Consider the following 144,179-nt stretch of genomic DNA (forward strand, 5'->3'; position numbering starts at 1 on the left):
AGATCTAGTGTATCATCTTGCAACACGAATGAAGTTTGCGGAGAGATAGTCGGGTTTGTAAATATCTGAGGGTTCAGTGAATATATTCCGGTGCACGCAAATCTATTGAGAGCAATATCCATGCGACACACGTTTCAATATGCCTCTGGAACAAGTTTAAAGCCGTAAATTAGTTTGAAATAAATAATTGCTAGCTTATTTCCAGATAGGTGGTTGCAACGACAGTACCAACTAGAGATGCAAAAAAGCCGGCTTTTTTGAATCGATGTTTTTTTCACATAAACAGCCGGCTTTTTTTGGGGAAAAACGAGAATTTTGGAAATTTTGGCTTTTTTCATTTTCATGATTTTTCTATCTAAATAGCTTTCTTATAGTATATTCTATAGTTAGATAAGAATTCCATGACCTAAATGCCATAGTTCGCTCTGAAATTCACCATCAAGATGGATGGAGCACAAGTTTTACGAATTAAAGCTAACATGAATAATGTAGTATTTGAGGGCAATTTTGTAGGCTGTTTAACTTTATTTTAACTTTTGAATTATCAACATTTTTTTCTTCTCTAAATCATTTTAGTTTGTCATCCGTGTTTCATTTCTAAGAGCTTAGAACTCTAGCTTCTTGCGCAAAAGTTAAACTTATGTTTTTCTATATATCCGTCAAAGCGTACGTTTTTCAATATATCCTTCAAACCGTACTTCCACATTTCTGTTATTCTGTAGCTGTGCAACGATTTAGCAATAATTTTCCGGATACAATCTTGAATACTAATTTATACAAATAATCAGTAGCGGATTGAAAAAAGTACTTTGGGAGGGGTTTCTCTGATTGTTTCGTTTTCTAAAATGTCCTAATTTTATTTGGGATGAGTTTAAAGTTTATGAGTACAGGCATAATATTTCGTTTCGTTGATATATTTAGCGATAATCTTCCGAATACAGACTTGATGATCATTTTATACTGAGAATCAGTGGCGGATTTGGAAGAGTATTTTGGGAGGGGATTTTCTTACTAATGTTTTGTTTTTCTAAACATTCGTAATTTTTATTTGACGGGAGCTTAAAGTTTATGAGTAAAGGCATAACTAATATATATTTCCTTTGTTTTAGACATTCCACACTTTTGGGGAACAGGCTTCAGTCCGAAAGAACACCCCTCTAACCTTCGCAAAACAGTCACTGCTGGTAATTAGTAATAATAACGTAAGGAAGTCGGCCAACTCACAGTGCACGCACTATTTCTACTTCACAGATAGAATGAAGAAAAGCTTTGTCAGAATGCTCGGATGCTGGGTGGAATCCCGAACTTCCCGATAGAAGCGCAAAAGCTCCACTCAGTCATGTTTGTTGTGCAGTTGTATTTATCTTAACTTAAATATATTCCGTAGTCCTTTTTTTGTGGTGGTGGGGTGGGGAGAGTTCCGTCATGATATGAAGGGTGTGAGCCAAGAACATGGTAACCAACAAATTTTCAATTGCTGAGTTATGCAGGAGATAGACAGCAACGCATACCGCTTTGTTCAGTCCTTCATGTATAGTATTATGTGAAAAATCAGCTTTCCGACTTTCAAAATGCATTATGCAGCAGAAAATCTCTGGTTTCTTAAATAGTAAAATTGTGGGTTACCATGTTCTTGCCTCACACCCTTCATATGTTGAATCGCTGTTGTTAAAAATTCAAAAAACTTGAGGACTGAGTAAACCGTAATGGTGGTTATATAAAACTATAGCATTTCAAGAATAAAAGGCTGCACAGCTAAAGCTTTTGGTTCTGTAAAGTGTATCATATAAATCTAAGTATTTCTCTTATGATTTATTTTAATTTCATTTTGTTCCAAAAAGAGGGTATGGAATATTTTGAAGTAATTTTTCTAGCTGTTTGTGTATTTTTTTAAAAAGAAGTATTTACTTTTAGGGTTGGCTGGTTTACAGCAGCTGTTTTTTTCTTTTTCTTAAATAAACAACTGGTTTAAACAAAAAAAAAATTTAAAAGAACGAAAAATGCGAATCGTGTGAAATTCATGGTGATGTTTTCACACATCAAACAATCTACATTAGTTTTATTTCCTTTTCCCCTTTTAATCAAGGTGTCCTATGTTCAATTCTCGGTTGAACCACAACCCTTCTTTCATGCGTAAACAAAGTAGCGGTTCGGATGTAACTTTAAGCGAGTCTTCTCCTTGATAACCTCGGTATTACGTAAGGATGTTAAGCCTGGACATACGAAACGAAACCAAATTGTATATTTCTGCATGCCTGAATGCCTGTTATTTTACAAAGAAGCCAAGGTTGCTTAAATATATTGATAGAAATTGGCATAATTTATCGATTACCTACGTAGCTTCCAACATTAGCTTGGATTGGACTTTCAATGATATGTACGTATTAAATTTGTTATTTAATACCACAGTTTTAGCGTATTGATTATGATACGTTGACCTTTAAATTTTACATGCAAAGCAATAACAGGATTTTTCCATTATTGTTTTACATTTAGAGTAATGACGGGATTTTCACGATGACTAGGGAGGGAGTTTCCCAATTTAAGAAATTTAGTGACCGGACTTCTTTAAGCTTATGCGACCTCTTCCAGCATAACCCTGTTGTTGCATAATAACACGAAGGCGAAACAAATTTATTTCCGTCAATATGTAATGTAAATACATAAAGCAAAATATCTAAACCCAAAAAAACTTTTTTAAACCAAAAAAGCCCAGTTTAAACTTCCCCCCAAAAACGAGTTTTTGGCATTTTCAAAAACAACCATGGTTCTTCCCAACCCTGCTTACTTTTATATATAGGAGGTTAAAAAATTCTTATTATATACATTGGTTAATACTTTGGAATTCATAATGTAAATATGTTGAAAATTAAAATTGTTTGAAATATCTTTTCGAAATTCATGGTTTATTTTCGAGGTTTTATATTATTATCGGCATCAGCCACTAACGAAATGGCTTTTTGTGTTATAAAGAAGCGAAACAAAATCTGCTTTATCAATTTAAAGCAGAATTTTGAAAAAAAGCCCAAAATTTCCCAAGCAAAAAAGCGAAGCAGAAAAAACCGAATTCTTTTTCCAAAAAAGCCGGTTTTTCCGAGGCCTTGCATCTCTATATTATAATAATAATTATTATTAATGAATAGGATGTTGCAATTAGGTTTTGTTCCCTGAAGTTGGGAAGTCAACTACGAAATCTCATAGGTAGTTATATAATGCTTATATGAATCAATTAGGAGCATTTGAGTTTCGCAATAGTTCGTAAGGGCACTGGGTCTTTGAAGCAAGCTGGTAGGACAGAAAACCGAGAGAACAATGGTGCATATGTAGAAGCCAGGGATCAAGTTTTGTTGGTTACTAATTTTCGAAACCAATGGTCTCGACATTCTCTCATTAAATTAACAGTTGAATCCCTTGGGGGCAAATATATGGATTTCATGGAGAGACAGAAGTAAAAAAAAAATATGTAAGAGTACTTAAATATGTGATGACAGACGGATAAAAAAAATGTCAAAAAAGTGAATGCACAGATTATTGCTAACCATACGCATTAAAATTGAAAACATTGCGTATTAAAATAAGCTATGGTTTGTTTCATAGTTACTACGGATAAAATAGTAAAATAGATAAATTGATTCGATTATACAAATAAATTATAATATTCCAGAGCAACAAAAATTTTAAGTGATGCAAGATTACGACGTTCAATAGTATATTAGTCATATTATATGAACTAATAGTATATTAGTTCATTGGTATAATAGTATATTTGTGTGTTGTTGCTAAGTGTTAATGCAAGTAACATGATAATGTCTTAACGTTTTAAAATCCCTCCCTTGTCAATTTTAAACATACTGCCTGTTTCGTTTTATTGTTATATATTATATCTTGTTTTGCAGTATTCTTGCGGTTAGTATTTCATTTTCGACGTTAAAACAAAAATATTAAATTCGATGGTACGAATAGTTGAGTTAAGTTGATTTTGTGTTAAACGTCCCTTTCAGCAGTGAGGCTATATGAGACGGGACCTACTGATTAAAATGGAATCCGAATCACATGAGCTCCCGCCGGGAACCCGGGTCTCCCACCTGGTATGAATAATGTATCTTGTTTCGGTGTTTCTTGTATGCATATAATATTGTTCTCCCGCTGGCTTTGTAGCTGGCACGTGCCTCTTTGGCCACATTGTCTCATGGAAGCAATTATAAAATCTGAACTATTATAGTGGTTCGGATTCCACCTTGAACTATAGGTCTCCCTCTCATACAGCCTCGGTGCAGAAAGAAACAATAACCTTCATCAAACACACAAACAGATATGAACCCTACTTTAGTCTCGCCATTCCATTTCAAAATGAAATGAAATCTTAAAGTTTAACGTCCCACGATTATGCCCGTTAATTTAGGGGAGGCGATGACTAAAGCAAGTGAATGGTGATGGAATAATTAGTGGAATGAGAATGTGGAAGGAAATGGGAGTACTCCGAGAAAACCCATGGAAACGATGTTGTCCACCACAAACTAACTTCTCCGGGTAATTGAATAAATGCGCTATTCCATTCGAAATGTAATGAAATGAAATATCTAGTATTACATCCCTTGGTTACACTCTATAGCTTATAATCGACGGGTGATTAATGAGAGTGAATGATTATGAAGTAATTGGTGCAAAGGAAATGTGGAAGGAAATTGGAGGACCCAAGAAAGTCAACAGCATTAATCCATGTGTTTCATTTGTTACAAAGTTAACTAGTGTTTAAAGCAATTGCTCTAATTGCATTGCTCAAATTTACTCACTGAACTCGCATTTTACACATTTTACACACAATATCTTTGTTTGTTTGTTAGTGTCTTCGTTTGTTACATTTACTCGTTTTGCAAATGCCCAGTTGGTTTGGGTGCTCACTTGTACGTACCCAGTCAAGGTCAAGATACTGCATTCTGGTGCCTCTGGAAATGTAGTTTTATCGATGACGCAACTTTTGGGAGCGTATCAGGAAAATAGCTCCATTAATAAAGCAGGTATGAATGCATACTCGGTTTTCCTATGGCCCAGCTCTCATACGCCTTTTGTAGGGTAGACAAACAGGGGTGTGTTTATGTATGTATGCAACATGTAAAATAATTTTGAGCCAACGTTTATAATCCAAATAATAGAGCCCCACGCCTCCTACTCGTCAAGGACTCCACAAGAACAAATTCCGCTTGTGTCACCTTCTACACATTAGTGGCTATGCCCATAGTATGTTCTATAATAACAATTGACTGAATGTGCTTTTCAAGTTTGTAGCTCATTTTCTTGGAAAGAGAAATGCATAAGACTCTCTTAGTGTTGCAACGGGAAGAGACAGGACTCTTTGAGGCGAGACACGATACGATAAGAAACGTCTCATGAAATGTCCAGTCTCATGTCTCGAAAAATACAAACAGTTTCTGAATTTGCTTCAAATATTTGCCTTCGAAATGTATACCATTTTTATTATTTAAAATGACTCAAATGATTCAATATTTCAAATCCTACAAAGAACAGGGAATACCTAAAGCATTTTTAAAAATAATTCTTAGAAACAGGTTTCTTTCCATTTTTCAATTGATTCAATTTTAATTATTTTGTGATATTGCTCCAGCTTCAAATAGAATCTAAAACATTCATTGAGTTCAGTGTTGCAGAAGATGTTATTTTGGGGGCTGCTGGAGATATCTACGTATAAAAGTCCTGTTATAGAAGTAGAAGTAGAAGTGGCAGTTTAATCAGTAACTAACTATTTTTTAATGGCCTTTCGTGTTCCTAGAAACGTATCAGCCTTTCTCGATACTGAGTTTTGAAAAGATGCTGATTGACAATAAAATTTAGTTTTTTATTGTTTTATGATGTTATTCGAAGCTAACCCATTTTTGAAATGGGATAGTTACATAGGCCTCCTTATTTGGTGGAGTGGCGCCAGGGGTTCTGAAAAACTATATCAGAATAAATGGGGAAATCTTGCCTCTCGACTGTATTTTAGGTATTGACAAATGCTCCTATCGTAGTAATTACTTGTTCAGTAGAAACTAAGCAGTATTTGCTGGAATTTTGAATTCGTGTTGTGTGTTGTGCTCTTTTAACCAAACAAAACTTGGTTAAAAGTTGTAATTTTAACCACTTCGAATAACAGCTCTTTTTTATGGACCTCAGCCTTTCCGGAGTTGCCACAAGATGAGACAGAACCATTAGATACGAGACGAGATGGTACATCTATTCTAGACGAGACACGAGACGAGACGATACAGCCAAAAAGTCTTGTCTTGTCTCGTGGCAATACTCGACTCATAAGATATGCAATTAAAAGGAATGCCAACGTTTCTCATTAAGCACGTGCTAGCTCTCAGGCTCTTTCTTTCACTGATGTTTGTTTACATAGTAGGCGAATATATAGACAGTAAGGAAAGGATGAGATATACATTTTCTCCTGAAACCAAATTAAAATTGTAGCAGTATTTGGAGCTTGTTATAAATGGATTTTCCGGGCAACTAAAATAATTCTGGGAACTGATCATACAGTATTGATATAAAAAAATATAGAAACAAGTAAAGACAAAGAACTGAAATCGTGAATCTTGAAGGAATATCTTTTTAGCCGACTTTAATTGTAAACGAATATTAAATAAATTTGCATTCCTTGAATTCTTATACGTAAAAAATAGAAATCCTTCTTTTAGTGTACGAATGAGAGCCTTTAGGAAATTACACCAAGATAATTAAAATGATACTGATGATACTGTATTTTAGATAATTTAAGGGGAAGACCATAATCGAAAAAATATAAGTGAAAATATAAAGGTGAATGGTAGATTTTGTCATTTCTTACGATTATTGTATACGTCTTAGTGCGAAAAATTTATTCGTACTAGAAAACCGATGTCGTCCAATAAATGTCAAATTTATCAGATCTTGAGAAATGAAATGACAAAAATTGTCATTGCCTCTGTCGCATAACATATGTCTAGTTTTGGGACCCATATTATTGTATGAGTTTCATGATAAACGACAAGTAAAATATAAATCCCAAGGTCAAAACATCCAAAGGAAAGAAACCGGCTGTTCGCGCTTCAGATTATGAAAAATGTACCAAAATAGTTGAAATTATAATTTTGTTTTTCTTTACGAGAAACAAGAATATAAAATAAAAATTGGAGCAATTTTAATCATGCGTGTATAGGTCCACCATCGTCTTCAAGTTGCTAAATTAGTTTCAAGTGTTTCAACCATTTTTGACACATGGTATCTAGAAAACTTTTAGAGATATTAGAGATAAGAATACGTGGTTGATAATGAGCTTTTTAAATACGCCACAATACTTTTATACTTTACGACAAATGTTATATTTCATAAATAATTCAGTAACACTCAAACGTGAGTTTTACAAAATGATTATCGAGAATGATACAGTGTGCGTCGTTCAGGGTTTAATGCCCGGTGTGGCACTCAAACATTGCTGTATTTACCAAAGAAAAGTTACCCGTTAAGAGAAAAGTTGGGAAACTCAAAGATAGTGGACTTCAATCTAGACAGCAGTCGAGGTTGGGTGTAGTTGTGCTGTCACTCACATAAACCAGCTGCAGACTAAGATCAAAAGGGACTCTTGCGACAGGTGTGTGTGTGTGTTATTATTTTACTTTACATTCTCTCAGTAGCGTAAGTATGGACGAATGGTCCTCCGCCCAAAAGTGTTAAACGGACCGTCTCTTTCCACGTTCATGAGTCACGTAAAATTTACACAGAACAGTGTTTTGACTTTCTATGTTCTATCTAGTGAGTCCTTACTTGCTCATATGCAAAAAAATTATTATTATTATTATTATTATTATTATTATTATTATTATTATTATTATTATTATTATTATTATTATTTTGTCCTATAGTCTTCGCCTATTCTGGTGTACCAACCTCGAAAGTCTATGACAACCGACATTTTTAATGAGGTGTGGTCGCCCAACTTTATGTTGTTTGGTTCGATGATGGTTTCTTTGTCGTTTTCCCACCTTTCAAATACATTACGCACGGCAAATCGCTAAAACCCGACAAGTCACGCTGTTTCCGAAATGAAGCTCCCAGCCATTTAGTCACCCTGATATATCTTAGTCCGTCCCCATTTAAGGCTCAAGCACCACAGTGACTAATCGAGTGAGATTCTTGGCGCGCACGGTTGTGTTATACCTTGTAGCTCCGCCCAATAATTTCGTTCAAAAACTAGGAGTGCTTATAATGTTTTCGCTGGTCAGTATAAGTTTTGTTAGCTTTTAGTTTCATAAATAATCGCTCAGGTGTTACCGTCTTCACAGGTAAAAATGAGACATATTTGGAACATTACATAATTTTTAATATTCTAATATTATAAAGTTTAACTTCGAAACTGAAATGGGCCTCTTTTTCTTCTGGGCCTCTCAGCGTTGTGGGCCCCGCAGGCCCTTTAGTTGCTCTACAGCATTCTCTCTACTCAGAAAGATAGCGACAAAGAGAGAAGTAAAAATTCATTCTGTCCATTTACATGCATCATAAAGTTCAGAAAAAAAATCATAAAATACTGATAATTGTAAGCAAATATTAGTATTGTTTGTTGTTTTTGTATACAAAGGACTATTTAGGTTATTTATATGATATTCCGGTAATAATCGAAAAGAAAAGCTTCGTGGGCTAAACGGACGAAAGAAAATTTGTCAACGCGATGCGAATGACCGTTCTCTGCAACCTAATTCCCGTTTTTCGTACAAAAATTCTAATCCTACTTGCAAAAAGAAAAGATTGATGTTGGTTGAAGTTTTGCCCTACAGCTCACAACACGGTTTGTAAAAATAGACTCCGAGTGACTTCAGGTTCACGAAAAGAAAACTGTTGGATTCTCTCCGTGCCCATTTCAAGTGTGGATATACTAGACATATTCAAACTGAGCGTTCCGATCTTCCAGTTCCTTCCAGTAGAGGTGCCAGCAGTCATTGCTAAATGGGTGAGCATCTGGTGGCAAGAAGCCGAAATACTCGGAGAAGGTGGAGAGAAAAGTAACCTTAATCTACAAATACGATAAATACTTAACGCTACAAGCTTTTCTGATTGAGTATTGACCCCGTTCTCCGTCTTATAATAAATTCGATTATACTCATTCCCCGAAACTTTGAGGTTTACTTACATTAAAAGTTAAAATTATGTTTATTTCATTCTTACAAGAACAGAGAAAGGCTCAGTAGTAGAGCGCTTACCTTTGTTGTCTGGAGTCCATCTTTCGGTCTAACCTCGCAAAGTTTTTTGTGTATGTGTGGATAAACAGAGTGTGCATGCGTTTTCTATTCGCTTTTTCTTTTAATCAACTACTTCATTTCTTACCATTACTGTCATCTTGAGCCTCTCGGGTATAATTAAGAGACGGAAAACCATTTCATTTCATTTTACTTCTTTGATTTTGTTAACACTACAGTGGTAACGTTCAGGAAACTTTCATAAATGGTAACGTTGGGTCTACGGGACCCATTTAAGTTTTTACGCACTGAAATCAATTAAAGAACAATATTTTATTACTTCGAGCTTACATTGACGAAATTATCTTTAGTTACATTAAATGAAAGAGTACAGTAATTTATTTTGAATGCCAAATTCAAAATTAATATATGTCTTTTATTGTTATGAAAGTATTTAACGAACATTTTTCATTCAGCAATTATTTAGTTAGGTTTGGTTTAAACACAGTATTCAATACGTAAAACAATATTCCAGACATGATACAAAAAATGAAAAATGTTAGGTAATGACGATATTACTTGAAACTGAAGGAAAATATGTCTTTTAATTTTATTTCAATTTCTCTTTCCATCGAATTTATGAAAAACTGCAACCACTCTTATTGGCATCTTTACATGTAATGATCTGAGCATTCACCACACAACATTCTTGCGTGACCCAGGCAAATCCACTTACTACAATTTTGGCAAAAGTACCTGGTTTTGCTGTCTTTACACATGTTGCAACGTCCTCGTTTTAATTTTCGCTTCATAGGAGCATGCTCTTCAGGGGTTAATCCACATAATCTTGCAGCTGATTTTCGAAGATCAGTAGGATTGCGTTTATTTTGTGCTCTCTGCATCAACTGGCTCTGTATCAAGTCTTTAGACAATTCTTTAGACATCGGCATACGAGCAGTCACGATGTTACTAGAACGAGAACGAATATTCACATTTCCTTTTTACTTCCTCCATTTGGTGTCCTTGTCTCTACCTACAAAATATTTGTGCACATTTTCTTCAAAATCAGAACTTCCATCACTGTTTCCTCCTTCATCACTAGTATAATGATCACTAGGCAAACAAAAGTCAGGCTCACAATCTTCATCATCTTCTTTGCAAGCTACATCACTTAGTTCTTGCTCTTACATGTCCCTTATTCTTTGAACATATGCCTCATAGCTTTCGGCCATGCTTCACTTGAATATATATATATATATAAAAAACTATACGACAAGTGCTTAAAAAACATGCAAATCAACACACGGAAACATGAAGTTTTCTCTTCTAAAATCGCTACTTAATATTATTTAATCGTGCTAGTAAAAATAACATCATTGGTAACGTTGGGTCTGTCTGGCCCACTCTATGAAAAAGCACGCGGCACACAACAATGACCAAGCGAAAACTAAAACAGGCTACGTATGATTAAACTACAACTTAGGAGCGGAAGGTAGGGGGAGGATGTAGCAGTTCGAGTGTTTCCAACTAAAGTTATATTACTTTTTGTAAAGGCTTGGGTCTCACAGGCCCAACGTTACCAGCGTAGTGTTAATATCAACTCTTCCACTTGTATTTAAAAATCTTATTGGGTCTTTATATCCTCCTATATATTCAACTTTAATTGTTTGTAAACGCTTCTTTAATGCTGTTTCTTCTAATTCTATCTTAATTGGTATACGTGTTTTTTTTTTGGTTTTTCAAATATCTCTTGTTTAAATGGGAATATATTTCTAATCTGTCTTTTGCTTTGTTCATTGTCATGTTGTTTAGGAAGGTTTATTAGTTCATGTTTTCGTAATCGGGAATATCTTTTGATTCCCTTCTCTTTACATTGCCGTCTTAACTCTACTACAGTAAATCTATTATAATTACTCATCTTATTTATTATATTGAAAATCAACGATCACTCTTCAATTTTTTGTCTTCACCAAAATATTTTTAATCATTTTCATTCATTTTTAACACATCATTTTTAACATACCCACATTTTAAAACTGAATCATTTTTGTGAACTTATAATATTCGTATCTATCACTTCCCAAATTATGTCTTTTTGTTGTGTTACTAATAATTCTTTTTAATTTAATATTATTTGCTTCTCTATTAACAGAGCTTGCATCTCTATTAACAGTGCTTGCTTCTCTAGTAATGCTTCTATTATTTTAAGATCCTCGTGAATAAGTTTATGCTGAGCATATATTACATCACAATTATTCTCCATATTTATTATGTAGAAAAAATTAAATAAGTTTTAAAAAATCTAAGAATAAAAGCGAACAGGTGAATATGACTAGTGCTAAGGAAATATTATCTTACAAACCTATATTTGATTGTGTATGTAAACATTTAGATATTGGTGACTATACTGATGAACACCAAATAAATTTTAGCATATCTGTAGGTATGTTAGATCATTTGTTAAAGAAAGCTACTAAAGAAAACAACTCTATCTTATAGAAACATTCTCTATGCAAACGTTATGAACTTGTCTGATGAGATGTTAGATTCACTGACTGACAAGCAATGGTTATCTATAGGTTATGATGATTATGAGGAGGAATATAACTATGATCACATTACAGAAGACTTCATTCGCAAATATCAGCAGAAAGTTATTTTGAAAAAAAAATATGTTTATGTGAAAATTTATCAGAAGAGTTTATAAAAGAATTGGCTGATAAAGTTGATCGCTAGGTTATTTCGGTAAGCCAAGACTTATCAGAAGATTTTATAAGAGAATTTGCAGATAGAGTTCATGGGAGAGAAGTATAGTTAAATCAAAACTTATCTGAAGAATTTATTAATGAGTTTATAGACAAAGTTGATTTTGATGGTATATCTTATGGAAGCAAATTTTCTGAAGGTTTTATACGAGAACATGCAGATAAACTTTCTTGGCGGCGCATATGTGGGAGCCAACAATTATCAGAAAACTTTATGAGATTATGCTGACAAAGTAGATTGGACAATGCTTTCAATGTTTCAAAATTTAACAGAAGAATTTATTGAAGAGTTCAAAGACAGTGTTCATTGGTATAACGTTTCGAGGTATCAAAATCTCTCTGTAGAGTTTATATATTTATTTAGACATTTTGTGGATTGGAGAGTTATAATAAGAAGATGATAATTCCGATTTAGGTAGTATATTGAATTTGGCATTCGATGTTACAACAGTTGGTTTGTTTAATGCTTAACTATTATACCATCAAAGTCGTAACCTTAATTATCAGAAATAGCCTATCATACAATCTATTTCTTTAACCAAATCTTCTTCTGATAGGGATGTTCAAAACTCATTATCCTTACCTTTACGAATATCTAAATACAAAAACTTATTGCTAATTGTACTTAAAAACTTATACCTAAAAACAAATCAATAGCAAACTCTTCATCTTCTCCACCCGCATTCTTTAAGTCTACATGACAACCATGCGCAATAACGCAATCATATTTTTCTTTTACTTTATTTAGAAGCTTAATCGAGTTTGGCTCTTTGGTTTTAGACAATATAGTCATGTCTGGATATTTTTCTTGGAGGCATTGGAATCTTGTCTTTATATTACACGGTTTTATTCTTCCAACCCAATACCTTTAACTCTCATAGCTCTGTATTTGTTCTCTTTTGTTTGTTTCGTACTTTTCTAATATCTTTTCTAGTTGAATAGGAGAGAGATTATTTTTAATAATAACTAGTTTGTGTAATTTCCCTGGATATTCTGTATGTTCTGCAGCTATTGATTTTAATAGAGTTATTTCTTGTTCTTGTTCTTCGTTTCGAATTCTTAATTTCTCCATTGTTTGATCTATTTCCTCTACTCTTCTTTGCAACTCTTTTTGATTTTCTTGAATCTGTTTAAAACTAGAAATGAAATAGTCTCGATGATATCATAACACTTGTCGTAGAAGTTTTGTGATATCCAAATAGCAATAGAGAAATATCCTTTTATACATATATGTTCCTGAGATTAGATTGTTTATTTCGTTACCAGCTAGTTTTACTGTGTAAGATGAGTTTCTGAAGTGGCCGGAATCCTTGGAACTTCTAAGTTTGTTGTAGCAATGTAATAACTATTTTGAGTGTTATTTTCTAACCAGTGACCAATCCTTCTACCACCTCTTTGACACAATTTAGTAGCATTGAAGTATCCTGTACTCTTATTCACAATCAGTTTAAAATCTCCTAAAATACCATACCTATAATTGTCTTTAATCTGTTAGTAACAAATAGCATTTCAACTAAGAGAACTATCCATAGTACTCATATCTATTGAATAGAAAATCATTATTTTTAACTGTATTTCTCGATATCTGCTGGTTTTATTTCGTAAGTTGCTTTTTTAATAATATGTAGAAGAGCAGGTGAGTATTTCTTCTCCAGTGCTTTATTTCTTTGATTCATCATTTCTCAACCGATCTTTAAATTTCTTACCTCCATCATTACATAGTTTTGTATCTTAAAGTATCCGGTGCTCTTATCTATAATCAATTTGAAATCACCAAAAATACCATACCAGTAATTATCTTTAATCTGCTCATAGCAAATATCATTTAAACTAAGAGAACAATCCATAGTACTTATATTTATTGTATAAAAACATATCTCATTCAAACTAACCTTTTATGGCTATTATTCTATAAAAGACAACATTTATATTTACATTACAACATTACTTTTAGCTATCCAGCTATTATGTGAATCATCAAATCCTAACCATTTAACTTACACTTTGTCACCTTTCTTTCTCAACACCTTTTCCACCAAGTATTCATCTTTAAGTTTCGTCTTTAATAGTTCTGGTTCGTAAAATCTACCTTGCACATTTTTTTCTTCTAAATCTTTAATTCTATACGTAGGTGGATTACATGGAATAACTTCGCTAATAACAAATACTTCTCTTGACCAATTAGGTGTAAATCTTTTCTCAAATAATCCTTCCGATTTACTTATACGAACATGATCACCTAATTTGTATTTGGGCTTAACACTCTTGTATTCTTTCTTATACATTTTCTCCAATTTTGATCGCTCATTTTTCTGGTTAACTTCTATAGGCTTTAAACCAACTGTTCTATGCACTCTATTATTATACTCACTAACTAATGTTGGTAATATCTCTATCCATTTATAATTCCCTTGTGTTCTGAACCTTTTCCACATGTTTTGTTTAAGTGTTCTATTAAATCTCTCAACAACAGAAGCTTTCTTACCACTATAGATTGAGTAATGATTAATCTTCTTTTCCTCCATTAGCTTTTTAAATTCTTTATTGTAAAACCCTTTGTCTTGATCAGTTTGTAACTTACTAGGTTTTCTCGCTCTTAATATGGATTCATACGCTTGTGTAACATTCTTACCACTCTTATCTTTAACAGGAACAGCAAACACATATTTCGAAAATATACCTATAATCATTAGCAGATACTTATAGCCTTTATTTAATTTGGAAACACCTTTTAATACTCCGCCATCCATTTCCACAAGATCAGCTTGCCAAAGGTCATTGATAAATTTTATAACCGCACTTAGTCTGTCAAAGATTTTCCTAGATGTTTTGTGAATTTCTTCTATAATGTCTTCTCTAACACCTTTACCATCATATAGTCAATCTTTCCTTTTAACGAATTCAGTTTTATTAATTCCACATATACTACATATACCTTTCTTTAGATATCTTCCATTCTTTGTTTGTTCAATTCTACTGGTATGTTTCTTCGTATCTGTTGATTTCTTACATTTAACACAATGCATTACTTTTTTATTTATTGTATAGAAAATCAAAAAAATATTATTCATCATCATTACCTAATACTAAACTCTTAACATTATCATCATCGCTTGATTTGTTTTCACTTTCATCCTCTCTTTCTATATACATAATAAGGATTAATAATTTGAATTCCTTCAAATCAGAATCTTTGGATGGTCTAATTTTTAACCGATCATTTATATTAAAGTATAATGGAAAACTTTCAACTAGAGCATCATTTAAAAATATGCCTATAAGATATAAATTGAGACTTGATTTTATATGCATTAATCTACCTAGCGGCAGCTAAATTATACACAAAAAGACTGGTTTTCCCACCTCACCTTCTGCCAATCGGCATGGTAATTCAACAATTTCTTTTCTTTTAAACTCTTATTTTGCTGATTCAAGCTGTTCTAATGTTACAACATCTTGTTTATCGATAGCATTAGATACATTAACCAATCTTTAATTCTTAAAATCAACAAAGGATTTGTTATTTGATGTAAAAACTTTATCTATTTTAATTTTAAGCTCTTCTTTTGTAGCAAATGTTTGTAATAACATGTCCCTACTTTTAATGCTACCAAAAATATTCATATTAAATGTATAGCAAATGTTTTTACGAAAGCTCTCTTTCTATGTACATTACAACAAACAATAATTGTCCTTCTTCAATAGCAGAATTTTTAATTGTTTTAATCATAATTATATCGTTCTTCTTAAAGCTGAAAGGTAACTGTTCAATCAAAGTATCACCTAAATATATGTCTAAAAAGTATTTATCTAAACTTAATTCCATGTGCATTATTTAACCTTTATAGAGAAATTTATAGCTATTAGAGCGATGAAATATTCTAAAGATTGGCTCCTTAACGTTTTTAGCTCTCAATCGACATAAAAAGTGTATGGTTTCTTTCTGCATAATCAATTTAGTAGTATCCATTTTAATCCTTTGAAAATCATCTTTCTTTATGTATACGTCTTGTAACGTTTCTAATACATCTTCAAATCGTTTTCTATCGTTCTCTAATTGAGCTTGTATTGACTTAAGTTGACTTACGCTAACATCATTTAAATTCTCCAACAATTTTAATTTTTCTTCACGAATATCAACATCACCTTTTCTATCTGCAATATCACCAAATATATCCATGCTCATTTCATTATAAAGAAAATGTCCATCCTAATTTTTCAAAACATTTCTTTAACATTTCTAATTGTTTAGGTGAGTGTTTAAAATCAATATCACAATGAACACCATGCTTTTTCAAGAGATAGTACGATACATATTTTAAGTTAATACTCTTTTCGGATAAAGTTCTCTAAAGGCCTCGTGCTAATTTTCGAACTCGTTTATAAGTGTTTCTTTCATATGTTGTAATTTTAATGGTTTTTGATCGGTAACCTGATAGTGTGTTAAATAGACATCATCATAATATTTTGTGTATTTGTTTTTCTTTAGTACTTCTAGAAAATCTTTTGTTAATATTAAATCTTTTGGTATATCTCTAAATTCATCATTTAACTCTTTGAACATATCTTTGGAACTAATTCTATCCTGTAAAGCTTGTAAACGAGGCAACTGCAACTTAAATCGTTTTGTAGTATCATACCGTGGTTCTCTTGCACAACCAGCTTTCATTTCTTCATTAGTAATGTAAACCCAACCACTCCCTACAGAAAAATCATTACAAATGTTGCTATTCATACCTTTTGTTAATGACTTACTAGCACAATTACTGCATTCTAATGGCCTAAGGCTATAAATCTATAACAATACCCTTAAGGTAATTATTGGACGTAACTTTTTCAACTTGTTTCTATCTTTCAAGTCTATCTTACTAACATCCTGAAAATGCTGATAAAAATAATATCTATCTAGTGTATCTAGTTCATCCTGATGCTTCTCAAAATAATCTAATAATCTATTGTGTATAGCTTCCATATTTATCTTAAACAAAACTTTTATGGATACAAACCATAATAACACTTAAACTTAAATAATATTTAATCATTTTTAATCATATACATAACGTCACTAAACGAATATCCTTGATTTAGAAGATTTAAAACCTTAACACAAAGATGACTACATATAACTGAATTAAAGTCTTGTATTCGTTCGTTATTGTAAAATAAGTAAATATACCACACTCATTTACATAGGGTTTTGTGGAAATTCGTCACTCATAAATACACCTCTAAATCGTTTTATCTTTAATTCTTTAACCAACCTCTCTATATCGAAGTAGCTCAATGGTTTTAGTTTTTTGACTTCTTTGGTTTACTTGCTCCTTGTTTTTCTTCTATAGCCATATTGTGCCTTTTTTGTTCTTCAAGTTCTTGTTTATTTTTCTTAGCATCAATTACAGTTTTAGTAATCGCTGCTGCACCACCTGCTAATAAGCCAACTGCTCCTAAAGCTGCTAAAATGTCTGGAATTGTAAAGATAAAATACCCATATGCTCTTTCTTAATCTTTTTCATTTGTGCAGTAGTTAGAGTTAAATCCATTCTTTTACCTTCTTTAATTTTCTTGAATTAATCGTTAAGTTGTTTCTTTGTTAATACATGATCAATATTTAAATCCTTTAGTTTACTCTAAGGAACACTAAACATACAACCTTATTGAACACATCTTCCTACTTATTTAAGAGAAAATCTTGGTTTGTAAAAGTACAGTTTCTGTAGCTCCACCTAAATCAATTAAGGAATCATTCTCATCTGTTATCCTTATCTCACAATTGTCAAACTTTTCTTTAGATATAAGGAAAAATAATGGATAAGTAGGCTCGTAAATAACACTATGTTTATACTCGGCATCTGTTTTAAATGATGCTATAATTCCTGTTTCTCTATGTGTGTACTCAGTATCTTTAACAAACATACCATCTGCTATATTACAGTGAACATTAATTGTATCGAACGGATGAAACTTTGGTTACTTATCTCCAACATGTTCTATGTTTTTGGTCAAGTTTTTCTCACTAAAACCTAATACAGTATTAATGGTATCTAAGGTTATAACACAATGCGCGCTAAATATTTTAACTCTATTTTTCTGTCTTTCCTCAGTAAATTTAATATCTTTTAAAGAATCGCAGAAATATGGAAAATTTGAGTTAATATATTCTTCTAATTCTTTTAAATAATATTGACCAGGTTGAACTATGAGTTGCTCTGAAAGTACATTAACATCGCTACAAAATTTTAATTTATTATTTCTTTCTCTAATGTTTGTTGTTAGATATGTACTGTAAAACACAACTAGTTCTATATTTAAATAATTGTTACTGTCGTCTAATTTGTAATGGAGTTTCTTCTTTAAAACAGAAGTATCACTCGTTAGCTTAAATACCTTAGCCATTTACTATATAATAAATGAACGAGTTTGATTTACCCAGAGATATTCCAAGAGAGAAGGTAATCAAGTTAACAGAAGATATCATTCAAAACTTAGAATACAACTTAAAGAAGAAAAGAGAAAACTACGAATTGTTAAATATGCATACTACACTTTGATTACGTTATCAGTTATACTTTCTGCAACACCTTGGTTTATTAATATTTTATACCCGTAACAATTTACTCGATATTAATAACTTCTCTTGCAGCTGGAAGTGCTATTATAACAGGTTTGTCTTCTAAGTTAAACATGAGCCAAAGGAAATATGAATATAAAACCATTGTCACTTGTATTAACTCATTTAAAGAACAGTTAGAGATGATAATAACTTTAAAAGGCGAAATGGATGAAGAATATATAAAAAATACGTTACATAAGATCAGAGAGTAAATTAAAGATATAAAATCATAAAAAGTGCTGGAACCCAGGGATTAACTTATAATATAAGGACCCGGCGATTTATCGGGTCTGAATCAAAATTTTCTCTATAATAAATGAGTAAGAAAACTATTAATTGGGATGTAAAAAAAATGATAAAAGAAACAACAGATAAGAAAATAAATGGAGAACTTATACCTGATGATATTCGGTGTCTTATTGTGGGTCCATCTGCTTGTGTTAAAACCTTCTGTTATTTAACTTCTTATTACAGCCAGGTTGGTTAAACAATAATTACTTCTACATATATTCTAATAGCATGAATCATCCAAAGTATGAACAATTAAAAGAACGATTTGAAAAAGCAGAACTAAAGTTCAAGAAGCAAATAGCAACGTTCTTAAGCAGTAATGACTGTATTGTACCTATTGATAAATGTAAAAGATACTCTGTCGTTGTGTTTGATGATTACATTTTGGAGAACCAAGATACTGTTAGAAATTACTTTACGAGAGGTAGACATGGACATTTATACTCTTTCTATCTTGCACAGACATATTCAAAAGTATCTAAAAAGCTATAACGGATAACGTTAACTTCCTATGCGTATTTAGACAAGATAATTTAATCTTAAACATATGTATAGTTTGTTGGAGGAGATATGCCTTATGATAAATTTAAGGAGATATGTTCAAAATGTTGGCAAGAGGATTATGGTTTTATAGTAGTTGATATGACAAGGAAGGTAAACAATGGTAAGTATAGGAACAAGATAAAACACTTTATAAACGTTTGAAGTTTTTGACGTTTTATGTTTTACCGGTTTACGTTTTAACGTTTTTTCACATTTTGCACGTTTATCACAGTTTTTCACGTTTTTCGACGCTTTTTCTCGTTTGTGAGTTTTCTATATAATAAATGGATGAGAAAGAAATTAATAAGAATGTTAGGTTAAAGGAGTTCTTGATAAAAGGCTTCAAATGTTAGAAGAAAGAAAGAGCAGGTATATACGATAAATTTAAGGCACAAGAACAACCTGTAATTGATGCTATCCAAAATTTAGGAAGTGAGATCAAAGAAGTAGCAGAACAAAATAAAAATCTAATAACTGAACTTGTTCCACTTGCACATAAGACGGCTTCAATAGATCATAGTCTACTAGAAACACCTAAAAATATCTTATGATATTCCTCCAAGTAGTAGTGATACACCCATAACAGGAGAAATAAAACAAATTAGGAAACAAATTAAAGACAAAGTCGAAGGGGTAGAGCCTTTAACAACAGCACAATCATTTGGTAAGATTTCAACAAAATATTATACTAGAACAAATGACTGGAATAAGAGCTGTATTTGGAATAAGAGCTGTTGAAGAAGATGGAAGAATAGTAAATAAGATAGGAAATTCTGAAGTTAAAGTGAGTGGTAATGATTTGATAATTTATGGTAAAACTTATAAAGGAACAGAAGGTCTATGAGAATTGTTAACGATGAATACTAATAAAGATTATGATGACGGTTTTGAACAGTTCAAGGAAATAATAATAGAAACAGATGCTGCCTTCCAAAAATATAATAGAGATAGAAAGTAGCATCTAATAGAGGTTCTAAGTACACAAATATTATTAAGCCTATTTGGGATGAATATATTAAACCATATTTACCTCCAACTCCTAAAACGAACACGACACCTAAAAAAACTGGTGAAGGAATAAAAATATACAACAAATTACCTAAGGAATATATATGGATGGATGATGTGAGAAAGTTAATTGATCAGTTAATAGTTATAGATGGAGAAGAAAAGGCTGGTAATAATAACTTTTATAATGAGAAAGTAGGTATAGTGAGTATGATTAATAATAACCTTTCGATATCTATTCCTAATGATCCAAAAGGTATAGGTTATTTGATTAAGATCTTAAATACATTACCACCACGATTCTGGAATGATGAGAAGCTTGGAAAAGGATTAGTAAATGATTTGATTAATAAACTTCCATTTGAATTACATATTTCAGGATTTTCGTACTGTGGTCCACCAACTAAGCTACAAGAAAGATTAGAAAGAGGTGATAAAGGAATTAACCCATTAGATGATTCTTGTAAAGAACACGATATATACTACAGAGACAATAAAGATACAGAATCAAAACATATTGCAGATAAGGAACTAGAATCTAAAGCATGGAATAGAGCATTTAGTAGTGATGCATCAATTGGCGAACAATTAGTTGCTTTTGGAGTTGGTACTGCTACGTATGCTAAGGTAAAGTTAGGATGGGGATTATATGTTTTTAAATGTTATTATGTATTATTCTTTTATGGATACATTTCATAAAAGCGTTGTTTCAAGATTTTCTTTATAATAAATGGATAGTATTGAGAGTTACGAGTTACAGAGTTTTTAACCTAACACAAGAACATTTAATAATTTTAATGAAGCTAACAAAAATTGAGCTGATTTCGATGTGGGGCGTGGGTTTATACATCCACACAAAGCAGATTTTCATATGACTTTTGAAGTTGTTTGTGCATCAGCTGGAGAAACATTTGGTGCAAATGATACTATAAAATTTGTAGATAACTTCTTACCATTCTTTTTTCTCAAATTGAGGTTAGAAAAAATGGAGTTGTTATTGATAGGACTGAACTACCTGGAATAACATCTACAGCTATTGGAACATTAAAGATTTCCAAACCAGAAGTTGAATATCTAAAACAAGCAGGAATTGAAACAGATGATTAACTTGGTCTACGCAAAGACTTTAGCGTATTTTACCCATTAAGATTAATTGCAGGCCTTTTAAGTGAATATAAGGAGGTTATGTGGAAAGGTGGATTAAGAATAACATTTACAAAAGCTAATAACAATAACGATGTCTTGTAAAAATGGACTGGAACAGGAGTAGGTGCAACAGCTCCTCATGATGGAAATATAACAATACAGAATATGGGGATAAGAATGCCTATTATTGAAAACGAAACTAATTACGAAAACAAGTTAAAGTTGAATATTCTTAAAGAACCTAAAATCATGTTTTCATTCTATATTTATCAGTGTTTTCAAAAGACTGTCGTAGGTTCTTTTTTGGAGTCCGATGTTACTACTCAATTTAATTCTAGACAATTTGATGTGCTTGATTTCGCAGTTGTAATGTTCCAAACTGATAGAAGTGGTAAACAAACAGCAGATGCAAGTAAGTTCTATCATTTTAAGGTAAAGAATATCTATCTTAACGATGGAAGGAATGAGATATTTACAAAGGAAACAAGAAACTTAGATATTGCTAACAAGGATTATTGTAATATGTATGAAGATTATACTGCATTTAAGAGAATAACATGTGGTAATACCGAAATGTACTATGATTTTAAAGAGTTTATAGATAATAGACCAATGTATGTAATTAATTGTAGTAAGAGAAAGAATGCATCGGTAAATGAGAGAACAACCATAAAGTTTGTAGTAGACTTTGCAGAAGCTGTGGTTGCTCATACTATATGTTATGCGATTTTAATTGAACAAAAGAACTTTACATATAACCCTAAGAATGAGAAAGTAGCAGAAGAGTTTTAGATAGTTAAATGTATTTTTTGTAATATTTATGGAGGTTTTCCATAAGCGTTATTTTAAAATTAGCGAAAATGATTAAAATTTTTTTGTTAAAGATAAAAATTGAAGAGTGATCATTGATTTTCTATATAATAAATACGATGGCGAGTCATATTGAGCTTTTAAATAAACTTGCAAGTCTTGAGCAAAAACAAGTTATTGGATTAAGAAAATTAGAATTAGATACAGAATATAAGATTAGGAAAATGGGAAAGATTAAAACTAAGTTTGGAAAGAGCATTTTAGTTGAATGCGAAGAGTTTAAGTTCTTTCTTCCACATAGATTTACAAAACACTTAACAGATAGAATGATTGATCAGATCAATAAAGATGGATTAAAAATCAAATACAACGGTCTAAAAGATAATTATCCAACTGTTGAGTTCTGTATGTAAATTTCAAATGGGAAACGGTTTGTGATTTTTTTCATAAAACGAACATTTTCTTTATAACAAATAAGCTATGGCTAATTATTTGAATATGAAAAATGACGTTAAAGCATTGAGATTCCTTTGCATAGATGAGTTAGAAAAAGGTAAGCCGTACGAGATAACATTATGGAAATTGATTCAAACAAAATGTTATGGTCAAAGAGTTTAATACATTTAGATGAGAAATATAAGACGTTATTATCACAAAGATATAATGATACTGAGCAAGTTTTGAAAGACACGAAAAATATAAGCTGTTTGTTAGGTATGAAGGTTTGAAATATATAGATAATGGTTATAAAGTACATCAGTTTTACTTTAGAAATGAATCCAAGAAATAACAAAAATGATTTAAAAAATTTTCTGCAGTAAAAAATGGAGTGGTTAGTATGGAGCCCCAAAAGAAATTTATTCTTACTAATAATTTTAATGTAATCATTAAGAATGTTTAAGAAGGCACAGAAGTCGTTTTCGAAATAAATGGTTGTTTATTCAGCTTGGATTATGATCAGTGGACAGAGTTTAAGAAATCATTGTTTCTCATAGAGAACGAGGTTAGCAGAAGATTCCATTATCAGTATCCATCTTGTAATTTTAAGTTCTCTTTAAATTATAGTTAATTGATTTTAAGAGTTTTGTGGTTACAAAGCTATAAAACTAAGACCTTTAGATATACAAAACGCAATGCCATTTGAATTTTAAAGATACATGTATAAATAAGGGAGTTATTTGAGATTTTGTAATAACATATTTAGAGTTATGCAACCTACAAGACATTTGAAAGATAGTAAATGTATTTCTCTATTGATTGCCGTTTGAATTTTAAAAATCGGTTAATAAATAACGGAAGTATAGCGGTTTTGAAATACTAACCTTAAAGGTAGGCAACAACTTAGACACTCGAAAAATTGTTAATTTATTTCTCTAGCTTATGTCGTTTGAATTTTAGAAATCGGTTAAAAACAACGGTTCTACAGCGATTTGAAAATAGTACCCCATTAAATACGCTACTGATTGCAGGGTTGGTTATCGTGTTCAAAAGTTATCATATTTACCTTATTTAGTAGTATTTCATTAGTAATAGTTTCAAGGCTTAATTCGTAATTTTAACAATTCTGAAAAACATTTTAAAAATAATTAGTTTCCAACCCTGTTTCTAGAATTTGTCTTACAACTTATTATTTAACTCTAATATTCTACTATCATTGAATGTTGATGTGAAGGAAAGAAAGAGACCCATGAAATATTTTGTCATGGATTCAATTACGTCACGTATTACCTTGTCTCGTTCAGTGAGACTACGTCATTGATACAGCGCCCTCTGGTGAAGACAAAAAGAGTGCTTGAATATGTATGTGTGACGTTGTCGAACAGGCATTATACCACGTCATTGATACAGCGCCATCTCACGATTGCTAGCTAGAAGTTCTGTTGAAGGAAAGAGAAAAAATATGTTAATGAGAGGAAAAAGAAAAAGATAATCGGATTGCAAGTCACGTTCTAAGAAAGAAAGAGAGAGACTATAAATCTCATGTATATGTTTGCTATTGCTTTTCCCTCAACTGAAACTGGCTTGTAAACTTGAATGCATGTTTGTGCGTGTGTGCAATGAGAGCTAGAGTACATGTAACAACTTTAGGCAACATACTAAACTTTATGTTCTTATAATTCAGCTATTTCTGAACTGATTAGCATCAAACAAAAACTATTTTTTTCAATCAAAGACAGCACTATAAGTTATAAGTTTTTAGATTTAAGTTTTGATGATTCTAAATGTCATAAAAGCCTAATCGCAGAGACAATACTTAATCTCACTTTGTGCTATCCTTCTGTGTTAAAGTTCAATGGTCAGTGGCGGATTCATAATTTTAGACAGTTTGGTAGGAGGGGAAAAGTATGCTCGTAGTTAGGTATGCATACTACAGAAGTTTCAACTAGAATTGAATGATACGTCATTTTTTCTGATCCCGGAGCTCTTTTGAAAGTGTGGAGGCAATACGTTCATATATCAAAATAGAAATCACCAGGAACACACCAGCTGAGATCCGTAGTTGGGTAAGAGACGAGAGAGATAGTTGCTCAGGGCGCAAATAGGTAGAGTGCACCTAGCGCGCAATAAAAAGACAGGAGTTGCAAATGAGTAAACGACACTACCAGCCAAAATATTATTAGCACAGTATTACCTCAATAATCTTTTGGTTTGGAAAGTAAAAGATTTGGTAAAAAAATTTTCCTCCTACCTTCGATCGCAACTCAAATATTCAATAAGTCAAAATAAGTTTTTCCTTATTATTTAAAGATAGTTATTATAGACATTATATCATTTGATTTGATTTCAGTACAGCGTCTCCTTTCTTGGCGGGACTTAATGAGACGCGGACCAATAGCTGAAGGTAGGATAAGAACCAAACGAGCTCCTACGATGGGAATCTAAGTCGGGTCTTAAACCTAAAAGGCGTGTACGCTAACCACTTAACTTCGATGGAGATTAAAGATTTGTTAATAACCATCATAGATATTTTTATAAAATGGCCTTGTGTCCATCTTAAACACAAATTAAACATAACTTTCTTACAAGGCTGTTTATATTCTTTATTATAAATTAACGAGAATTGTTACAGTTTCGGAAGTATATAACTTTCTTCTTCAGACTACTACTCCTACTGAAATCATATAAGCCCAGTAATAGCAGATCTGGTAATGAATGAATGGGAGAAAACAGTGATAGAAAAAGGTGGTGATAAATTAATATTGTTTTGTAGGTATGTAGATGATTGTTTTGGAGTATGGAAAGGAACCAGAAGGCAATTGGAGAAATTTATTGGAGAATTGAATGATGAAAGAAAAGGTATCATGTTAGAGAAGGAAATAGAAAAATAAGGTGTAATAAATTTCTTAGATATCAAAGTAAAGAGGACAAAGGAAGGAAATTTTATAACATCGTGGTTTCAAAAAGAATGTGCATCAGAAGTTTACTGCAATAAAAGAAGTGATGTCGATGAAGGAACAAAAATGAATTTCATTAAAAAGGTATCATCAAGAAAAAGAAGATGAGAACGTCAGCTTAATTATGTAAGAAAGGAGTGATATATGAAGCACCGTGTGGGATGTGTGATAACGTGTATATAGGAGAAACCAAGAAGAGAATGCAAGAACGTTTAAAACAGTATAAATATGATGTAAGATTGAAGAGAGGCATGAATGCCATTTACAAGCACGTAGATAAAACAGGCCACGAAGTAAACTGGGAAGGAGCGAAAAGATTAGAATATGAAGGGAGACATCTGGTTAGGAAGTGGAAAGAAGCGAAGAGGATAAAAGAAGTGTATGCTAAAGCTATGAACTTGAATAGTGGTCTGAGTATTAATAAAGAATGGGAAGACATTTTAAAAAGAGAGGAAAGAAGAAAGAAGAAAAGTGGAATATAAGGACAATATAGGGTAAAATTTTATTTATATGTTTTTCAATATTCACGTAGTTAATTAGTAATCAATATGCAGGTAGAAAAGTTAGTATTCAATATTAGGTAGAAAATTTCTATATTTAGATAGTTAGTTGGTATTTAATTTAGTTAATATATATTAAAAGAAATATAAAGATTAGTTAACAATATATTATTTCTGTTAAGAGTTTAAAATTGTCACAACAATGGGCATTTATTTTGAATTTTAATGAAAAATGAAAAAAACTGATTCTGGATTGGTAGAGATAACAAATTATGTTATCTATGATTTCAGTTGGAGTAGTAGTCTGAAGAAGGAATGATATACTTCCGAAACTGCTACAATTCTCCTTAATTTATAATAAAGAATATAAACAGCCTTGTAATAAAGTTATGTTTAATTTGTGTTTAATAACCTTGTGATATATAAGGTGCTAGGTAATGATTTATAATGTGCAGAGTAGCTTTTTGAAAATAAGAAACTGTCCAAGTCTGAAATATGTTTTCAGCGCTTAGAAGGTGAGGAATGCGCGAAGCTTTTCTACCCAATTTTATTGACTTGTTGATGAGAATGAAGTATGGAAATGAGAGAAGTAAAACGGCACATGTAACAACGTTTTTGTGAAGGAATATTAAAAATTAGCGTATACAAGGGAGAATAATAAAGTATTAGAGCTTGAAGCTGATGTAGAATAAGTTATTAAGAAGTCAGAACTTAAATAATTGATTTCAAATTAGACCACTACCAGGATTTTTTCTGGATATGTATCTAGTTGTGTGATATTTTTATCTATTTACATACACGCAAACCATACACACACACGCATATACAGTATATATATATCCTGACGGTATTGTAGAGGCTAAACATTTGCATTTTACCGGGTGCTTGTGGCTACCGTATACGGTCGCCCAATCATCACCCTTGTTCTTCGCGATCACAGTCATTCGAAAACCTAAAAGCTTACTACGTGCACGAACAGTTCATGGTTGTGATATCGCAAAGCCTAGTACTACTGCTCGCCAAGGTCAAAAAGTGGGAGAAAAGAGCGTGCAATAATGATTGATACTGGTAAGAAACATATTCCTTTCTAGTTCGTGCACATTTATCCTATACTGCTACTGTGTTAAAATATATATTGTAACTGTATAACTCTTGTAGGTCTAGCAGTGTAAGTGACGACCGAAACTATGTTGTCAACACAGACTGCGATAAGACAATGCTGTGCTGCTTTTGCATTTCTTTTTTCTCCTTTGTCATTTCTGAGGCCTAAACCTGTAGTTTTTGCTTGCTACACGCGCTGAACTAATTCGTGAGGGGAGAGTTGTTTAAGAAGTTGAATATATATTCTTTTTTACGAAAGATATGTGATAAGCAGGGTGCGAATTACCGGGGGGATGAGGGGGATTTCCCCCCTCAGTCTCATTTTGTTCCCCCCAAAAGAAGTCAGCTGAAGTATCCCCACCGGGGATGCTCGCTTTCCCCCTCAAACTATGCTTAGTATAATTCCAAATTTCACTGATTTTTGTTATTTCTTGTAAGTTTAATCTTCTAGCTGTATTTCGAAATGATCGATGTAAACTGTTCAGTTTTGGTCATTTCTACTTACCACCTAATTACCCACTATTTTCAAGGTTGTTTAGTAGAACTATATTATTATGACTACGGTTGTTACTTGCAACTGTACCTTCGTACCCTTCAGTTCGTCATCGTTTGTGAATTTGAATGTACTAATTGCGTATAACAAAGACACATATAGATTTATAAATGTTCTTAGCGGATGGCCAAGAAGAAGTAAACAAATAGCTTCTTCTACCATACTTGGCGAAGTTCGGATATGTCATATTCATCCTCTATATTTGTATCGATTATCATCTTATTTTAATTTTTGTTATAACATGTTATTTCATTTTCCAGTGTACTCTTTGTTAGCACATGGTCTTCATTCCCTAGTAGGTTGTGTGTATGCAACTCAAAAGTTGCATTTAATTTGTGATAATTAGCATAGTAATCACTGCTTTTACAGTTTACGGAAATGAACTTTTCAAACTGTACTTAAAATCTGAGATATAGGTATTCTCTCGTAAGTATATGTTAACGTACACGCTGGGGGATACGCTCCTAGTGAGCAGACATGTTAATGAAGGTGATTTTTAGGTGAATAAGCGAATAATTCAAGATTTGTTTCAGCATTTGTTAATATGACTGGTTCTCCGTGTCATTGCCCGTGTCTGTATAAGCATTTTAACTGGAGCGCGTTTTTTTAAAGTTAACCCTTCATTTTTCCATCTTTTCGCTGTACAGTTTGCTGTACATGCAATTAATGTTGTCTGAAAAACTTCAGTGTAATGTTTTACTTTATTTGAATAACGTAGCCCAAAGTGAATCAACTCATCTTCAACCTAACAGTAAAGTAATTTTTAAGTGTTTGACTTTCCGTGCCCATCACGGAATCGATATTTGGAGAAAAAAAAGTCGTAATGAGCACAGCTTTAGCGGGAAGTAGAAGCACAAGCTCGAAATTTGATTTGAGAGATTTTAAATATTTGGCCTTCGATCTGACCTTGATGTGAGAAATCGGGACCAGCAACAATCCATTTCTTATTTGATAGGCTAATAACTAGATTTTCTTTAAAAAAAAATGTCCGGTTTAACTGATAATTTTAGTGGTTTTCACAAGACTGAAGTAGGTTTCTTTTCGCAACCTGTATGTATTAATGCAAAGTGGAAGCTTTCAATATGAGTGGAAAAATTAACATATGCTTGTGATCATGGCTATCGCTCGAGCCGAATTATTAACTAAATAAACCTTAGAGAGCTACGGGGACAAGAGTGAGTACAACATTAAAACACGTTCAGAAAGGTTTAGTGGGGTGTGTGTATGTCACACAATATATATGTGCATAGTTATTGTCATAATATATATATGGAATTGTAAAATGTTCGGAAAAAATTGGGGAAGTCTTTAATTTACCCATTTTATGCAGGAACAGAACCCACCGAACTTCTGCGGAACTTCCTAACCTGTGGCTACTCCTACTGCTTCCCCTACCCCTACTGCTACTCCTATTATTACTTATACTATGGATCTAAATAGTAATGTATAGAGTGGACCAGTATCAGATATTCTTTCCCATTTTGGCATTTATGCAGAATTGAGAAACCACTTTTCTTTCGATAAAAATAGCAGTAGTAGTTGTAGTACTATTAGCAGCTGACCATACTTAATTCACACAGTATTGCCGAGCGAGCGATAGCGAACGAAGGCGCGTTAGAAGCCCCACAGGGCTCGTTGTGGTCTGTTATCGACATTAATTGCAGTTGTAGTAGTAGTAATTGGTTATTCTACAGCTCACTTAGCTTCAACACACAGATACCTGCCATTACAACTGTGAACACTAACTAAGGTGGGCATTATGTCAATGTGAGGGGCCAGTAGGCATGTACGCAGACTTGAGCCACTTTTCTCGTCTAAAACAGACTGAATTACATTAGAAACAGCAGCAGCAGTAGTAGTAACCCCCCACAATACTTAATCCAGAAAATATTGCGGAGCGAAGGCGGGTTAGAATCCCCACAGGGCTCGTTGTGTTCTGTTCTCGACATTAATTACAGTTGTAGTAGTAGGAGTAGACGTTGTTTCTGTACTAGTAGCAGTAGAAGTTGTAGCAACAGCAATAGTAGTAGTAGTACTTTTAGTAGTATTAGTATTAGTAGTTAGGTTATACTTACACTCAATTCTCGACCGATATGATAGACCTATTTGCTTCCTTTCTTTCAAATCCTTTATCCTGTAAATCTTGTACTTTTTACTAAATACTGGCCCTCTACAAGGGCATAAACTCCTAACGAGTGTGTCTTTCCGCTTTCCGCCTAATGGTATACTCCGTCCAAATTACACTTAAAAAATATATATATATTCTTTGCATGAGAACCATTCGTCTTAACTCTCTTGCACTTCTTCTTCTCACAAACAACAATAAATCCTACCTGTAAATTTTTAGTATGTGGCTTCTTGATTCTGCACTTAAGCTCCCATTTTGTTTGTTCGGTAGATTTTCAAGGTCTGAAGTATTTTATTTCTTTAGGCACCTAGATTACAAGAAGTGGGGGGGTGCTAAATGTAAGCGTCCATTAATAGAGATGACATGAGTATTCCAATTGATTTTGGACTCTTGACTGTTTCATTTCTGATTTTGGTACCTATTGAGTTGGAAACAGTCAACGCCACTTTTCTACGTAGTATCGTTGTTAATGTTTGAATTTGTAACTCTCTATTAGAAGGAAAATCACTGTTCTTTTCCGGAAGATTTTTGGACAGCGTTTAAATACGCTTCCTTAACAAGTTTAAGCTGAGTATACGAAAGCTAACTAAACAAAGTTAAATATAATGCAAAAAATGCCGGCTTGATTTATTTGTTTTTGTTTATTATTATTATTATTATTATTATTATTATTATTATTTGTGAGTACAGAAAGGAAAGGTTGGAAGCTGCCTTTCCGGCTGCTCTGCCATGTCAATTTAATCTGCAAACGTTTACTTTTCTCTAATAAGTTACACTTTATACAATAAAACTTTTGTTTTAAGTTACAACAGAGAGTACCGACACTCCACACACCATGAATTCGCAGAGACAGGATATATGCCGAGAACTTCTGGAATTTCCTCATCGAAACTCAATTCCCTTGTAGACTCTGTATTCATTGTAGCATTTCAGTACATAGTCAAACATTCCATGTAATGATTATTAAGCTTGTCTGTCGGCATTACGTGTACTGTGTTACTTTAAATCAGATGGTAAGTTTGCTTCAGGTGGTTCCATTATAGCACTGACAACTAGTACTGCTAGTACTACTGCTTCTACTATTTAAGGTGTATATCCAGAATTTGGTATTGACACGGCATTTCTTTACGATATGAAGGTTTGCTTGGCAATCGGGAGGTTCTGTGATTGAACCACGAGACCGGTCACACACACTAGTGAATTGCAAGATTTTAATTATATAGGGTCTGGACTGTATAGGCCTTCGTTATTTCGGCCTTAGTCTTAGATGTCGGAAGACCATAAAAGTAAAAGTTCAAAATTAGGAAACTGATACTTAGAATTCCTGGTTAAGATTCCGCTAATACTGTAGTTGAAACAAAAGTCTAGTTAAAAAATAGAAATGTATTTTTGTTTTAAAAAAGTTGGTCACATTGAATTAAAGCTTGATGTCATCACAGTTTCCCTCCTCCCATGTTTACATTTAAGTGTATGTGTATTATAATTCTCACCGCGCAATCACTTTAGAAGTTAGGTTATCTTTTGTTTTGTTGATTGTTAGGGTGTTTAGTGTCCCTCTTCAGCAGGGAGGCTAAATAGAGACGAGACCAGCAGTTTCAAGTGGAATCCAAATCACACTTAAATTTGCGTCCGAGGCTTTGGACACTTAGCAGGGTTTAAACCTGTGACTATGCGCGCCTTAGGGGAGCACTATCCATGAAGCTACAAGGAAACCCAAGTTTGTTCTGTTGAAGTTCATGTATTCAGCTAAGCAGAACAGAGAATTTTTAGGATTATTGTCAAATTAGGAATATGTCGTCTTCTGAACTGCAATACCCGCTATGTGTCAGGCTATGAATTTTCCGGTAGGACAAAAAAAATGGAGTTGCTATATCTCAAATGCACAAGTTATTTCCACATGATTTTTTGTACAATATGTACCACACAAAGTGTTAACTGGTACCGAAAAATGAAAAGTTAACGAAAAAACAAGAACACATAGGGGTATTACAGTCATGACGACGATGTGCTTTAACGAGAGTATTTCGCGGTACAAAAATTACAGTTGATGTCACGTATGTGACTGATCTTGTTTCTCGCACTGCTAATTGCGTCAACAAGGAAACGTATTCGTTCCTCTTCCTGTTACAGTATTGAAAAAGAATAGCAGTAACTATCAGACACTATTTTCACAAAAAAACAGTCCTTAAATTGCATATATGTCATCATGGCACAATCTATTTATTGTTCCTTATCTAATTTTCTAGGTACTAAACACAGTTGAGGAATGGGAAAATGTTGCCAGCGGATTCAACGAGAAGTGGAACTTCCCGAACTGCGTGGGTGCTCTTGATGGTAAACACGTTGAATTCAGACCAGAAAAAAGTGAGGGTTCTACGTTCTCCAGCTATAAAGGCACACATACTCTTGTTCTGTTAGCTCTCGTAGATGCTAATTACAAATTTTTATACATTAATGTAGGAGTTAATGGACGAGTGAGTGACGGTGGTGTTTTCCGTGAGAGCGATATAAGTGCTGCGTTAGCCACTAATACAATTAACCTGCCTCCAGCAAAGCGTCTGCCAAACCGTAATATGCTTGTATCCTATGTGGTGGTTGCGGATGACGCTTTTCCATTACAGACGTATATTATGAAACCGTATCCGGAACGCGGTATGACCAAAGAAAAGCGGATCTTTAATTATCGCTTAGCCGCGCAAGGCGTGTGGCAGAAAACGCGTTTGGCATCATTGCCAATAGATTTCGAATTTTCCTGACTACCATAAATTTACCGCCTGAGAAAGTTGAAATCATCGTATTAGCTGCTTGTTCGTTACATAATTTCCGCCGGGCTGATAGTACATACGTACCGTCCCAGTTAGTTGATACCGAAAATGAACGTTAAGACGTGATTCCTGAATATTGGAGAAATGAATCCCATCTTGATCACATTGCAAAACAAGGAGGAAACCGGGCTGGGACCGTTGCAATGGAAGTGCGTGAAGAATTCATAAAGTATTTCATGAATGAAGGCCAAGTGCTTTGGCAAGATGATAAGGTGTAACACCGTAGTGTATGTGGAAGAAAGTTGGAAAGTATATGATTTCTAGTGTAAATAAATTCTAATGTACGTGTATCTTTAACTTCGATGTTAGTTATGAACATGTCTCTGGTGTGTGAACGTATGATCAATATATGGATTGTTCTGGAAATGTGAGGAAAATGTCCACTTTCAAAACTAAATGAAAAATATAATATCCATCTGTTGATTTCATTACCTCATACATGAATAGCCCAACATAATCTATTCTATATATGTGTATAATATTGCACATTGTACATTTGGAGACCTCCTAAGCAGGATTCCCACCTACCTAGAAAACCATGAAAAGTCAGGTAATTCATCCTACTCATGAAAGTCCTGGAAAAATCAGGGAATTTCATGATAATAAAATAATAATATAAAGCTAGAAACGTCAGGGAATTCCGACTGGTTGCCTACTAGTTTGTTTTTTGGAATATAGGTTTCTATAAATCTGCTGAGTTTCTCCTTTTGCCGTATCCACTATTTGGTAGTTATAAAATAGTTTGTTTTGCAAAACTTCTCTGTGTGTGCACATACATAGTAATTGAGGAAACACCAGATTGGGAAAATTGTAGTTGCAATTTTACATATCTACACACCTAGAAATTATTAAATTGTGGCCTGGAAAACCAAGAAAAGTCAGTGAATTCGTTCTCTTCAAAATAATGGGAATCCTGCAAGCAAGAAGAACCTTCCAATCCTGAGAGCTGCTACACTGAGAAGGTGATGATAGTCGTTCGATTCGCTTTTGCTTTATTGACTTAGGTGTCTCGTAAGTTTAGTTTTTACAGAAATTGACACTATAGGGAAAAACATTACTGTAAATTTAATATCTTCAATACAGTTAAAGTGATCCAAGCGGAACTTAGACAACATGTTACTCACTAAAGGCAGTATCGAAAACCATAACAAATGTTGCAGTCTTTCAATCAGTATTGCCTACTCAACATATAAGTTAAAAACTTGAAATGACACTATACGCCTATTAGTGTATATTTAAAAACTACTCTCGAAACATAGTAAGACACTAAAATTTGTGGTAATAGTGCCATTAAAATGTCTAAGTGGTGATGTGCGTTGGAATATTGATAGATGGCAACACTGCTTACGGTTTGCAATACAGCTTTTAGTTTACACTGTGTACGTTTTGTTTTGATCACTTTGTTTTCAAAATTTTAAATCTAAAGACAATGTTTTCAATTTCTGTGCAAATTGAAATTCCGAGACCCCTAAGTTAACAAAGCAAAAGCGAATTTAACGACTATCATCGCAATTCTGAGTAATATCGTGAGCCAAATCTAGCTTTCAGAATTGGGAGTCTCTCTTTGTGAGTGGCATGTAAATATTGAAACACCTGTACAAATTTGTAACCCGTTTAGGACCGTAAGAATTGTAGAGTAGAAATGTGTTTTATCGAGTTTATTATGTGACCCCCGTCTTTATTATTAAGTTTCATAAGAAATGAAATTGTTATCTTCCATATAAGTGATATACAAAGAAACAACTGAACATGTTTAAATCTTAATGTGTAAAAGTGGATTTCAATGAGTAGTAGATGGGTGAGTAGTAAAGTTCAATGGTGCCTATCCAAATGTGTGACCTTTGATGAAATACTTGTAAGTTTCTAACCCTTTCAGAACCGTAAGGATTGTAAAGTAAATATGTTCTTTTTCTTCTTTTTTTCAAAAGATATTGTGATGAACCACTTTATTATTATTATTATTTTCATTAAATCAAATTGTTGTTTCTTTACTGTCCGAATCAAAGAACATACATAGCAAAAGATATGTTTAATTGTTGGTGATGAAATAAACTTACCTTAATTAAATCGTACGTTTTCCTCTTTGTTGTGTGTTTTGGTATAAAGTTTTGTTTCTATCAAATATCTAATCCTGTACTTCACGTGTGACGTAACAAGCAAACTAAATACAGACATTTGCAGCCTAGGCAAGTTCCTCGTTGATTCCGATTATTACAAGGATATCTCAGCGTTTACTTTGTCACATTCTTTTTACATGTATTCAGAGCGAGGCAAGTAGCATTGGGAGGTATAACTAGTTATTCATAAATGTTTTCACAGTGAGACAACTGTCAATTGGAGAGAGGTGAAGCGTGATCGTCTATCATTCCAAACAAAACGAAAGGAATTTTTGATTTTCTGTGAAAGATTGTACTGTTCCGGAAAAAAAAGTTAAAGAATATGCTAATAGGACTAACATATTTTTTTTCAGGATTTCTGTAAGACATTATATTACAATAGAAAGTTTCTTTTAATATTATTATAATTTACTATAAGTTGATGAATGTTTTTTTTTTGCGATTTTTTTTTATAGTTTGTTATGTTATTGCAACCAAAAGAAAATTCTAAATATTGTTGCGTTTTAATAATGTTTACTATTGATAAAATACATCGATATGCTATACTTTTTGGGGGTGTCATACAGAGAGGCGTCATTTCAGACTTCGCTTAAGGAGACAAGAACACCACCGAAATAAGATTTTCACGTTTTCTACTAGTATATTAATAGACAATCGATTAAAGTATATGCATTCATCAAACTCTTGGGGGGTCAATTTTCCCCCCTGCCCCCGTAAATTACGCCCCTGGTCACACAAACTCCACGAGAGGCATTTATTGAATTAGAAGTATCTTTGGTATCTATTTATGTACTATAAATGGATCAGAGCCAAAGTGGACTCAAATAATTCGTATCTTTATTCACTTTTCTTACTGATATGCAAATTAAGTCATTGTATTTCTTTAACTTAGACTAATAAAAGTCATAGTGAACTAACTTGGACTAAATTAGTTCTTTCATACTTTGCAGTACTTTGAAATTGTCCATATGTAATTCTGTATAACGGTTTAACTTGTGTAACTGTTTATCTTTTTGTCCTTCTGAAATGACTCTTGACAATTATATTTACAAGTAAGTAGGGCGTATTTTTATTAAGAGTCCTTCGTGAGTAAGTCGGCAGTCGTATCACATTTGTGGCCAATTAGTCCTGGTTTCGAGTTCAAATACAGGACAGTTTATCTCGGATGTAAGCCGATAAGCGGTTTGGATTCCGCTTTAAGCTTATGTGACCCCTTCCAGGATAACCCAGTTGTTGCATAATAACACCCAAGGCGAAACAAACTTATTTCTGTCCTATATGATATAAGTACATAGAGCAAGTCATTTAAACCAAAAAAAAAAAAACTGGTTTAAACAAAAAAGTTTTTTTTTTTAGTTTTTTCAATAAAAACCATGGTTTTTGCCAACCCTGCTCTTTTCGTATTCATAAAGTTTGAGGCAGGCCCTTAAAGTGCACAATCTCTGCAACTAATTTCATAATCAAATTAAAGAAAAGACTTCGGATTTTTTGGAGGTTTTTCATGTACAATTTGACGGGAGAAGTAGGAATTTTCAAAGAAATTGTCACGGAGCCTCATCGTAGATTTCGTGGAGCACACTTCGAAATCGCTGACTTAAGGCGATTTAGAAGCAAATATGTGAACCAATAGATGAAAGTTTTTTTTTAAGCTATGAAAAATCGAAATACCCTTACAAAATTTAACCTTCCAAATTTTAAGAGAATAAGCTTCCAAGCACTTTGAAGGGCTTGATAGTGCCAATTTGTTGACTTCGTATTTTTTTCATTGATGAAAATTTACATGTTCAGTGAACCAATCATGGCACTTCAAAAATGAAAAAACTACTAAATCAAAACATAGACACTGTTAATACCTTAAAGAGCTTTTGAGTTTGAGCTCTCTACGTAAAGTTTATATGAAGTGTCAGCGCGAGAATACCTGAATTGTGATTTTACTACTAGACTTCTAGATAATCAAGAGATCAGGTCTGTTTTATCTGACTCCTTATCGCTCGAAAAACTCAATGAAAATGAGCAAAATATTTTTATAAGTTTTACAACACATTGACTTTAACATGTTAAATTCTTATCGATAGTACTACCAGGTGTTTGCACTAATGGAGTAGCGGAGTCATAAATTTATTACTATAGGAAAGGTTTGATTTTTTTCTTAACAGGCATTTAACTCACTGAAACAAGTCAAATTCAGAACGAAATTGTATATTTGTATTTCATGGAAAACTCTGCTACAATTCATCATCGAGTACATTGCTGATCATCTGTTGGATCTCGATCATTACAGCTCTTCGTTTGCGACTGTCCTTAATTTCTGCTTGTTGCTGACCAATAAAAGATCCAAAAAGATCCGTAGAACACATGCTACGTGAAGCGTATCTTTCAAGAACCGTTGTCGCCTTTTCGAGGAACTGTAGTTCCTCGCTGTCTTGTCTCCTTCTGCGTGATTTAAAGGAGCCTCTTGGAGTTGCCTTTTCTTGACTGTTTAATCCTGAAGGACCTGCTACAACTTGAGATGACGGTGACACTGGTAACTCACATTTTTGAGTCATTGTAATTTCAAAGAAATCTCCTGAGTCACTCTCTTCCACGCTGTGGACCACTTCCACATCATTGGTAGAAGCCATGGTACTGTCCTAAAAAAATAAATAAAAAAGATAAGTAAAACAATTTACATTTATATCTGTGGTCTAAATTTTCATATAATTTTCTATAAAAAGTATATAGTCAACGACTAGCATCAGTCGTACAGAACACAATTTTCTGATTCATTGGCAGTTTTATCAGTCTAATTATTATTAATCCCTGACAACTAATCCTAAAAAACATTAGCGTAATAGGCACTGGAGGGACAAAGCCTGCCATTTTTAAAGAAATGTAATTTTCCTATTTTACATATGGATTATATACTAAAAATTAACTAAAACTGACATTTTCTCTCTGTACAAAATACAATACAACGGGGCATGGTAAAATGTATGCTCGGTATAACCCACAAAGAAAAGAAACTGACAAGAATGTCAGATATAAGTGGAAAATAAAGGATCTGAAATGTTACTGGAGAGCACATTTATAGTGAGAATAAATTACGGTAGATGGGCAACAGCAATCCTTTATTCAATATCAAACGACAAGAATTGACCTATAAAACGTACTTATACAATAATGTTATGCCCTTTTGAATTTTTACGTAGTTTTAAGTTCAAAAGAGTACACATACTACAATAAAATTTATTACTTTCCAAATTTCATGCAAATCTGCGATCGCGACGTTTATACCTGTGTTGACTTCACCTGGTACGTCCCTATAAGTTGATTTGCACATGCTTTTTTAAACATAAGAAATTAATATCAACAGTGCGTCTATTAATTGTTAAGTTTTTAAATTCTAGGTCTATATATTTTTTAAAGTAAAGAAATTCAAAATTGAAATGCAAACATCTTCCGATATTTTACACTCCAAGTCTCTGTACGTTAAGATACTATTAATACTGAAGAGGGAAATGTATGTGACTAGACCGGGAATTGAACCCGAGACCTTTGGGTAACCGTCCCAATGCGCTAACCACTGCTCCACCCAGTAGACTCGTTTTGCAACCACACATCTTCCACTCTTGATGTCGATGTTCTGGGTCAGTAACCCGAAGGTCCCAGGTTCGCTCCTCGGTCCAGTCCCATACTTTCCACTCTTCAGTATTACAAAGAAAAATATAATACTGCAGGGGTTTTCAAACTTCATGCAGTTCCCTCAAACACTAAAATCTGAACGCGCCTCCCCTGTCAAAAACGAAATGTGTCACCAACATGTGTCCCTAAAAGAAAGACTATTGTTATGATAAACAATGTTTCATGAATTAATCACTAATGTATATATATCTCATTAATACAGATGACCTACATCGTACACACTGACTACACCTTCTAATGTTATTAGGCGGTGTTAATAATTATAAATTGTGGTAAGTCAGATATTTATGTTAAAATTGAAAAATACGAGCGGGGAGGGAATTTAATAAAAAACGGAACATTTAAATTTGAGCAAAGTCACTGGGATGTATTGGCTTGTTTCGAATGACAAATATTATTAAATCTCGGCACATATTTTGAAATGGCAAGACGGCTTCGATCAATGAAAATAAAGCAAATGAGACTATTTGTAAATGGCGGTAGCACTGTAGAAAAGATTAAAATTCAAGAATAGTCCCAAAAATAATAACAGAAAATTAAGAGAAAGAAAAATTTAGCTAAGATGGCATCGCGAAATTCCAAAGACATTTAAGACGACATACTATTCTACAGAGATAAAGTAGAAGATCGTTAGTGGTCATCTAACAAGCATTATACACGTTTAAGCCAAAGGTGTAACGGTCATCCCTGATTGAATGTGGAGCAGAGATTTTTTTTTACAGAAATTTTCTTACACACTGGATTATTTTTAATTCACTGAAAGTAGGAAAATGCTATTTTTTTGTGTATATTATCTCAACAGCGAGGCTATATGGAGACGGGACCTACAGTTTACGATGGAATTCGAACCACAAATCGAGTTTGTATCTGAGGCATTGGGCTCCCAACAGGGTTTCAAGCAGCGACCACATGCCAAAGGCGAGCGCTCCAGTCAGTGAGAAAACATGTACCTTTTGCTATAAAGGTGAAATGACTACCAAAACACAAATAGTGAAGTTGCGAATTACAATGTTTAAGGTTATGTTTAAGACCAAGTTTGTTCTGACTCATAGGAACTTAACGAACAAATTCCCTTTAGCCACGGCATGTCCCCAAAATTTAAGTAGAAAATGGACAGCCACATCTCAGATATCTCCGTGATTGCCATTTACGCCTCTTGAAGTATTTTGAACTGAAGAATTATTTTGTTAAGTTAGGTTTCTCAGTTAGCAACCCCTACACCCAACGTGGAGATAACTGATCATAGTTATGAGTTATATTCATTCACTAAATGTAAAGAGGTTTTTCTGAATGTAGTTTAATTTTTGTATCAAAGAAACCTTCGTAATTTGTACAATGCACCCAATCACCAACCCCCCCTCTCTCTCTCTCTCCCAGTTTTCTCCAGCAAGAAGTAATTTTTAAAGAAGATACCTAGAACCAGAGGCTGAAAACGTGACGAGAAGAAAATAGAAATCGCATTATGAGTTCACTATTTAAAATGGTTTTCTTTAAACGTAAAGGTTATCTGGTTTACTTTCATATTGAAGCAATTGAACCAGTAGTTGGATGAAAAAAGTTAAACGCCAAATATGAAAAAGTTCTATCTTTGCATGAAACGTTGCTTATTGAAAAGATACCTGACAAGTTCAAAGTGAGAAATTATTTATACAATACTCAATTACTTTGTTGCCTCTGACACTGGGAATCTATTCATTGAGAGACTTATGGGCCTAAAAAACAACTACGGTATTGACATTCATTTTCTTCTTCCAACTACCTAGTCACACTTACTGTTCCATTACAGCATTCTTTCATTAAAGCTTGTAATCATGCAAAAGTCAATATTTTGTAATTGACAGAAATGGTCATGAATTGCCTCTTTCTGTTAATTTCATAGTAAGTAGAACATAATAGCTAAATGTCTTTTCGAAGAATGTGGCGAATGTCCTGGAGTGGAAGGATAAGTGCCGCCTTTTTAAATATTGATCCTGATAAAAACGAAAATGTTTCGTAGGCTAAATGGAGAAAATAATGATGTATTGAAAACATATTCTGTTTCGTATCTTACGTTGCTGGCTTAACTGTTACAACAGTAACTTGTTACGACCATAAAAAGAAAAAGTTCACTGCTACAGAAAAGCGTCCTACGAAATCTCAAAATAAATTCTACCGTACTACACGACACGTAGACTTGGATGAAAATTCGACTCTTATTCACAAAAGTGAAATTCAGAAATTTCACCACTTGTCAAATCTTTTTATCTTCACGGCAAGAATATGGTAATATTGTCGAAACTACTGTTAATATTACTTTCATTATCGAAACAATAGACTAGACATGACACACTCTCATTCTCACTTCTAATTATTTCAAATCGGAAATTAATTTAAATCGATCTCCCTTGCATCTCGTACCTGGATGATTAAATCACCAGTCAGGGACTAAATTAACATTCGTGTAGAATCTAATGCTACCCTTTTGACATAACGAAGTTTTCTGTAGGAAAATTAACACCGTAAGGACGAAAAAATATGATACTCACGGAATCGATTTCCTCGGAACATGACCTGATTTTCAATACAAATATCTAGTATAGACTAGCAGGGTGACGCAAAAGGTCATAACTAGAAAATGCTGCCATGTAAAATGACAAACAAACGCAGTTTTAAACTTTTATGTGGACTCAACGCTCTGTAATAATTATGAATTTAGCACTCTAAATTTTAGCTTTATTTTATTATTTTTTTAACTAAATGGCTAATAACATCTCTTGATCAGAAGAAGAAGGTCTACGAATGCACGGACACAAATGCAAACTTTAACTATCCTTATTGTTATTTAGCAGTCTCTTTTGCTCTAAATAGACAAATTATGTTTAGCTAAATGATGTAATCTTAGTCTGTACTATATTCTACAGCCAACGTGAATAAACGATGCATCATAAATATATTATTTTCCTGCAGCACCCACTCTCCCCCTCAAAAAAAAACTTACATGAACAGATGTTTGATCCGACGTTGACGCCTGAAGATTCGATATGCTTCTTCTCTGCGCCGTATGTTTATCCAAAAATTGTAGTTGTCTGAAGCACCAAAGAGTGGGATGATATATTTGGTCATAACCAATACCACTAGATATGGACTTTTTCTGTTTACTTTTCTCGGCCATATACTGAGATCGAAGACCATTAATCTTTGCTTTAACAACTTCTTTGGTTGTTCCAAGTGTGATCTGAAAGAAAATATTTTCTATACATTAGTAAGTGTATATAGTCTTGAAAAAAAAAACTTTATAGAAAAGGAGTACACTTTCTTTGTTTGCATAATCAATTTCTATTAGTGTTTTCGTTTAGCTAAATGTGACTTCCTCGTGAAAATAAATCATAATACATGGCATTTAAAACTACAATCTCGTGTGTTTAAACTGTCGGCCTTTAACTTGGAGCCTTTTGGCAACATGAAGGGTTGTCCTTCTAAATATGTGACATGTCTTAGCCGGAATTTGAATTTAACGGAAAGTCGGATATATTACTTTCCTTTTTGCACTGAATTTGAATTTATGACTTTTGGGCACCTTAAGCTCAAGCCAGGAGAGGGGAGGAGCAAGGATGTGATAAGGCGACGGTCCTGGCTTTTTAGGTGCCATCCCGGCATTAGCCTCATATAATTGGGGAAGACTACGAAAAACAGCCACAATGACCGATCGGCGCAGAGTTCGTGCTTATGCTCGACCTAGCCAATGCCGCTTGGCAGGCAGACACGCTACGCTTTCAACACCGGCTATAATATTTATGATTTGTGTAAGCACGAATACTAAGTAGCATTTGAATACTAAGTAAAAGATTTTTTTATCCAAAAAACACAAGAAAATTCGTATGAAACCCAAAAAAGCCCAATGGAAACCGAAAAAGTCCGATTAAATACGAAAAAATCACATGGGTCCAGGTGGGTTGGACTTAAAAAAATACCCGAGCAGTATGTCTCCAGTCTGAAGTAGCGTTCAACTTAAAACAACAAAAAATGTAAGGGTTTCAGTATTTTCAATAACAAAATTACAAACAGGCTTCTGTAATATATTGTCCTGTTGGCATCTACAATTTAAATTTTACTGGAACAAGTTAAAAAGAATCACATATTACTAACTACGGACGAAGTGCATGAGATGCCCGCCACCACAGGCCAAAACTATGAAAATTTGCCAGGGATAAAGAAAGAAGTGAGTGTTGAATAGTATAGTACAAGAGCAAATGGTAGTCATTCTTGCAGAAGTGAATTTTTTCAACGATAGGATACCGACTGAGACTACACGACTTTCTGAGAAGATAAAGAAACATGGCGTACATTAACTTCTCTTGATATAACCAATACCTAAAATAATTTAAAGTAGCATAAAGAAAACAAAATAACAGCAAACGTAATGATTGTCTATGTTTTGCCTGGCAAAATAAGTGGTGGGCATCTCTTGCAAACTTTTTACTTTGGGCAAGGCAGTGTTATTCTGTCACTGTTAGTATTGTACACATAACATTGCAGAGCGAGCGTTAGCGAGTGAAGTAGGGTTAGAGCTCCGAAGGGCACATTGCTTTGTGTCTTTCGTTCTTGGGATCTCTAAATGTAACTGCGGAAACCGGTTCAGACTAATCGATTATTGTCACTGCCTTGCGTAAAGTAAATACTTGCCTTTTTATGTACCTTCTATTAAATAGCATTATGAAAACTGCTGTAAAAGGTCTATGTTTAGCAGAAGAGGTCCAGCTACTTTTTCTTAAAAAATGTTATAATTTTGGTAATTTCTGATCACATTAGATAAGGTTAGGTTATATCATGTTAGTGTAGAGGTCTAGCATAATCTTCCACAAAATGATAGAATTTCTCTTAGTTCGGGTTAGCTTAGGTTACGTTAAGTCTAAGTACTTGCATCATCCACTTTTCCTGTAAATTTGGTGTTTTTTACATGCTTCTGGACCCCTTCTGCTAAACATACTCCAAACAAAATCGGTAACTCTTTACTTTGGGTGGCACATTGCAAGTACTAGTAGACGTACAGCGGGTTAGAAGCCCCGCAGGACTCGTGTTCTCGAAATCAATTGCACTAATAGTAGAAGTAGAAGAAATATTAATGGTAGTACTAGCAGGGCGGGTTAATATCAGTGCGACCCGAAGTAAATTTGTGCCGTAAAATCTTCACCCGATGCTAACACTTTTACCTCCGGAACTACACGAATCCTAAATTATAATATGTATGATACATCTACATCCCGTCATAAATATCATTGTACTTTCCTTTACGCACCCTGTTGTCTCCACTACGGACTTTTCAAGATAGTTTTCAAGTACACACCAGAATCTACGATAAAAATAAAGGTTTAGTTACCCCTTCGTTTTTTATAAGAATAAGGAAACTTTACAGGAGAAATGAGGTAAGAAATGATGATTTGGAGACCTTATGTGATGTTTAGGCGTATAAGTTTGGCAATAAAGTTATGTTTAATACGAGAAAAGATAGGCGGAAGTGGGTACTATTTCAAGACGCGGAAGGTTCGATGATTCAGCAGCATGCCCATTTCATGTCGAGAACAGACGAACTCCTTCGGGGCTTCTACTTGTTCCTACTACTACTATGGATCCGTATAGTAAAACTGCACGTTTTAATTTTTTTGGTAGATATGAAACTGGAAAGGCCAAGCCAAGCTATTTTTCAACCTTCTAATTTGTATTTTGAACTTATAGATACATACGCACGGAGTTTTGATGCAATGTTCTCCAGTGCTATATTTCTTTTCATCTTATTATGATAGTCCGGCGACTTCACGTTATACAAAACAATCTTCACTTTCGTATAATGTTATTAATTGTAGCACAGCAGCTCTTTCCCATACAGCCATATTACCCGCCTTCTTTTTCTTCCTTGATCTTGAATCTGATTGGCCCTAGACGGATTGAACACAGACTACCTACAAAAATATTGTCTTGAACAAGAATATTTAGAACGTGATCAAAAGAAGAATTCTCGAATGGAACTCTTCCATTCAAGAGCATTCGAGAGAAAAGTGACGTCATTTCCATTCGAGACTCTCGTTCTAGACAGTTGTTCAAGATCTCTCGAATCGTGTACGGCCGTCTTAAGGCTTTGACTTTCAAACCTGCAATCATCAGCGTTTGCCTGACCTAAAGCCTCCCATCTCACATACCTGGAAGAATACTGAATTTCAGTTCAAATATCTATTGACTTAGCTCCCAGGTCAATGCGTTTGCTCGGGCCATGGCCTCGCAGATTATGCACCTGCAAGCATACCAATTTCAGTTCAAAATACTAGGTTTCGTGTTTCTAACCTTACGGGATCCCGGGATAGGTACATCTTAGTACAACGATAACGTGTAATTCTTATGTACTTTTTAAGTATTATTTGTATTAACGGGCAAAATGAGCTATTTGAAAAGACACAAGCTATCAAGAAGAAGAAAAAGAAGAAATTATATAAAAATAATTTAAATACTTTGTATTATATTGAGATCTTGTTGTTATCGGTGCTATGGCAATTTTATTTGTCGTTGCTACAGTAACTAGAAAAATATAGATGTAACGAGGAACCATCTTGTGTAATCTGAATGTACGTTTGCTATTCGGCACGGTAACTCATGAACGAAACTCAATTTCTGAGTTCTGCTGTTTGCAATTGATAGCTAGAGTAAATATCTCGAAGAGTTCGCTAATAGACGTGTATCATAAACCAGGATTGGTAGAAATCAAACACTTTTGCTTTTAACGTTGATCACTGTAGACCAAAAAGAGTAATAGATAGCGAGAAACTGTTTCTGGCAATCGATTAAGCATCCCAAGAATACCGTTCATCTTCATCCTTAATACTATATTAAAACAGAAAGTGGTAGAAATAAACCATTTCTCACTTCAAAACTGAACACTGTAGAGCAGAAAGGGTAATAGATATCGTGAAGGAGTTTCGGGAAATCGACTAAACATCTAAGAACATAATTCATTTCTATTCCCAACGCTTTGATAAAACTGAAAGTCGTAAAGATCAAGAATGTTCGGTTTTATTTTTCATCACTGTAGAGCATAAACGATACTAGATAGCGAGAAGCTGTCTTCAACAAGCGACTGAGCATCTCAGGAATACATTTCATCTATACTTAACACTTTAATAAAAGCAGAAAATATAGTAATACACTACAACTTCCGGTTTCAATTTAATCTACATTGAGCAAAAGCTATAATAGATAGCGAGAAGAGTTTATTTTCTAAGAATAGGACCATGTTTTATTTTAACCCTCTAATCAAACCGTAAGTATTTGAAATCAACTACCTCCGGTTTTAACGTTCCTCGTTATACGATGTTGTTCAAGAAATCTTGCCCATCTACCCTGCTTTGAAAGACCTTATTCTTGGAACTGCAATAGGAAATTATAATGCTTTGACTTTAAATAAACGTCTTAATCGACCAAAGAAAAGCCACACTTCTTTAATTTGATTCCAACTCTAAGTAAGACTGGGTACAGTAAGGCGTGGGTGGCCAAATTTTCCTGAACAATACTGTACATCTCATACGGTAATAGATATTGCGACACGGCTTTTTTATTCGATTTATCGTCCCTAGAAAATATTTTATCTCTACTATAACACTAAGGGATAAATATCTATTAAAACTTCTGGTTTCAATTTTAACTGAGAAGATTTTGGGCGGTTTCCTTTACTCTCTTTACGAGAGTATTTTAAATGAGAAGTCGGAAAACCAAATTTCATGTTTCTAATCCGAGATTCATGTTTCTAATCATGTTTCAGAGATTCCAAGATATCCCCATGTTGTTTGCAATAATAATCGCAATTTCCACCCATGTTTTTTTTCGCCTATTTTCTTCACCTTTATTTGTAAAATATAAGAAGAATGCAGAAGCACGTGGCAAATTATTTTAAATGAGAAATCGAATTATAAATATCAAGTCCCCAACGGCAATGATGAAAATTATCCGGAAAATTTTACAGAAAAATTTCGGAAAATTTTCCGATTCATAAAAACATACTCCACTTATTCCTACATCCTTGTTTAGCCATGATGTGAGATGGAAAGTTTTCTTCTATATACGAGTATTTCCGGAAAATGTTCCGTTCTAAACAAATATCAGTGATCAAGTAATAATTCCTCAATGATCATAAATTTGATTGAATTCATGTGTAGAAATGTTAAAAAGTGAAAGATCCTTTAAAGATTCTGAAATTTTTCATGACTCAGATAATTTTCAGTACTATGTAGGAACAAGTGAAGCAAATTTTCATGAATCGAAAAATTGTCTGTCCTGTATGGAAAACTCGAAAAACTTTTTGAGTCGGAAAATTTTCATAATTTTTAAGGAAAAAGTAAAACAACATTTTGCAAATCGGAAAGTTTTATTGCTCTGTAGAAACAAGTAGAAAACTTTCACAAGCCGGAAAATTTTGGATATTATGTATAGTACAGTAATATTAGGTGGAAAATTTTCCACTATATTTATTCCTATAAAACTCAATTCCTCTAGAGGAAAGATAGACAGCAAGAAATTATGATTTTCCAATTAGCGGGAACCGAAATTTTTTTTATATTTCAAGTTAGGAAGTAAGTTGGGGATCTCTCTCTCTCTCTCTCTCTCTTTATATATATATATATATATATATATATATATATATATATATATATATATGTGTGTGTGTGTGTGTGTGTGTGTGTAAAGTGCAGGAAACATACATGGAGTTCGTAGAAAAAAATCCCATTTCAATATTTAAAATGTTACAAGAAATCGAAAACCAACCTTTCTGAAGTTATCAAATATTTCAAAACCAGAGAATTCCACTTTTTCTTCACATATAGGCCTGCCTTTCTAATGAAATAACTGCATAAAAGTTCGCTATGAAGATTATTTTCGTAACTGAAAATAAGAAATGCTTTGATTTAATTGTATTTAACGTCGTAATTCATAATTTCCATATTGGAATTTTTTAATAATCAACATCATAGAGCAGATATTTGTATTGTAAAACTACCATTATGTATGCTAGAAGAAGAACACATCCATAAAAAAGATATATATATATATATATATATATATATATATATATATATATATATATATATATATATATATTATATACATTGGAACGCACATTAGACAATAAAAAAATCTAAACCAAAGTGCAGTTGCACAGAATAGAATATTAGCTTCAGGTCCTTTAATTCAGGATAATTGTTCAGAATAGGAATCTAGCTCTATTAAATCGGGGGGAATTATTTTTAGTGTTATTATTTCAAAAATGACGTGAATTTATATCATATCGAAAAAGTAAATAATTTATCATCTAAAGTTAAAATACCAAATACAAATGCGCTAATTAAGGTTTATATAGTAATTAATTATGTAATAAGAAAAGAAGGTGATTCCTACTATATAATTTATATATGGTCAATTAGAGTTGAATACAAAATCTAAGCAAATACATTTTGGATACAACTGATAGAAATTGAATTACATCAAACTTCAAAACAAGTACAAAAATATTAACCTTAAATAAGATATATATATATATATATATATATATATATATATATAACAACTTACCAATTTACTGTATAAATTGAATAATAGATCTTCCAAAATTCAACAACGAAATACACCACCTTAAATGACCGATTACCACATGTTGATCGCAATCAAAATGGTCAGAAATAATGAAACTTACGTCGATATCCCTTTTCTTACTCAAACACAATTCAGGATGAGAATATATATATATATATATATATATATATATATATATATATATATATATATATATATATTAACTTTCATATAAGGATTTGTTCTATATAACAATTCTGGTAATAACTTCACGATTAATTATACTTGGAAATCTCAAACATCAAATATTGGGTGATATCAATAAAAATAAGTAACTACTCCTGAGAAGTCCTGCTCGAGAATCGGAGTAACTACACCTGGAGTAATCTCCTCCCTCAATTTCGTATCAATAAAACAAGCCACTACTCACGTCTAGTCTGCTCCAGATTTATGAACGTTTACTCGCGCTTCCTCTGCACGTAGCACTGAGTCGTATCAATAAAAGAAGTAGTTACTCATTTCTCCCAACTGTTGGGCGGTTATTTCGTTGTGGGTAACTTATGGCGCAGTATCCTAAACGCCATAGAAGGGACAAGTAGCAACGACAGTTTCAATTAAAGTGCATTTGTGGATATTATAAATGTTCCAGTGGTACTTTCAAAGTCACAGTTACCAGAAAGTAAACTAAGGAAAGCTGAAGTTTTGAAGGCAATTACAGTGAAATGCAACAAAATATCAAATACATCTACAAATGAGACACAAATCCAAAAGACAATCTTTAATATCCGAGCGAGCATTTAAAAAAGGAAAAAGAATAAAAACTAATTTGAGAAAGAAAACGGGAAACAAGAAAGTAATACTGAAACCAATGGAACGAACCTCTTGGAACTGATGGATGTTGATTGGAATCCAGCAGTATCAAGATTAGCACGACAAGTGCATATCAGGTGTTGTCCAAGGTCTTGTCCAAGATTGTTTGGCTGTAAGAACGAAATCAGACACTTGGTCCCTTTGTTTCCTTTTTAAAATAGTCCAGCCAGTCACGTCATAAAGCACATCCATCTGATTGCGTTTTCCACATCATACGTGTCCCCTTTCACCTTGGCATAAAAAATATACATTCTCATGTATACACCCTTCCTATCAGCGTTGAGTTGAGTTGATTTTGAGTTTAATGTCCTTTTCAGTAGCGAGGCTATATGAGACGGGACTCACTGATTAACTTGGAATCCGAACCACATGAGCTGCCGCCGGGAATCGAACGCGGGTCATTCATCCCAAAGGCATGTACGCTATCCGCTTGGCACTTCCTATTAGCATATTCGTTTCCAAAATACTAGGTTTCTTTATTGCCACGTGTTTATGGTCAAGTGCTCCGATAGCACCCGGAAATGTATATTGTTCTCGCCACTCTGCCTTTGCTTTTTGAATATTACACACACCTCCGGAAACAATTAATTTTCAGATTTCGCAATAATCGCATCCATTACACTTGTAGTAGTCATAGACACAGTACTTTGAGCCACAACAGAATCCCCTGACATTCGGACCTGGAATCCCGGATCACTCACGTAAAGCAAGAAAACCCGCATCTTTTCGTCATTACATAGTGCACCACGCCAAATTTCCGTTGATTCTCCTAAAAAATGTTGTGCTAACTACTCTACATTTTCTTTCATGAACCTATGTTTTTTGAAATCTCCATTTGCAACACTTCTATGCAATTTATAAGTTTTTCTGCATAGCAAAACAATCATATACTCTGCCATATTTCGCACGAAGTCAACTATTTAGCTTGCTCCACAAATTTCGAGAAGTTACTAGCATCACAGAAGAGTCTTGATTTTTATTGATATCAAACGCGGAGTAGTTACTCGGCTCGAGAATAGAGGTGTGGTTACTTCAAAAGGGCCGGGCTTCTCCGAGGTCAGCCGAGACGACTAGTGCTCAGTTCTCTTTTTATTGATACCAATGCGAGTAACTACTTCAAAATTGGGCGTAATGAGTAACTTCTCCGTTTTATTGATATCACCCAATTATTGTAAAGACAATTCTCCGCCGATTTTGACTTCACTTTTTAGGCGATGTTGCACCTATCCCATTCCGAACTATTTTATTCAGCCCAACCCCGAGCTTTCAAACGTAGAACGAGTAATTCCAAAAATTACCGTTGGCGCTGACTGCCAAGCGTACAGAGAACGTCACTAAGGTTCCTCTCGACAGTAGCAAAAAACACTACAGGGTAGGAAACTAAACCAAATTATTCAGACTCTCGAGAGCCTTTTTTTTTAATATACGGAATAGAGGTTAGATCTCTGACCGTTACAATATATATATATATATATATATATATATATATATATATATATATATATATATATATATATATGTGTGTGTGTGTGTGTGTGTGTTATTTTGTAAATTAAAATGAAATTTCTTGTTCCTTTTAGAACACAAGCTATCAGTGCAGCTTTTCCGTTTCTTTTATTTTATTGAAATAACAACTACAAAAATCAGCTTCCTTATTAGTTATATTTCACTTTCTCTTACGAATGAATATATGAATAAATAAATGTTTCTTTTTTTGGCAGAAAATGTCACTATTTGTTTTCATCACTTACTTAAATCCAAGTTTTGGTTAGTCAAAAATTTACAGTAGGCACTTTACATTATTTCTATTTATTTATAAATGTTGCAATATGTAAATCTACAAAAGTAGTAAAGTTATGAAAACACATTGTCTTACGCGTATTAAACTGACAGCATATAATTTTGTGAGAGCAAAGGTGGATTCTGCTGCAAGAACGCATTGAAGTTTTTGAAACCTTTTTGAAGAAATGAAGAATCGTTAGATTTTCACTTCATGAACATTTTTTAGACAATATTGATTATCAATAAATTTTACTTCTAAACAACGATGTAGGAATAAGTAGAGAATGTTTTTATGAATCGGAAAATATTTATCTCTTTTAATACATTTAAATATTAAATAATAGAATGGGCTATTTGTACTCTACGAACTCGATGTATGTTCCCTACACTTTACGCACACACACAGAGAGATAGAGAGAGTTGAATTGAGTTGATTTTGAGTTTAACGTCCTTTTCAAAAGCTGATTAACGTGGAATCCGAATCACATGAGATACTACCGGGAATCGAAGCCAGGTCTCCCATGCCAAAGGTGCGTATACTAACGGCTCAGCAACGAAGGAACTCGCAGAGAGAAAAAAACACTATGTATATTTTTACTTTTCAACTTGAAATATTGGAAAATGTTCCGATTCCCGAAGCTAATTGAAAAAGTTTACTAACTTTCCTCTACAGAAATTCAATTTTGTAGCTTTATGTGCAGTTAAATATAGTGGAAACTTTTCCACGCTTACGAAAAGTTTTTTTCTACTTGTTTCTACATCGGAATGAAACTTTTCCCGATCTACGAAAATTCCTTTCACTTGTTTCTACAGAGCCATAAAACTTTCTGATTTACTTTTTACTTTAAAATGATTAAAATTTTCCAACACATAAAGTTTTTCAATTTTTTCATATAGGACAGACAATTTTTCGATTTATGAAAAATTGTTTCACTTGTTCTACATAGTACTCAAAATTGTCTAAGCCATAAAAAATTTCAGATTCTTTATGCGGTATTTCACTTTTTAACATTTCTAAAAACTAAATTAAATTAATCAATTTTATGATCACTCAGGAATTGTTACTTGATTGCTGATATTTTTTAGAAATGAAAATATTCCGGAAAAATATATAACTAAACATTTTCCACTTCATATCACTACCCAACGGTATGGGTTTCAGATATGAGGGTATCTTACTAAAATTACCTCCGTCTCATTTAATCCTCTCTTTGTGAATTAAAAAAGAATTCTTTGTGGTACCCACGTCTCAAAACCTGTGTAGCGCCTAAACTTCAAGTTTCTTCCGTTTCGTTAAAGCAGTGCTTCAAAAACCAGGGGGAGACACCTTCTGACAGAACTAATTTCAAAATGTATAAATATCATGAGTGTTGTAACAAATATAAAGTTAAATATCACATAAACGTTACACAAAATAACTATTAGGTAAAAGCTATGGTTTCATTAAGGGCAAAACCGATAAAATGTAATACTGAACTCCACTACAATGGTATCTGTTTGAACATTGCGAATAAATAAATATTTTATCTGGAAATAAGTATAAATTGGTGAGAATACTGATATTGTTATTCATTATTATTATTTTCTGCAAGGCTGTTCTTCGTACGGGTAGAATAAGTTTATGAGAATATTTGAAAGTTATATTTGACCACTCTAACCCGACACGCTCTTTGTGTGAAGAAAAGTGAAACAAAACACCTAACTCACCCCAAGCTCAAAAATATGTTTCATACGATGCAGTATCTATTATTTGCGTGAAATGTAAATTTCGTACCCCTTTTATGATACTTTTTTCAAAGTCAGTTGATAAAATAAAAGATGTCTCACGTGCTAAGTATGTTTAGAAAAATACTTGAGACCTTGTAAGTCGAGAAATAAATTCCCCCTTCTTCAGCTTAAAAGGAGAATTTTAAAAAAACTTTGATATACGTATTCCATTCTTTTAAGTTCATAGTTTATATACCGAATTACACATTTCAAATTTAATCGTATTTTACATTCCATATTTTCTGAATAAATGGTGCTAAATTGTTATATTATAGAATTGTCTCCTTTCTACCTCTTTAAGAGGAGAATTTACGAGAACATACATTCAATTATTTTAGTTAAGAAGTCAAATGCCAAATTTCACACCTAATGTTTAAGCAAAGCCTTACATTTGTCATTTTCTAAGTAAATAATTGGAACTTTTAATAGGTATAAAATATCCCCCACTTCCCTCTTGCGATCAAAACTTTCGGAAACACTGAACATGTATTCGTTTATTCTTAATTGGGTTTAAATTTCAAATTTCATGTCTCTAATTTAAAGAATTCTTACATTTGGTATTTTTTAATAAATAACTAAAATACAATTAAAATAAATTTGAAATTTTTAATGTGATACGAACTACTCCTTCCTTGTTTAGGTGTGGAATTTTTAGAAACGATGTGAAGTATGTTCATTCATTTTTTATGGTAAGTATTAATATATATGTTGAGTTTCATTTTTCTTACTTCAGGGATTCGCAAAATACACTTTAGGCATTCGCGAGATCTTTTTTTTTTAAAAAAAGCGCTATTCACGCCTCTATTACCAAAAAATCTTCCTTATCCCTTGTTTTTGTCAAAATAAGTATTTTTGCTAACTATAGTATTATGATCTGGTCAATAATGGCTAATTCACTTCTACTGCCTTATATATTATTATTATTAATATTATTATTATTATATTTATTATTATTATTATTATTATTATTATTATTATTATTATTATTATTATTATTATTATTATTACCATTTTTGATGATTTGAAAGTATAATGATGCACATGAAATTGCAGAAAGGGTAAGAAAAGACCATAAACGACTAACATGCGCGAATGATGCGGGTGAGCTTGAAGAATGGCATTTACGAAGGAGGGCGCCAGGTAAAATAGGTTGGAACCTTGCCTCAGAAGGTCCCAAAACTTTTATTTAGAAAACACACAGTCTTGTGTCATTTCCTACTTCATTCCCTATTATCACTATCGATCTCCGTCTCAGTATCCGACTGTTAGTGCTAGTAATTAATTATTAATAGTTGTCATTTTAGTCATTAATGCAGCGCTCTGAATTTCGGCTACAAACTATTCCAGCAATGCACAGCAGAGAAGGTCAAGTATGTTTATTCTACAGAGCTCGACTAGAGAGCACAAGGTCAACTTAAGTTTTGTAATCCGAATTTCAGAACACAAGATGAAACGGAAAATTAAACAAAATGCCACAATACATCAAGAAATTCGAATTCAGTTTGCTTTATTGTCAGTGATATCACGTATTTAAATGAATCCTTAATGTTTCTTATTGGTTTGTGTATTTGATGGTCATTTTAGGCGTTAGACTAGCGTCTCTAATTTTACCGGTAGTAAACAAAATAATGACAAAGAAACATTCCAAAACTTCCTGCTGTGGCAAGTATAAAAGGGAGCCATTAGTTGTTATATTCGTGTTACAGAACACAGCCAAATCTACCCAAATTTCACGCAACCAATTAGCTAGCAAAGGGATTCTAACTGTTTAGAAATAATTAATATTGGCCTTCGGTGAGAGCCACAGTACAGTGATTCTCAGTGGGAACCCTCAGTCAGGGAAGGAAGTATAAAAGTCTTGATAAGGATCGTCGATGAAACCGGCGATGTGTTAATTGCTTCCTCAAATACTGGACGCGAGTAAAATGATAACATATTTTTTGGAGCCCAAACTCGCTAACATCCGAAAAATTGATGTTGAATGTGGAGAGTGGAAGGGGGAATATAATCCATACGGAGGTCTCTGATGTTTTGACTGATTCTTGTACTACTCAAGGAGACAAACACTATTTTCTTTGAATATAAGCTCGGGAAAATAGGGAAAATCGGTTTTTGAACTTGAAGGGAGTGGAGATTTATACGAGGCCCGAGATGTTTTGATTGATTGTGTTTTGCCTCGTCCTGTACTAGAATAACGACATAGAAAGTTTTGAAATATGATCTCAGGAGAGCGCTGTACCGATATAAGACCATTACACACAAACACGCACGCATTCATTTTTATTGTATGTATTTTTTATCTTATCTTTCTGTGACCTCTTAATCATTATTCGTAATCACTTTCATACTAATATGAAATGTTTTATTTATTTATTTGTCCATTTTATTGGCATTTCCGACATCTATTTCCTTAAGACCCTCATGTTGACGGGATGATGTCACTCGGGCAGCTTATTATCCGGGGCAGGGGGAAGAAAGAAAGGAATCGGGAAGGAACAAAGGAATTGGGAGGCCTGAGGCCTGTATGTAGGATACCATCCCGACATTTCTCTGGTTTGGTGAGAAATACCGGTACCAAAGAAAAAATTCAGTGAGGATGGTTGGCTTAAAAAAACTATTATTGTTCGAACGACTGACACCACGTGGAATCGAAACCGGGACCTCTTGCCCCAAAGGTTAGAGCTTAGTGACTACTCCACGGGGAAAAATTGAAATTAACCATTACACTAAAAAGAAGCTGTAGATATCTGACATAGTGCTTACTTCTTCTAATGCAGTATTTGATGCTGATTTACATACGTAAATGAAAACTGTTTTTCTCTGTCAGTTAAAGATCCTCAGATACTCGTATACAGCTGGTTCAATTTACATGCAATCCAGAATTGGAAATGATATAATTTTCGAACCGGAAATGGTATACGCATAACTCTTATACGAAAATAAATTCTAATTAAGCAGGTATTTTCAAATGTGGAAACACTTTCATTTGGATTGTTGACAGATGTTAAGTGAACTTTGTGGTGGACAAACACCGTGTGTGTGGGTTTTCTCTGGGTTCTCCTGTTTCCTCCCACTTTCTTCATTCCACCATTTCATTCATTTCTCATAATCACCGTCTCCTTCAGCCTAACCGGCATAACCGTGGGACGTAAAACTCACAGATTTCATTTCATTTTGTTGACAGATGTAACTTCTTTTTCTTTTTACGAACAGTAAAATTGCACTTAACACATATAGATGGACACTTATCTCGTTAATTTATGGTTTCGTTGGATGGAGTAGATCATATCAATTGTCGATATTTTTTTTTATTTTTGCGAAAACCAATTGGATGAGGTTTCTGCAATGGTGAACTACAGAAATAGTTGCGTTTATAAATTAAGAATATATTTGTTATTTAAAAAGTGAGAGAAATAATTTTGAAAATGAATTGAGCAAACAACAGTCTGGTATTAATTGTAAGAAACCGTTATAAAATGTCTTAGAATGTTAGGCGTTCCTCAACTAACTGAGGAAAAAAAAGTTGAAGGTAAGATAGGAGTATGAAGAAGAAGAATGTAGCTGGTAGATGGTTAGAATAATGGAAGAAAGTATTGGGCATTAAAAGAGGAAGTTGAAAATTGAGAAAGGTGAAAGAAGCATTTTGAGACCGAAACCTAAGAAAACATACACTCTCACACTTCTTATTAGTCCCAAGATGCCAGCATTCATAATAAAAGTATTATTATTATTATTATTATTATTATTATTATTATTATTATTATTATTATTATTATTATTATTTATAATAATAATAATAATAATAATAATAATAATAATAATAATAATAATAATAATAATAATAATAATAAGTCTGACCATCTCTTGAAAGAAAGAGAACTTTAAGATTGATTTTCTTTTTGGAAATTGTGGGTAGAGTAATTATTTCGGAGAAGTTAGTTAATTGATGTGATCTATAAACCGGAAATGGTAGAAATCAACCATTTCTAAGTTATACGCTGACCACTATAAAACAAAAGCATAAATAGAGATGGAGAAATGTTTCCGGTTAAGAATTCCAATTATAACTTTCATCTCCATCCTTAATACTAACTGAAAGTGGTAGAAATAAACCATTTCCAGTTTTACGTTGATCACTACAAAATAAAATCGATTATAGCGACGAGCGTAATTCTGTAATTTGTAATTCCTTATGTAGCATCTTTTAAGATTAATATTATTTTGGAAAAAAAATAATACTAGCGCCACTTCGAATGTGTGGTAAGAGGAGGAACTAGTATAGTCTGAAGTTTGTTAACGGAGGGCCTTATGGACATTGGAAAATTGAATCAGACGGAGAGCACATGCTCTTGTTAAGAGTCGAAATGGTGCAATCGTAAGAGCGAGCAAGGAAATTGTCTTCAGAATTTTATAAGCTGGTAAATTGTTCAATTCAAGACATATTTAGATAAGTATATATTTATAGTTTTTCATGAAAAATGAATAGTGACATTAATTGAAGTTGAATGTTCGTGTTAATTGAAAAGTTATCGAGGCACTATTTGGTGTTAAGTGTTACAGCAATTCTGTGTATTCACGCAAATTTTGAACAATAATTATTAAAACGTCCAGTGTACTAGTGGAGTTTTCTTGTAATTATATTAAAATAGTGATAATCTGAATTCTCAGCACAGTTTTCATAATAGTCTAGTGCTTACTCAAGTTCCTTTGAAAAGATTTCTTTTTAATAATTTTGTATAAGTGCTATAACCCTGCAACACAGCGTCTTTGTTTCCAAATGATAAACTTAAAAACTAGGCGTCAGAACAAAGTTCAATTTTCCAATCCTATTATAAATGGAATTTAAGTGTGAGTGCGAAAACTGTGCTTAGTGGAAGAACTGCGACTAGTTTTTTTGTTAGAAAAAAAAGAAGAAATTACTAGGCATGAAACTTTCAGTCTGAGTTTGCTACACCTTGGAAGAGAAGTGAATGTTGGCGATTAGTTTGTCCTACCTTGGCTGTTGAAGTGGGGTGAAGAGGAGAGTAGTTTCGGCAGTGTTCGGTGTTGGTATGGCAGCGATTTCCTGTTTTATTCGAGTGGAAGAAAAAAATAGTGATAATTATACTGTTTGTGGTCAGCAATATTAGTTTAGTGATTATGGCATCGAATGAAAAATATGTGGAACTTGTTCCACAGTTAGTGTTAAATCATTTTTCGAACGGAGACGCAAGAATCGTTATGAGAAAACAAGGGATAGGTCAGTCGACAGCTGTTCTGAAAGACAAGGACGTGAGCCAGATTATGAGATAGGTGATTCATTTGTTATGCCTAGGAGCGCTGTCTGCTTCAACGAACATAGCTTGTTATCAGGGAGACAACTCGAAACACAAACGAACAATTGCGAAAGGTCAGTTACTCCTGACGTTGATATAAACAGACTTGATTTAAATGAATGTGAAAATCAAATGTTTAATACTTTACATTTCGATAGAGAATCAGCTGAATACTTTGACGAATACAAAGAATTACCGCACAGTAAAGAACTACACGGTATCGAGAATTTAAAGATTTTAAGAATAAATTAACAATATTTTTGTAATAATCAAAATGTGGGTAATACATTTAGACCTTTTAACACTAATTTGGAGAAAGTTACTATAGGTGTTGCTAATAATTCCTTTTGCAATTTAAGCAAAGAAATCTATTCTTGTGACGGCAATGATGATTTGTTGTTGTTTAAATTTTTATTGGAAGTAGATTGTTTGAATAAGGGTAATGTTTCTCCGTATGAATCAATAGTAATGGTTGCTTTCAACAAAAGTAAGGGCATTTTACGTACCAAGATTCTAGAATATATGACACAATGTAATAATTGATTGATGCTTGCTTACAAAGTGTTTAAAGATTTAATTTCTTCCTTAGGAAGAAGAGTTGTATCACGCAATTACGTTGAAACGATACAATCCGTAGGTCAAGATCCAATTCACTTTGTAGAAAATGTAAACGATAGTTATATAATATTGTATAGTTACTTGAATGAGGTTCATGTGAATACAATTAAATTGAGCGGTGCTGATCCACGACTTATAAGAGATATTTACGGGGTTCGAGTTCCAGATACTTTGCAGGAACTTGAAAGGGAATTATTTTCTTATGTTACTCATTTAAAGAATGTAAATATATATAAAGCAATTAACAATTCTCTGAAAGTGAGGAAAATATTAAAAGGAAACGATTGAAAAGGACTGTCTCATGTTTTGAATGTGGAGGGTCACATTATGCTAGCAAGTATAATTTAAAAAGGGCCTTAAATTTGTCTAGAAAGTTACATAATTTACAGTTAGTAGAGAAGAGGATTGGGAATGTTGGAGGAGGAAGCAAAGCTAATACCAGATATAGACAGGAAAAGGGAAAAAAGAGTAGAGATAATTATAAAAAATGTAAAACTGTGGAAGACTCCGTGAGTGTTGGAGTTAATAGCAATAATCAATTTCCTAAAAAAGGCAATGTTGCAACTTTCGTAGAGGCATTTGTGTTGGGTAAAAGAATAAGAGGGTGGGTAGACACTTGGTCAACTATCAGCCTGATAAATGCTAGGGCTTTTAGAGAATGGAATAACAAAAGAAATAATAAGTTCCAAGTGGCTGAAGATTTATTTATTGGTAAGGGTGTTGATAATAAAACTGTCACATTGAAGGAATCAGTCATTCTGCCCCTAAACCTGCTGAATAGGGTATATAGAATAAAATTTTATTTAGCGAAAAATCTATATCCAATGTCCTTATTAGAGGTTAATGAGTTAAAGGATATGAAGGTTACTATTAATTTCGGAAGTAATAGGTTAGTTTTAGGTTTGGAAGAAAACATGACCATTCGTTTATATGATCGATAATGAAATGCGCACAGAGTTATTGGAAAAAAAGAAACGTTAATGAGTTTTGAGTCTGTTGATTGTTTTCATAATAAATTGTTTATACCATCCGAAGAAAAGGGGAATGAACATGTAGAAGAAAAGTACCATTTGAAAATTATAAATAAAGGAATAAAAGGAAGGCATCAAGAGAGGCGAAGGTTACCAATATTTAAGGGAGGAGATTGACTTGGAATTTTATTTCATGTAAACAAAACTGACCATTTGCCCTCTAATTCTATTTTAAGCACAAGTACGGAAGCTATTCTTAATGGTAGCGACTCGTCATAAAATAGGCAAAAGTTAGTTGACCCCGAGGTATTAGAGTTAGATAGTGGGTTAGATGGGTTAGTGAGTCAATTGAAAAAAATATATATCTGAAGAACATGTAGGAGAGGTGCCAAATTATTGTCACCAGATCATTTTAAATGATAACCAGCCGGTAAGAGAAAAAGCTTATCCAATAAGCAGAATCGCACAAAAAGAAATTGATAAAATATTGGATAACTTATGGGAACAAAATATTATTCGAGGAAGTGACAGTGCATATGCCTCTTCCTGTTCCTTAGTGGGGAATAAAGTTGGTAGTAAGAGATTAATCGTAAACTATCAAAAAATTAATAAAAAAATGTTACTAAATTCTCAGTATACCCCAAGAATGGAAGGTATAATGAGTGAGAAATCCAACAGTATTTTTTTCTAAATTAGATATACATCATGTGTATCACGTGATTAGGTTACACGAGCACTCAGTTACCGCATTTCTTACTCATCGGAGAATATACGAATATAGATACGTTCCTTTCAGGACTAAATTGTTGTATCATCTTAAGGATAAAGGTATTACCTGGTATGCAGATGATTGACACTGCAGACATTGAAAGTCATAAAAAGCTCCTCAGTGAAGTTTTTTCGATTTTTGAAGAAAATAACGTTACATTATCCTTCAATAAATGTCCCTTTTTCAACGTAAGATTTCTTATTTGGGGCATATAATAGAAAATGGCCATATCAATACGGATCCATCGAGAATAGAAGTTATCAAAAAATTACCCTCTCCGAAGAATAGGAAAGCTTCAATAAGCTTATGTTTGTTTCTTCAGTATTTTGCCAAGTTTATTCCCAATTTTGAAGATCTTATGGACCCTTTGAATAAGCTGAGAAGTCCTAAGGTAGAATTTAAATGGGGAGATGAGCAGAAAGCTGCGTTGAGTTATATTAAAATGGTGTTTGAGAGTCGCGTAATGCTTTAATTACCAGATCTCAATAAGAAATTTTACCTTTCAAGTGATGGTGCGCTAACTTCATTAGGCGGGATGATTTCACAGTTGAATGAAATGGGGGAAGAAGTTCTTGTAGGGTTTTATTGTCGACGTTTGAGGAAACTTGACGTAAATAAACCCATTTTCCTACTTGAATTAATGGCTGTAGTGGAAACTATGGAACCTTTCTCTCTCATGCTCCTTTTGAATTAAAAGTCGATAACATGGGGTTAAGTTATGCGTTGCGAAATTTGAAAAGAATAAAGCCATATGGTAGTTTATTATATCGATTGTTTTTATTTAATTTTACAGTTAAACATACACTTAGGGGTTTGATATTCTGTGTGATTTCATTTCTAGATTACATAATAAAAATGATTTTGAAGAATTCATAGACAATCCTTCATTAAATGAAGAAATAATAAATAAGCTATTTGTCAATATTTGGAGCATGTCTTTTGCAAGACAATCCATAGAAGAATTTCAAAATGCATATCAGAATATGACAATTATTATTGATAAGATTAAGAAAAAGGATGATGTACCGGAATATAAAATAGTTAATGGAATACTGTGTAAGAAAACCCGGTCTATTCACAATCCCTATAAAATTTACTTACCAAAGGCGTTGACAAAATCTATAATAGAGTACTATCATAAGCCGGCCTTGTCAGGGGCACATTGTGGCATTAATAAATGTATATGAAAATGTGTTCTAGATTTACCTGGTAGGGGGTCATATCTGAGATTAAAGAGTACGGGAGATGTAAGGAATGTCAACTAGCCAAAGGTAATAATAGAAAGAAGATGGGTCAATTGGTATCAGAATTAATTCGAGGAGTTAATTCCAGGATATATGTATAGATGTAATACGGCCTGTTACTCTTTCAAGATCTAGTAGATATTGTTTGATAATAGTAGACGCTTTTTCTAAGTATGTGTTTTTGGAATCTTTGATTAATTTAAATAGTCAAATTATTGTTAATAAACTGTTCAAGTTATGTGTGGAAGAGGGTTCGTGACGATAATAGCGCACAATAATGCTAAAGACTTCTTGTATCGTTTAGGAATAAAGGGTATATGTATTTCACCTTACCATAGTGCAAGCAACGCGGCTGAACGAAACATTTTGAGTTTTAAGCAGACTTTGAGAATATATATAAATAATAAACAACATCTGTAGGACAAATTTATAAACGAAATTGAGTTTTCTCTAAATTCTTCTGTTCACTCCGAACATGGGTTTACACCTATGAGTTAGTCTTTAATAATAATGTTAATGATCTTCTAGATATTTGTTGGAGAATAGATGAAACTGATATTAAGAGTAAAAGAACAGATATGTGGGTAACAGCTTTGAAAAATATGGAAGGTGCATGGTTGAAAATAAAAAGAAATATAATAGAAACAAGACCGAAACTAATTATAAAGTATGTGATAAAGTTTTGCTTAAGTCACAGATTCAATAATCTTTATCAGGCAAGATAAATAAGAGCTTATCAAACTTATCGCTTGGTCCTTGCCGAATAATCCGTATTTTAACAGTTAATACTATTTTGGTAGAAAATCTTGATGATCCTAAAGATATTAGAAAAACACATGTGAGGTTAACAAAACCATATAGAGAAAAGAGAAATATTACTTAAAATATTTTTCATGTAAATTACAGGCCTGTAATTATAATGAATGAAGAATGCCAACAAAAATAAAATAAAATAAAATAAAATTTGATGAGTAATTTGGATATATATATATAATTCGGATTAATTGCATGGTGTGTCATGTGTTGATTATTACGAGATTTATTTAATGCTAATTGTGTTTAGAATGCTTGACTGTTAGAATGATGGCGTGAACGATTGAATGCATGTTATTATGGGAGATTTTTTCTTTTCGTTCAATTAATACATTTTTCGTTTTGTGAGTTTGTATGGAGTGGATACTTAGTATTGCTAGCATTAATATATTTCTGAATAAGATGAAAAATGGTTATTCAATTTATTCCCACAGGGTGAGGTGTTGTAGCATATTTTAACATAAATTTTCCTTTGGAAAAAATAATTTAATACTAGTGCCACTTCGAATGTGTGGTAAGAGGAGGGACTAGTATTATCTGAAGTTTGTTAACGGTGGGCCTTATGGCCATTGGAAAATTGAATCAGACGGAGAGCACATGCTCTTGTTAAGAGTCGAAATGGTGCAATCGTAAGAGCAAGCGAGGAAATTGTCTTCAGAATTTTATAAGTTGGTAAATTGTTCAATTCAATACATATTTAGATAAGTATTTATAGTTTTTCATGAAAAATGAATAGTGACATTAATTGAAATTGAATGGACGTGTTAATTGGAAAGTTATCGAGGCACTATTTGGTGTTAATTAATAGGTGTATTTTGTAATTTCTTTTCCTGTTTTGACTGACAATGTGATATGCCTAGTAACTGTGAAGATTTTACTAAATATCTCAGGTATAATCTTTATGAACAATTAATACTGAGGAATTAAGTGGATAAAGGAAATGGTAAAGTGAGATCTAAAGGAACATTTAAAACTAGTAACCATTATTCATCGAATGATTATGTTCTCAATTATTGTGTAAGTGTTACAGCAATTCTGTGTATTCACGCTAATTTTGAACAATAATTATTAAAACATCCAGTGTACTAGTGGAATTAGTGAAGTTTTTTGCAATTATATTAAAATATTGATAATCTGGATTCTCAGCACAGTTTTCACAATAGTCTAGTGCTCACTCAAGTTCCTTTTTAAAGATTTATCTTTAATAATTATGTGTGGATCCTATCACCCTGCACCACAGCGTCTTTGTTAACAAAAAAAAAACTTAAAAAAACAGGCGTCCGCACAAATTTTATCTCGCGAACGATTGCCGACAAATAAAACTATCCACAAATCGAGCCCATAACTTGGCCAAGCTCGGCCAGCAAATATAGCGATCTTAATTAGATTGAGGGCTGCCGACAACCACATTTTCCGACTCAAGCAGTAGTTATAAAAAAGAAAAACCAATACCAGCCGATCTCTGGACAATGATAACTATCGTTATTCCTTAAATGATGTGCTACTTGATTTTAAAAATGGTTGGGTTGAGGCCGGTGTTTACCTCTAAATAGAGCACCATACAAGCTGAGCTGAACCTGGCTGTGCCCGTAATTCTCCGTGGTCACCCTCCAAGTGCAGCGATTATTTCGTTATGCTACGGCTAATTAAATAGTTGTCGACAAATAAAAAATCAAATGCAACAACAGTCGAGCTTGTTCTTGGCCGAGATCCGGCCACTATTTATTCAAAAACATCTCTAGTAAAAACAGTAAGGATCACATAGTATGTTCTCAATAAATTCGGAAACCAGAAGTTGTAGTGTATTTCTTTCTCTTCTGTTTTGAATAGAAGTGTTACTGTCGAGATGGAATATACCCTTCGGAAACATAAATTATAGAAGATGCATTCTAACTATCAATTCTGTAACACTTAATGTTAGAACCGGAAGTAATTTATTTCTGCCACATTCGATTTTAGTATAAAACTTAGAGTCGAGATACAACATATTCTTGAGACACTTTATTATTCTCGTTATTTGTTACGGTTTCTAACTTATTGCGATCAACACTAAAACCAGAAGTACTTGGGTTTTGGTACTTGAGGTTTGATTAGGAGTTTTTTAAAATTATACCTGCTTCCACAACGCTAAAGGGATTCCCAAGAACTCGTTCCACTAATATCTTATAGTTTTTATTCTATGTAGATTCAATTGAAACCGGGGTGTTAAGGATGAAGATAAAACTTATTCCTTAAACGCTTTATCGATTGTCAAAAACTGCTTCTTACTGTCTCACAGCTTTTTATTTATCACTTTAAAACTATAAATGGTTCATTCTAATACTTCCGGTTATACTACAGTGTTAAGGATGAAAGTGAAGATTGTTCTTTAAACGCTTTCTCGTTGCCTAAAACTGCTTTGTTTTATTTGCCACCGTTTTCGCTCATGGCTCAATTCTATCATTTCCGGTTTTAATTGTGCATTCTATCTGAAGATGAAGGTTGTCCTTGAAAAGTTTAATCGATTGAATAAAACACCTTTTCGAAATGTATTATCGGTTTCGCTCTACAGTAACAAAGGTCAAAACCGAAAATTTCTCATTTCTATCTCCTCTAGTTTTATTAGAGTGATAAGGATGAACACGCAAGTTGCCCTTCAAACGAATTGTCAATTGCCAAAAAACTGCTATTTGGTATCTATTCCCATTTTTCTATAAAGTAATTTACATTGTATCCAAAACTGACTCACTTCTACCTCTTCCGATTTCACTAGACTGTTGAGGATTAAAAGGAGAGTTGCCTTTGAAACGTAGAATCGATTGCCGAGAACCGCTTTTCCCTATCTATTAGAATTTTTCTTCTGTAATAATCAACGTTAAAACCGGAAATGACTCATTTCTACCACTTTCGGTTGGCAATTCACTTCTATTAACGAATTCCATCGAGATAATCACTCTCTCTATCTATTGGGAGAAACAATTTAACATTTTGTATACATATAAATGTTATCGTATTGAGTAACGGCTACATAAAACCCCTTTTTCTCTGTCCATTCTATAACAATACTCCGAAGTGATTCATTTCTACTACATCCGGTTTTACTAGAATATTAATGATGAAGTTGAAAGTTATCCTTGACATGCTCTATCGATTATCGAAAATTGCTTCTTACTATGTATTACCGTTTTAGGTCTATAGTGATTAACATTAAAATTGGAAATTACTTATTTATACCACTTTCGGTTTTATTAGAGTGTTAAGAATTAAAATGATTGTTGATCTTGAAACATTTAATTGATTACCGAAAAAAGTTTTCCGCTAACCATTACAACTTTTGCTGTAAAGTGATCAATGATAAAACCGGAAATGACTAATTTTTACCACTTCCAGTTAACGAAATCACCTCCATTAACAAATTCCCTCGAGATAATCACTCTATTTATCTATTGCAAAAAACATAATTTAAAAAATTTTAGTTCGTTCAAAGGTTATCCTGCGGAATATTGCGATATTAACAGCTCCAGCAAGTGAAGTTAATAAATACTTCGTACACCCCTGCACACATCACACATTTATATACACCAATATATGTAAACGCGGAAGTATACATGGTAGTTCGCGCATGCTTACCCCGGAAGCTAGAAACAAAGACAGAGAGAGAGAGAGAGAGAGAAAGGAACAATCTTATTGTATTTTTATTCTGAACGCACCATTACCAAGAAGATTAAAAAATGAAAATGAAACTTTCAAAGACTGGTACCACTGCAGCATCTAACACTTGAAGTTGTTCCATACTGACTGATTCGTAATATGATGTATATGGTTATAATAATGGTAGTGCAACAAAATGCCTTCACATTGACCACAAAATAAAAAAGTTAAATTTATCTCTCAAATTTTGCAAAATTGAAATCGATAAGCAGTATAGGAACAGTCTACAATGACTGTTGAATGTACAGTCTACAATATGCATTTAAAAATTAATATACTGTACGCTTTACACTGGTTGCCACAAAGTTTCGGATGATGTTTTTTTTTTCATAATCATAAACGTATATATTATTTGAGAAAAAAATTCACTTTTCATTTTGTGGTCAATTTGAAGCCATTTTGTTATACTACCATTAAGAAACCCATATGCATCATATAACGAATCAATCATTATGGAACAATTTCATGTGTTATACGCAGCTTTGGTACAAATCTTTGAAAGTTTCATTTACAACGTTTCCTTTTTCTTTTTTTAATTGATTTTGTGAGTAATGGCGCATTCAGTATAAAGTTACAACAAGATTCTCTCTCTCTCTCTCTCTCTCTCTCTCTGTCTGTCTCTCTGTGTGTGTGTGTGTGTGTTTCTAGTTTCCGGCGTAAGCGCGTGGATACAACCAGGCAGGGGCTGCTAAATATGCGATTCGAACTTGCATTGGTCGCTGGAAGTGTGACGTCACGCGGAAGAGAGGAAATCGCGTCTTCTGCTTTTAGCATATACTTTTTGTATACTCCGATCATATTCTAACTTCATTAATTGTTGAAACTACATAAAGACAAAAATATTACTCATTCTAACACTACACAATACGCAGGATAAATTGCTATATTATAATAAATTTATATTTATTTTATCATCTACTCATTGTTATTGTTTTATGAATATTGATAGGAAATGTTAGTGATAATTCTAATTGCATCCCTCAGAAATCCCAGAACCCGGAACGCATTGATTGTTTTACCTTACACTGAGCTTCATTGTATGGTCTTTATTTTATTTATTTTTTTAGGTTGAGTTTGCTCAAATAAATATTCTTGTTTTTACATGTGGTTCTACTATATTTTGGGTCTAGTTCGCGGAAAATGTGCCCGCACAAAATTCGTAAGCGCGAGTGCCAGGAGGCTAATAACTGTAAGTCTCGTTAAAGGATCTGAGCCAAACCTTGACTAAGCACGAGCCTGAATGAAGGATGCGACCCGAAGCAAAAATGAGTACAAGCCCTACTAACGCCAGTGAGCTCGAGTCCCACTGAGTGTTGAAGTCTGAGCCCAAGTAAGAGCTTGCCCGAAAGAGATCATGGAGCACGAGCTCCAAGGAACCTATTTAGTGCAAGCCTCATTGAAAGATATGAGCCCGGGGCCAAATAAGCACGAGCTTCATGGAGAATAATGAGCACGAGCCCACTAAAGGTAATGAACCCGAACCCATATTAGTGAAAACCGCACTGGTATCAGTGAGCTTGAATTATATTGATGGTAGTGTGATCGAGCCCAGCTGACGGAAATGAGCCAACACAAGTGAGCACGACGAATTCAATCCAGATTAGTGTGCCTGAATCCAAGCAAGTGCGTGACAGAAGGAGACTAGAAAGCACGAGTACCAAGGAGCCTAGTGAGTTCGAGTCTCATTAAAGAATGTGACTCCTAGACCAAGAAAGCGCAAGCCTCAAGGAGAATAAATAGCGCGAACCCCACTGAAAATATGGAACCGAGCCCACATTAATACACACTGGTGTCAGTGAGTTTGAGCTCCATTGATGAGTGAGCTCGAGCCCAGTTGACGGGAGATAGCACCCGCGAGTGAGCAATAGTCTAATTAGGATTAGTGACCCCGAACCTATCTAATCGCGTGCTAGCTCAAAATAGATTAAGGTGCGCGATCTCCAAGGAGCCTAGTGAGAGTGAGTCTCACTGAAGGATGTGAGACCGAGTGCGAGTAAACGCGAGCCTCATTGAAGGATATGAGCACGAGCTTGAGTAAGAGCGAGCCTTAACGAGAATAGTGAACGCTTTCCTCACTGAAAGTAATAAACTCATTGCAAGCCCCACTGATGTCATTGAGCACGAGGTCATTAATGGTAGTGACCCTTACTCTAGTTCAGATTAGTAAGCCCGAGCTTTATTGAGTGTAGTAAGCCCAAACACAATAAACGTGTACCCCAATGAAATTAAAATTAAATTGAAATGAAATTTTTAAGTTTTATGTCCCACGTTTATGCCGGTTAGGCTAAAGGAGACGGTGATTATGAGAAATGAATGCAATGGTGGAATGAAGAAAGTGGAAGGAACCGGGAGAACCGCGAGAAACCCACGACCACGGTATTTGTTCACCACAAAGTCCACACGGCGCGAGCTAGAATCGAACCAGGGACCACAAGCATCGGAGGTGAACGCTCTGCCACTGAGCCACGCGCCTCCGTCCCCAATGAAACTAGTGAGCGCGAGCTCCCAGCAGTCTAGTGAGTGATCAGGGCCGAATTTATGGGGTGCACGTGAACCCCTTCGTTGTAAATATACAGTATCTAAAATGAGACGCTAGCAGTGAAAATAGCAACACTTTCCGAAATTTTTGCCATTATTTTTCCGTTTAGGGCTTAAGAGAAAGCAGGGCTTTGCAAAAGCAATACATTAAGTCGATTTTCTGAAGGTGAAGGAAAAGAATTCAGCAAGCAAAACAATATAACATTTGTGAAGTAGGACAGAAAACATGCGACCTTCTTTAAAATACCTCCCGTTCTATGTACAGTCCGCGGCTTAAAATTTGTTACAAAAATTCTAAGTCTAAATGAATAACAAACTCTTGCCCAGTTTTCTTATGCATTCCCGCAATACATGTATCAATCGATTAGTTGCTTCTAGTATTTATTCCAACTCCTCCAGGTCCTCCATCTCTCCTTGTGTAAAGCAGTTTGTGTGACGTAGTACACTCTTTCCATTCAGCTGAAAAAGAAACAGGAATCAAGTTTACAACTTTATAGCTTTAAAACAGTCTTTTCCATTCGTTTGTTCTGAAATATTTTTAAGAGCCTAAATTATAAGAAAGTCACACAATCTTCCCAGAGCTTCATAAATATCTTTAGATTCATTCGTTTCTTTCTTTAAAGAGTGCAAGCTAGTAAGATGTTCCCTAAGAAATCTATGGAAATTGCCAAGAGCTCTAAAATATCTACGGACAGAAACGAGTTTTATTCAATGATTCATTGAATTTCTTTTCAGTAAGTGCAAGCAAATGTTTCAGGGGCTTCATTTGGGCAGGCCCCCTCTCTTGAGCTTCATAAATACGTATTTTTGGATCAAATGTATAGTAATACACTAAAAAAAGTGAAAATCTTATGTCGCCGGAGAATCTCTTACACCCCCCCCCAAGGAATAAAGTCTAAAAGACACTGGTTTTAACAACAAACCATGACTTTATCCATTCTGCTACGGAGAATTCTATTACTGGTTCACATACGTTTTTCTTAGCTGCGTTGAAAGCTACCTTAAGGGGATATTCCAAAAGTTGACTCGGTGGATGCGTCGTTCAGATAGGGCGTAAACCTCTTGTAACTTAGTTACAATGTGCAAAATGAACTTCCTCTTCTTCAGGACACTTTTTAAAGCTGTAAAATTTGTAACTATTGTTTTAGTTAAGTTACATTTGATAGAACCATCTGATAAAGTAGTGCCAAGCCCTGTGCGTCGTTGTCTGTTATTTGAATGGTTAATGTAAGTTACTCCTACGTGGATGGTCCGAGGTTCCAATCAAGACCATTCTTATTGTTTATTTTATTTGAGCTACGCTCATAGTGTATATTCCACAAGTTCAATTTTGAAGTAATGTAGTCACAGCTAGTTTAATTCGAAATAATTTTCCAATATTATATTTGTTACTAAATTTACATGGCACTCCTCACTGTTTGTAGCCCTGCATAAATGCAAAATTGTTCTAAAAGTATATTTTACTTTCAGGTTTTAATGTTCTTTATTTGTCCTTCAACTTTATTTTATAATTATTTTCTATTTCTTAATTGTAACATATTTTCTATTTATATTGTATTCTATGTTACACGTTTATTATTTATATTTTATGTCTTACCTTTGAAGAGGAGCTTTTGACAATTCAGAGCTGCAGGGACATACACAGGATGCAGGCCTTTGCAATCAAGAGCTTATGCCCCCATGAAATCACCACTTTTTTTGTATGTTATATCTAAATTTAGAGATGATGATAGCAGGGGCGGATTCAGGGGAGTGCGTTCGGACGATCACATCCACCAGAATAGGGAACTTTTTATACTTTTTATTTTAAAAATTAAACATATCCTAAGTATTTGTCATCTTTGTATTATAAACTTAAATTAAAACCTAAAGCAGATAGGCCTTACTTTCTTAAGAAAGTTAATTCTGCAGAAGAGCTACTTCTCCTTTTGTAAATTTGTTTTTTTCTTTGCTTTTCTTTCTTTCTTTCTTTTTGCAATTCGCTCTTACCTTGATTTGACTTCGAACTACCGCTCCTCCCAAACAATCATGCGGGATCCGCCCCTGGATGATAGACATTTTAGTAAAATATGCCCTCAATCGCTGAAATAAATGCCTGTCAAGTTTTCGATCGCTGAAATAAATTTCTGTCTACGGCCCTGCAAAACAGTGACGATTTTAGGGAGTGATCAGTTAGTAATGCCTCTCTGGAGCAACGACACTTCCCCAGAAGACATATCTCCGATAATTCACAAGGTGATTTCTGCATTATCACTTTTCACTCTCAGTGTCTTGAAACGCACCAAAAAGGATTCATTCTGAAGTATTTACTGCTTCTCCCTATGACCCCATTTCAATATGGGCAACCTTGGACATATACACATCTGAAATATCACCTTTTATGTCAGTGATCCCGAAAACTATCCATTCGACACAAATATAGGATATTTTCGATTCTTTATTCCTGTCACCCTCCCATTGTCAACTCGAAGCCAACCAAGACTTATTTTGGACTTATGCAACATCCACAGTGTCACTTTTCATCTTTGCATATGAATTCGACACTAATTTCGTTCGTATTTGACTATTTTTACATGTCACCATCACCTCTTGGTAGGGATTTTTTCAGTATCTCGCCCCCACAACTATGGAGAAATTTCAACCAACTAAGTACAATTATAAATTATCATCTGAAACACAACAGTACGGGTGATCTTTTTCGCAGAGGAATTCGTTAACTACTGTTTCAATATCAATGTATTGGCTTTTTTTGCTCTGCATGCTGGAGATTGCCAAATAGCTGAACTTCATTCTGTACTATTGTCCTATGAATATAGTGGTTTAATTCACTGAATACTCGCTTAGATGATGCTCTCGTCACAGGAAAAGTGAGATACAGTTATAAAAGAAAAACGAAACGAAATATTTAAGTTTTACGTCCCACGTTATGCCGACTACGCTAATGGAGACAGTGATGGTGAGAAACGAATGAAATCGTTTAATGAAGAAAGTGGGAGGAAACGGTTAAGTTGAATTTCAGTTTAGCGTCCCTTTCAGCAGCGAGACTATGTGAGACGTGGACCTACTGATTAACGTGGAATCCGAGCCACATGAGCTCGCGCCGGGAATCGAACCCGGATCTCCCGCGCCAAGAGCGCGTACGCCAACCGCTTAACCACGGAGGAGGTCTGGGAGGAAACGGGACAAACCCGAGGATACTCATGCACACGGTGTTTGTCCATAATAAAGTTTATTCAGCGCGAGCTGGGATCTAACCAACAACTCCATGCACCATAGGTAAAGTTATAAAAGAATAGGCGTCTATACAAACACGGAACACTACTATCAATGAGAGTTATAAAAGATTAGATTTTTAGTTATTTCATTCTAAGTTAAAATTTCAATCAATCTTGTTCTTCATTACTGTTCGAAAACTAAAAGTTGTTCCTGCAAGTACGTGATAAATCTTTTCAGTAGACTTCGCAGTCCCCTCCACAGCTTCTTTTTCATGTAAGGCTAAAGTAGTCTCATTTTAGACATCGAGGAAAAATAGTGGAATTACGAATTTTAAATGGGCCCCGTTTTACTCTGGGCTCCCTCAACGCACTGCCGTTAGTTACGTCACTGTTCATGATGCATGATGCAGATTCTGCTTTTAGGAATACTTTCTAAGGCAGTACGAGTTTTTTTTTAACTGCTGTGTGAATTAAGTTGTATTTGCTAGAAGTGTCGGTTAAAGGAAACTAAAGACCCTACACTCAAACACAGATAATCTCTTTCGAAACTCTAATGGAAAACGAAGCGAATCGTCCTAAACAGGTTACGCTTTTGAAGAGAAAAAGAGCAAAGCAGTAGTTGCACATACGCTTAATGGTGTTTCTTGGATACAAATTTATAACTTACAAAAGTCATGTTCACGTCATGGTTTGATAGATGAAGGGTTAGTAAAAGGAATTCTTACGCTGGTGGTCGTGGGTTCGAATCTCTGCTTTTCTTGTTACTTTTTTCTCTTAGCTACACTTAGTTTGTGCATTCCAAGCCTCGAAGTTTGGTTTGTATTATTTATGAAAGCAGGTAGAGAATTAATTTAGTCGAAATTAGTTTTAAATATGAGATTATAATTACATATTTTGTCTTTAACTTATTACGTATCAATTTTTATATCAAATTTTCCAATCTTTATTTAATTCATCTTCCGGTGTAATACAATGAGCATTTGCAGAGCGACGTCAGTCGGACGAAAGTATTATATTCCATTGTTACTCTAATATACCTAGGTATTTGTTCATATATTTATAAATTGTTTACTAAGTAAAAACTTATGGCGGTCCACATTGTGTGTCATATAATAGACCGTACGAAGGCGGGCATAGCAGAAGGCGTATTGCAAATATCCCTGGTGATAAAAAGTAGGGGTCTTCTTCACTAGATTCGAACCACTGTTACAGGCAGTCGGCCACCAAGTCTCGCATGTTAGCCTCTTTATTAACGCAGAACATACTGAGACACTTACATTCACTGGTGTCGCGTAATGTATTTCATAAAATTTTGTTAATAAGTGGGTCGAATTAGGTAGCCCTGGAGAGGGCTGATAGTGTTGTGGGCGAGCATTTATTAATAGTGTGTATAGTCCCCTTGGGACTCGATTACAGCTGCCATACGCCGTGGCATTGAATCCACCAGGCGAAAGATATAGCGTTGGGTGCAACAGATCGACCACGCATCTTCAACACGCTCCCAAAGATCATTAGATGTCCGTGGAGGATTGTTCGACCAGGTTTCCCGCAATGTTCTTGCAACAAAGGCCCACATATTTTCAATAGGGTTCAGATCTGCTCCATGAGGAACCCAGTCAACTATTTCGACATCAGGTTGCCTCTGCAACCATGTCTGAACCACATTTGAATTATGTATCAAGCTATTGTCCTGTTGCAAATATAATATGCCGTCACCTACATGAGCTTTTATTTCCGGAAGCGTTTCATCCAAATGCTCCACATACTTGTGGGCGTTTAGGCTACCGGGAATCCTGTAGATTCCTCCGAAATTTGCAGCCTTGCATATCCATGCCCAACATGGTTACATGTCCCATTCGACCAGAACGGGAAAGATATTCAGAGGCATACCTTTTTCCAGGGGAACAGTAAACACGCTTCGGCCCGAAGTTTGCACTAGAAAATATTTTTTCGTCTGTGAAAACGACCTCGTCCCACACACGTGCAATATTTAACTGTGCAAACGCCAGACGGTCAACCATGTGGTCTTATGTTAGTCGCTCCTTAACAGCTGCCCTGTATAATCTCAAACCAAATGATTTGAGTCTACGACGGACAGTCGTAACATCGCCTGGGAAATTGGTTTCCTCTCTTAACTGTCGGGCAGACACGAAAGGGTGTACACGGCATTGGGCAATTACACTCTGGTCTTCTTCGGCAGAGGAAACTCTTTGTCGCCCACTTCCTCTTTTACGTCTTACATCTCCTGTTTCCTCATATCTTCTCCACCACCTCCGTGCTGTAGCACGGTTAACGCCATATCTCACGCCTGCCTCGCTATAGTTCATGCCCTCATGCTCAATTAAAGCAATCACGCTGCTTGTAACAGAATCTTCGTAGTGAGCCATTTTCACACCAGAAGCAAAATGATAGGTTTGCTTAGGTGTTTGAACGGAACGTGCTTCATGTGACGTCATGTAACAAGGAGGAGTTTCCTCTCATTGCTGTAGACGATATCGTACGCCCTCTGCTGGGTGTTTCGTGACGGAAAAAGTGCTTTTAAGCAGTTCATGGCGACCGCTTTGAAATCAAATGTAAAGTATGAGAATTATATTTGTCATATCTGTAGTTTGGTGTAGAGACAAAACAAAATTGGAAACCTAAGGTTTATTAACAACTCAGATTATTAATACAAAACAAGTCAAAGATTATTTACTTGTATTATCATACAAGAAATGCGAGAATTTTGAAACAAAGAAAAATAACTTAGAAATTTGCAACTGAAGTAAAAAGAAACTAACTTAAACACACTAAAGGGTATGAGTAGGGGAATTAATGGGGACGTCAGCAATGAGGCTATATGTCCCCGTCTCGATTAACGCCAGGGATGGATTTCACTTTGACGGAATAACGTAGAGGATGGAGAGGAGGGGGGAAGATACATAACAGCTATAAATATAAAAATAAAAGTGAAAATGTTCGGTGGTGAATAACTCTTGAACTACACCGTCGTTCTCAATCACATTTTGAACATAGATGAAATTCGAATCTGGGAAGCTTTTTGTTATTTCATTCTGATATTAGAACTTGCGGAAGAGGAGGGGAGGGTTAATATATGAAAATGAATAAAACTTAATAACTCTTGAACAATCCGACTGATCCCAATCAATCAAACATTCAATATAGATAAGGTTCGGACCTGGGATGTTTTCATTTTTTGCTTTGACAGCACAATGTAGGGGAGGGGAAGGGGGGAACTATGTAAAAAATAAAAATAAAAATGCTGTCTTGGTGACTTCATCACGCCTAAACCACCGAACTGATCTTAATCAAATTATCAACATAGATGAAGTTCGGACCTGGGTTGGTTTCTATCATATCCCTTTGATGGTAGAACGTAGGGTAGGAGGAGGGGAGGGGAGATATCTATAAAAATGAATAAATTAACAACTCTTGAACCACCTGACCGATCTCGATCTAATTTTCAACATAGACGACGTTCGGGCCTAGAAACTTTTGTTTTAATATTTTCACTTTGACGGTAGAACATAGGAAAGGAGAAGAGAAGGGGAGATGAATATATGAAAATCAATAGAACAACTCTTGAACCATCCAACAGATTTCAATGAAATTTTCAACGTACATGACATTCGGGCCTTGGATAATTTTTGTCATACCGTGCCCCCAACATGGAGAGGGGAGAGGGATACATAAAATCATCGAAAATGTCCAATATCAAAGAGTGCTTTAGTAATAGTAAAACCATAACATATTACTATTTTTCTTTAATTTAGCCCAGTGAAATCTTCTTCTTCTTCTTCTTCTTATTATTATTATTATTATTATTAGTAGTAGTAGTAGTATTGAAGATTTGATCAATCAAATATTGAAAGATCAAAATATTCAAATACCTTAAGACAATTAAACGTGTGTCATCGCCGACTAATGATCACCAAATATTCTAAATTTAAACAAAATATTCACACATAGTTCCGACTTAAGAACCTCCAGATTATTAGCTAGCGACTTGAGCACAGGTCCACGCTCTATATGCGCTAAATGCTATGTTTTAGTATGTTTAAATTAGATTTCCTTGCCTCCAGTTACAAAATTCTAAGTTATTATTATTCTTTCTTTCAAAATTTCTTTCGATTTTTTTTAAATCATATAAGTCAATAATCTTTGGAATAGTTTATATTAATAACATGGTTGTTCTTAAACCTTTCGTTTGCTATTTGGTTTCTTCTCCACACCAAACTACAGATATGTTACGTTTAATTCTCATACTTGTCATTTGGTTTCAAAGCAGTCACCGTTATCTGGTAAAGCAATTTTGTTCTCCACGATTCATGAGTTTTGTAACAAAACACGTCAAGAAATGAGTTAAATGAAGGCTGCAAGAGTTTATATCCAAGTTGAGTATTGTGAGCTAGTGACAATCATGTAATAACGTCTAGTATTTGAAAATAATGTCAGCTACTTTTAATTCACTAACTGGTATTAGATTTAATTCAAGCTTAAAGAATTGGAATGAACAAACTCAGAGTAGCTTAAAGAAACAAAACGTAAGAAGAACGGACGAGATTCGAACCCTGGACCACCAATACAAAAATCCTGTTTTACTAACCCCTCACCTAACAAGCCATCAACTTCTATAAGTTTTAAATTTGCAAGCAAATGATACCATTATACGTTTGTGCAATCAATGTTTTGCAGTTTTCCTCTTCAAGAACGTAACATGTTTACGACGATTCGTTTCGTTTTTAATTAGAGCTTCTAGAGAGATGATTTGTGTTTGAGTATAGGATCTTTTGTTTCCTTTAACCGACAGTTGTAGCAAATACAACTCAATTGAAACAGCTGTAATTAGAAACTAGTACTGTCTTAGAAAGTATTGCTAAAAGGGAGAAACTCCATCGTGCACCCTGAACAGTGACGGGTGTGCGTTGAGTGAGGCCAACAGCAAAATGGGGTCCATTGAAGATTCGTAACTCCACTTTGAAGGGTTTTAATTAATTTCACACTTTTTCCTCAATATCTAAAATGTAACTACTTAGCCTTAGATGAAAAGGAAGTTGTGAAGGAGCTATAGACTGTGAAGTCTACCGAAAAGATTTATCACGTCCTTGCAGCAACTATTTGCAGCAACTATTTCCAGCAAAAGGGAATAAGTACATCAGACCTAAGTTTTCAGAAACGCTAAAAAACCTTCCCGAGGCGTATTTGTATTTGTTTCAACACGTGTATAACTGATTAATTGTAGGAGAAGAACTGACAAACCCTAAGACAAGAACAAGAATCTTGTATTGTAGCACTGCAATTGGTGAGAAAAGCTTAAAAGTGTAAAAAAATATTTTTATGTACTTATTCCATTTTTCCAATCAGTGGTTCAATTATGAGCCTATATTTTTGAGGTGTTAAAAATAATAATAAGAAGAAGAAAACTTATTAACTGGAAGGTTACGCTGGACTCTTAATAGTGTATATGGAATAATGGAACGTGGGGTTAAACAGAGGATTTTTGATTTTTGTTGGCGATCAATTAATCTTTGCCCTAGTAGGGAATACTGGTTGGTCCGGATTTCGAACAGTAATGAAGATCAAGATTGATTGAAATTTCAACTTAGAATGAAATAACTAAAAATCTAATATTATACAACTCTCATTGATAGTAGTGTTCCGTATTTGTTTAGACGCCTATTCTTTTATAACTTTACCTATGGTGCATGGAGTTGTTGGTTATATACCAGCTCTCGCTGAATGAACTTTATTATGGACAAACACAGTGTGCATGAGTGTCCTCGGGTTTGTCCCGTTTCCTCCCACTTTCTTCATTAAACGATTTCATTCGTTTCTCACCATCATTGTCTCCATTAGCGTAGTCGGCATAACGTGGGACGTAAAACTTAAATATTTCGTTTCGTTTTCCTTTATAACTGTATCTCACTTTTCCTATGACGAGAGCATCATCTAAGCGAGTATTCAGTGAAGAAAGAAAGAAAGAAAAGCAAAGAAGAAAACAAATTTACAAAAGAGAAGTAGCTCTTTTGCAGAATTAACTTTCTTAAGAAAGTAAGGCCTATCTGCTTTAGGTTTTAATTTAAGTTTATAATACAAAGATGACAAATACTTAGGATAAGTTTTATTTTTAAAATAAAAAGTATAAAAAGTTCCCTATTCTGGGGATGTGATCGTCCGAACGCACTCCCCTGAATCAGCCCCTGCTATCATCATCTCTAAAATTAGATATAATTTACAAAAAAAGTAGTTATTTCATGGGGGCAAAAGCTCTTGATTGCAAAGGCCTGCATCCTGTGTATGCTCCTGCTGCTCTGAATTGCCAAAAGCTCCTATTCAAAGGTAAGACATAAAATATAAATAATAAACGTGTTACATAGAAGAAAATATAAATAGAAAATATGTTATAATTAAGAAATAGAAAATAATTATAAAATAAAGTTGAAGGACAATTAAAAAAACATTAAAACTTGAAAGTAAAATATACTTTTAAAACAATTTTGCATTTATGCATTGCTACAAACAGTGAGGAGTGCCATGTAAATTACGACCCGCTCGGGAGAGTAATACTCCCGGAAGTACGTTTTTCTGCGTGCTACTTTAGACAGCTGTTTTACGCGCTATCCTAGCCAGTTGTTTAAAGTTGGTGACAAAATTTATATCATGAAGTACAAGGGGAACAAAACGACCCTATATCATGGAGTGAGAGGGCATAAGTACTATAACTACTTATCTGCATAAAAATAAATAAATCACTTTTATAAGTATTATTTTCATATTATTTTAATTTAATAAGTGTTATAAAAATGTAAAGAAAAAAACTTTTCTCGGGCGGGGTTTGAACTCGCGCCAAAAGAGGATTTTATTACTAGCAGATAGCGCTAGCCCACTCGGCCACTGAGGCCGACAGCTGCATGGGTTTGTTGTCTGCTATTTGAATGCAACGTGGCAAGAAGTGGATAACGCCAACCAATCAGAAATGTGTTTCTCGTTTCTACTTCCGGGAGCATTGCTCTCCCGAGCTAGTCCTTGTAAATTTAGTAACAAATATAATATTGGAAAATTATTTCGAATTAAACTAGCTGTGACTACATTACTTCAAAATTGAACTTGTGGAATATACAGTATGAGCGTAGCTCAAATAAAATAATCAATATAAATGGTCTTGATTGGAAGCTCGGACCATCCACGTAGGAGTAACTTACATTAACCATTCACCTAACAGACAATGACGCACAGGGCTTGGCACTACTTTATCAGATGGTTCTATCAAATGTAACTTAATTAAAACAATAGTAACAAATTTTACAGCTTTAAAAAGTGTTCTGAAGAAGAGGAAGTTCATTTTGCACATTGTAACTAAGTTACAAGAGGTTTACGTCATATCTGAACGACGCATCCACCGAGTCAACTTTTGGAATATCCCCTTAATTTAGCTTTCAACGCAGCTAAGGGAAACGTATGTGAACCAGTAATAGAATTCTCCGTAGCAGAATGGATAAAGTCATGGTTTGATAACCACAAGGTTCGTGGTTCGAAACCCCTCGTAGAAATCAGATTTTTTTAAAATCTTAATTCCGCAGTTCTGAAAATCTTTCTCTCCTTTCGTAATCATCTGATGCTCTAAAAAGAGTTATCCACATTAATTCGACAACTGCCTAATGTGATCCTCGCAGTTCGAAAACTTCCCTTCTTACCTTTCACAAAATCAGAATTTTCGTCATAATACGAATGCTGTCCGATCATTTTAACCCAATTCTAAATCTGTGTATACAAATCATCCTCTCTGTCTCCATACTTGAATCCCCCCCCTCTCTCTCTCTCTTTCTCTCTCAATGTCACCCAGGAAGTCATATGGCTTGAGGGTGTGACGATAATTTGGTTTTCCTGAGTTGTTAACCTATTTATGAGGTTTCTCTTCAACTCTGCTACGTAGTGGCTCCGTACTGACACTCCGCATGCAAATAAGTGTGTAAGGCTACCAAAAGTCCCGGTTCCTAAAAATTGGTCCCGGTGTGCAGAAAGTTTCCTTCTTTTCCAGTTTTTTTTATTAATTACATATCAAAATTCTGAAAAGGTAATAAAATCGACTTATTCCTGTAGCTTTCGATTCCGACAATACTATGCGAACAATTTCTTTCTAATCTTTATTATTATTCCAATCGCTGCTTCCCCGGATATAACATGCAATTTTTAAATTCTCCTAAGTGGCACTCTTATCACCAAAAGTAAGAATGTATATCCCGAGGTGGCAACACATTCTTGTGACGTTGCAGACTAGCCCCGAAAACTCATTTTTTCTGCTTCAGAAAAACAATTATGCAAAATCCTTTGTTTTAGTTCGCATTTTAGGATAACAAAAATAAATCAGTCCCTTGAAATTTGGAAAGAACTTCGTAAATCTGGATTTTTTTCTTTATAGACATGTATACGTCTGAGGTGGTATGTGTAATAATATTGAAAATATAATTTTTGCCTAAATATTATATGTCCACTTGTTGCGTTTATATTGTATAACAGCTTCTAGCTTCTGTAATAATTTTTAGGACTGTTGATTAAGTATGTACTAAATTAATACATTATTTTAAGTTGTGTAATTAGTGCGATGCTGTAGTAAAATTCGAAAGATAAAATTAATACAAAATACAATATTTACTACTAATTTGTAAGATGTCCTGTTTTTTCTGTTTTCAAAAAATATGGTAGCCTTAAAGTATGCTAAACCATACAAAATAAATTGTACTATAAATTGTACCCCTCTGATCTCAAACGGGTCGGGTTAGGGGTCGGGTCGGGACCGGTTGTCTAGTGTGGTAAGTCGGGTCAGCTCGTGTCGGGTCATTCGGGTCAGCTCGGGTCGGGTCGTCACATTCTTATTCTGAAATACTATAAGGAGCTTTGTTGTAGAATTCAATCCGAAGTTGGTAAATGAATTATAATTGTGACTAACTGTAGCAGAAATAGCAATACATTTTTAATTTAACCCTATATTAACTAATTGGCATGGTAATTGTAATTAATATTACGACTGACTTTTTCCTTTCTGCGTTTTTATGTCAAGTTAAATGTCACATTAAGTGAAATTGAAAGGAAATATCTAGTTAACGTCCCACGTTATGCACCAACGCTAAGGAAGACAGTGATGATAAGAAAAAATTGAAGTGGTTGAATGAAGAAAGTGGGATGAAATGGGAGAACACCGAAAAAAACCAAGCACGCGGTATTTGTCAATCAGAAAACTTACTTGGTAAGAGCTGGAATCAATCCCCATGGACCTTCGGGGATTGATTATTATTATTATTATTACTTTAAGAGTGACCAAGAAAGTTCCACCGGCTTTTCACCAACACCTTCGAACATTGATATGTAACCTAAGACCTGGAATATGAAAAATAGTCTCCATCAGCATCCATGACCTTCTGCCAATATTCTGGAAGGCTATTTATTCCATCGCAGTCGAAGTTGGTGGGACGTGAAGCGAAGAAGGTATCATGAGCATATTGAACCTCTACTAGCGATTTGAATAGGCGTTCTCTAAGGTGATTGTCCAAGGAATGGAACAGGTGATAATCGGACGGTACAATGTCCGTGGAGTATGGCGGATCCAACAGTGTTTTCCATCCAAGGCGTACAATGGTGTCCTGGGTCATCTTAGCTACGTGAGCCTTGTAACAGGATGACTCATTTTCGATTCAGAAGTGATGGATCCAGAGAGTGACAGTACACATTTGCATTGATGCTTTGACCAGCTTATAGCAGTTCCCGATGGACGATGCCGCGAGCAGTCCACAAATGCATAGAAGAACCTTATTCTGGTGTAGTGCTTGCTTGGGCTGTTTTTCAACCGGTTCATGGGATGCTAACCAACGATGACGGCGCCGTGGAGCTTCGTACAAGACCCACTTTCCATCACATGTCAACACAGTGTCCAGAAATTGCTCCTTCCTCTGACGAGACACCAAAGAAACACAGTTGTCTGTTCGTATTACTTTTTGGCCCCAAGTCTAATCATTAGCACCCATCAACCCAAATTGCCGTGCTTCCCAAGTTGATGGTGGTGGTACTGAATGGTTTCTCCACTCACACAGAATTGTAGTACTAAGTCCTCACATGTCTGTCTTCGCCTCAATTGCCGACTGAAGGTCTTTTTTTTAAAACGTCTGTTTGTCTTCCGGAATGTGGTGCGCCTTCGAGTGTTTCGTCACCGTCCTTAAACCGTCCTACCGCTTCACTCTCCGCGTAGTCACGACACCCTCACCAAAGGCCTGTCACATCGTCCGCCCCGCGGAGCAGCAATTTGAACTCGCACAGCAAACAAGCCCTTATCACGCTCTGTGAAGGTCCCATGTTCACTCTGTCCTTACGCACATTCACGTTGTATCTGAACAGCAACAAACAGGTAGTATGTTGGATATACTTACTAGTTTTGCTCACGAGACAGTTTTTGGGCATTCTCGTCTCGAAAATGTGTCGTGAAGGTAGTCTCGTCTCGAAAAGTACATATGTTTCTATTGAAAGAGCTCTGTCTCATCTCGTACCCCTTCATGGAAATTCTGTCTCGTCTCGTCTCGTCCAACAACTGACCTTCGCCTTATCTCAATTCGCATTCAATTCACGGTGTGAGAGTCAATTGAACACAGACCTCCGCAAAAAGATACAGAACTTTCTTGGTCACCTTCAGATTATTATTATTATTATTATCATTATTATTATTATTATTATTATTATTATTATTATTATTATTATTATTATTATTATTATTATTATTATTATTATTATTATTATTATTATTATTGCTGCGGTATTGATTTGACTTTGTCGGCACTAAATTACTCGCTGATATTATATAACGTTGCAAATATCTTCTAGATAAATTAAAGAAAAAATTAAAAAGTAATTCCCTACAGAAAGATATTTCAGTGCAATTAGCTCCTTACGATTCTATCAGAGAGCTACGCTGTTTTTAAATGGGAAAATCGGAATGATAACGTGATGAAATTTTTATTAATTACACAACAAAAAATACTAAAAGAAGTTCTATATATATTCCTTACTAGAAAATTAAGTTGTCTTCAAAACTTTAAATTTTACTTTGACTTTCGATGTTGATTGCTTAAATTTAATCTTGTAAATTTGGATGTTGAAGAAAATAGAGAAGGTTAGATGGGTAGAAAGGAAAACGAATTAGGAAATGCTGAAAAAATGCAAGAGACGAGAGCAATATTGGACGATATAACTAAGCGGAAAAAATGGAAGGATCACAAGTTTCGATTTTGCTAAGGGATTGAATTCTGAGATATGTAGTAAAGGGGGTGATATCAGGAGAGCGAGGGTGTGTAAGAAGGTTGCAATTCATAGATTGTAATAAGGAGAGTGGTACATTATGTTGGGTTGGAAGAAAGATATTAGCGGAAAATCGCAAAAAATGGAAGCTACTTACCTAGTTCACGGAAACTGGCCTGTCATTAATGGCAGAACACTAAGAAGTAAGAGGAGGATAATTATACTACACATAAGAAAGCCGAAGCAATGGTTTATGCATACGAATTGACCAGCATTTTTTTATATGGCAGCTTTGTAAAGTTCTAATTCTCTCAAACTGGTTAGGTTGTAAGGTCGGGTCACTCGAGTCGGTTGTCGGGTTAGGCCACCTCGGGTCGGGTCAATCGGGTCGGATTGTCGGGTCCGGTCAAACGGGTTGGATCACTCGGGTCGGGTCGGGTCAGTCAATTAGGTTCACGGGTTTGGTCGGGTCGGTCTTAAACACATAATTTCCACGAAAATTACAATATAACACGGTTTATACCTCATTGGAGTTCCAATAAATCATATTTTCAATGATGTGTACACCATGTCGCAATTTTTGTATGATGGAATTTCTAGAGGGCTTTTGTGGGAATTTAATGGATTGTAGATTCCTTTGTGTATGTTGTAACCATTTCCTCTCTCCGTCCCCACAACCTACCCAAGACAACATTGAATAAGTCCAAACATGTATTGGAAAGCAGGCCGTAAGGCCAGAGAGACAAAACAACCACACATCTGGATGAGTTATTTAACTTCCCGAAAATCTAATTTGGTTTCTGGCCAAAATACATACATGAATTCTATATACTATTGAGGTTATACTGCTGGTTTTTAGAAATATTAAAAAGTCAATAATTAACAATTGTACATATAATCTTTAATTATCAAAAATATTCAACAAGAAACTAAACGCAATTTAGTTTTGTCAACTCTAAGTTGTGGATATGTAATATTTTTTAGTTTTGTTCAAAATTACCTTAACCACGAGGACACAATAGTCCTTCTTCTTCTTGTTACAGAAATGGCGTCAGGCAAAAGATAAAAAAATGACAAATAATTATAATTATTATGTATGAAAAATATATGAACTAATACTCGTAAGATTCACATAAATATATATATGTATATATTTTAAACTTATCTGCAATACATATATTACTGGCAAGACTCTATTATAATGTCACAAAACTATAGATAATTGATGAGCTAAAAAAAATGAAGTTAACTCACCAGGCAATTACGTCAACTGAAGCATCTGAGAATTTTTACATGGCGAGCCAGAAAACTCCCAGCATGCTCCAGTAGATAACAAGTGAAAAATTAAATTCGTAAAAAAAACAAAACTATAATGCCGTGAAGTAAAAATAATAACCAAAGCAAGGGAACAATAACATAATAATAATAATAATAATAATAATAATAATAATAATAATAATAAATAATAATAATAATAATATTTTATAAATGACTAGATTCTGAATACATTACATATCACCCTCCTCCGTCTGAAAAAGTTCAGGTGATCAGGCTGAACTTTTTCAGGCCCAGAATGATACCAACTTTATTCAGAAAATAGACCATTAAAATATATAAACCATAAATACATATATATAATATATCGTAAATGAAACAACTACGAAATATATACAAAGGAAATAAGTATTACATATAGATAATTTTGACGTTTTTGTGGCCACAAAAACAAATTATGAAGTGCAATTAACACAACAAAACAAGAGAAACATATTTATATGTAAATATTATATATCTAGTAGTCATGCCAGACCTTCTTAAAGCTTAAGGATCATTAACATGCATTCGAGGTAAGTAGCGTTTTAATAACGATACATGATAAGGAAACTTCCTATTTTGAGGTTCATTGAATAACAAAGCTGTATTTTTACTGAAAAACGAGTCAATAACCACGGGCCCAACCCATAAGGGCGACAAGGATTTATTAATCGCATCTTTCTTAGACGACAGAATATGAGAGCGATACAGCACTTTATCCCCTTCTGAAAATGTTACTGGAGTTACTCGTTTATTATAAATACGTCTTCGTTCATTCCATACTTTTTCCATATTGTGAAATACCTTAGACCAAATATCCTTGGCATCTTGAGCTACAATATCGTTATGAGAAATATCCCACCTAGCCATTAAAGGATCAATGGGTTCTCTTCCCATATACAAACGAAACGGGCTATATTTAAGTTCTGAATGAACTGCCGCATTAATGCCAAATTGTAATTCTTTCAAATAACTCGACCACTTGTCTTGTTTGTCATGAAAATAACTTCTGATAACCGTTTTCAAAACCTGCACGTACCGTTCCACGGCGTTTCCCACAGGAAAATAGGGTGAACTGCGTATATGCTTAATACCTAAGACATGCAGGAAAGACCTGAAGGTATAACTTGTGAAATAAGAAGCCCTGTCCGTAGTGAGAGAAAAGGCGAAACCAAATTTACAAAAAATGTTATATAATTCGCGTGTAATAATAGTGCTATTGGCCTTCCGCAATGGAACTAAATGCAAAAAACGTGTACAGTTATCAAGTACCAATAACACATAAGAATAGCAAAACTAGTTGGAAGAGGACCAGCCAAATCGGCAAATAGATGCCCATTAGGAATCTTATTATATTTAGATATTAATTCCCCTTGAGGTTTGGCTAGTCTAGGTTTCGAAATTTGGCAAGTATGGCAAGTGGTTACAAAAGACTTGATATCAGTCATCATATTAGGCCAAGTGAAAAGCCTACGAATTTTACATAAAGTTTTAAAATAACCAATATGATTGCCCGTTAGCTGAAATTCGTGATAGTAACTCATGATCATATTTCTCAAACCCAAAGGTAACAATATTTTATACTGAACATTACGAGCTTTAGTTCGCTGGTAAAGAATACCATTTTCTATTCTATAATCACCCAACTTATTTCCATTATTAGCCACTTGTTGATATATGTCTTTCGTACCAGATTCAGTTTTTTGATAATTGATAATATCGCCATAGGCTAGAGGCAAATCTCGCAAACTACATATAAAATTCTTAGCATAAACATCTTCATCCAGTGGTTCATCTAACACATCATACAAATTGGTGTCATATATACGGGTGAGAAAATCCGGTATTAAATTCTGTCCCGAGGTAATATGTTCAATTTTAAAACTGAACTCAAAAAGTCTTTGAATTATGTTACCATAACGAGATACTTTCTTAGGATTGCGTAACATATGTACCAAACTCATATTGTCAGTAAGGATAGTAAATTCATTTACCAAGAACTGCTGAAATCTAATCACCGCATTAAAAATACTAAGCAGTTCCAGTTCAAAAATTGTACGATTAGCGTCAGCCTCCTTTAAACGTTTAGAGTAGAAAGCAATAGGGAGCATTGAACCATCAGTTGTCTTTTGTGAGATTGTCGCAGCCAGGCATTTTAGAGATGCATCTGCCTGAAGATAAAATCTCTTATTAAAGTCAGGAACCTTTAGTATTATATTTTCTTCAAAGGCTTCCTTTATTCTTTTAAAGGCATCGACCTGTCTAGACCCCCACTCAAATTTTTTCTTAGGAGATTTTAACTCCGTAATAGGAGACATTATTTCCGCATAATTAGGACAATGTTTCGCATAATACCCCAGAGCTCCCAATAATTTCTGAACCCCTCTTCTACAACGGGGGGGGTGGCAATCGACGGATCGCCTCAATACGCTCAGGGAGTAATGAAACATTACCATCAGAAAACAAAAAACCCAAATACTGAATAGAAGTTTGAAACAGCTTACACTTTTGAGGCGAGACCGTTATCCCTCTAGAACGCAATCTAGAAAATACCTCAAGCAACAAATTCTTGTGAGATTCTACATCTGAAGAAGTTAGGACAATATCGTCAATATAGAAATCAACACCCTTTCCTTTTAGATCACCCAGCACATCATACAAAACACGAGTAATTGCTTGACTTCCTATCTTTATTCCCATAGGGATTCTATTCCACACGTAGGTTTTCCCCTCAAAAGCAAAGGCCGTGTAGGCCCTACTACTTTCTGCAAGGACAATTTGATGAAAACTCCGCTTGGCATCAATATGTGATATTATCTTAGCGTTAGCTAGTGAAGCCATACACTCTTCTACATTAGGACAGATCATATTATCACCCATTAAATGCTCATTTAATTTCACGTAATTTAAAACTACTCTCCCTTCACCTTTGGAATTTTTAACAATGAAACAAGGAGAACGGTAATCAGAATTCGCTTCTTGAATGACCCCATTACGCTTATATTCTTCTATAAATTTTCTCATCTCATTTCTGTGAGCTTTCGACAGCGGATACTGTTTTTCACAAACAACAGTGTTATCCTTTAATTTTAAGTGATATTCAAAATTGGTAACATTACCTATTTCATCTGTAAGAACTTCTTTAAATTCATCACACATATATTGAACAAACGAACTTAATGTAGGATTTGAAACAAGCAACTTTTTATCAACACTATTTATAATACTATTCGTATCAACACTAGGAGCCAAGTTGGCTGCATTATCAACACTACAACAGTACATTTCATATTCCATTGGTTGAATGTCTGGCACAAACAGGTGTATAGGAAAACAGCTGTTATTTTTCTTTTGTCTTTTTGTTGATAAACCTTCATTTTTCGCTGGCAAATGATAAGCACACGCTGAACGTGTGGACTCTCGATTCTCATAATTATTAATAGATAAAGACCCCACCTGCTGTTTTTGAATGTCAGTGGCGTATCTTACCGGGACAACCACCTCACCAGAAACGCCAAGAATCAGATTCCCCTCAGATAGCCGAGAATGTGAATCCTTCCACTGTGCCCCAGCAACAGAATAAATAGATGTAGCCTTAGATCGACGATCCTCTGCATTATTAAACATTCGAACAGCGCAGGAAGTATCTGAGGTGACAGCATCCCCAAAAAGAGCGTGTATTGGGTGCCCTTCATCGACAGACTTCCTGCAAGTAGAATCAAAGGCACCAGTATCCATGTTGGAAAAAGATCCAGGGGAGTGTGGGGGGAGTTGAGTTGTTATTCCCGTAAGTAGGGGAATAGACAGTTGATAGCGTTGAAGTTTTAAAGATTTACTCTTAAAGTCCATGTAGCACTGAGCATCATTCAAAAATTCCAAACCCAATAAAACAGGAAATTCAAGTTCTGGATAGACAAATGAGCGCACACTAATAAGTTTGTTTTGTATTTTAAAACTGAATCGTACACACTTGTCTAACACAAGTTCGGTATTATTAACTGCCTTTCCTTTAAATGTTTTAGGAATAATTTTTAAATTCATTTTTGTTTTCAAAAACTGAAACACCTCATTATTTATTAAATTGATTGAAGATGCTGAGTCTATACAGGCATGATATTGTTTACTAAACAGCTTAATTAACACATAAACACCTCTATTAGTCTCTTGTGAAATGGTACTGAAGCGTCCCTGGCCTTCGGTATTATACGAATGTCCTTTTGTGTTCATAGAATTAAAGGAAGACGAAGGCAAGCGCGCAGCACTATCTTTAATGTGAAAAGTTCTACCACCTTTTGGAGAAAAATAATGCCCCGATCTAGATTTATGAAACGAGGGGGAAGCACTATCAGTAGCAGTTCTCGTAGAGGACGATGTGGGTTGAAACGAATTATTGAATTGCAGAGAATAAAGTTCATGCCTCATATACTGTTCTAATAATTGTTCAAAGTCTCTCATGGATTTAGGCATTCCAGCATAGAATAATTTCTCCCTAACACTGGGAGTAACACCCGAAGCAATTGCACGCAATATACTTTCTTCACCCGCTGTAAGATCTAAAATTTTTACACTAGTACACACCCTCTTTACATAATCCTTAATACGTTCACATGGACCTTGGGGACGATAAAAATTAGTAACCATAAGGTGATGTTGAGCACAGTCAGAAATTAACTGCCGAACAACGTGCCTACATACAGGGTCCCAAGCGCTAGCTAAAGAACACGCTTCAGTAAAAATATCACTAAGAGGATTTCTCATCCTGGATCTCATTGCCAACATTAAACATTCGAAAGGAAAAATGTTCAACTCGTCCAATTCACTCAATTGGACTAAAAAGGTATACAATTGGTCGGGCACTGTACCATCACACATCGGAAGTTGATTCACATACATATCAATAAGCTTCAATTGTACATTTTGTTCTAATTTGCTATGAGGGATTGAATCCGAACTCTCATTCATATGAGGTAGCATTGGTCCGCCTTTCATATGTTTACTAGTCCCACTATCACCTCCTGACACAAAATCGGTTTGAGTAACTTGTGACTTCGCCTCGGGTTTTGAACCCCATACCTTTCCGGAACGAGTAAGGTGCAAGTCCTTATTTTCATCAGATTCTGACATTATGAGTTATTACAAATATTTATTGGCAAAACAAATAAATGAAGCTTGTAAGACCTTTACAGAATATAGCTGTCGCTTTTTTGTTTTTGTTTTTTTTTTTTCCTATTAAAATAATAGCACGTACCTGTATTCGTAAGTTCAAGGCTACACACCAGCAATCTACACATGTTGTTTATAATCCAATTGATAACACGAAAGACAGACATGTTTCCTTCACTATCAAGCAAATACCAGTAATAGCAAAGACTACATGCCCCCGAGCTACTTCGATTAAAGGCCAGAAACAAAAACATACGAGAGTGAGTTGACATAATCTATTATATGTAACCATTTCCTCTCTCCGTCCCCCCAACCTACCCAAGACAACATTGAATAAGTCCAAACATGTATTGGAAAGCAGGCCGTAAGGCCAGAGAGACAAAACAACCACACATCTGGATGAGTTATTTAACTTCCCGAAAATCTAATTTGGTTTCTGGCCAAAATACATACATGAATTCTATATACTATTGAGGTTATACTGCTGGTTTTTAGAAATATTAAAAAGTCAATAATTAACAATTGTACATATAATCTTTAATTATCAAAAATATTCAACAAGAAACTAAACGCAATTTAGTTTTGTCAACTCTAAGTTGTGGATATGTAATATTTTTTTAGTTTTGTTCAAAATTACCTTAACCACGAGGACACAATAGTCCTTTTTCTTCTTGTTACAGAAATGGCGTCAGCCAAAAGATAAAAAAAATGACAAATAATTATAATTATTATGTATGAAAAATATATGAACTAATACTCGTAAGATTCACATAAATATATATATGTATATATTTTAAACTTATCTGCAATACATATATTACTGGCAAGACTCTATTATAATGTCACAAAACTATAGATAATTGATGAGCTAAAAAAAATGAAGTTAACTCACCAGGCAATTACGTCAACTGAAGCATCTGAGAATTTTTACATGGCGAGCCAGAAAACTCCCAGCATGCTCCAGTAGATAACAAGTGAAAAATTAAATTCGTAAAAAGAACAAAACTATAATGCCGTGAAGTAAAAATAATAACCAAAGCAAGGGAACAATAACATAATAATAATAATAATAATAATAATAATAATAATAATAATAATAATAATAATAATAATAATAATAATAATATTTTATAAATGACTAGATTCTGAATACATTACAATGTGTGTGTGATACTTTACAGGATACAAGATGCCGAGAAAGTGTGTAAATCAACCGGACAATTTCTGGTATGTATGTGGGGATCTGACATTTAAATCGCAACGTCGATATTTTACTCCATTTGTAAGGAAGTGTTGTCAGTTATATTTTGGTTGCTATGTAGGAGACCAATATAAGAATTTTGCTTTTCACTACATTTGTTGTACTTGCGTGAAACGTCTGACTGGGTGGGCAAATAGTAAACGAAACATGAACTTCGCACTACCGATGATCTGGAGGGATACAAAAGTTCATTCTTCAGACTGCTTCTTTTGTATGACACAGATAAAAGAAATAACCAGTAAATCTAACCACAGAGTAGAGTACGCTAATTTGCCATCAGCAATTAGGCTAGTTCCACACACTTCAGAATTACTTGTACCAGTACCTCCTTCTCATCTTTCGGTAAATGAGGATTACGTACTTGTGGCAACTACTGAAGTTCCAAATGAAGATGGTCCTACTTATGAGGGAAGCACATCTACATTGGATCCATATCTGATAACTTAGAGTGAACTAAATGACCTCGTACGGGATTTAAAGCTCTTCAAGATACAGACAGAATTTCTTGCTTCTAGACTTAAAGGCTGGAATCTGCTCCATCGTGACACTAAAGTGTGTATTTTTCCTAACCTTCATACAGAGTTTCAAAACTATTATTCACAAGAAAATTATTTATTGTATTGTAATAATGTCTGTGCTGTGATGGACATGCACATATAAGTACAGAGTGAAGATTGTTTATTGACTCTTCCAAAACTAGGCTGTCCTTTTGCACAATGGCAACGTATTTCCTTCAGTGCCTTTAGCTTATGCTACTAATATGAAAACATAGAAACCTATGAAAACATCGAAATAGTGTTAGAAGGAATCAGGCCGGTAGCCATCCCAAAAATGTAGAGGGTGCCCGGCTGAAGTTAGGGGGGCCCAAACCAACCATATTATAGTTCATTTGCTAGCCTACCGTGAAAATTTTAGACGGAGCCGGCAACAATTTAGGGGAGGCGACCCCCCTGGATACGGGCCTGGAAAGAATTCAGTATGAGAAATAAAAGTGGCCGTTTGTTGTGATTTAAAAGTCATTTTTTAATGGGTTTGCAGCTTGGTTATACGAAATATTGTTGTTTCCTCTGCGAATGGGACAGCAGGAACAAAGCGGAAAATTACATAAAGAAGGAATGGCCAACGCATGTATTAACTCCTTGACAGAATAATGCTGTTTATTTCTCACTGGTGATCCCTGATAAGATAATTCTACCTCTTCTTCACATAAAGTTGGGGCTCTTCAAAAACTTTGTTAAGGCAATGGACAAAAGTAATGGAGGATTTTGCTACCTCAAGGAAAAATTTCCTCTGTTTAGTGACGCTAGGGATTTTGGTAGACGTTTTATTCGTGAGCAAAAAATTGAGGATCTCCTAACTCTGATTGAGGAAGCAGCTTGGTGCTCTAAATGTTTAACAGATAACTTTTTAGGAAACAAGAAAGCCCCAAATTTCCGTGAAATTTTGAATGATTTCCTGCAATCATTCAAAGAAATGGGTTGCAACATGTACCTGAAAGTTCACTTTCTAGACTCCTACCTGCATTTCTTTCCTGAAAACCTTGGTGGTGTTAGTGATGAGTATGGAGACGTTTTAATCAGGACATTTTCACCATGGAGAAGAGATACCAGTGACAGTGGAGTTCAAAAATGCTAGCTTATTACTATTGGACACTCAAAAGAGATGTTCCAGATGTCAAACACAGAAGAAAGTCGACAACTAAAACATATTAGTTGAGATAAGTAAGCGTTCATTTATTAAGAAGATACCACTCACTTATTTTGTATTATTTATTTAGATATGAAATGGTGACACGGTGTATATATCATTGAAAATATGTTTTATTTCAAATCCAATGAGATATAAACCGTGCTTATATTCAAATTTTCGTGGAAGGTATATGTGATTTTATCTGCACTATTGCATATGGTAAAATGAACAGTACACAAAGCATAGTTTATATAAATATGTTTATTTCTCTAGAAAGAATAATGCTATTCTTACGAAACTTAGAGGGCTTACTAAGTATACATCAAGCTAACACACAATATAATTTGTGCGTTTATATAGCTAAGGTACCGAGCTACAGGTATGAAAATGGTAACAATAAAATTGAGGGGATATTTCCCGAAAATCACTCTGTCACGGGAACACTGAGGGTGATGGATAAAACCTGATTGCAGATTCGAATTCTACGTGAAAAGTTCTATTAGAATCATATATTTTCTTCCGTGTGCCAGAGAAAAAGAATTGTTTTTGTCGGCTAGTGTAATAGGTACCATTTTTATCTCAGAACCGTTATTCAAAACGATTAACGGTGATCGCAGATATTAAAAATGTTCACATCCGTATATTATTTAATACTCACATCCGAATGTTATTTAATTAATAAAACTAATATTAAATTTTACCTGCACATTTCTGCACAAACGGTAATACATAGCTCTACCCCACCCCTTTCCTACTTTCTAGGTTAAGTATCGAAAAACGTTAGAACACGTTACACTGGTTTAATATTTGAAATGAGAATTCGAAATAACAACTGCCATATCTCGAACGTTGAGCAATCCCGATATATATACATAATTACAATAATTACAATCCCAACCCTTTTCTTCAATTCTAGGTCAAATATTAAAAATACTCATATCCCTATATTTTTTAGTACAAACGAAAATTTTACCTTCACATTTCTGCACAAACGATATATAAATGATCGCGATAATTTGTCGTTCAATCGAACATGGTGGGGCTAGCACTTAGACAGCTCCCCTTTTATTTCGTTCTGTCGACGCACCTTACAGTGTAGAAACAAAATTTTCGCCTGCCCATTACTGTACAAACGATGTACAAACGATTGAGACAATATCCTCTTGAATCGGTGGAGGGGAGGTGCTACCAATTAGGCAGCCTATACTTTGATACTGTTTTGGCGCTCCCCGAATTGTGTACAAACGAAAATTTCGCCTGCACATTTCTGTACAAACGATTGGACTTGTGATTAAATTGGACATGGTGGGGGCTACAATTTAGACAGCTCCCCCACTTTGTTTTCCTTCTAGCAGCTCCCCTAATTGTGTACAAACGAAAAATTTTGCCTTCACATTTCTGTAAAAACGATGTAAAAAGAATTGCGACAATTTGTGATTGAATTGGACATGGTGGAGAGGCTACCATTCAGCCAGCCCCCCACTTTGTTTTTGTTCTGGCAGCACCCTAATTGTGCACAAACGAAAATTTCGCCTGCAGATTTCTGTACAAACAAACTACAAACGATTACGAGAACTTGTGTTTGAATTGGACATGGTGGTTGGCTACAATTTAGACAGCTCCCTCACTTTGTTTTTTTTTTCTGGCGGCGACCCAAATTGAGGACAAACAAAAATTTCGCCTGTACATTTCTGTACAAATTATGTAAAAATGATTGCGTCAATTTGTAATTAAACTGGACATGGTAGGGGCTCCCACTTAGACGGCCCCTCACTTTGTTTTCGTTAGAGTGGCGTCCTTAATTGTGTACATATGAAAATTTCGCCTGCACATTTCTGTACAAACGATGTACAAACGATTGCGATAATTTGTGATTTGAATTGGATAAGTGGAAGCTACCGTTTAGACAGCTCTCCCACTTTGTTTTCGTTCTGGTGGCGCACCTAATCGTGTACGAACGAAAATCTTTAATGCACATTTCTGTACAATGTAAAAACGATGGCGTGAATTTGTGATTGAATTTTACATGCGTGGCTACCACTTAGACAGCCCCCACTCTGTTTTCGTTCTGGCTGCGCCCCTAATTGTTCACAAACGAAAATTTCGCCCTTACATTTCTGTACAGACGATGTACAAACAATTGCGTCAATTTGGAATTGAATTGAAGATGGTGGGGGCTAACAATTAGACAGCACCCCACCTTGTTTTCGTTCTGCCGACGCTCCTAATTTGTAGAAACGGAAATTTCGCCTGCACATTTCTGTACAAACGATTGAGACCATTTCCGATATGATATAAAAAGGTTGGGGGGGCTGTCTAAATAAACGAATGCTTTTCACCTCTAGTGTAATGAAATCCTAGCACGAGAAAACCTGTCAGAAGCTACGTCCTCGACTAATATACATTAACAAGTACAGCTTTATTTTCGTATTTTTTCAACAGTTAATTAATTTAAAACCGTATTATAATTCAAAGTACTTATATTTCCATCGTAAACCAAAATATGAAGTCAACTACTAAAATTCTTCGCTCCGCAGGAAACCGTTCAGCGCGTACTACAAGCAAAAAAAACATGTTTGGCGTCTCAGAAATGACAAAGGACAAAAAAGAAAAGCAAAAGCAGCACAGCATGGCCTTATCGCAGTCAAAGCTGACGACATAGTTTCGGTCGTCACTTACGCCAATAGATCTACAAGCGGTGTACAGTTACAATATTCCTTGTGCCACTGTAACGCTACTGGCGGAATGTGCACGAACTACAAATGAAAATGTTTCTACAAGTATCAGTCACTGTTGAACCCTCTTTACATTCTACACGTCCTTGTTTCTCTCACTTTTTGACCTTGACAAACAGAAGTACCAGGCTTTCCGGGTTCACAACCATAAACGTTTTCCGTACAGAGTACGTTTTCAGTTCTTCGAATGACTGTGCGCTCGAAGAACAAGGATGATGATCGGACAACCGTATACGGCAGCCAGAAAGACCCGGTTGCAATTTTAAATGTAAAATAGAAATATAGAGTCTTTGCAATGCCGTGAGAATAGTAGTTATGATTGATACTTCTACACGGAAAAGAGTTGCCGCGCTCTGATAAGATAAGAGACATCAAATGTTAGAATATGGATAAGGTGGATATGTAGTGTTTCACAACCAGGAAGCTAATGCAAGAGGATGATAAAATTCTGTTAGGATAGGAGAAGGTTGTTTGCTGGAGGTAGTTGAATGACCTTTGTGGTCCTTGAAGAATGGAGCTTATGTAATTGCTCGTAATAAGTAATTTTATTCCCTCCTTACGTTTATTCTTTCGTATTATTATAAATAATACTACTTGTTAAAATAAGCCATGACCCTTCCATACTTGTTTTAATGGCCCCTGCCCAGAGCTATACAGAGGAATTATATCCCGAGACATTTAAAAGCTCCTTGTTAAAATAAGCCATGACGTTTTACTGCTTACCAGCGATGAGGTATAGAAAAATGACCATCCCTCCTCACCAATGAATTAAAAATGAAATAATATTTATGTGAAATAATAATAATATAAATGCAACTCCACCTATGGAGATACGAACAATGTATGAGAAGTTAAAATGCTCCTTGTTAAAATATAGCCCCTGAATCACTACAATAATCCCATATTGAAATGATGCAACTATTGAATGGCAAATCATGGAATCGATCTTGCGAACGCTGCAGGGACCATACGAACAGTGTGTGAGAAGTTAAGGAATAATCCTTGTTAAAAATGGGAGTGACATAACTTTATTCATTCGGGACTTTTTCATTCATTCGTATACTCGGGCATACTCGGTGAGCGTACTAAAGGCGAAGCATGGTTCTACTACATCTTTCGCTGATGAACTTAAGACATGAACTGAAGTTTTCGCGCGCTTTTGGAACCCGGGAGAAACGACCTTAGGACCATTAGATAAATATGTTGTCAACGCGAAAAGTAATCGTTACCGTTGATACATGACTAAACAACATGTGACCTTTAGAGAAATCTGTTCATTTTACATGATGTAACACGTGATGGGTATGAAAATACTTTAAATACAGGTCACAAGAGATAAAATATATAAAGATACATCTCGCCGTCGTATGAGAACAAGGATCACTGGGATAAAAGTATTGAAGCATCGTCATCTGATGCTGAAATAGAATTATATGAATCATCTTCATATGAAGAATTTGATATTGACGCAATAGTTTCACCAGAGCTATCAGTTTCAGAAACCCCAGTATCATCACTCACTTTATCATCAACATTTTGGAGATTAGACGGTTCTTGTAATAGCCAAAATGTGGACCGAGAATGTATAGAGAAGGCTATTGAGAAATGGGAATTCAACGACACATTAATATGCAATGGATGTAGAGAAGGATCGTATTATGTTTATGCTCATGACTATATGAATGTACCCCAAAATGATTGGAAATCCGTGCCTGGAATGTTATAGCAAGCCCTGGTGTTTCGGAAGATGTATTTTACCTGTATGCTAACACGCACATGATTGGAATATTAACAAGAGAAAAATTTTATGAAACATATTTGCAATTGTTAAATGACTATCACCCGGATTTACTAGAGGTTCTATTGAGAAAATACAGATGGAAATCGGACATTGCAGTAAAAAATATATCCGAATAGTGCTAGTGTTTCATGTGTATTATATAATGCTGTAAATATTAATGTGAATTGTGTATTAAAAACAATAAAAGTATACTTACGTCAGAATAATCAAATTGAATGTATGGAATGCACATTAAATATTCTTCACGATTGTAGTCGTATTCATAATACTGAATCATTTGCAGCGAAGTATTTATCTGTAGATAAAACTCTTGGTGAACTTTTTGAAGTGTACGAACTGGAACATGGTGAAATCTCATTTATATGGTATATGCGTAAAACTTGTGATCTTTTAAAAATACAGAATTTCTTGGTCAAATTATACCATTATTCATTCAGCGCACAAATGAAATTTCACCATGCGTAAGTCAATATATTATTGATATTCAAGGTTTTAAAATGTCTGATAACGAATGTATTTTTCGTGAGTTTTGTCTAAGCGCATGTGGTGATAGAGTATATCTCCATTGCTTGGTAAAATCACGAATAGAATATAGTTTATTGTCATTAGGTTGTCAGAAACACACTGATTGTTTAACATTAAATTTACATGGTTCCAACTGGGATAGTAAAACTGGATATACTGTATCATTCATACGCAACCTTGTATATGAATTATGTTCAAAGAATTCAACCTTTTATTATAAAGGTTTAGAAAAATCTCTTTGTATTAAGAGAACAGTTGCAATAGATAATGTTATTGATTTAGAAACAAAACATTGTCCAGCATTAAGTGAATTGTGTGGAAATACATTTTATGAATATTGTTCTTTTCACATAAAGGTTCCAAAGAAATCAGGATGTGCAGATCTTAACACACAACAATTGAATAACTGGTGGAAATATGAAAGATCAACACCATTAGCTAATGCGTTATCATGATTGTAATGAGGAATTATAAATTAAATGCAGGAATATAGTTTTAAAAATTATTGTAAAAATAATAATAAAAAATTATATGCGATAATAAAAAATAATAAATATTTGTGTTTTCTTTTTAAAATTTTGTTTACATTGTTATAAACAGTATCAGCATTCTTATTCAAATTTTTGTAGTTAAACAATTTTAAACATTTTTCAAATGATTGAGTGCGCATAATATGATGCAAAAAAATGAAACAAAATATATATAACACAGAACCATCGTCCCGATATTGTTCACTTTTTGAAAAATATAGTTTAGTATTGTTGTTAAAAAAATTATTTCCTTGGGAATGTCAATAGCAAGACTTAAAGTAGAAGAAATCTTTTTTCTCATTATTATGCAATGCGACCAAGTGGGAACCACTTGAATCGGATGTATCAAGGTTAATTACAAGTGCTGTAGGTGGTTCTACCATTACAGGAAGTTTGTCAATAGGATAAATTCCACTAACGCTTGCACCAGTCACTTTATCAATCAATAACACTTTTAACAATTCGTCACTATACATGATGTTTATTTTTCTTAATTATAGTAGGTACGTAATTATCATTGTTATTCACATGTAGTACATAATCATACACTTTTCATATTCACTTAATAGTAATGCTTCATGAACACTGCACCTATATTGTCTAAAACGGTAATACCTTGGTTTTACAGTTTTTACACCTTGTTTAAGAAATGGTAAAACAAAACAAAATAACCCTTTAAAGAAATTACCTATACCATGTCCCCTTTGCACCTATATTGTCCAAAACGGCAATACCTTGGTTTTACAGTTTTTGCACTTTGTTTACGAAATGGTAAAGCAAAACGAAATAACCCTTTAAAAAAACTACCTATACCAAGTCCCCTTTGATATACAGGTACTGAAAAATATGGTATTCCACGTCCACGATGTAAAGTAATACGTCTAGATCTCATCTTTATTATTATTATTTAACAGATGCAGGAGAGCGTTTAAAACGAAGTGTTACGTTCAGTGTCCCAGATCGGAATGGCAAATGCCGCCCTGCATGGTCTTTTAATAGTATTTCAATTGTGTTAAAACAAAATTTTGAAAGTGGCACATAATGAATATCTTCAAATGTAATTGTTTGAACTTTTCCATATTTAACGCTAGAAATAGTTTTGCTTTACGCAATAATGGCGCTTTTGTGTCACCAAATAATTGATAATGTATAATGTCAGTATAAATAAAAATTTGACGTGGATATCCAATATCTACGAATGGTTGTTTGAATCCACGACGTCCTTTTACAAGTTATGATTTTTCAGAGAAACCTAATTTTACAGGTAACGTAGGTGACAATGTAACATATTCTACACATTCATCGCATTGAGCACCTAAAATATTTGAAAAGCTAAATCGTATAAATCTTGATAATGTACTTAATTCATCTATGAGATGATGAATGGATGCATAATATCCAACAACAACTTAACTTTTCATAGTCTGCATTTTTGCCATCAGTAACGTTATGACATGTTAATAGAATATGAACTTCACTCAATCCTACGTACCAATTGCATTTTGATAATCGTATATTATTTTTAACTGATTAATAAAATGTTTTGGACTATTTGTAGGATATACATTTGTACTAGCGTTTGAAACTAGTGTAGTGTAAAAAACAATGATCAATACTTTCATAAATCATTTTCGTTTAAAGGGAAGTATCAAGTTTGAAGTCCCGAAACAAAATGGTAATTTTAAACCGTGTTCATCTTTTAAGTTTACTTCTATCGTATCAAAATATTTCTTTCCAACTTTAATATAATGCGGTGTATGAAACAAAAAGATTTTAAATGGCCGTGTTGTACATTATATACACTAACTTTTCGAAATATCGGACCAATATTCCTTTCTTCTCCATTTCAATCTTTTAATTTATAAGTCACAGGATTAGATTTAATAAATTTATCTACAATAAATATTTCTTGTGACCATTTAGGTAAATATCCTTTTTCCAATATATGTTTATACTTCCTAACACGAAAAGAAGCACCCGGCCTAAATTTACAACTTGTGTTCATTTTATTTACTGTATTTCCGTATAATGTTTCCCACACTTCATTCATATTGGAATCATTTACTTCCGCAGGCGCCATTTTAATACTTGAATCATATGAATGGTTATAATTATTAACAATTTAATCTAAGACATTAATATAACGATAAGTATTTTTTGCAGTAAAGTAAATATACATTTTTTCTTTTAATGTTCTTATAAAACGTTCTGCTAAAGCACATTTAATTTCTGAATGAACACTATAATGATTAATTTCATATTCTTTAAACATATGTTTTACGTGACGATTATAAAATTCCGTACCTAAATCGGTTCGCAGAATAAACACTGGTAATTTCAATTTTTAAAAAACTTTTTTTATAGCTTTTGCCATTTGAGGACCTTTCTTTGTTTTTAAAAGGTGGTTCCTGTCACCACGGCATGGCGCGTCCTCAGGTTGCGGATCGAGGAGAAGGCCTCTAGATATAGAGGTTAGCTGCGAATATACTGAATAAGCAGTCGCGGACAGACGACTAGGAGTGGTCCTCCAGCTTGGGGGTTTGGGTAAGGCTAACACCCTCATCCTGTAAAAAAAGGTACTTGTTCAGAAACATTCACAAAAGCCTCGGACAAGGACTGATAACTTGGCACGACATCAGCAAAAGAAAATGGACATGAGATTTGGAACATGGAATATTAGAAGTCTTTATAGGGCAGGCGCGTTAAAATCTGTAACGAGTGAGTTAGAGAAATACAGGATGGACTTAGTAGGAGTTCAGGAAGTTAGGTGGGAAGGAAATGGATCTGAGAATTCCGGAAATTTTACGTTCTTTTACGGGGAAGGAAATAAAAATCATCAGTTAGGAACAGGGTTTTTCGTTCACAAACGAATATTACCAGCAATTCAATGCGAAGGTAGGACGAGAGGATATTTTCAAACCGATTATAGGGAACGAAAGTTTGCATAAGGAAAGTAATGACAACGGTGTTAGACTCGTGAACTTTGCAACATCCAAAAATCTAATCGTGAAGAGTACAAAATTCCCACATCGCGACGTTCATAAATACATTTGGACATCACCAGACGGAAAAACACATAATCAAATTGATCACGTTTTAGTAGATAGAAGAAGGCAATCTAGCATAATTGACGTCCGGTCGTTTAGAGGGGCTGATTGTGACACTGATCACTACCTGGTAGTAGCGATAATACGGGAGAGATTATCGTTGAATAAAGGTAATATTCAATGTCCGAAAACGGAGAGATTTAATTTAAAGAAATTAGAAGAGAGCCAGGTAAAAGAGGAATACCAGATTGAAGTTTCGAATAGATTCGCGGTTTTAGAAGACTCGGAGTGCACTAGTGTTGAGGATACTTGGATTGAAATTAGAGATAGCATTAAAAGTTCAGCAATAGAAAAATTGGGACACGCGGAAATACGTAGGAACAAACCATGGTTCGACCAAGAATGCATTAAACTAGCAGAGAAGAGAAAACAGGCAAAATTACGGTGGCTACAAAATCCGAATGAAACAACTACACAAAATTTCGGAGATATCAGGCGGGAAACTTCCAAAACTTTTAGAACAAAGAAACGGAATTTTTTGAAAGCTAAAATTAAGGAACTTGAAGATAATAGTAAAAATAAAAATATTCGGGACATGTATAAGGGGATCAGCGAATTTAAGAAAGGCAATCAACCTCGTGCTTATATATTAAAGAAATCTGACGGAACAGTTCTCACCGATACGGATAGCCTCTTAAATAGATGGAAAGATTTCTTTGACAATTTGCTGAACACGCAGCCAAAAACTAATGTGCGTGGAGAAAAGGAGATACACACCGCAGAACCGTATATTCCAGAACCCAATCGAATAGAAGTGGAAGCCGCTATAAAGAAATTGAAGAAACATAAATCTCCGGGTGTAGATGAAATTCCGGCTGAGTTAATTTTAGCTGGAGGCGAAAACTTGTGGGACAAGATACACAAACTCATTCTCCTTATCTGGAACAAGGAAAAATTGCCACAAGAGTGTAAAGAATCAATCATTGTTCCAATTCACAAGAAAGGCGACAAAACTGACTGTAATAATTATCGAGGCATTTCTCTTCTGTCAACATCCTATAAAATACTTTCAAATATTCTGTTAGCAAGATTGACCCCATACGCAGATGAAATTATTGGAGATTATCAGTGCGGATTTAGACGAAATCGATCAACTATCGACCAAATATTTACCATTCGCCAAATACTCGAAAAGAAGTGGGAATACAATACCCCGGTACATCAACTATTTATTGATTTTAGAGAGGCTTACGACTCGGTTAGGAGAGAAACATTATACAACGTTCTTACAGAACTTGGAATACCGAGAAAACTAATTACATTAATTAAGATATGTTTAAGTGAATCCCAAAGTAAAGTCCGGGTAGGAAAATTTTTGTCCACGAGCTTCCACGTCGAAAATGGCCTGAAACAAGGAGATGCGTTGTCGCCATTATTATTTAACTTTGTGCTGGAATACGCCATAAGGAAAATCAAAGATAGCAACCAGGGCCTAGAGTTGAACGGCATTCACCAGGTTATGGCATATGCTGATGATGTAAATTTAATAGGGGAGGATAGGAGAACAGTAGAAATAAATGCAGAGATCTTATTAAACGCTTGCAGGGACATGGGTTTAGAAGTAAATGCAGAGAAAACTAAATACATGGAAGTGCGTCGGGACCGTAATACGGCAAATTGTGGAGGCGTTAAAATATTAAATAATGCTTTTGATAAAGTGGATACTTTCAAATATTTAGGATCAATATTAACAGACGAAAATCATATTCACGAAGAAATTAAATGTCGACTAAAAGCAGGGAATTCGTGTTACTATTCGGTTCAAAATCTCTTGTCGTCGCGAATTCTGTCGAGGAATTTGAAGCTTAAAATATATAAAACGATAATCATGCCTGTTGTTCTGTATGGTTGTGAAACATGGTCGCTTACTCTGAGGGAAGAACATAGACTGAAAGTATTTGAGAACAGGATCCTGAGACGAATATTCGGACCCAAGAGGAACGAGAATGGGGAATGGCGGAAACTTCATAACGAGGAACTACATAGTTTATACGGTTTACCCAACATTGTTAGGGTCGTCAAGTCTAGGAGGCTTAGGTGGGCAGGTCATGTAGCTAGAATGGAAGAAAGTAGAAACGCTTTCAAAGTCTTGACTGGTAGACCCATAGGAAAACGACCATTAGGAAGACCTAGGCGCAGATGGGGGGACAATATTAAGATGGATCTCGCAGAGATAGGAATACAAAGTGGAAACTGGATGCAATTGGCTAAGGATAGAAGTCAGTGAAGAGCTTTTGTGAACGCGGCACTGAACCTCCGGGTTCCATAGGCCATAGAGTTAATTAGTTAGTTAGTTAATCAATATCCATAACGTAAAAATATCAATACAACATAATATATATTTATAATTATTATTATACTTTGCAATATTTTGCATATCTGCCAAATCCGTTTGTAATGTTTCATTTGGTGCACTAACATTATAATTTTTTCGTTGAAAAATTTTACGAGCTGCTGCATGTAATATATATGCACCTTGAGAAGCTATCCAATTTTTAATTTTCTTTTTAGATAATTTTGTTTTACGTTGTATACTCGAAAAAGAATGAGGATTTGAATAATCATAATATATTTTTGATAATTTTGTCATTTTACATATCATACTCTATCCAATGTTTAAATAAATTAGATAGTGCTTTAGGACTGGATGATTTTCTTATTTTACGAATACGTTGTCTTTTACTAGTACTATAACTACTAATATTCAGTTTTGATGCTGGTGTGCTAATAAATTCTTTAGGAACACTAAGATAAATTTTTAAATTAATGAATTATTATAGGGATTTTTGAATACTTTCTTGTACGAAAAACATTTACTGAATCTATAATATTTGAACCAGGTATTTTTTTGGACACGTACTATACCAGACTTATCTCACTTAGTTTTATCACAATTTGTCAACTGCTTTAATAATAAATCTGTTTTGCTACGTAGTGTTTTCGGTACTGATTGTAAAATGTACGATACAAATGGTATAATAGAAGTATTGTTATCATGTTGCAAAGCAGGTGATTTTCCTTTTTCTTCATCCTGAATAACAGGTAATATAATACTCTTATGTGAAGAAGATAGATGTATATTGTAAATACCAACGCAAAGCTTGCTGCTATAACTTCCATTTATGTTGTACACTAAGGTCATGGCGTTTTAAAACATTATTCATTTCTTCATCTAAAGCTGATTGATGTGAATCAATATATTTAAGATAGGATCGAATTTTATGTACTGCATTTTCAAGAACTAAAATCATTTTACTTAATTCTTAAATGATTATCGACTAAAAATACTACTGCCTACAGCTGATTGAAGTGGTTTCAAAATTTATAGCAGAAGCACCACATTTTTGTAGTAACAACTTCTTTTTTCTTAATGCTGTACGTTGCTGAGATAAAGCGCGCAAGATCTTTTTATGTCTAAGTAATCGTTGCTTCTGGCGCCTATTTAAAGGGATGTTTCCTTTTATTTTGTTTTTAGCTACTTGAGAAATTGTTCTTATTAAATCCCATGAAACATTTTGTAAAATTTGTTTACGTTTTGTATCCTTTAATTTGCACAGAGCACGGAGCGTGTTGTAGTGTTGTTTCACCTTCAACATCTAGATGCCCACTAAATAAAAATTTCTGTATGCATGTCTTTTATGTTACCGTATACATGTATGATTTCATTAGGAAAAATATTTGTACGTATTCGCAATGCATTGTTTGTTTTTTGGGGTAAATCAAATAACAAATAAGTGTGACTCTCACGTGTTACCTCCTCGAATACATTCACGATTTCCTTACTTTATCGAGGCATAAAATTTTGCCTTGCTAAATATTGTATTTGTAATTTATCACGCTGATTTTAAGTACTATAATATAATGTGCATTTAAACTAATATCACGTGCATTTTTCCTTTTGGAAATAAATTTTTAATAATAAATATTACAGTCAACTTTTTATGATGTGCATGTTTTGTAAATAAATTAGGATCATCATCATTAGTTTCTGACATTAAACCATCAAGTATTAATAATGAATTTTCTTTAATTTCAAAATTATTCATGTAAGGTATACCCTCTACAGAACGTATTTTTTCATGTGCGTCCAAGTTTGGTATTACTGCACCATAACGCCAGACAATATCATTAAATTATATACTAAATACTTGATCACGTTCATTAAGTAATCGATTAGAAACCATGTTTTCCCTGCCCTTGATGGGCTTGCATTTAAAATAGTAGTTGGATGTTGAAACTTTAACATGTTGTACTCAAGAGAATACATACAATAGAGTTTTTGCTTTATATACACTCACTCACACAATTTTAACAACGATTTTTAAAACCTTCACATTATAAGTGTTCTTAGGAGGCATACAATTCATTAAAAATAAATTAACAATAAAAATTAAAGCTTAAAATGACAAGCTTAACGAAACGATAAAATAAATATGATGAGTATGCACGACCCAATAAAAATAAATTAGGAATAAAAATTAAGGCTTTCCAATTTTAACGAGTGTTATAAATAACACGAACAAACAAAAAAAGGGAAAGAGACATTCATACAAGTCACATTTACTCGTTCGTGGGCCTATAAGTTGCATTTGCACGTTTTCGTATGGTTGTATCGTCAGTCATGTCATTATCGTCAACATGTTTACGTTTTTTGTTGACCTCACTGTGCGTCTTTGTCTCTGTACAACTAAAGATACGGAACCCTGGCTTACGCACTATACTATTTGGATTTTCTATTACTGTAGACTCTAATTGTTTAGACACTGATTTATAGAAACCCTCAAAGTTAATTTTCTGTGAGGTCCTATTGTTTAGTGTTACTCTTTAATCTTGAGTATGTGCCGAACACCCCTTTGGCATTAATTAGCCTATAAGCATAATTTGTGTCGCCTAAACCATAGAAGGCTGTAAAATTCCAACCTTCTGGAATTTCATCGGTTAGATCACCTAAATAGTTTCCAAGTGGTAACAAAGGTTCCTCAACTTTTTTCTGTATGTACATAATACTGTCGTTGTCACAGTAGATGGCTCTGTCTGGCCCTACAGTCGTCGGTAGTTTGTAAAGTTTGTAATAAAGACGACCAGTATAATATTAGAAAACTGAAGCGGAGCATTTTCAGTTTCAATGTCTCTGTAAGTGATAATTAAATGATCATCATTAATTGGGACTACACTTTTAATTTCATACCGTGCCGTTGTTTAATACCTAAGAAACATGATTTCGTCACTAGCGATTACACTATGTGACATATCAGTGCGCTGTCCCCATTTGGCACATAATGAGTTGAGGTAAAGGTTTGCAAATTGCCTCAAACCCGGGTTCGTTATGATGTTATCATAATTTTACTGTATACCTTCATAGGCATAATAATCCTCGATATATTTTTCTTTGTCTTCTTCAGTTTTACAATAAGCAGGAAACCCAGAGGCTTCTTGCTTCATCTGAAGGAAGGAATTCACATAAATTCCGAACAAACGACCTGAATTCCCCTCTTCGAACTTGACCCGTGAGTTGAAAATTCCCATGTTTCATGTATATCGAGTATTTTGTATCCTTTTTGTAGAGCAATGTGTATCTCTGGAGTACAAAATGTCCCTCAAAGAGCACACTCATCGTCACTACGAGTACAATCGTTAGTGTTTACCTCTTCCATACATGTACGGCAGAAAACGAAAATTAATCGACCTCCCGCAACGTACGGGATAATCGGAAAATATAAGTATTTAAGGCAAGGTAGTAGATTTTATTACACCATGAATACTTTCCGTATCTGGAAAGTCCGGCCCCGCATGTATCTTAGGAGATTTAACTGGCATAGGTTTACGTGACATTACATAAGGTTATATGGACGTAATATGGACATACGCAATTTGCTCATTACCCGTACAATTGACGTAAGATTTGAACACTTCAGTGCGTTCGCCATTGTAACAGTTCTTGGGAATAAGAGAACTCGGGCAGGTTATTGCAACGTTCTTCAATAATCCTTTGTACGTCCTTATTCGTCTTTACCTTCTCATCCCAAGAACATTCCCAGATTTCCGGCGGAGCATTCTTTGTTCATATTTCTTTCCATCGTATTGTACGAGTCTTGAGCAACATGCAAAAGAGCGTCACGGTTATAGAGATAGCATTTTTTACATGGAAGTCATTAGGAGCTCATGAAGTCAAAGGCAGCGTTAAGTCCTTCGTGCCATTCATCGACTTCGTACCTATCAATATACTTTCCCCACCTCTCCTAGCATGCTGGATTTCTATCCCTATTTGTTCTTCCATGTACATAAGCCATTGAATAGCTTTTGTACTAAACTTTGTCTTATGAATGAAACCCAACGCGTTAATTACTGGGACAGTATTCTCAGGTAAGTAGAAAGAACGATATGTACGCATCGCAAGACTTGCAATGGTGGTTGACGTGATGATAAATTGCAAACCATTCGTTTTCTCTTCAATAATGTAACTAAATTTGATGATCGCTTCTGCTAGAATTCTAACATTTTCGCAATAAGAAAGAATTCCTTTTAGAGGTTAAACTCCTCGCCACTTAGCGCACGTTCTTGGTGCCAGGCAATTAGTTCTTCTTTTTCTTCTTTCTCTTCGTCCTTCAGGGTCACAGAATTCAAGTGGGGATAGCGACCAACATAATTTTGAGTATCCTCGGTATTAAATAACTATGGAAAGTCTCCCTTTCGTAAATTACCGCGCAAGGCTAAAGTTTTGAGGAGCTTTGATAATTTGCATCAAATGAACAAAAAAAGAATCTTTAAAAAATACGATTTCCAATGTTAATAATAAAAAAATTCTGACCCTGAATGAGCACATTAAAAAAATATGCTGCTCTTCTATTAGATTTCTAAGGCAGAAAAGACCATCATAACGACTACCATTGTGCACCACACAAACTATAAGTTTAAAGTCAGGTCGGTCTACTAGTACGTGATTAATAAAGTCCGTGATTGTCTTAAAAAACAAACGATTTCCATTATTATCAACATATGTCTTACAAGACTCATCGATGCCTTTACTCATGCAATTGTAGCATACCAGCATTACTTCATCTTCCATTCCAGCGCGAGAATTTAGTGCCCTTAAAATCGTTTCTGTATCATAAACGATGTACATGTACACAGCCTATTAGTATGTACAGGCTTTTGATGTTGCACAAAAACGGTATGGGTGGTATCTACATGTTTACATGTTGAATAGAAATGTTCACCACATACATGATCTGATTTTCGACGACTGGTATCAAAGATGACACCACAATTAGTGCAGACATTATCATTATCACCAACAGACCTACCCGCTTTATTACGCTTCACATGATTCTCCAAAGAAACACCCTCAGCAAACTCTCTATTGCATGCATTTAATTTATTGCTGTTATAAACTCGCACGTGGTTTCATTCGCAAAGAGAACACTGAGTTTCACACTTATGTTTATATGGTAAACCAAAATACGCTTGCAAACAATTATAGCAATACTTCTCTCTCCCAAGAAATATTTTAATATTGCGAATGAGTTCCAAATGACCTACAGTGTCGTCTTTCTTATAGTTAATAAAAATCTTATTTTCTGCATACTCTCATGGGTAACGTACTATATATTCCCGGCTATTTTTTTCAATTTCCTCATAAACCACGATTCGATATTCTCAATTCAAATATGCCTGGAACATATCAAGGTCTTTAAAATCACAACCTGCTTTGGCCTTAACGCTAACTCCTGCCTTCTCGCAGACAATTTCTGCTTTAAGAACACATGTATTATAGTCACGTGTTCTGAAGTTGTACCAACTTTGGCTACATGCAATGTGTTTGGTAATCCACCACGCAATTGCCATGGGAAGACAATATATATTTTGGTTTTAATGCGTATTAAACTCTTTACCAAATAATCCTGATATTTGGAATATTTTTCAAAGGCACTCCTTTTAGTAGGTCTTCATTTCCCATGCATATTCTCGGCCAAGTGGAACTAAAAAAGTACTTCTTGCCCCAGAAGGAAATCCTCACTTGAATTTAAAACTTATTTTAACGCAAAATTATATAAACTTTCAATATAGGATTCTGGATTATCAATAGGTCTTTCATTATTAACAGGTCTAACCACGATTTCATGGCCCGTAAGATTAAACGTACGAAACCTTTTTCTGATGTCTCTTAGAACTTCGAAATTACTATTGCTCTGATTTTCCCCGTCATTATTATTACTATTATTACCACTTGTTTTACGACTATTAAAACTACGTTTAGTACTATTTGTACTATCATCGTTATTGCTCCCATATTCAATCAATATTAGATCAGAGGCGTATGAGGGCCAGGCTGAGGAGTAAATGGGCTCAAGAGTAAGTGAGCTGTGGAGTAAATGGCCTGAGGAGTAAATAACCACGACCATCCTGTACACAAAGTTTAGCCTGGGACTTGTATACATGACTTTGTCCCTGAACGTCTTGCGTGGATATAACCACAGCATTGTTCGTATTTTCAGCCAATCTCCTCATTTCTTCTTCTTCTTGAACGGAATTTAGACTACCACATCTAAAAATACTAAGTCTTCATTTCTTAATAAATGTAAATTATTATTATCACTCAAGTTATGACTTTCTTGAGGGGTCGCGGTTATGGGTGTTTGAAATGGAGTTCAGCATTCATTCGAAACAAACCGTGAGCCAAATCAAAAAGTTGGATAGCTCAGCATCTTTTATTCTATCTATCTGTCCTCTTCCGCATGTCATCAAATACATAAATCTGTCTTGAGCGAAATCATAAGATTCTTTACTACGGAAGAATCCGTAAACAAACTACTCTAAGATATCAGCACTGCTTACGCAGTGCTGTAATAATAAAATATCATTACCTTTAAAGGCACGAAGGGCGCGCAATACGTCGTCGCATCTCTCCGACCCACGATGTCCTAGCCTCTGCAATTCCATGATTGCCTTCCACGTGCTAAAGACCCGGGGATAATCGTTGAGACCGCGCAACACTTCCTGCAGGTAGATTTCATCAACCATATATAGCTCTCCACTTGTGCAAAAGAAATCCATCTGAAAAAATAAAACGAGAAAGCTATTTTGAGTTACTAAGTTCACTTTAGTATATCAGTATCATAAAGAAGAAAATGGCGAGTCAATGATTTTAAATCTTCCGCTGAATTATATTGATATGCAAAGAGAGACTCATCGAATATTAATTTGTTACAAAGAAACTAATCAATAATTTTAAGCTATAGTAAGATTATAATGATATGCAAAACAATCAGAATACTTTGTATATTTTTATTTCTAAACTATATTTTTTAAAATATCCACAAACAAAGTCTCTCTCTCTCTCTCTCTCTCTCTCAGTTCTTTAACATTAATTGATTAATGATGTATAAGTAAAAAAAATAAAATACACATCTTTTTGATCCTAAGTTTTTCTTCAAAAAATGAGTCTTTAAATAGAGAATATGGTGGGCACACCTCGCTAGTTTTCTTCTGCTAATGCAGGTTTTTATTTTGTCGGCCAAAAAATAGCAAACTGTAAAATAGGTATAATAAATTTTGACTTTTAATAAATTCTAAGGTTAAGATTCACTAGTACGATTGATATCTATTTTAAAGTCAAGGAAGAAAAACACTAGTATTTAGTACGTTACGTCTGAAGTCGTACAACTAAATGATCTCAAAACCGGATAACGTGCTTATATATAGCATTGCATCATAATTCCCGACAAGCTCACACATGTTTTCATACAACCCTCTACTAAGTGCTGCCCCTAACGGTCAATTGCAAAAGTACTCAGAACACTCTAACATGTGAGGCAGGTGGTTCATAAACAAAATGCATTGCAGTGTCCTCATTCCATAAAGTTTTTTTAATATCACAGATTATAGTAGTATGCGTCCCCACAATATTTTATTTATTCTCAGACTAAGCATTTGATTTGCCTAATTGTATTGAAAGTACATAAGAATATCCCCTAACTTGTCTGTGTGTAATCTATACTTAACAAATCTTGCTCACTAAAATAATTTAAAATGGACTGCATTTCTTTTAAAAATATTACGTTCATTTATTGATGTTTGTGGTGGCACGCATTTCTTTAGACCGCTCCCATATTGTTCGAACATGCATTTTTAACAAGGAATATTGTTAATAATAATACGAAAGTATAAAATAATCGCGGCGTAGCGGTTCTGAGCTTACTTAACAAGCAAACCATTAAAAATATTAGAATACAAAAAAAGAATGAGCTTCTATTGAAGCGAAAGAATAAATAGTTCAACGCAAATCCATAGAGGTTTCATTGCATTATGAACTTTCGTAAACCTCCGCAATTCCAAAGGGGTTGCATTGCATTGTAATTTGGGTAAACCATCGCAAATCCATATTGGTTTCATTGCATTGTAAACTTGCGTAAACCATCGCAAATCCAAAGGTGTTGCTTTGCATTTGCAATTTGCGTTAACTATCGCAAATCCATAGGGGTCGCATTGCATTCCAATTTGCGTAAACCACCACACACCCAAAGGAGTTGCATTACAAATTTGTGTAAACCACGGCAAATCTACGAAGTCTACCACGTATATACTTAAAATAAATCAAAGTAAAAAATACTACACATCCACGTTACAATCACAATTTTAAACGCAAAGTCTGTGATTTTCTTTCATCGTAACTCTCTACAATCACAATATTTAAACGCGAACTCTGTGAACACAGATTATTCACAATTCATTACTGTAACTTGCCAGCAGTCTGTAGTGGTTTGCGGCCCCCACATCAATTCATTTATTTTCATTCTTTACAGAATAATTTTACTCGAAATACAAAAAAAGAATATTCCCATTCCTTAGTAATTTCTTATGTAATAATTTCTCCCTTTAATAGTCTGTGACACAACCAAACGTGAACATACTTAATAAAAAATCAAAAAACTTCAATTAGATCAATATTCTTTATTATTTCGTTAAGAGGTATCATTATCTTAATCTTAACTGTCAACATTCTTTAAATAAAAGACTTTAAGTTTAAAAAACTAATGGGCTTCAAAGCTATAAATAAAAGGCAACCTTTTAGGTCTTAGTATATTAACTAGTACTCCGGAATTGCAGTCCGACATCATAAGTATTGACTATGAAACCTAATAGGAGGTTTACTACAACATAAATAGATTTACAATCTATCACCTAGTACTTCGGCCACCCTATTTACTTTACTTGCAACGATGAATATTTTCTACGAATCATAAAGACATTGGTACAATATATTTAATCTTTGGGGCTTGAGCAGGAATAGTTGGTACATCATTAAGCCTTCTTATTCGAGCAGAACTTGCTGGACCTGGCGGTTTAAGTGGTGATGATCAAATTTACAACGTAATTGTTACTGCTCACGCTTTAATTACAATTTTCTTCATAGTTATGCCAATCATAATTGGAGGATTTTGTAATTGATTAGTACCCCTAATTCTAGTTGCGCCTGATATAGCATTTCCCCGTCTAAATAACATAAGATTTTGATTACTACATACCTCACTAACTCTACTATTAACTGGAAGAATTGTAGAAAGTGGTGCAGGAACTGGATGATCTGTATATTCTCCTCTTTCCAGAGCCATTGCTCACGCCGGGGCCTCTGTTGATCTTTCTATTTTCTCTCTACACTTAGTGTCCTCAATTCTTGGAGCAGTAAATTTTATTCCAACTGTAATTAATATACGAACTCCCGGAATAACTTTAGAACGAATGCCACTATATGTTTGATCTGTAGTAATCACCGCCGTATTGCTTCTTCTATCTCTTCCTGTACTAGCAGGAGCTATTACAATAATTTAACTGTTAGAAATCTTAATTTCTCCTTCTTCGACCATTCAGGAGGACGAGACCCTATTTTATATCAACATTTATTTTGATTCTTTGGTCACCCAGAAGTTTACATTTTAATTCTCCCAGGATTTGGTATAATTTCACATATTATAACCCAAGAAAGTGGTAAAAAGGAAACTTTTGGTGTTTTAGGAATAATTTATGCAATACTAGCAATTGGATTCCTAGGATTTATTGTCTGAGCCCACCGTATATTTACTGTCGGCATAGAGGTTGATACTCGTGCTTACTTCACTGCAGCCACAATAATCATTGCTGTTCCAACAGGAATTAAAGTATTCAGATGAATTGCCACAATTCATGGAGCACAAATAATTTATTCACCCTCAATCTTATGAACTTCAGGCTTCATTTTCTTATGTACTGTAGGAGGTCTCACAGGAGTTGTATTAGCAAATTCATCTTTAGATGTTTTTCTACATGACACTTATTACGTAGTAGCACATTTCTATTATGTATTATCTATAGGCGCTGTATTCGCCATTATAGCAGGACTTATTCATTGATACTCTTTATTTAGAGGAACAACAATAAATTCAACATGACTGAAAATTATATTCCTAGTAATATTTATAGGAGTAAATATCACATTCTTTCCTCAGCATTTCTTAGGTCTAAGAGGAATACCACGTCGATACTCAGACTACCCGGACGCCTATACTACATGAATTATGGTATCAAGCATTGGTTCATTCCTCTCTTTTGTCGCCGTCCTAGTACTTGTAATTATTATATGAGAAGCCTTTACAAGAGCTCGACCAGTACTAGCCTCCCTCTTACCAAACACATACATTAACCGTAACTCATTAGAAGGACAATCCCTAGAAACCATTTGAACAATCTTACCCGCTGTCACACTAATCTTCATCGCCCTTCCGTCCTTGCGATTCCTATACCTACTGGATGAAATTCATCAACCAGCGATCAGTTTAAAAACAATTGGACATCAATGGTACTGAAGCTATGAATATTCCGACTTCTCCTTAACAGAATTTGATTCCTATATAAGTCCCATTAACGAAATAAGTCCTAATTCATTTCGTGTACTTGATGTAGATAATCGTATTGTATTACCTATTAATATTGATATTCGTACCTAATTACAGCTGCTGACGTTCTCCACTCATGAGCTATGCCCGAATTCGGAATTAAAGCAGACGCTACTCCAGGACGTTTAAATCAAGTAGCAGCTAATATTATACGCACAGGCTTATTCTTCGGTCAGTACTTAGAAATCTGTGGAGCAAATCGTAGTTTTATACCAATTGTTGTCGAAGCCTGCCCCCATTCAGTATTTATTAACTGAATAACAAAAATAATACAAGAACTTTCATTGGATGGCTGAAAGTAAGCGTTGGTCTCTTAAACAAAGAGAGTAAATTAACAATTACTTCCAATGGGAAAAATTAGTCAAATTATAACGTAAGCATGTCAAGCTTAAATCACTATTCAATATTATTTTTCTATTCACCAAATATTCCCCCTAAAATGTCTCATATTATTTACTATATTCTCTCTACGTTATCTTCTGTTCGCATCTATTATATATTTTAACTCAGACACGCCTTGCCCTACCTTAGACAGTACTAACATTAAAAAGACAACTATAAATTGAAAATGATAACAAAACTTTTTCAAACTTTGACTCCTCTACTTCAATTATAAAAATATCATTCAATTGACTTAGAACCGTATTTTGACTTCTAATTATTCCAATTCAATTCTGATTTCTACCTCGACGATCAAACATTCTATGAAAAAAAATTACTCTAACTCTTCATAAGGAATTCAAAACCATTCTCGGCCCTTCTAGTCACCAAGGAAGAACCTTGTTATTTATTTCCTTATTCTCCTTCATCGTATTCAATAATTTTATAGGACTATTCCCTTATTTATTTATTAGCTCTAGTCACTTAACTTTTACATTAACCTTAGCCCTTCCCCTTTGAATAAGTTTTATGATCTATGGCTGAATCAACCACACCCAACATATATTTGCTCACCTCGTTCCTGCTCTCACTACTAATAACACTGTTCAACAAATTTTGATCGAAAGCATGTAAATTCTTTAAAATTGCGATTTTTACATTCATTTAAGCATAATATGAAACCAAATGATAATAAAAGAATTTTCTTAGCTTAGGTTCTGAAAAAACGCCTTTGTACAACAGAAGCTCTATATATACAAATATATTAATATTTATGGAACATTTAAGCCAAATCCTTGTAAAAACCTACATTTTACTTTCTTTTATCTATTTCACTGTGAAGTGATAAGCTGGGGAGTTAAGAAGTACCCTAACCTATAGCTTTCTATACCGTTGTATTTCCATTTTTCAAAATTGCGCAAATACCAGTTTCACAGCGATACAGAAAATAAAGTAACCGTGGTCAAGTTAAACATTAACAATTCCGTAATAAAAATCAGTATTAACATCAAAACATGAAAAATATGTACAAATGCATTTTTTTGTGCAAGAACTACACTGCAATGTAGACAAAAGTTTCAAGTGATTCCTTGTAGAGGATTATGTTTATTTTATTTTGAGGTTACTCACTTGGCTTGCCTTTTGTAGGTTATATTTGGTGCATCCCTTGCAATAGTCTAACATTAGTCGGCCAATATGTTAGAATTCCACTTTCCCTCATATCTCTTCTCCATGGCTGCAATATCTTGATGGAAACGCTCACCATGTTCGTCACTTACTGCTCCACAATCTTCGGGAAAGAAGTATAGATATGAATGAAGAAAGTGGAGTTTCAGAGACATATTGCAACCAAGATTTTCGTAGCACAATAACAACTTTCCTATCAGTTGTTTGTAATTTGTTGCTCGGTGTCTTCCCAAGAACTGTGAACAAACACTATTCAAGCTTTCCCACGCAGCTTTCTCCTTACCTTGGAGAATTTCGTCGAATGTGATCTTTGAATAGTTGCCTAATCTGTTGCCCTATGAACAAACCCTCTTTAACTTTGGCATCAATTAATCGAGGTAATTGTCCTCTTATGTATTTATAGGCCTCATCCTGTTGGTCCTATTCCGATACACTGAAATATTTACTTTTTCCTGCAATCAATTCCATTGCTTTAAACGTGACGCTAAAATTTCGGCTTTGGTTTTCGAGAGGTCCAAGTTTCTGATTAGATCACTTAGTTCCTCTTGAGTAAGTCTATGTGGTTCACATGGAGGTTCTTCTACAACAAACGTAGGGTCCTTCGAAGTACTTGATTCAGGAGCTTCAACTTCTTGATCATCATCAGAAAAAAGATCGTATTCTTTAGGTGGGTGAGGAACAGGTAGTCCTTCTCCATGTGGTAAAGGGCGCATTGCAGAAGGAATGTCAGGATAGATCAAGGCGCGCTTCTTCTTCGTGGAAATTCCCATCCGACGGAAGGAATCATACAGAAATAACAGTCTCTGATGTGGTCGGTTGGCTCCCTCCAAATCATGGGCACTGCAAAAAGCATTGAGCGCCCCTTCCCATTAATCCAATTTCTTAGATTCCTGGCACAAATGTTACACACAATGTGGGGTGCCCAAGATTTATCTTGGTCTCCAATTTTACAACCAAAGTAATATTGATAGGCTTCTCTTATTAGTGGTGTTATAGTCTGCTTTTGTGAGGAAAATGTAACTTCCCCACACACGTAGCAGAAGCTATCCGCACTGTTTACACAATTTCGCGGCATTTTTGTTTATTGAAATCCTCAAAATGTCACTTGAAATAGTTCCGACAGATATTTAAAAATATACATTCGAAATACCAGTTTCTTTGTGTACTTGTAGTTGTATTTTTATGTCCTGCACTACACAAACGTCACCCCAAAACGCTGATAGCCTGTCTTTTCTAACAATAGCAGAACACTACTGAGATAAGGAGCACAATGAAACCAAGCGTTCGTATAGTTTCTCCAGTGTTGCCGGATCAGTGTAACATTTTATCCCAAACGTAGCGAATATATTTATTTTTAAAGCGTTGTTATTAGACATGCCTCTAAAACGAAAAGTAGAGCTAATATTCTTTCAAATTCGTGGTCAGCACCACAAAATCAATAAGAATTAGCAGATTTTGTTCAATTTACATTTTCGTTGTTGAACAGAGTAATTGGACAATTGCTCTTCTAATATTACAGTCTGAAGTTGCAGTTATCCAGTCCTACGTATTCGCAGTCTTAGTCGCACTATACTCAAGAGAAGTCACTTATGTCAGCACCACAAAACCACCCCTATTACCTCGTTGACCAAAGCCTTTGACCACTTACTGGGGCCCTAGGGTCCCTAATTACAACTACGGGCCTCACTAAATGATTCCATCAATATGACCCCTCCTTATTCTTCTTGGGTATATTAATTACATTATTAACTATAATTCAATGATGGCGAGACGTAACTCGAGAAGGAACATATCAAGGACTCCACACTATACAAGTTACACTAGGCCTTCGGTGAGGTATAATTTTATTTATTATTTCCAAAGTATTCTTTTTTGTTTCATTCTTTTGAGCCTTTTTCCACAGCAGATTAGCACCAACTGTAGAAATTGGATCATTCTGACCTCCAGCAGGAATCGAGCCATTCAATCCTATACACATCCCTCTACCCAATACTGCAATTTTACTAGCCTCAGGAGTAACTGTAACATGAGCTTATCATAGGCTAATAGAAGGCAATCATACTCAAACTACACAAGGTCTTCTACTCACTATCCTCCTAGGTTTATACTTCACTGCCCTACAAGCATATGAATATTATGAAGCCCCACTCACCATCGCAGATGTTGTCTATGGCTCGACATTCTTTATAGCAACAGTCATCCACGGTATGCACGTTATTATTGGTTCCATATTTCTAGTCACCTGCCTATTACGCCATCTTCTATCACACTTCTCTCCCACTCACCATTTTGGATTTGAGGCCGCCGCCTGATACTGACATTTTGTAGATGTAGTATGATTATTCCTTTACATTTCTATTTATTACACTCAGTTTCGACCTGAGCCTTTGGTCTCTCTGACCCCTATTTGCATAGTTGAAGCCAAACAGAGGCATTTCACTGTTAATATATATAGTAGGCTAGCCTATTTAATATACAGGGTGTTTCAGATAAAACTTCCAGTGCTTACAAATCCGAAACGGCTGATAATAAAAAGATGAAACAAAAACTGAGATAGGAAAATGTCATAGGGCGCATCACATGGTGTTGTTGTGGTGACCACCACGGCCCTCCTTCAGGGGGGCCTAGGGGGCAACTTCAAATTTTCAAATAGGAACATGTATTGAATCATACCTCATTCAATAGTACTTGAAAAACGAAACAACTTTTGTAGGAAACAATTTTCGATTTGGGCCACCGTTTTTAAATGGCCGCAAAAAGTGGGTCCTATATCAGATAAAACGTCCAGTGCTTTAAATCCGAAATGACTGAGAATAAAAAGATGAAACAAAAACTGAGATAGGAAAATGTCATAGGGTGCATCACATGGTGTTGTCGTGGTGAGCAAAAGGGCCCTCCTTCAAGGGGTCCCAGGGGTAAACTTCAAATTTTCAAATGGGAACGTGTATTGAATCATACTTCATTCAATAGTCCTTGAAATACGAAACAACTTTTGTAGGAAACAATTTTCGATTTGGGGCACCGTTTTCAAAATGGGCGCAAAAAGTCCTGTATCAGTTTGAAGTTGGCACCTGGGTCCCCTTCACGGAGTTTCCTGAGGGTCACCACAACAACACCACTTGATATGCTTTATCATCGTTTCTATCTCAGTTTTGGTTTCATCTCTATTCTCAGCCGTTTCTGATTTAGGCCTATAAGCACTGGACGTTTTATCTGATACAGGACCCACTTTTTGCGGCCATTTTGAAAACGGTGGCCCAAATCGAAAATTGTTTCCTACAAAAGTTGTTTCGTTTTTCAAGTACTATTGAATGAGGTATGATTCAATACGTGTTCCCATTTGAAAATTTGAAGTTGGCCCCTGGGACCCCTTGAAGGAGGGCCCTGGGGGTCTCCACAACAACACCATGTGATGCGCCCTATGACATTTTCCTATCTCAGTTTTTGTTTCATCTTTTTATTCTCAGCCGTTTCGGATTTATAAGCACTGGACGTTTTATCTGATATAGGACCCACTTTTTGCGGCCATTTAAAAACGGTGGCCCAAATCGAAAATTGTTTCCTACAAAAGTTGTTTCGTTTTTCAAGTACTATTCAATGAGGTATGATTCAATACATGTTTCTTATTTGAAATTTTGAAGTTTGCCTCTGGCCCCCTTGAAAGAGGGCCCTGGGGGTCACCACAACAACACCTTGTGATGCGCCCTATGACATTTTCCTATCTCAGTTTTTGTTTCATCTTTTTATTCTCAGCCGATTCGGATTTATAAGTACTGGACGTTTTATCTGAAACACCCTGTATATAGTATATTAGACTTCCAATCAAAAAGATCATTTAAATGAAATAGGCAATTAATACGGTTTTAACAACTTGTCTATTAACCATCATTATTTCCTTAAATGTCATAGCTATTTCAACCCTTCTTTCTAAAAAAAAAGGTATTAATGATCGAGAAAAGAGTTCCCCGTTCGAGTGTGGATTTGACCCTAAATCATCTGCTCGAATTCCTTTCTCCTTACGATTCTTCCTTATTGCAGTAATTTTCCTCATCTTCGATGTAAAAATTGCTCTCCTACTCCCAATAACAATCACCATTAACAATACTAATACATTATCATGATCTCTCATCAGATTAACATTTTTAGTAATCCTTCGAGTAGAACTTTACCATGAATGAAATCAATGATCTATAACATGAGCCGACTAAACAATGAATGGGATAATAGTTAAATATAATATTTGGGTTGCATCCAAAAGGTGTTGTTGTCAACTTATCTCACAAGTAGGAAGCAAAAATTGCACTCAGTTTCGACATGAGCCTTTGGTCTCTTTGACCCCTATTTGCTTAGTTGAAGCCAGAGGCATTTCACTGTTAATGATAGTATTGGGATTCTATGCCCCAACTAAGGATATGTGAATAGTTAAGAAGAAGCTCCTAACTTTTATCTTTAGCGGGTTAGACCGTTAACATCTTTTAACACCAAATGACCCAACCCCCTTAGTATAAATATTACATTACCTTTTCAGGGAAAAAAGAGAGTGCTCTTCTCAGGGAGTATTATTTAAAGAGAATAACTTCTTCTTAGTATCTACAATACTATGCTTGTAACATAAGCTACCTAAATATATAAATATAAAGAAACAAAGAAAAATTGTAAAAATTAAAAAAAAATATATAAATAAATTTTAAATAAATTGTCTTGTGATTGCTGAATTAATATTGACCCATCCTTAAAACTATTATATATACCTCCAAGACATTCTCTTCACCCTTGATCAATATTATTATAGTACACTCCCCCTACAGATAAAGGTAATAATATTATATTTAATATTATTATTTGTTGATTAATAAGGTAAAAATCATATACTTCCTATTATTGTAGAACACACAGTAAAGTTTCACACACATTAAAGATTGCCCAATAGAATAACTAGATAATAAAACACCAACTCACAAGCCTACTGCACTCACGAGTAAAGCACCTATTTTTAAATATAAAGGTAAGACGACACAATTAATGTTAGGGAAAATCAATCAACTCAACATTGTACCTCCTAGAATTGCCATTACTATCAGCCCTAATATTCCCTTACACATAGTCCAATCCTCATTATCACTAATAGAATGAATATTAGTACCCCCAAAGCCCCTGCCTGTTAAATACAATCTTAAACGCACTGAATAACACACAGTTAGGCCCGTAGAAAAATAAGAAAAAGCTAACCACATTAATTAAAGATAAGGAAAAAGCTTCCAAAATTAAATCCTTAGAACAAAACCCAGCTAAAAATGGTATTCCACATAATGCCAAATTAGCTACATTCATGCAAGATAAAGTTAGAGGCATTTGACTTACAAGTGCACCTATTCTACGAATATCTTGAGTATCTCCCACACTATTCATAATTGCTCCTGCACATAAAAAAGTAGTGCCTTAAATAAGGCATGTGTTAATAAATGAAAAAAGGCAAATACAGGGAATCCTATAGACAAAATCATCATTATAAGACCAAGCTGGCTTAGTGTGAATAGTGCAATAATCTTCTTTAAATCATATTCATAATTAGCACCAATGCCAGCTAAAAATATTGTTAAGCCTGATAGTAAGAATAATACATCTCCTGCATACACACTTAATAAAACATCTCTAAAACGAATTAAGAAATAAACTCCAGCAGTTACAAGTGTAGAAGAATGAACTAAGGCAGACACTGGTGTAGAAGCAGCCATCGCTGCTGGTAAGCAATCAGAAAAAGGAATTTGTGCACTCTTTGTTATTGCTGCTAAAATAATCAAACTATAAATTATTACTATTTCATTACAATTTAAAACTCTATGTAAAAGAAAAACAGTTTGAACTACCATAATTTAATATGCACGCAATAGCTAATAAAATTGCTACATCACCGATACGATTAGAAAGGGCAGTTAATATGCCAGCGTTATAAGACCGGACATTTTCATAATAAATAATTAAATAATATGACACTAATCCTAACCCATCCCACCCAAGGAGAATTCTAATTAAAATAAGGGAAATAATCAACAAGACCATCGAAAGAACAAATATTAGTACAAGTATAATAAACCAATTAAGGTATCGCTCAGAGCCTATATATTGCTTACTATAATAAATTACTATTCTAGAAATATAAAGTACGAATCTTATAAATATAAATGATATTCAATCAAATAAAAGAGTTATAATAATTTTATTTCTATTTAAAGAAAAAACTTCCCATTCAATAAATACACTGTGTCTATTAATTAAACAAATTCAAGCCTATTACAAATAAAAAATACTTATTGTATTAAAAAAAAACAAATCTAGTCACACAAATTGAAAAAGGTCAAACCACGGTCTGAAAGCAATTAAACCTTCCTTAGTTCCACAAGCTAAAATTTTATTTTAAACTACTCAAGCAATAATAATCACAGAAATCTCGGCCCTGCAAAAAATATTAATAAATTTAAAGGCAATCAATGTAATATTAATAGTAAATACTCTCGCACACTTCCTCCTCAACAAGAATATAAATTAGAATAAGGCATCCCGTATTGTGTATATCTATAGAGATATAATCTATAAGCAGCTCTAAAAAAGGAAAGTAAAGCTAAACATAGTATACTCAGCCATTATCAACCAACAATTCTATTTAACAGGCTAATTTCTCCTAATAAATTTAATGTAGGAGGCGCAACTATATTAGCAATTCTTAATAAAAATCATCACCGTCCTATGCTTGGAATAAAAGATATTATGCCTCGATTAATTAATAATCTTCGACTTCCTAGGCGCTCATAAGAAATATTAGCAAGACAAAATAACCCTGAAGAACATAGGCCGTGCGCAATTATAAGTGTAAGTGCACCTCTAAATCCACATAGTCCCATCGTTACTAAGCCCATCAACACTAATACTATATGACCAAAAGAAGAATAAGCAATTAAAGACTTTACATCAACTTGCCGTAAACACACCAATCTAACTGATCAAATACCCACAACTCTAATACCAAACTAAATTAAATTTATATTTACAGCTACATTTTCCATAAAATATATAATACGTAGTAGTCCATAGCCCTCTAATTTCAATAAAACCTCCTCTAAAATTATTGAACCACTCACAGGCGCTTCAACATGCGCCTTAGGTAATCAAAGATGAACTAAAAATATAGGCATTTTAATTAAAAAAGCAACTAAGGCAAAATATCATATATAATATGTAATTCCTAAATCTATCACACTTCTCATATTAACTATTAATTAGCTACCCTTAACATACTCTAAATAAAAAATACCGATCAAAAGTGGTAATGAAGCAAATAAAGTATAAAACAAAAAATATATATCAGCTTGCACTCGTTCCGGCTGGTAGCCCCACCCCAAGATTAAAAATAGTGTAGGAATTAATGAACCCTAAAAACAAATAGAATATGAATAATCTAGAAGAAGAAAATCTCAAATAAAGCAATACAAGTAACACTAAAACGAAGCTAATAAAACTCGTTCTATAAAACGAACTACTCAACACACCTTCTCTAGCCATAATTATAACAATTCAAATACTCAACAATATTAATGAATATCTCAAAGTAATAGTCAGTGTTGCCCCTACCATATTCATTCCATGTTCATAATCAAATATATCTGCACAACTTTTTACAACGAATTTCTGTATGAATTAAAAAAAAAAGTTCACATTTTACAAAATATTCAACGGGTAAATTGCATTTGAAATAAATAAATAAATATTCCCTTCATTTCTATGGATCCTGGTGCTTTCATTCCATAATAGCCTAAGACACATTCTGTAGTGGTATGCCTCAACACATTTCATTTATTTTCATTTTCTTTACAAAGAAGGTAAAAACATTTACTTTTTCTGCACTTGTAGTCAAAGTATAACAAAATGTCACTATTCCATAATAATTTGTTATTTATTAATCTCTTCTAATTAATAAATTCATCTATTACCACTCTGTGGCTAGACTTAGATTACTCACAAGTGTTTACAGCTAGTGCTGCAGCCTAGCGCGGAAATTCTAAATCAAGCGGTCCAGTGCGCGCTCTATCGTTGAAATTCGGAAGTATACAGTTTCCCGGGTGTTTTCTATGTGTATGTGCAATAAAAATGTGTAATTTTAAGTATTTTTTAAAAAATACAACGAAATATGTAAAGGACTGCATAAATATTAGTTCTTCAAAGAGATTCACAATTTTAAAAAAAGCTGTTCAGGAGCATATCTTGTAAGTATATTGTTTTTACAATTTTTAGCATTATTAGTGAATAATATTAATCATTGTTTTAGTAGGTGAATTGAATTAAATCTATGTTCAATACATTTGTCTGTGCTTTTACGATAAATATATTAAAATATCGTGGATCCACCAGCGTTAAAGTCCAAGTTCAAATTTAATTCGTAAAACATTACCAATAACCAGTACCTCCAGAATCGCAGGGCTAGTTCAAATTACTGCTCTCTTAAATTATGTATGTAACCGCTAACAAACAAAATATTTTACGTTTCAACGGCTATATGGGTTCAGCTTTTGTATTGTTTCATTTCCTTGGAAAGTCTGAACAAATTTATTTGTGATCCTATGAAGAATGTGTCCATCAAATATACGTTCCAAAGCATTGCTTGTATTAAAGCTTATACAATACTGCGAGCAAGCGTACGCGATTCAAGGCAGGCTAGCATTTAAGTTGTACAATATTCTCGCGCAAGCGTGCACAATTAATGGTGGGAGCAATACACTATTGCCGAGCGAGTGTACGCGTATAAGGGTGGACTAGCATTTAAGTTATACTATTTTCTCACGCAAGCGTGCACAATTGATGGGGGAGCGCTACCATCCCCCCATATGTTTCATACCATGATGGCCAGCCACTAGCATCCGTTTTTGCTTTCTTGAAGGTATTTATGTACTATGCAAATAATCCGCCACTTTTTGTTTCTTCATCGTATGTCCAAATTTCTTGAATATCTATGATTTTGTATCCTTTTTCTATTGCTTTTCTTACTTCAACTGCTACCCATGTACCATGTAGAATTCGGTCTTCATCGCCGTGATTTCAAGGTGTCTGGTTTAATTCATCACAATATGTACGACAAAGTGGAAACACCAATCTAGCATTCGATTTGTATGGTAAAACTGAATGAAAAACGGTTTTTGGAGGAAGAATTTTTAGCTTAACTAATCCTTTTACTTCTTCAAAGCTGGGAATATTTGAATCTCCAGGCAGATAGAGAGTGGGATGACGAATAGGAAATTTCTTAGTCTTATTTATATACGGATAAATCGAAATAACATCCTTGTGTGAAATAGTTTCTCCTTCAGTGTTTTTTGTAGTTTATGGTACAAACGTATGGCATTCACACGTCGTTCATAAAGTCGTCACGATGATTCAACGGTGTTTTTTGTGTATGGATGGTTACTATCATACTTCTTCATCTCTCAATTTCCTGCCAATTCTTTTTTAAATTCACAGCTCCATATTTCGTGCACTTCACAGCAAAAGTATTTTAAATTTTGATTCTTCTTTGTTTCTTCATATCGAAATTCCATGTTATCTGTAGCATTGTTATAGCTGGGTTATTCTCTGTCGTTAGAGTAACAGAAAATACAACCAGGCGTCCAACAGACTTCACGTTCGCACACGTGTATTCTTCCTGTATCGGGATCTGTCCATTCACCATCTACTTTCATTGATGCAATTCGTTTTTCCTTATTACGTGCAGCATTGGTAATTTGGATGTTTCTTGTTCTTCCTTCCCAAGGTATCCACTGTACAGCTTCAATTCATTGTACATCTTTCCACCGATAACGGCTCTTTGGTATGATACCAATCCTGTTTTCCTTTACGAAATTTCTTAGATATACCAAGTTACATGCACTGGCGATTGCAATGCATTCAAGTAAGGGATTTACATTTGTTTCAGATCCAAACATATTCATAAAGGAAATACATGCTTGGCGAAAAACTTCAACATCCTGTACACAATACTTATTGAGTTCTTCTTTCAGTTTAAAGTGTCGTTTCAATGTTCAGTATACCATTGTAAAATTTGCGTCTTTCCTCTACTGTCATGCTCCATAATACCTAATGTTTGGAATTGTGCCTTCATATGTTTCGTTCTCACGTCGATTGAAAAAGTGTTGGAAATATCCTTTGCAGGGTTGAAGACCAACCGCATTACTTAATTTACTTAAGGGTATAGGAAGAAAACTTAGTGAATCAATAAAGGTTGCGTTCTCTTCTTTAAGAGATCGCACCATTCATGATCACATCTGGAGTCCAATTCACCTTCTCAACCATGGTCTTAATGATGAAATAACCATCATAGCCCTTAGAGTTGTTTGCAATACATGTCAGTGATTTAATGTTTGGACATCGTTTTTGTAGATGTTTCAAAAAATCTTCTATTACATTTTCTCTGTCAAATATATTTTCTCGTTTTCCACAAAGGATACAATCATTTTTTATGTTGTTGTCTCCATAACAACGGTAATATGCATATTGACCAACCAAGACATTCGGTATATGCTCATATGTTTGCATTCTCATCTTCTATTTTCGTATCTTGTATACATTCAATATCATAAAATACAATCATAGGCTTCTTCTTTATGATATTTTTTCGATGTTTTTTATTTCTTCTTTCATTCACTTTCATGTAACATTCATGATTAGGTGGTACTGTAGTATCGCAAATATTGCAATACGTTTCTCCACATACGTGAGATCCTTTTTCTTTCACTACATAAATTTTCAAACACTGGGCACAGCATTTCACAATTGAACATAAAGGCTATTCATTTTGATAAGGAGCTGACTTGTGATAATCATAGAGTGACTGGCCATACAATTCTCGATTACAATAAATACATCTGACATATGGGCTTCTTTAGAGTCACATGGTGGCTTCTGATGACAATGTGAACAAACAGCTATTCATTATTTCAAATGTTGATGCTTTGTTGTATATTTCTTATGACAGTTTTCGCAATAATATCCGCAGCTAAAATAAGCTGTTAAGCTTTCTATGACGTTGTAATGGTTATCTATGTGAAGTACATTTAAAGGTGTTCTCTCGTTATCATTTGTTGGTGCTTCAAACATGACATCACTTCCTGAAAATTCCCTATACACTGTGATTTTATAATCTTTAAATAATCCTGAAATTTACGAATTTCAGGAATTCCACCACCCTCACTGACATCCACATCAGCTGCTTCACACCGGTCTTCTTCTTTTTCTATGATATATTTATTTTAGGTTTTTTACATATCAATTATACTCAGTTTGATTTCTTCATTTTGTTTTTTCAGTCCTATTGCAACGACGATTGCATTCGCTAAACACCTTGCACCTCTGTTCTTAATTGTGATAATACCACGTTTTGCCTTTACGTATTAATCGGTATTCATAATATGTTGTCTCAAACGACCTTGTCCTCTAGGCATGCGTACATGTTGAAAATTCACGATACAATCTTAATTTATAAGAAAAGCAGCATTAGTTTGCAGTACATTCTCATAACTTGTCCATAGTACTTCTGCTGAGAGATTTCTTTCTTCTCTCCACGACAATCAAAAAGGGCGATGAACTTCTCTCTCATTTGTGATTGTTACTCCTACGTAATGATGTTGGTCCACATTGCGTAGCAAATTGCCGTAGAGCCCGTAGACTTGTTTCAATTGCAGTAACAGGATTTCCATCTGCACGCACGGAAGCTAAACGAATTCTTAGCATTGTACCTTCTATATTGTCCTCTACGTTGTTCTATTATATGAAGTCCGTTGTTTCCATGATTACGTCTATTATTTCCCAAATCCACTCGTACCTTTCTGTTTCGTTCTGATTGAAATTCAGTTAGCAATTCATCCATTGTTTTTTCTATTTCATCTAAATCAACTTCTCTTTCTTCCTGTTCTGTATTAGTTTCTGCTAATATTTCCATAAATGATGGATATATTTCTTCCTGTTTCTCTTCTTTTCCAGGATTAGGAAATAAGTCATTAAGCCAATTTTAAGCTCAATTTGGTAAAACTCATCATCTTCTGTATTATTCTACTCTTCTTCATTGTAAGGCTGTCCTATTATCTCTGAAAACGTCAGACTTAGCAACTCTTCTTCATTTGTTCTTTCTTCGCCCACTTCTTCTTATTCTACCTTTTCTTTTCCAGGACTGGGAAATAAATTGTTAAGCCAATTTTGTAGCTCATTTTCGTAAAACTCTACTTCTTCTGTCTTCTTCTCTTCCTCATTTAAGCCTCTCATATTATGTAGGAAAACGTAAGCTTTAGCATCTCTTCTTCATTTATCCTTTCTTCGACGTATTCGTCTGCTCCTTCTTGTAACCAATTTTTATTTTTTTCAATACAGAAACATGCATCCTTTTCCTCTTCCTGTGTTTTCATTCTATCACATCCCCTTTCCAATATGTCTAATAGTACTTTATATTTCTCTTCTTCTTCGTCTTCATTTTCTTCTTCTGCAATTTGAATTTCATTAACTGCATCTCTTTCTTCTTGTTCTTCTTTGGCACTGGTCATTATCTCTTCTTCTACTATTTCAATTCCATTAACTACATATCTTTCTTCTTCTGCTTCTTCTTGAGGAAATGCTTTTGTTGGTAATCCTGTTTCTTCCTTCTGGGTTTCATTCTTTTCTTCCTTTCATCATCATCCTTCCTCTCACAATGATCCTCTTCTTCTATCCCGATTAAGTCGTCTATTTCCCTTAGCAGAACTTGTGTCTCTAAATTTATTACGGCATTATCTTCTTCTTCTTCTATGGCATTAATAAAGACCGTAATCTCTTTTAATAATTCTTGTGTACTTATCTTGTTTACCAATTTATTCCCCATATATGTATATAAGTAAATGAAAAAGGATATTTTCCTAGATGTATATATTAATTTTTAATAAAGGATATAGGTATTATGTAAAACGAAATATATATATATATATATATATATATATATATATATATATATATATATATAAAAGGATATAAGTACTTTAAAAGAATATATAGGTATGTAAAAGGAGGATATATGTATAAGTATTTGAACAAAAGGAATAACAAGATCAATAAGGATAATGATAACGAATATACACGTATCATTGTTTATTTGTATTCAACGTAAAAAAATGCATCTCATTACTTATAACCATATTCCAAATAAATATAAACAGTATATATACCCATAGATTTCGATTCGTTATACGGAAAAAGCAGAAATTTCAAGGAAAAAAATATCAAACCTTTTAAGTAGTTAAAATGATTTGTAACCTTTTTCATAATCCATGGGAGTGAAACAAATGTATGTTCAAAATTTGCTTCAAGTATGTTGTCTAATATACGTGAATTTTGTACTTATTCTTTCAGAGTTTAAGCGACCACGAAAAATATGTATTGGATTCTAATATCGTCCGTTTCACAACGTAAGGAGCATACTTGTGGAACGTTAAACTGAAAGATTTCATTTCTCTCTCTACCTCTCTCTCTCTCTCTCTCTCTCTCTCTCACAAGAGTATGATGTCTGAATGATTACTAAAACAATCAGTTAACTCAGTATGATATTTTTATTCCTTAGCAAATACGGATACTCAATTTAGAGGTACGTCCAACCCCCCTTAGATGATGCGTTAATGAGTTCAGAGTATCATAATTAACACAGCGGCCCCGAAAACTATGAATTTGACACTAATATCAATTATTTTATATTATTTTTACCTGTCTGGATACAACCCCTGGGGACCCCCAACTCCAACCCCTTAGATAGTGAGCTAAAAATTCGGAGTATCACCACTGAACACAGCTACCCCAAAAGCTATGAACTTGACACTAATATCGATCACTTTAAATTATTTTTTCGTGTTTCGATATCACACCTGGAGACCCCAACTCCAACCCCCTTAGATGGTTTGCTAATGAATTCGGACTGTTATCATTGAATACAGCGGTTTAAAAAACTATGAATTTGACCTAAAATCCACCATTTTAAATTATTTTTACGTGTCTCGATACCACCTCTGGAGACCCGGAACTTTAACCCCCTTAGATGGTGTACCAATGAGTTCAGAGTATCATCATTTAACACAACGGCCCCGAAAAGTATGAATTTTACACTAATATCGATCATTATAAATTATTTTTACGTGTCTTGTTGCGCGATTTTATTTAATTTCATAAGTTTAAAAAGACATAAATTGAAGATAGCTGTTTAGTTAGTTTTTGTTGCAATAGAAATCAGCCTTGACCTTGGCCTCCTGGCGGTCTGATGGATGGGCTGACAGGTGCTGACATCTATAATGTATAGTCAGAGGAAAAATACGCAACGAACCTTCATACGACAGAGGAACACGTTACCGGCCGGATACAATTAGAAAGTATTCTTCAAAATTATAACCTATAGTGTTTAACGGACATATGTGATATTAGTTTTTGGTCTTTCTAGTCGAAATTCTATCAAGAATGGAGCTGTTAGTCGGTGTTAAATAAAACAAATATTTCTTCGAATATAGTGGATCTACTAAATCGAATTTGAACTGACTTTTCAGCAAAACAATTGGAAACAGAAAGTGATAAGTGTTGTTGATTGGTGATTTACTTTTCATATAACTATATGCTGTGGAAGATTTCAGGTATTTGTTTGATATAAGTGACATTTGAAGACATTAAAGAGAAATATTTGTATTGAATCAAAATTAGCCACACTTACGTTCGAATGTGGAATCATTTGTTTTGTTTGTATTCTTTGGTTTTGATCAAATATTTGTTTTCATTTACATGGCCATTTTTAAATTTTATATTTAATAGAGAAGCCAAATCCGCAGTTGCAATAACGGTATAATATCATTCAACCACCTTGAAACAGTCTACATCCCTCACCTGGAGACCCCAACTCCAACCCCCTTAGATGATGTATTAATGAGTTCAGAGTATGAGCATTGAACACATCAACCCCGAAAACTATGAATTTGACACTACTATCGATCATTTTAAATTACTTTTTCGTTTCTCGATACCACCCCTGGAGACCCCCCACTTCATCCATCTTAGATGATGTGTTACTCAGTTCGAAGTATCATGGCAGAACATAACGGCCTCGAAAACTACGAATTTGACAGTAATATCTATCATTTTGAACTATTTTTTATGTTTTGGTAATTCACTCCTGGGACCCATACTTAAACCCGAACCTTAGATGATATGTTGATGTGTTCCGATTTTCATTACTGAACACAACGGCCCCGAAAACTATGGATTTGACACTAATATCGATCATTTTAAATTATTTTTACATGTTTTCGATAACCTACCCATATTAAAGGGATTGTCCCTTACCTCATAAGGATTAAGATAACTTTGATAATAACGCGAAATCGAGTTTACCATCCCCTAAAACGCGTACTCTTAATCTAATATCATGATCGAGCTTTGATACCTTTTTGTTCCCTTATCTAACCCTGAGATCACCGACAGAGAGACAGATAGATATACACTTTTATTTAAAGCTATCTTATAATATGAATTGTTAAAACACACATACACCTATCTTCGCTACGTCTTGGTCTAAGACCATGACCAAATTTTTTATCACTTTTCGTCTCACTTCTCGGATCCCCAGACCACATACAGACACACAGACAGACAGACAGATATACACCTTTATTTATATTTCATACCTATAGGAACGAATGTTCATGGGGTACCAAAACAAATATTGCATGAGTGTTGTGGTTTGACTTTCTCATTCCAGGGGGCTTCGGTTGATCAGTGGTCGAGCGTTCACCTCTGGTGCATGGTGTCCCAGGTGCAAAATCCTGTTCCCATCAAGTGAATTTTGTGGTGGACAAACACCGTGTACCTGGATTTCCTCTGGGTTCTCCCGTTTCCTCCCACTTTCTTAATTCCAACATTTCATTTATTTCTCATCATCACCGTCTCCATTAGCCTAGCCGGCACAACTGTGGGACGTAAACTTAAAGATTACCCCTTAGCCTAATCGACATAATCGTGGGACGTAAAACTCAAAGATTTACATATCTTCTCTTCGTCTTGTTCTGAGACCATGACCATACTTTGATACTTTTCATCAGGGGGGCCTCGGTTGTTCAGTGGTAAAGCGTTCACCTACGGTGCATGAAGTCACGGGTTCAACCCCAAAACGCTTCGTCTTAGTTTAATACCATAACCAAATTTGAAAACTTTTCGGCTTCCTTGTCTGACCCCCAGATCACAGACAGACAGACATATATACACTTTATTTAAAACTATCATGATATTATCAATGGCTAATACACACATATCTTTCCGTCGTTTTCTTTTGAGACCATGACCATGTTTTGATACCTTTTCGTCAGAGGGCCTCGGTGGCTCAGTGGTATAGCGTTCACCTGTGGTGCATGGAGTCCGGGTTCTACCCCAAAACGCTTCGTCTTAGTCTAACACCATGACCAAATTTTGACATTTTTTTGGCTTACTTCTCGGATCCCCACATCACAGACAAATATACACTATATTTAAAACTATCATGATATTATCAATGACTAATACACACATATCTTCGATTTTCCTTGTTCTGAGACCACTGCCAAGTTTTGATACCTTTTCGACAGAGGGCCTCGGTGGCTCAGTGGTAGAGCATTGACCACTGTTGCATGGGGTGCCAGGTTCAAAATCCTGTTTCCAACAAGTGAATTGTGTTATGAACAAACACCATGTGCGTGGATTTTCTCGGGGTTGTCCCGTTTCCTTCCACTTCATTGATTCCAACATTTCATTCATTTCTTATCATCACCGTCTCCATTAGCCTAGCTGGCATAAACGTGGGACGTAAAACTCAAAGATTTGATTTCATTGTTCGCGCCATCAATGGTTGCTGGCCCCGCGCACATACTACAGATATTATCAAAATTAAAACACATAATATACCTCTTCTTTTATAATATTATTTTAATATTAAAGTTCAAATGATTCATCTTTATCGTTCAACGTTCGCTATCTGCTTTATACAAGACTCCAGACATTACTTACGTCAGCTGTAAGCTAGATGCAAGAATTATATCTTATCGTTTTCTCGGAATTTAATATACAGCGGGAGAAGAAAGCATTCAGTACAGATTCGCTTATATATATGTGTGTTTTTTAACATTAGAAGTCTATCTTATTATTAAATACGCAAACGCTAAGTAAATGAAGATCGCACTCCCACTAGAAGAGTGTTACATCTCGGAAGTCAATGTTTTTAGAAAACGGCTTTTGAAATTTCAAGAAACTCTTCTGGCTACAAGTACAAGTAGCCGGTGATTGTATAGTTGCAAGGGGACTTCCTAAACATCAAAGATCATGCGCTAACAGAAAATACCTCAGTATAACAACTTTATTATTTAAAAAAATGTAATAATCTTAGATGTAACACTATTCGAATAGGACTTTTCATATAATTGCAGATATAACACAAAACATAATGAAATTTCCATGACATTTTCACATTTTTATGGCTCTCTTATCCACATCCGCTCCAATTCTCTCTCTCTCAACGTCTAATGTATGATTGGGGTGAAAGGTGGTGATGTGCAAGTAAGATATTAAAAAATAGAGTAGGTGAATTACAAAAACAATAAACAAAAAAATAGAGTATAACTTTTGTTATAAGTATCTTCAAAAATATTTTTAAAAAATTCTTCTTGAAGTGAAAACCTAACATGAATCACACATTCTTTTTATTAACAAATCTATACAGCCTCCATTTATTTACAATAGTAGAATAATGAGGATTTTTTCTTTAAAAATAATTCTTCAGTGTTATGCAGTTCAATAAAAACACAATTCGGAATCACTGAACGTGTAAACTTAATAAAATATAACTACAACATTAAAGTGTGCGATAATTTGAAACATATTTTAAAAATAATTCTTGAGTGTAATGCAGTTTAATAAAAGGATACACAATTCGTTATCACTGAAATGTAACCTTAATGGAACATAATCACAACATTAAAGATTACAATAGTTTGAAACAGACTATTATAAAATTTACAAATTCCAACTGTTAAGAATTGAGTTTATTTTGTGATGTTCAAAGATGCATAAAACCCTTATAAGCTTGTGGTATGGCGGAGTAGTTCACCAGAGACATATGTTCTTCCTTCTTTCATGCAGGAATGCCCGGAGGTGTTTTTTATGCTGGTTTTATTCCCCATACGTTGAATCTCGCAGTCCCAGAATAGGAAGCTGGGGTCGCTTACGGGTGGTTCTTGCTTCATGAGTCGTACGTTTACATTGGTTAACAAAGACTTCTTCGAAATTAGATGCACCATAAGATGTTTTGTAGTAAAACTTCAATGGGTTATCTTTCTCAACTTTGAAAACTCTGATGTCATTGAAATTGAAGCATTCAAATTTAATATTCACGTTGAAATTATTGCCTACTTTATCAGCTAGATCCTTGAAATTCACAAAATCTTCATGTGCGTACTCAACAACATTGAAATATGGCTTATTTTTTTGGCATTCCTTATTATCTGGTAATACTGGGAAGGAACATAAATTGCACCAGCCTTACATAATCTTTTAATTTCTCTTTCTATCACAGAGTTTACAGCATTACCCTCGTTTTGCGTGTGACCTTTAACAAGATATTTATGTGTGATGCTATTTACATTGTTCAGTTTGTAAACAGCATGCATGCACATCACAAATAAGTGCTTATTTTTCTGTTGTCCTCCACAATTGTCTGAAAAAAATATAAAGTCTACCTTATTTGGAGGCTTTTCAGAAATATTTGCCATGTACTTGTATACACAAGTTGAAATCTCAATAGATCCCCTTTTTCCTTCTCTCTCGTGCCACACATTACAAACAGTTTCCTTACTCTTGACATCATAAACGGTGAAGTTGTATGTCGATAGTTTTGACTTATAATAAAAGAGTGATACGTCACCATTAGGTGTTGGCAGAGCTGCTTGCAAATCATAGCAACAGACGATGACTCCAGCTGATTCCACTCTCTTATCGGCTTCTTTCTCTGCACTACAGAGATCTTTCTCTTTTAGATGAATGTCATATTTTAATGTAAGTTCTGCGTCAACACAATTAACAGATTTGGCATTGGAATATTCTACACACAACTCGCACAAGTCTTTTTTGGGGACAAAAAAGCCTATGTTAAATTCGAAATTGAAAATCTTTTCAACCTGTGATTGTGTCCTGTACTGTTTTCCTTCTTTCTTATACAGTTCGACATAATCACGGTAAATACCTACAATAGTTTTTCCTCCATCGATGTACTCTTTATTACTTTGTGATCTCAAGTAGTGACTCTCAATTCTAGGGATTGAGTTAATGTGTTTCCGCATATCATCTTTTATTTCGTCGGGTATTTTCCGATGGCGATCATGCTTCCCTCTTAAATCTTGCTCAATAACACCATCTTCTGATTTCTTCTTCATTATCGTGCTAGCAGCTCTGTGATTTATATCTAACGTGGACATAAAGAAATGTTTCCATACGCGTATTTTTTCTTCCCCTTTGAAGAAATAGTACGCCACATTTAAACCTCTTTTAGTTGTTGGAGTTCTTGTTCCTCTGTTTACTTGTGTGGTACATCTTGCAATAAATTCTCCTTGACGGTTAATGTTTCCCATTTCCCAAAAATCTGAGAATAGCTTTCTCCGATAATCTTCATCCATTTTGGTTGAACAAGCAAACTTACAATTCTGACAAGTTTTTCTCAATGACCTGGCTGCGACTTCCTTATGTGTAGTCCTTGATACATATTTTTTACCGGCATTTCTAAGTTGTTTTACAACATTTTCTTTCCATAATGATGGATCTGTCTTTCGTTTTCTTCCTCGTTTCGTGGTATCGGATGAACCAAAGTCATCGTTGCTCTTTGACTCCGTCGACACATGATCTATGGGAGATAGTAAGGCAGAAGTGTTTTTAATTTCTTGCGACCGCCGTTTTCTTGAAGGTGACTGCTTTCTATAGTTCTCATAATCTTCAGAAGATGAACTACTAAGATCTTCTGAAAGCACGTCTGGATCCTTATCTGGATCATCACTATCCAAAATATAATCACGCCACTGTTAATGGTCTAAATGAGACATTTTTTCGATAGAATGTGTTCCTGGAAGTTGCACGGAACTGTCACACTTAGTGAAAAACTTCTTTCGCAAATTTCTAATAGTTCGATAATCAACCGATTGGAAAAAAGAGTCGTGTTCAAAAGGCACCGGTTTCTAACACTCTCCTTCTTCAAATCTTAAACCAGTAGTTTTAGTTCTTTCAGTCTGCTCTAGTTTTTCTTTACAATCATTACCAGAGTCACTTTCATTCTTGTATGCACAGGATAGCCCATCATAAACCATATCCACTATACATCGTCCGCTTTCCATTTTCTGAAAAGATATAAAAAAAATAACATCGTAAAATTCTAATATTGATTAGTATTATTTTACATTAAATTACCAATGTCATGTAGCATACAAAATGAACCTGAAGCTCCTGGAAATGAATAGAGAAAGTTGAAAATGAAATGAAGGCTCCACACGGGAACTGAGATTATTTTGTCTCAAATTGAAATTACAAATTTGCATTTTAATAATCAAGGTAGTATTTATTAAAAAACAAAACTATAATAATGGATCTGAAAAAAATACATATGTTTGGCATTCTGATAATTTTTAATACCATTATGTCCGGTGGAGACAAAAGTGATTCGGATTCTATGAAAATGAAATAACACTTAAATTCACAGAGAAAACATAATAGAGCACTTATGGAGGCGTGCTTTTGAAGCGGGAATTGGCAGACGTCAAGGCATGAACTAGATGTCAGCGTAATGTCACTCGTAACGTCATTACCTGCTTTAGTTCTTCATAGCACCCGCCACAGCAACTATGGCTGTTTCTATCGGCTTTAACATGCACAATGCTTTATTAAAGGAAATACGAGTATTTATTTCTCCATAATATCTCTCGTTAAATTTCCCTACAACATTTTCGGTTGGAGGAATAAACAGCAGACAGTAACCCAATACCAGGAACAATCCCACTTTTGTTAATTAGAAAATGCAGATGAAAACAGACAACAGTGCTATTCCTGTTAATAATAATAATAATAATAATAATAATAATAATAATAATTCTTCGTGAGCCTCAGCGAAGTTTAGATACTCTTATACTATTCTGATATTTAATTTTTAGAAGGAATATTTACGAAAAATGTGTTGTCGGAAACAGCATACCTTAGAAAATCGAAAATAGTATTACGATAAATTTAAAGTGACATTATTCAAGATGTAATAATATTTCGTCGTGTTATAATGCTAAGTGATGTAACTGTAAAGTAGGTACATTATTAGAAACATCAATATCCTTTTACATTAATACATTTACCTCCCATTTAGGTAAAAGATGACTGTTACATAATGTTAGATTACAATAAGAAGAGTGAGATGGAAATGAATAGTGTTTCCAAGAAGTCGAATATGGGTGTATCTATATAAATAACGTTGTTCTACAAAATGCAACCAATTGAACATTTAACAATATAAGACGAATACAGTTGCATCTGCATATGTAACGGTCATCTGTTGAAGAGAATTCAGAAAGTAACTTACCTTCAGCCGAATACAGTTGCAACTGAGATGTAACTGTCCTCAGCGATGTTCACCCTTCGGAAGCTCGCTCACTACTGACGTATAGATGATGCAACACTACTAGGCACTCGTAGGCTGTCATTTACCAAAAACCGATGACCGTTATTAACGCTCCCAAGCGAAACCAGACGAGATATCATTATAATTTTTTTACAGGTGAAAGAGCGCACTTTTCTTTACAAGATTATAGGTTTATCTCAAAATCGCCATTTTCGAAGATGTAACACTCTTCTAGTGGGGGTGCGATAAAACATTCTGTTTTATTCCTTCAGTGATAATGATGATGAACCGTAACATTTTTAGTAATATTTTACTTACCTATTTTAATAAAAATGTCCATTATAACACTTATTCACAACTCTTTACATCCAGCGGCACACATACACACACACACACACTATTGGAAGTTTAAAGCGAAAGACGATGTATTAATCAAAGCTTCTCTCTCTTAACTCCAACTTACAACTATAATATTTTCGTCTTACAGAATACACACACCACGTGGTTACCTTCAACAAAACATGATCACACACGTCTTCAATAATTGGGGGACGCATACAAGCAACGAAAACATATCTCACCTCGGATTCAATACAGACATAACATAATACCTTTCACATCAAGACTTGGGAAAGTCGTGTTTCATTTTGTTTATACAGGCATCTCAATGGGAATGTGTTTCAAAACAATATCTCAGAGAATACGATCAATACTACACTGGTGCAGATGTTCATGCTATGAGTTCCAAAGCAATATCTCATCACAGCTTGAACATAAGCAGTATATTTGTTGGCATAATTTGATATTTGAATTCTTTGCATAAGTGATTTTAACTACTAGTCATTTTGTTCATGTAATTCTTCACATAACAATTTTACACGCAACACAAGCGCCAATGTTGACTTGTTAAAACATTAATAAATGATATGAGAAGCTTCCGTTATTTGATTATGTTCAATCAATGGAATCCAATACGTTTTAAAACAATCATATTCATCTTAGCAACCTAGAGAACGTTCCCAGGGCGAAAAGTTTCCCACACGGAAGTCATATATCGTTTTTTATCCCACGCATTAAAAAAAATCATCAAATACAATATTCACCTTAGCAACTAAGACAAATTTCATACAACCTGCTGAGAAGCTTCCATCATTTGAATATCACGTTTTCAGATCATAAACTACAGGCATTTCGTGGGAATAGAACTAAGCGGCTAAATCGCTTATGATCTTTGCGAGGAGATTGGGGGCTGGGGGTGGGGTTCCAAATAGCTAACCAATTCTATGAGAAGCTTCCGTTCTTAGCTTTGGAAGAGGGAAATATCATATGCTATATACTACATAGGGACCCAACGACAATCAATATATATGAGTGAACTCTTCGCCAGGGGAGACTAAGGGGTCCAAAATAGCTATCCAATACAAGACGAGAAGACGAAGACCAATCAAATGGGAAACTTCGGTCCCTGAACATCAGAGACTTGAGGTGAGGTCTAATATAGCTACCCAGTGCTATTAGAAGCTTCTGTTCTTAGCTCCCAAGGAGGAATGGGGACGAGGGGGTTAAAATACCTAGCCAATACACGACAAGAACATGAAAAAGGCATGTTTCATCTTGTTTTGTATAGCTGATAGTTGTCCAAGAGTATACTTCTTTATTCTAGCATAGCAACATACTGGTTTAGGCCGGTTTAGGCCCAGTATAGGCCTCATGGGAACTTTCCCACGCCAGGTCTAAAGGTCAAAGGTCAAATCCTTCCTAAGTGAATTATTCACTACTCTAACCAAACTGTATTTTGGATTTTGAATGCAAAAAATATATTCTTCACCTCCAATTAAAAAAATTCCAAAGAAGGTTACTTCTGAATTCCTGCTACATTTTAAAAATATTTTACCGTAAAAGAATAAATAATAAAACGTTATTTGTGTTGTAACGTACAGAATAAAGTTACGAACGTTTACAATTTTTACTGGGAATTAATACTATTTCCCATTTCGAAATTTCTTTTCTAAATAATATGAATCGCTGTAAATAATTGTAGATCACTATTACTCGTATCCAAGTAGATTTGTATATAATCTAAGGCAGGTCTGTAAAGTGTAACAGAACGTCCAAAATAACCCTCTTCAGCAACCGTTATTTGTAAAGGAATACCTAATAATTACATTTGGAAGTTGCTATGGTATGTCGAAACGACTTAATAAATATTTAGTGTAGCATAACGACAAATACTGTTTGTCCTATATGTAGACATAAATGGTGAGGTGAATGAAGCGGGGGCCGGATTCTACTTAGTTCCGGGCACCGAAATCTCTAGCTACAGCTCTGATCATGCTTTGGAACATTGTTCTTTATTTTTTCACTGTATATTTTCCTTTTCTATAAACATTCCTGTAAGGAAGTGTAAACTATTGGTGTACCTTCCATTACCTCATGAGAATAAAACTACAATATAGTGACGAATAGAAGCTCCAAATTTACATTTGAGTTTCAAAGAGAACGTCAAGTTGGGGGACGAGATTAGCTGCAATATTTCTCCATATTCACACAAGTATTTTATACCAAGTAATTTATTATTTAGTTTAATGTCATTATATTTCCACTTATTCCACATGACGTTAAAGAAGTTACAATTTTTATCAGAAAAGCAGAGTGTCTTTAACAAATTGGACTGGAAATTTGATTCTGATTTCCATTTCCAAAATATTTGTGTCATCAAGCGTTCAGTTTCGTCTTAGTTTATTTTATATATTCGCCATATTTCCAGTAATATATGACATTTGAATGCTTATTCACGAAAATATAACGGATTGCGCCCACCAACAAGAAAATACAAACAGGAAATAAGAAACACGGACTTGAGTAATACTGAATCATTCACACGTATATACACTAATGTCAACTAACTAATACACACATACAAACAATTAAACTTGATATACAGAAACATAAAATATTTCCATTGATGTAGTTGATCTGGTGTCGAACCTGAGCACCAAGGAAATATAACGTTACTGATATTTTGCCACGAATTTTATCAACTAATTTGGAATTTTCCAACTTCATAATTATGAAATGCAAATGTAAATTGATAAATATAATAAAACGAATAACTATCTAGAAGATTAGAGAAAACAAGTATTTTTATAAATTAATTTCGCACTTCATCAAAACACATGTAAATACCCAAGACAGTGAGACATATGTAAATAGCATACATCATGTTAAATAGAGGGCAACGGTAAAATAATAGATTGATCCTTAACTTTAAATCAAGAACACAATCATTTCTAACCAAGTAAATAAGGTAGTATTTCCTTGAAAAATTGTTTAGTCCTCCTTATGTTATGTTTCTAAGTACTGTCCGTATTCATTGGAAGAATTAACAATTCGCTTACTGCTCAAACCAGAAAGTCACATTGCGAATTTGCAAAATATATAAGGTTCCTTGTACTTGATGATAATATGTAAAGCCTTGGTCACTCTCAACGTTCAATATCAAAACATGGGAAGACTTTTTAGCATTATTTCTTTTTGATTGTGTAGTCCAAAGTCGATTAGTGCACAATTAATGGACACTTTACTTCCACTATTTTGTCTTATTTCACTAATCTGACTGCCGAACATATGAGGTATTCATAAGTATCAATTACCAATCCACTGTTTCGTACCGACACATTTGTGATCGCTTCGTACTCAAGGAGGATATCCTTTTCATGGTTCAGTTCCAGCTGTACTGCCACAACACCAACCAATTTGTAAGTAATCAATAAGGCTTAAAAACCTTTCTACGATATCTATCGTTCACTTGCAATGTGTTTGATAATGAGTCCAAATTTACTCAACATTAACCTCATCTTTCTATACAGTTGCTACAGTGGATTGGCGAATTGTTCTACGGCTGCCGTTGCAATCTTATATACTTTTTCAGAACTTAATTGAAGTGCAGTCACAACGTATCCAACTTATCTGCGGCCGCAAGGCAGTCCTTAGAAGAAGGACGTCTTCGACGGACTTAGAGGTGATTTCCTCAGATTTACACAAACCTTCTGGTTACAACAGTTACATTAACATTGAAAATCTTCCAACTGAAGTTAACGCTCCCTCGGTCGAGGAAGTCAGCGCATCGCCCACTTTTGTACTTCTGGAGCTACCATTATCCATTATAATGTTGTACTAATGTATTGTGCCATCTAGCTGTTAATTTTGCGAAAGTAACTTAGTTGGTAGAAGGTTTGGCGCAAGGAATCAGCGTGAAATATACTATGTTTTGTATTGAAGTATAACACGAGTGAGCGCTGCTCTCACACCTTGACCGATGATGTCAGTCAAACTTCATTAGATACTTTACGTAAAATGGAGTTCCATTAGTTTCAAGTTCTATATTGAGACGTGCTGTTATCTCCACTGTAATACTGGAACATAATTCGTTTTGTGCAATGCTATTGTTATGTTATCTAGATTATACTGCATCAAAGTGTGTTAAGTCCGTTCGTCAAAGCGAAAGACTTTTTCCTTGTTTTATAAAATATGAAGTCAGAAGTTGGTAATTCTACATTGCCCCTTATCAAAAGTTGGTTGTACTGTTGTTTGTTGAGTTTCCCTCCATTGTTATCAATTGGCGCGCAGTTCTAGGTTACTGTAGCTGACGAGAATTTCAAGCGTTTGACGCTAAGTTTTCATTACTTTTAAATGGATCCTTTGAAAGTACAAGAAGCTAATTTTGGTAAAGGAAGGAATAAACGTGCATTGAAGGACAACTGGAAAAGAAATGTGGCTAAACGAATGAGGTACGTTTAATTCCTATTTTCTGAAAACCTTTGTTCCTATGAATGTGAATTTATGAAATTTAAAAAAAAAACGACCGTATTGTAACTAACGCAGTAAGCCCTTCTGATTGTGATGTAAACGTTTTAAATAATTTGTTTCAAAAGTAATTCTTTTACATTTCTAAGGAAACCTTTTTCTATTTTGTAACATACTTACAGTAGGCTTCATCGTACGTTGTATAGTAGTTTTTGGTAGTAAACGATATTATAATCTTTGCGAATTAAAGTGATTTCAGTGCAGTCAGATGTAAACATGTGTACAGCTCACCACGTTGTTAACCCTTTACTAAATTTGTCACACGACATGTTTACTGTAGCCATGATCATAGATTTCTTTTTTAATGTGGGGGCCGAAACTTCAAATTATATTCTCTTTATTTATTGCTATTTCATATTATTGAAAATAATTAAATAAGTCAGTACCTATTTTATTACAGATATTCAGCACCTTTTTTACCTCCACCACCTGGTTCCTGCAATCATAAAAGTATCAAAGCGTTTGAATGCAGTGAGCTGAGCTATCAGGATGTAAGACGGATGCATCAGAAATTCTACAGTACCCCGGACAGACACTTTCAGAACAACTTCATTTTGAGGCGGGATCAAACCAAATACCTTCAACTTTATATCATCGATTAATATCTACCAATTCAAGAAGTTACAGCAGCATAGAACTTATTGCAGATGGTTGCTGTGGGCAAAATAAAAATAAGGTATTAGTAGGAATGCTATGCACATTTTTAAGCGAGGATGCACCTGCTAAGTTGAAGGATAAAACCTTGATTTCCCCCGTTGTGGGTCATTCTTTCATACCACCCGACAGGGTCTTTGGCCGCTTTGACTCCGATGTAAAGACTAATGCTACATTAATTACCGATGAAGATTATTTGAAACTATTCGAAAATCATGTCAGGATTTACCGTTTGGGAAAAGACTGCCAAGTTCTTGACTGGAGGAAGTCCGTATCTCAGGTTTTGAAAAATCCCAGCCAATGGCATTTCAAACTGCAACTTTGTAAACGTATTGTCGTAAGAAAAACGGCAAAAGGGAATTGCACGATAACGAGGGAAATGAACTACAACATTGATTTTTGAGAAGGCAGGAGCATTTTGAAACGTGGAAAAGTTATCAGAAACATCCGACCAACAGTTCTGGGTAGAGGCGTCTGCTTGAAAAAATTCAAAATTAAAGTAATTAAGACTTTGTTAAGTAAACACTACGGTAATTCTTGGAACGAATAAGAAACTCTTACTTTCTTCACGGAAATTTTTGAGGAGCAATAACATTTGATGGAAACACTTGCTATCAAATCTGATGTTGGGGACTTGAATGACGAAAATGAGAGACTTGTCATATGATGCACAACCTATTATAAGAATCTTGTTACATTTTTTCTTATTTCAATACTTTGTATAAATAAAATACGACTGTGTGAAATGAATCTGTATTTATTATTTTTTCTTGATTATACTTTATTCCAATACCTTATTAACAACATTTAACTATAAAAATGCCAAAATTATGTCCATTAGGTGTAATGAATCAAAACTCGTTATGTCCATACTGTTGCAGAACTCGTTCTGTCCAAAATACTGTTACAAACAACGTTATGTCCAACCGTTTTTCTTTAATTACTTTGTACAATATTAATCAATTATTATCGGGTATTGTCCTCAAATGCGCATTAATATGATACAACTTTAGGAAAAAAGATAATTGCACTATTCACTTTCATAAAAAAAATTACCGTTTTTCGCGGTTTCTGAAAAATTGCTTAGTAAGGACATAACGAGTTTTGCAACTGGACTACTCATATGGTCTGAGTTATGTGTATTGAAGCCATACGTAAAATATTAGTATAATGGATCCCTCAGAATTACAAATTAATAGATGGATG

General features: G+C 34.4%; 2 protein-coding genes across 2 annotated transcripts; one reads left to right on the top strand and one right to left on the bottom strand.

The window, feature by feature from the left end:
• Positions 1 to 31,876: 31,876 nt before the first annotated feature.
• Positions 31,877 to 37,114, top strand: LOC145682854 (uncharacterized). The gene is made up of 3 exons (XM_081754218.1): positions 31,877 to 31,900; positions 32,303 to 32,624; positions 37,074 to 37,114. The coding sequence occupies exons 1-3, from the start codon at positions 31,877 to 31,879 to the stop codon at positions 37,112 to 37,114; spliced, it is 387 nt and encodes a 128-aa protein (XP_081610344.1).
• Positions 37,115 to 37,181: 67 nt separating this feature from the next.
• On the bottom strand, positions 37,182 to 112,876 carry LOC145682855 (uncharacterized). The gene is made up of 3 exons (XM_081754219.1): positions 112,790 to 112,876; positions 41,657 to 41,893; positions 37,182 to 37,628 (listed from the first exon to the last, which is right to left on the bottom strand). Exons 1-3 carry the CDS (start codon positions 112,874 to 112,876, stop codon positions 37,224 to 37,226), a joined length of 729 nt encoding a protein of 242 aa, XP_081610345.1. The 3' UTR covers positions 37,182 to 37,223.
• Between the last annotated feature and the right edge of the window lie 31,303 nt (positions 112,877 to 144,179).

This window comes from Thermobia domestica, chromosome 4 (genome assembly GCF_964235325.1).
Source record: "Thermobia domestica chromosome 4, izTheDome1.hap1.1, whole genome shotgun sequence".
Lineage (NCBI taxonomy): Eukaryota > Metazoa > Arthropoda > Insecta > Zygentoma > Lepismatidae > Thermobia > Thermobia domestica.

Excerpts from the sequence above, each read along its gene's own strand:
- LOC145682855 (XM_081754219.1), bottom strand. The coding sequence starts at position 112,876 with ATGGCTCTGGAAAGAGGAGAATATACAGATCATCCAGTTCCTGCACCA. Across the intron at positions 41,894-112,789 it reads TTAATAGTAGAGTTAGTGAG|ATCACACTTGGAACAACCAA; the intron begins GTATGTAGTAAT and ends ATTTTCTTTCAG. Across the intron at positions 37,629-41,656 it reads CGGATCAAACATCTGTTCAT|GACAGTACCATGGCTTCTAC; the intron begins GTAAGTTTTTTT and ends TTATTTTTTTAG.
- LOC145682854 (XM_081754218.1), top strand. The coding sequence starts at position 31,877 with ATGTGTCAGGCTATGAATTTTCCG. Across the intron at positions 31,901-32,302 it reads GTCAGGCTATGAATTTTCCG|GTACTAAACACAGTTGAGGA; the intron begins GTAGGACAAAAA and ends CTAATTTTCTAG. Across the intron at positions 32,625-37,073 it reads AGCAAAGCGTCTGCCAAACC|TACTACCAGGTGTTTGCACT; the intron begins GTAATATGCTTG and ends TCTTATCGATAG.